The sequence below is a fragment of the Salmo trutta genome, chromosome 39 (assembly GCF_901001165.1).
Source record: "Salmo trutta chromosome 39, fSalTru1.1, whole genome shotgun sequence".
In the NCBI taxonomy this organism is placed as follows: domain Eukaryota; kingdom Metazoa; phylum Chordata; class Actinopteri; order Salmoniformes; family Salmonidae; genus Salmo; species Salmo trutta.
Window position 1 is genome coordinate 10,898,311 of NC_042995.1, and position 137,529 is coordinate 11,035,839.

Here is a 137,529-nt window from a genome sequence, read left to right on the forward strand (position 1 = left end):
TCTCTATAGGTGACCAGGGGGTTCTCTCTACCACATGTGAATGCCTCCGTGGAGCTCATCAGTGGAGCCATGCAGCCTATTTTGGCGGTTCACAATATCGTCCGTACGGATGCCAGCCGTGCCCAACCAGGTGCAGTCAGTGGAGGACCTGTACCCGGCCGAAGACTACAACCCTCTGTCCCGAGAGCCCACAGAGGAGGATCATCAGAGGGTAAGGAACAGTCTCTGTGGCAGGTTCAGTGGAAGGAAATGTCTTCTTGAACCTGAGCCAGAACAATCGTTACCCTCCACGTCATCCCTGTCTGTACCGGACATTGTTAAAACAAGGGCACCTGGGGCATGCAGGCATCCTGGCTGGCATGGCGCTGTCGGTGGAGCAGCAGGAGGCTAAACGGCAGGCAACAGTTGGACAGCACACCAACAGGCACACCATGAGGAGGGAGGTTGACGGACAGCAATTATGGAGCTGTGGTTAGGACCAAGGGCGTTACTCCGTCACCGCTAAAAACAGTCCTCAGATCAGTCGTTGGATGGGGTGTTGTCTGATAACGAAGAGGAGGGCATCAAGGCATTCAAATGGCTACAGGGATGGATGTGCAGGAGTCAGGGTTTTGGGTCACAGGGTCTGGGTGCCTCACCAGATGGCCTGGTGGGCACCACAGCAATGTCTTTATGGTGCAAAGGACCTTACCCATTGAATAGGAAGGATTTCAACTTCACTGAAAAATGTGAATGTTCGATCATCAAGTGAGAACATTTAGTTTCCCTGGCTGATATGGTTGCTACTTAGAAATACTAGAACAATACATTAATAGATTACATTCACTGCTATAAAATCAGTCTCCAATTTAAATCACATAGTTTACATAGACCCACCGTGGACCTTCGACAAATAAATCTCAGTGTGAAAAGGCTTTCCACGGTCTGTTTTGTCAACGAACTCAATGTATTCCAAACACTGGTGGTATTTGATGATCCTAATAAGTGATGTAGCCTAGTAAACGATGCCCTCCTCTGGAATGTTCTATTGAACTGTCTGGGACTCGTTGTTTCCCTGCTTACTACTCAAAGATATTTCACTGATTAAGTCAAAGACGAAATTAACTTCAATGCACTGGTCTGAAATGTATTAGCATAACTAGGCTACACAGAACCAAGGCTGATCCATTGTAAAATGAGAGGCTTTATTATATTAAAACGTGTCCCAGTCCAACGTGCCTAGCTCTGCCCACTGGGGCGTGGCTTACGGAACGCTCTCTGAAATAAAACGCTCTTATCACCTTATTCCAACAGATTGAGTTCTCACCACACCCGTGGTTCGAAAACGTGGAGACATGTTTCTGTCAAGCCGCTTTGTTGACAACTCTAACCATCTCACGATGTGCCTTTGAACGGGGTAATGTAGTAGGTACCAGGGACATCCAGCCAACTTGACACAACTGGGAAGCAGAGGAGTCAACATGGGTCAGCATCCCTGTGGAACGCTTTCAACGCCTTATAGAGTCCATGCCCCGACGAACTGAGGCTGTTCTGAGGGCAAAAAGGTGCAACTGAATATTAGGAAGATGTCGTTAATATTAAATATCTGTTATGCTGACAACATAACATAAACACTACCATGGATACCTGCTATGCTGACAACATAACATAAACACTACCATGGATACCTGCTATGCTGACAACATAACATAAACACTACCATGGATACCTGCTATGCTGACAACATAACATAAACACTACCATGGATACCTGCTATGCTGACAACATAACATAAACACTACCATGGATACCTGCTATGCTGACAGCATAACATAAACACTACCATGGATACCTGCTATGCTGACAACATAACATAAACACTACCATGGATACCTGCTATGCTGACGACATAACATAAACACTACCATGGATACCTGCTATGCTGACAACATAACAAAAACACTACCATGGATACCTGATATGCTGCAACATAACATAAACACTACCATGAATACCTGCTATGCTGACAACATAACATAAACACTACCATGGATACCTGCTATGCTGACAACATAACATAAACACTACCATGGATACCTGCTATGCTGACAACATAACAAAAACACTACCATGGATACCTGCTATGCTGACAACATAACATAAACACTACCATGGATACCTGCTATGCTGACAACATAACATAAACACTACCATGGATACCTGCTATGCTGACAACATAACATAAACACTACCATGGATACCTGCTATGCTGACAGCATAACATAAACACTACCATGGATACCTGCTATGCTGACAACATAACATAAACACTACCATGGATACCTGCTATGCTGACAACATAACATAAACACTACCATGGATACCTGCTATGCTGACGACATAACATAAACACTACCATGGATACCTGCTATGCTGACAACATAACATAAACACTACCATGGATACCTGCTATGCTGACAACATAACATAAAACACTACCATGGATACCTGCTATGCTCATGAGGAAACATTATAATCATTACCATAGCCACAGGAAGTAGAAGTGCTGGGCTCCAGTCACAATCAGAAACCAGTGACTGTAGTAGTGATGGGTTGTTCGTGAACGAGTCGGCTCTAAGAACCGGCTCTTGTAGGTGAACGTTGGGAGCCGGCTCGCATATCAGAAGAGCCAAATCTATTTATAAAAATATACAAAAATGAAGATATGAATAATCAAAAGATTTAAATGAATAGAATTAACTAATTCAAAGAATGAAAAAAATAAATACAATAATATTGGCCTAAATGCTCAAGCACACACACATTCGTTCTGAAAGATCTGCAGATCCTCTGAGCTGGTGGAAGAACAAGGCCTTTGTAGGTCCCTTGTGGCTCAGTTGGTAGAGCATGGTGTTTGCAACACCAGGGTTGTGGGTTCGATTCCCACAGGGGACCAGTACGGGAAAAAGAATGTATGAAATGTATGCATTCACTACTGTAAGTCACTCTGGATAAGAGTGTCTGCTAAATGACTAAAATGTAAATGTCTACCCACGGCTTACTAAAGTCATGACAGGGAGACTGCATAGTGGCCACATCCGTTACCTCAGAGGGTCTTCTTGAAAACGGGACAAATAATTACTGAGAGAAGAAACAGCATCAGCCCCTTGAAAGTGAGGCAGCTTGCATTTCTAAATGCAAATCTCTCATAAAAGCAAAATATGGTCAGCATTGCTGTGTGCTGCTGGTTATGAGAGATTTGCATTCAGAAATGCAACATGGCAATAAAGAGGAGAGAAAAGAGGGACCAGTTTAGTGTTTTAAGTGGGATGCTGCAGTTTTGCAAATTGTTATTTTTCTTTGACATGGTATAATATTATATTATGCTGTTCAGATTGTATTCGTTTTGATTAGATTTATATGCACTTTGTTTAAATACATTAAAAAGTTATACTTTAAATGCAAATGTTTAATAGCATTCTTTTTAATAACAAACCAATGCATTTTTAAATACATGATTTCATTAAATCATTTAATTAGAATTGTTTTAACACCAATCATAGTCAAACTATCGCAAACTGTTTGGCTTGAAAAAATACAAAACACACTTTTTTTAAAGAGCTGTTTGGGAGCCAAAAGAGTCGGAATGCCCATCACTAGACTGTAGGTTTGGACTCAGTGTGGATGGAAAGAGGCAGGCTGGATTTGTTCTCACTGTCAATCTGGAAACTCTGGATAGGATCCCAGTCCTAAATAGAAGTCTGAGCTCAACCACCTGGTCCTCCCCTGTGGATGCCACACCCCCTCCCATTGTGACTGTGTGTATGAACACATTTTGAACAATGGCTTCCTAAAATGCTGTGGTGTTTACTAACACAATAGGGAAGGTTGTGGAAGATGTGGGCCATCACAGGTGAGTTCGCAGCTCTTCCACACTGAATAATGAGGCACGGAAAGGGTAACACAAGCTTCCTCTCTGGTTCCATTCCCCAATAGTAAGTGGGTCATACTTGACTTGTGGTATTAATATTTTCCCTGGACGTTGGCACCCTAGAAAACACATTACAATTATACATTGACAAAATAAATGTTATTTTATTTAACTTTTATTTAAATATGAAAACATGTCCTTTATACTGCAAAACTATTTGTAAGTATTGTACAACATACTGGGGGCTAGCTAATTGGCATGTAAAGGTGTAGTGACATGTATTGAGAAGATAGATACATAGACATTTATATTAGTTTGAATAACATCAAGTAAACAAAAAACATTGCATTGTCTGTATAGATAATCCAAAGTTTGACCAGCACAAACTCAAGTAGAATATGTATTTTTAATTCGCACATCAATTAAGTTCAAAGCAGACATCCAAATACATTCATAAATGACGAAAATAATAAATCTATTTAAGACAATTTAATAAACATGTTTATCGTTTCAAAGTATGTATATCACCAAACAAAAGTAGCTTAGTAGTAAAAAACAAAAAACAACCAAACTAAATAGTGAAAACTGATCATCACATCATCTCTATCTGATACATGTTGTGTCTACTAACTCATTCCCACAGAAAACTGATCATCACACCATCTCTATCTGATACATGTTGTGTCTACTAACTCATTCCCACAGAAAACTGATCATCACATCATCTCTATCTGATACATGTGTCTACTAACTCATTCCCACAGAAAACTGATCATCACACCATCTCTATCTGATACATGTTGTGTCTACTAACTCATTCCCACAGAAAACTGATCATCACACCATCTCTATCTGATACATGTTGTGTCTACTAACTCATTCCCACAGAAAACTGATCATCACATCATCTCTATCTGATACATGTTGTGTCTACTAACTCATTCCCACAGAAAACTGATCATCACACCATCTCTATCTGATACATGTTGTGTCTACTAACTCATTCCCACAGAAAACTGATCATCACACCATCTCTATCTGATACATGTTGTGTCTACTAACTCATTCCCACAGAAAACTGATCATCACATCATCTCTATCTGATACATGTTGTGTCTACTAACTCATTCCCACAGAAAACTGATCATCACATCATCTCTATCTGATACATGTTGTGTCTACAAACTCATTCCCACAGAAAACTGATCATCACATCATCTCTATCTGATACATGTTGTGTCTACTAACTCATTCCCACAGAGTAGCACACAGTCAACAGTCAGACTACATTGTTTCAAAGTAAGAAGCCTCGTAGGATATTCAACCCTAAGGGCAAATCCAAGGTACTCTCAATATCTTTAGAGTAAAAGCTAACAAAACACAACAAAAAACTGACAAGGTGCTCACTGATCAGTAAATTAACGAGAGGCTAACATTCTATAACACGCTCTTTCCTCTGCACAGTTCTCTTACAGTGAGAAACAATAGGATCCCAATAGTGTTTTACTCTTTCTTAAACGTTATCAAATTCACTGTTACCACTTCCTTTATGAGATGAGAAGGAAGTGATGGTGACTTTAATCTTAGCTTGTCTGAGAGAACTGATGAGGCTTCTCTCCTGTATGTATACATTGGTGTGTTGTTAAGCTGCTCTGATCAGAAAAACTATTTCCACAATCAGAGCAGGAGAAAGGCTTCTCTCCTGCATGTATACGCTGGTGACATTTTAAGGTATCCAATCGGGTGAAACTATTCCCACAATCAGAGCAGAAGTGAGACTTTGTCAATATGTATTCGCTGGTGACATTTTAACTTTTCCAATTGGGAAAAACTCTTTCCATAGTCAGAGCAGAAGTAAGGCTTCTCTCCTATGTGTGTTCTCTGATGAACTGTTAGCTCAGTTGATGTTTTGAAGCACTTACCGCAGTCAGAGCAGGAGAATGGCTTCTCTCTGTGTATTATTTGGTGACTTTTTAACTTATCCAATCGGGAGAAACTCTTCCCACAGTCAGAGCAGGAGTAAGGCTTCTCTCCAGAGTGAACTCTCTGATGAATTGTCAGAGCTTGTGATGTTGTGAATCTCTTCCCACAGTCAGAACAGAAGTAAGGTTTCACTCCTGTGTGTGTTCTCTGATGAACTTTTACCTCAGTTGATGTTTTGAAGCATTTACCACAGTCAGAGCAGGAGAATGGCTTCTCTCTGTGTATTAGTTGGTGATTTTTTAACTTATCCAATCGGGAGAAACTCTTCCCACAGTCAGAGCAGGAGAAAGGCTTCTCTCCAGTGTGCACTCTCTGATGAATTGTCAGACATTGTGATGTTGTGAATCTCTTCCCACAGTCAGAGCAGAAGTAAGGCTTCACTCCTGTGTGTGTTCTCTGATGAACTTTTAACTCAGTCGATGTTTTGAAGCATTTACCACAGTCAGAGCAGGAGTAAGGCTTCTCTCCTGTGTGTGTTCTCTGATGAACTGTTACATCAGATGTTGTGGTGAAGCATTTTCCGCAGTTAGAGCAAGAGTATGGCTTCACTCCTGTATGTACACGTTCATGTACTTTTAAGGCATCCAATCGGGAGAAACTCTTTCCACAGGCATAGCAGAAGTAAGGCTTCTCTCCTGTGTGTGTTCTCTGATGAACTTTTACCTCAGTTGATGTTTTGAAGCATTTACCACAGTCAGAGCAGAAGTAAGGCTTCTCTCCTGTGTGTGTCCTCTGATGAACTGTTAGATCAGATGTTGTGGTGAAGTATTTTCCGCAGTCAGAGCAAGAGTATGGCTTCACTCCTGTATGTACACGTTCATGGACTTTTAAGGTATCCAATCGGGAGAAACTCTTTCCACAGGCAGAGCAGAAGTAAGGCTTCTCTCCTGTGTGTTCTCTGATGAACTTTTACCTCAGTTGATGTTTTGAAGCATTTACCACAGTCAGAGCAGGAGAATGGCTTCTCTCTGTGTATTAGTTGGTGACTTTTTAACTTATCCAATCGGGAGAAACTCTTCCCACAGTCAGAGCAGGAGTAAGGCTTCTCTCCAGTGTGCGCTCTCTGATGAATTGTCAGAGCTTGTGATGTTGTGAATCTCTTCCCACAGTCAGAGCAGAAGTAAGGCTTCACTCCTGTGTGCACTCTCTGATGAACTGTCAAAGCCCTTGATGTTGTGAAGCTCTTCTCACAGTCAGTACAGGAATTCAGATTCTCTCCTGTGTGTATTTTTAGGTGTATTTTTAGCTTTGATAGAAATGGGAAAATCTCACAATGTGGGAGGTGGTGAGAACTCTTAGCTCTGTGATCTTCCTGCTGTTGCTCTCTGGATGTAGAGAATTTCTCAACATGGTCTACTGTGTGAACAACATCAGAAGAACCAGTCAGTGAGATATACATATGACTTCATATACATTGCATTTAGAAAGTATTCACACCCCTTGATTTTTTCTACATTTTGTTATGTTTCAGCCTGAATTTAAAATAGATTAAATTGAGTCATTGGCCTACACACAATATCACACACATACAAGGGCATGGATTAGAGGTCGACCGATTAATCGGAATGGCCGATTAATTAGGGCCGATTTCAAGTTTTCATAACAATCGGACATCGGTATTTTTGGACACCGATTTGGCTAATTATTCGTATTATTTTTTTACACTTTTATTTAACCAGGCAAGTCAGTTAAGAACACATTCTTATTTTCAATGACGGCCTAGGAACGGTGGGTTAACTGCCTTGTTCAGGGGCAGAACGACAGATTTTTACCTTGTCACCTCGGGGATTCAATCTTGCAACCTTACGGTTAACTAGTCCAACGCTCTAAACACCTGCCTTACATTGCACTCCACGAGGAGCCTGCCTGTTACGCGAATGCAGTAAGAAGCCAAGGTAAGTTTTTATTTATTTTATTTCACCTTTATTTAACCAGGTAGGCAAGTTGAGAACAAGTTCTCATTTACAATTGCGACCTGGCCAAGATAAAGCAAAGCAGTTCGACAACATACAAAAACACAGAGTTACACATGGAGTAAAACAACATACAATCAAGTTGCTAGCTAGCATTAAACTTATCTTATAAAAAACAATCAATCAATCCTAATCACTAGTTAACTACACATGGTTGACGATATTACTAGTTTATCTAGCGTGTCCTGTGTTGCATGTAATCGATGCGGTGCGCAATTGTGAAAAAGGACTGTCGTTGCTCCAACGTGTACCTAACCATAAACATCAATGCCTTTCTTAAAATCAATACACAAGTATATATTTTTAAACCTGCATATTTAGTTAATATTGCCTGCTAACATGAATTTCTTCTAACTAGGAAAATTGTGTCACTTCTCTTGCAACAGAGTCAGGGTATATGCAGCAGTTTGGGCCGCCTGGCTCGTTGCGAACTGTGAAGACTATTTCTTCCTAACAAAGACAGCCGACTTCGCCAAACAAAAGCGCATTTGCGAAAAAAGCACAATCGTTGCACGACTGTACCTAACCATAAACATCAATGCCTTTCTTAAAATCAATACAGAGAAGTATATATTTTTAAACCTGCATATTTAGCTAAAAGAAATCCAGGTTAGCAGGCAATATTAACCAGGTGAAATTGTGTCACTTCTCTTGCGTTCATTGCACGCAGAGTCAGGGTATATACAACAGTTTGGGCCGCCTGGCTCGTTGCAAACTAATTTGGCAGAATTTTACATAATTATGACATAACATTGAAGGTTGTGCAATGTAACAGGAATATTTAGACTTATGGATGCCACCCTTTAGATAAAATATGGAACAGTTCTGTATTTCACTGAAAGAATAAACGTTTTGTTTTTGAGATGATAGTTTCCGGATTCGACCATATTAATGACCTAAGGCTTGTATTTCTGTGTGTTATTATGTTATAATTAAGTCTATGATTTGATAGAGCAGTCTGACTGAGCGATGATGGTAGGCACCAGCAGGCTCGTAAGCATTCATTCAAACAGCACTTTCGTGCGTTTTGCCAGCAGCTTTTCGCAATGCTTGAAGTATTGCGCTGTTTATGACTTCAAGCCTATCAACTCCCGAGATTAGGCTGGTGTAACCGATGTGAAATGGCTAGCTAGTTAGCGGGGTGCGCGTTAATAGCGTTTCAAATGTCACTCGCTCTGAGACTTGGAGAATTTGTTCCCCTTGCTCTGCATGGGTAACGCTGCTTCGAGGGTGGCTGTTGTTGATGTGTTCCTGGTTCAAGCCCAGGTAGGAGCAAGGAGAGGGACGGAAGCTATACTGTTACACTGGCAATACTAAACTGCCTACAAGAACATCCAATAGTCAAAGGTATATGAAATACAAATCGTATAGAGAGAAATAGTCCTATAATTCCTATAATAACTACAACCTAAAACTTCTTACCTGGGAATATTGAAGACTCGTTAAAATGAACCACCAGCATTCATATGTTCTCATGTTCTGAGCAAGGAACTTAAATATTAGCTTTTTTACATGGCACACATTGCACTTTTACTTTCTTCTCCAACACTTTGTTTTTGCAATATTTAAACCAAATTGAACATGTTTCATTATTTATTTGAGACTAAATTGATTTTATTGATGTATTATATTAAGTTAAAATAAGTGTTCATTCAGTATTGTTGTAATTGTCATTATTACTAATACATAATGTTTTTATTTTGTTTTTTAATTATTATTTGTTATTTAAAAAAAAAGAGAAAAAAAAAGTTTAACCTCTTATGGCTAGGGGGCAGTATTTTCACGGCCGGATAAAAAAACGTACCCGATTTAATCTGATTATTACTCCTGCTCAGAAACTAGAATATGCATATAATTATTAGCTTTGGATAGAAAACACTCCAAAGTTTCTAAAACTGTTTGAATGGTGTCTGTGAGTATAACAGAACTCACTTGGCAGGCCAAAACCTGAGAAGATTCCAAACAGGAAGTGCCCTCTCTGACCATATCTTGTCCTTCGTGATCATCTCTAACCAAAACAGGGGATCTCTGGCATGACGTGACACTTCCTACGGCTCCCATAGGCTCTCAGAACCCGGGAAAAAGCTGAATGACGTAATTCCAGGCCCTGGCTGAAAAGCATTAGCGCATTTGCTAAGTGGTCTATCAGCGGACAATGGGACTAAGGCTCGTGCATGAGACGACACCATGTTTTTATTCTTTCGTCTTTGAACGGATACAACAACTCCCGGTCGGAATATTATCGCTTTTTTACGAGAAAAATAGCATAAAAATTGATTTTAAACAGCGGTTGACATGCTTCGAAGTACGGTAATGGAATATTTAGAATTTTTTGGTCAAGAAATGCGTCGTGCGCGTAACCCTTCTTTACCATTCGGATAGTGTCTTGAACGAACGAACAAAACGCCGCTATTTGGATATAACTATGGATTATTTTGAACCAAACCAACATTTGTTATTGAAGTAGAAGTCCTGGGAGTGCATTCTGACGAAGACAGCAAAGGTAATAACATTTTTCTTATAGTAAATCTGACTTTGGTGAGTGCTAAACTTGGTGGGTGTCTAAATCGGCTAGCTCGTGATGGCTGGGCTATCTAGTCAGAATATTGCAAAATGTGCTTTCACCGAAAAGCTATTTTAAAATCGGACATGGCGAGTGCATAGAGGAGTTCTGTATCTATAATTCTTAAAATAATTGTTACGTTTTTTGTGAACGTTTATCGTGAGTAATTTAGTAAATTCACCGGAAGTTTGTGGGGGGTATGCTAGTTCTGAACGTCACATGCTAATGTAAAAAGCTGGTTTTTGATATAAATATGAACTTGATTGAACAAAACATGCATGTATTGTATAACATAATGTCCTAGGGTTGTCATCTGATGAAGATCAAAGGTTAGTGCTGCATTTAGCTGTGGTTTTGTTTTTTGTGACATTATATGCTAGCTTGAAAAATGGGTGTGTGATTATTTCTGGCTGGGTACTCTGCTGACATAATCTAATGTTTTGCTTTCGCTGTAAAGCCTTTTTGAAATCGGACAGTGTGGTTAGATAAAGGAGAGTCTTGTCTTTAAAATGGTGTAAAATAGTCATATGTTTGAAAAATTGAAGTTTTCGGATTTTAGAGGAGTTTGTATTTCGCGCCACGCCCATCATTGGATATTGGAGCAGGTGTTCCGCTAGCGGAACGTCTAGATGTAAGAGGTTTTTAACGTAATTTTTTTTTATATATATAAAATCGTCCGATTAATCAGTATCGGCTTTTTTTGGTCCTCCAATAATCGGTATCGGCGTTGAAAAATCATAGTTGGTCGACCTCTACCCATAATGCCAGTGGAATAGCCCATAACGCCAGTGAAGTAGCCCATAACGCCAGCGGAGAACCCCATAACGCCAGCGGAGTACCCCATAACGCTAGTGGAGCATCCCATAACGCCAGTGGAGTACCCCATAACGCTAGTGGAGCATCCCATAACGCCAGTGGAGTACCACATAATGTCAAAAAAATACAAAATAAAACAGACATTGAATATCCCTTTGAGCATGGTGAAGATATTAATTACACTTTGGATGGTGTATCAATACACCCAGTCACTACAAAGATACAGGCGTCTTTCCTAACTCAGTTGCCGGAGAGGAGGGAAACTGCTCAGGGATTTCACCATGAGGCCAATGGTGACTTTAAAACAGTTAGACGGAGGATGGATCAACAACATTGTAGTTACTCCACAATACTAACATCAATAACAGAGTGAAAAGAAGGAAAACTGTACAGAATAACAAATATTCCAAAACATGCATCCTGTTTGAATTAAGGCACTAAAGTAAAACTGCAAAAAATGTGGCAAAAATAATTAACATAAAATCCTGAATACAAAGCGTTATGATTGGGGCCAATCCAACACAACATATCATAGAGTACCACTCTATACATGGAAGTGGCTGCATCATGTTATGGGTATGCTTGTCATCGGCAAGGACTTGGACGTTTTTTGTTTGTTGATAAAAAGAAACGGAATAGAACTAAGCACCGGCAAAATCCCAGAGGAAAACCTGGTTCAGTCTGCTTTCCAACAAACACTTTCACCTTTCAGAAGGACAATAACCTAAAACACAAGGCCAAATATACACTGGAGTTGCTTACCAAGACATTTAATGTTCCAGAGTGGCCTAGTTACAGTTTTGACTTAAATCATCTTGAAAATCTATGGCAAGACTTGAAAATGTCTGTCTAGCAATGATCAACAATCAACTTGATAGAGCTTGAAGACTTTTTTCCAGAATAAATGTGCAAATATTGTACAATCCAGGTGTGCAAAGCTCTTAGAGATTTACCCAGAAAAATTCACAGCTGTAATCACTGCCAAAGGTGCTTCTTCAAAGTATTTACTCAGGGGTGTGAATACTGTGGTGGTTAATTTCTTTACTATCAAATGAGGAGTACAAAACATATCACACAAGTCAGAGTTACACTTAAACTAAATCTTTAAATCACTTATTAATAAGGGAGCAGGTCAATACAACACACACATATAAAGTGAATCGATTGAGTGCTCTACGATAATGATGGCTGGTCATGGCTGGTTGACAAATTCACACTCAGATGATTCATTGAGAGCCACATGGGGTATTGTGTGTAGATGGCTCAAAAATCTATTTTTAATTTAGGCTGTAACATAAAATGTGGAATAAGTCAAGGGGTATGAATACTTTCTGAAGGCTCTATACTGTACAATACAAAAGGGGAATACAATTATTCTAAAAGTGGACAACAGCTGATTGCAAAAAAGAGTGAAAATTCAGACCTATATCATCCTCCACTCACTATCACAAGGGTTAGTAACTACACAGACTCATTTCATATCATCCTCTCACTATCACAAGGGTTAGAAACTACACAGACTCATTTCATATCATCCTCCTCTCACTATCACAAGGGTTAGTAACTACACAGACTCATTTCATATCATCCTCCTCTCACTATCACAAGGGTTAGTAACTACACAGACTCATTTCATATCATCCTCCACTCACTATCACAAGGGTTAGTAACTACAGACTCATTTCATATCATCCTCCTCTCACTATCACAAGGGTTAGTAACTACACAGACTCATTTCATATCATCCTCCACTCACTATCACAAGGGTTAGTAACTACACAGACTCATTTCATATCATCCTCCTCTCACTATCACAAGGGTTAGTAACTACACAGACTCATTTCATATCATCCTCCTCTCACTATCACAAGGGTTAGTAACTACACAGACTCATTTCATATCATCCTCCTCTCACTATCACAAGGGTTACTAACTACACAGACTCATTTCATATCATCCTCCACTCACTATCACAAGGGTTAGTAACTACACACTCATTTCATAGAACTTTAAAACACTGTCAGTTTGTCTACTTCACTTCTTTAGTCTACTCTCTGAACACTCCAGATAACCCAGTGAATAAAACAAATGCTGACAATACTGGTGTCAAACCATGCAAGTCTCAGAATGAAATAACATCCACCTCCTCATTGAAACAGTTCATCATGAAACAGTTCTACTGCAACTTTTCATACACAGTGGGAAGTTGGAATGAATAACACAGGTTTTGTGCAGTCTGGTGTTCTTCAGGGATGTGATGTCAGAATGACAGAATTCACAATAGCAACAGACTGGGTCACAACTTATGGAGGTCTAACTTATGAAGGGAACTTATAGTTAGAATCTGTGCTCACCATGAGAAACAGATGTCCCAATCTTCTCCTCCTCTTCTTCATCTTTAATGTTGACGTTCAGCTCCAGTGTTTGACTGCAGTCTTCCAGCTTCACTGATGCCATCTCTGGATCCTGCAGTGCAAACTGGGCTCCACTGTCACAATCAGGACCCAGTGACTGTAGGTTTGGACTCAGTGTGGAAGAAGAGAGGCAGGCTGGGTCTGTCCTCACTGTTGATGTTACCGGCCTCAGACTTGACCTGAGTCGGCCTGAAGTAATAAAGAGAAACGGACAAAAGTTATTGTCTTTTAGTTCTGGCACTTCCTTTACTCTCCCCCCCAAAAAATATATTTTTTTTGTTCAATAATCTAATTTCAATAGATCAGGAAGTTAAACATTGACAACAAAACATGAATTCACATTAGACGAGTGCACACTTAATTACACGTAAAACAACTTTACACTTAAAAAATAATGCACTTAAGAGTGGAACTGACAGAGTTTAAACTACTTTGCAGATATGAAAGAAACAGACAGACAATCATAATATAAGTCAAAAATATGAAATTCCCAGTTTATGCTACAAAACCAACTTTATAAGAGGCTTTAATAGTCAATATCCCTGACATTTAATCCTGGTAAAATTTCCCTGTTTTAGGTCAGTTCGGATCACCACTTTATTTTAAGAATGTGAAATGCCAGAATAATAGTAGAGAGAATAATTTATTTCAGCTTTTATTTCTTTCATCACATTCCCAGTGGGTCAGAAGCTTACATACACTCAATTAGTATTTGGTAGCATTGCCTTTAAATTGTTTGACAAGGGTCAAACGTTTCGGGTAGCCTTCCACAAGCTTCCCACAATAAGTTGGGTGAATTTTGGCCCATTCCTCCTGACAGAGCTGGTGTAACTGAGCCAGGTTTGTAGGCCTCCTTGCTTGCACATGCTTTTTCAGTTCTTCCCACAAATTTTCTATAGGATTGAGGTCAGGGCTTTGTGATGGCCACTCCAATACCTTGATTTTGTTGTCCTTAAGCCATTTTGCCACAACTTTGGAAGTATGCCTGGGGTCATTGTCCATTTGGAAGATCCATTTGCGACCAAGCTTTAACTTCCTGACTGATGTCTTGAGATGTTGCTTCAATATAGTCACATTGTTTTCCATCCTTATGATGCCATCTATTTTGTGAAGTGCACCAGTCCCTCCTGCAGCAAAGCACCCCCACAACATGATGCTGCCACCCCTGTGCTTCACGGTTGGGATGGTGCTCTTCGGCTTGCAAGCCTCCCCCCTTTTCCTCCAAACATAACGATGGTCATTATGGCAAAAAACATTATATTTTTGTTTCATCAGACCAGAGGACATTTTCCAAAAAGTACGATCTTTGTCCCCATGTGCAGTTGCAAACCGTAGTCTGGCTTTATGGCGGTTTTGGAGCAGTGGCTTCTTCCTTGCTGAGTTTCAGGTTATGACTTTCAGGTTATGTCGATATAAGACTCGTTTGACATATTATGGTCCCGGTTTATTTCAAGTGCATCTTATGAAGGCTTCATAAAGCATTCATATAGGCTTCATAAGCACTACATAAATGGGTCACAAATCATCTAGAACCGTATTTCATGCTCTATAAAAGGATGAATAAATGTGAACAAAATAACTGTGACATAACCATCAATTTAAGCCACATAATGGATCTTTATTGAGCATGATGTTACGGCAAACAACGTTTCCACTCCAAGAATGAGGTACGGTAAATTACTGTAATTAACACGGTAAATTACTGTAATTAACACATGCATTAACAGGCGCTCATTGTTACTGTAGACTGCACATCTTCCTTCACAGCTTTCACAAATCCTGTTGTGATTTTGTGGCAAAATTATATTTGTTTCCATTTAGTTTCAAAATTGCTTTTTGGCATGTTATTATAATAATATAATGTCGTTTTTTTTATATCTGTAAGTGGTTCTGCTTGTACAACTCAGTAGTTTGTCATCTTAAATATATATATACATAAGCATCTCTGTCTATGCTCCAATTTGCCCATATTTCTTGGAGGTCCTGAATGTTTCTGTGATACTATCAACTCTGCAGTACTAAGCACATTCATAACTGCTTTATAACATCTCAAATTAATATCAGTCTACTTAAGGAGTCTGTGCACACTATAATGGCTTATGACATGGTTATGACGCCCATCATTCCATTCAATGTTATAGTTAAGTAATAAGGGATGAGAATCCAGGGATTATCGTGTAATAACTCCCTTAGGGTTTATGGTAGAAAATTACAACATTATATTGTTATACTGTTTGTTTATGCATCGAATAAGGTTTCTCAGTACTCTCTCATCTGTGTCTGTGTGGACTGAGTTGGGGCACTGGCAATTGATTTATGATGGCTTGGTGATAAAACCTACAGCCTGCATACCATAGATTGAGTTGGTGTTTGTGTACTATGAGGTACCAGGGAGGAGATGTCTCTGGTCTGGATAGCTGATGAGAAGAACCCCGTCTTGGGGGCCAAACCCTGGTTTCTATACAATGACAACAGTCTTCACAACACTTTTTCATTAAAAACCATTATTTTAAAATCAGGATATTCATTATATTTATCCTTTCACCAGACAATGGGTGTGATATGGGTGTGATAGTAAATTCACCCTGGCAATCTACTCCGCTTTCAGAGTACTCTAGTTTGACAGTGGCAGAGCGCAGAATAACTGAGGAATTTACAAACGCCCTAAAGTCGGGTTGTTATGACAGACAGTGGCGATTTAAGCATGTCAATCTTGGTGGGACAAAAAACATGTATTTTTTTTAGATGCATGCCAGCGAAGAAACTACAACACTACACAAATACATTAGATGCACTATAACGGTGCCCACAAACTGTTAGGGTCGACATAAAGCTGTCCCAACAGGGGAGCTTATGGCTGACTTGCTTAAATAAATATGGTTTCTACTGACTCCTTGTGGATTTGTGTAACTGGATAAGAACCGCTTTCTCCTTCAATAATAATGAATGTCGACATGAGTTGAAACATACACAAACATTATTACATTTATGTTCTGTACATTCACAATGTTTGTTCTTCGATAATTAACACTTAGCTCTTAAGTATAAGCAAGTTCAAGCAAACGAGCTGCGATGAGGTAGGCCTATTCTTTCATCAATTTCTAAATGGACAACGACAGAAATTCAGATAGATAGTAGTTCAGATAAATTCAACAAGATGTTGAAGCCTTAACTTTACTCTTCTTTAAGTCACCACAGAGCGAGAGACCCAGACTCAGCGGTTAGCCTACCATTTGAAGTATTTTATTAGTCCTATGTGGTCTAAAAGGGAAGGACAATACAACCACGAGGATCCACTTTTGTAGACATTATACAGACGCACTGAAAGTGCACTGAGCAAACAAAACTACCCTCACAATATGAATTGGAATAACATGGGTCTATTACTGAACTGTCTGTTGAACAAGAGACTGTCACTGGCAACCATGGTTACGAGGAGGGGATACTATAATGTAATGTTATTGGGTCTGTAACTTACCACCCTCCTCGTTGAGAAAAGGACCAGAGATAATTATAACACACAAAGTAATAAAAACAATGAAATGCATCATTCTAACACTGCCTAAAATGATGAATAAGATACTAATGAGAGACCTTTATAAGTAATATAACAATACTGATGTACAAACTGTGACATAAATGACGATAAGCGGTACGGGGCAATCCGTCATTTCCATTAAGACATGAGCGCGCTGAGACAGATGTAGCCTATACACCGCCTATTTGTGCAGCACTTTTGAAATGGACAGTGACATAATTCAGAACATGGGTCGTTCTTACAGTATTCTCCCTGTACACCAAGTCAAAACAGGAGGATAAAGTAACAGGGGTACATAAGCAGACAATGAAAGCTCTTACAATGGGGGCAGGTAAGCCGGCTGTTACAATATTAAATTACATTTTTCTAAAACAGGCTATAGGCTACATGTGCACCACCAAGTCAGAACAGTAGGCTAAGTTCTTAGGGGGGAAAGGGTACCAAATTCCTATGGTGAGGCACATGGGCTACTAACATACACTTAGTATTACTTTGGTATTCTCTGGATGAAGTCATGCTGGATTGACAGCATGGCCAAAGCATTTAGCCTTTCTGGCCCATGGAGGTGCGTATGAAGGTTTTTTATCCTTTTAAGGTAGAAAAGTTTCTCTCCGACTCGGCAGTTGTCATCGGAGTGGTGATGATGATTTTGAGAAGAGAGACCGTCTCAGACAAGGCCTCCTGCAGGTTGTTCTCGTAGAGTGATTTCAATAAAGAAAGTGCTGTGTTTCCAGTGTGCAGCTCAGGATTCCGGTAGACAGTGAACAACTTCTCCTGGTTGCCCACAAGCCATAGCTGGGTAGAACACTGGAGTTCTGCGGTGGGAAAGGAATCCTTCAGTAGCGTTTGGACACCACGTACATTACCACTCATCAGCGCTGACCAACCGTAGGTTTGTGCAACCAGATTCTCCTTTACATTCAGTGGAGCTAGGACTTGTTTGATGGTGTTGGAGAAGCCAACACCAGTTTTGTCCTTCACCTCTACAAACACCTCTCACACACACTGTTGTCTGGTGTTGGAATCAGCTAAACTTTGAACATTGAGATATTAAATAAATGATAAAGACAAAGCCTTGAATAGAAAGAGTTTGTTAAAAGCCAGAAGGCTTTGCAATGTGTTTGATGGAGGAGAGGAGAGTGTTGTGTTGATATAGTGAAGACAGATGGATATCTGTGGGTCAGGAGGTGAGGGGTCAGGTCAGTTCCCCTTAAGGGAGTAATCAGGGTTGCTATCTGGTTACCTTCTTTCCTGTGGAGCCATAAACTGTAAGGAAGAGGAGTGTCTTAAGTAGGATGTATATAAACTATGATGTCTGAAATGTTTTGCGGTCTGATTTCAGCTGCACGGAACCTTTGTGGAAATTAAACTTGGTTAAAGCTTCTCTAGTGTCCGTGAGTTATTTACTCTGAAAAATAAGAACCTAACAGTTGGCGTTGTCAACAGGAGAATTGAACCCTGTGGCACCCCCACAGAGACTGCCAGAGGTCCGGACAACAGGCCCTCCGATTTGACATACTGAACTCTATCGGAGAAGTAGTTGGTGAACCAAGCGAGGCAATCATTTGAGAAACCAAGGCTGTTGAGTCTACCAATAAGAATGTTGTGATTGACAGAGTCGAAAGCCTTAGCCAGGTCGATGAATACGGCTGCACAGTAATGTCTCTTATCGATGCCGGTTATGATATCGTTTAGGACCTTGAGCGTGCCTGAGGTGCACCCATGAGCAGCTCTGAAACCAGATTGCATAGCGGAGAAGGTACGGTGAGATTCGAAATGGTCGGTAATCTGTTTGTTAACTTGGCTTTCAAAGACTTTAGAAAGGCAGGGTAGAATGTATATAGCTCTGTAGCAGTTTGGGTCTAGAGTGTCTCCCCCTTTGAAGACGGGGATGACCGCGGCAGCATTCCAATCTATGGGAATCTCAGACGATATGAAAGAGAAGTTGAACAGGCTAGTATTAGGGGTTGCAACAATTTCGGCAGATAATTTTAGAAAGAGAGGGTCCAGATTGTCTAACCCGGCTGATTTGTATGGGTCCAGATTTTGCAGCTCTTTCAGAACATCAGCTATCTGGATTTGGGTGGGGGAGTTTTGGGCGAGTTGCTGTGGGGAGCGCAGGGCTGTTGATCGGGGTAGGGGTAGCCAGGTGGAAAGCATGGCGAGCTGTAGAAAAATGCTTCTTGAAATTCTCAATTATTGTGGATTTATCGGTAGTGACAGTGTTTCCTAGCCTCAGTACAGTGGGCAGCTGGGAGGAGGTGTTCTTATTCTCCATGGACTTTACAGTGTCCCAGAACATTTTTGAGTTTGTACTACAGGATGCAAATTTCTGTTTGAAAAAGCTAGCCTTAGCTTTCCTAACTGCCTGTGTATATTTGTTCCTAATTTCCCTGAAAAGTTGCATATCACCGGGGCTATTCGATGCTAATGCAGAACAACACAGGTTGTTTTTGTGCTGGTCAAGGGCAGACAGGTCTGGAGTGAACCAAGGGCTATATCTATTCCTGGTTCTACATTTTTTGAATGGAGCATGCTTATTTAAGATGGTGAGGAAGGCACTTTTAAAGAATAACCAGGCATCCTCTACTGACGGGATGAGGTCAATGTCATTCCAGGATACCCCAGCCAGGTCGATTAGAAAGGCCTGTTCGCTGATGTGTTTAAGGGAGCGTTTGACAGTGATGAGGGGTGGTCGTTTGACCGCAGACCCATTACGGATGCAGGCAATGAGGCAGGGATCGTTGAGATCTTGGTTGAAAACAGCAGAGGTGTATTTGGAGGGCGAGTTAGTTAGGATGATATCTATGAGGGTGCCCGTGTTTACGGATTTGGGGTTGTACCTGGTAGGTTCATAGATAATTTGTGTGAGATTGAGGGTATCAAGCTTAAATTATAGGATGGCCGGGGTGTTAAGCATGTCCCAGTTTAGGTCACCTAGCAGCACGAGCTCAGAAGATAGATGGGTGGCAATCAATTCACATATGGTGTCCAGGGCACAGCTGGGGGCAGAGGGTGGTCTATAGCAAGCAGCAATGGTGAGAGACTTGTTTCTGGAAAGGTGAACTTTTAGAAGTAAAAGCTCAAATTGTTTTGGTACAGACCTGGATAGTAAGATAGAACTCTGCAGGCTTTCTCTGCAGTAGATTGCAACACAGCCTCCTTTGGCAGTTCTATCTTGGCAGAAAATGTTATAGTTAGGGATGGAAATTTCTGGGTTTTTGGTGGTTTTCCTAAGCCAGGATTCAGACACGGCTAAGACATCCGGGTTGGCAGAATGTGCTAAAGCAGTAAATAAAGCAAACTTAGGGAGGAGGCTTCTAATGTTAACCTGTCTGGGCGAGGGGGCAGTATTCTCACGGCCGGATAAAAAACATACCCGATTTAAACTGGTTACTACTCTTGCCCAGAAACGAGAAGATGCATATAATTAGTAGATTTGGATAGAAAACACTCTAAAGTTTCTAAAACTGTTTGAATGGTGTCTGTGAGTATAACAGAACTCATATGTCAGGCCAAAACCTGAGAAGATTCCATACAGGAAGTGCCCTGTCTGACAATTTGTTGTCCTTCTGTTGCATCTCTATCGAAAATACAGCATCTGTGCTGTAACGTGACACTTTCTAAGGCTTCCATTGGCTCTCTAAAGCCGCCAGAAAGTGGAATGGGGTGTCTGCTGTCTCTGGGCAAAGAACAGCAGCAGAGTTTGTAAGTGATGGGACCGTAATGGGTCTGCGGTCAAACGACCACCCCTCAGCCTGGGGACAGTGAAACTGAGATGCGCATTCACGAGACATCTCAATTTTTTTTCTTTCAGCCTTTGAATGAATACAACATTGCCCGGTTGGAATATTATCGCTATTTTACGAGAAAAATAGCATAAAAATAGATTTTAAACAGCGTTCGACATGCTTCTAAGTACGGTAATGGAAAATGTTGACATTTTTTGTCACGAAATGTGCTCGCGCGTTACCCTTCGGATAGTGACCTGAACGCACAAACAAAACGGAGGTATTTGGATATAACTATGGATTATTTGGAAACAAAACAACATTTGTTGTTTAAGTAGAAGTCCTGGGAGTGCATTCTGACGAAGAACAGCAAAGGTAATCCAATTTTTCTAATAGTAATTCTGAGTTTAGTGAGCCCCAAACTTGGTGGGTGTCAAAATAGCTAGCCTTGATGGCCGAGCTATGTACTCAGAATATTGCAAGATGTGCTTTCGCCAAAAAGCTATTTTAAAATCAGACATAGCGTTTGCATAAAGGAGTTCTGTATCTATAATTCTTAAAATAATTGTTATGTATTTTGTCAATGTTGATCATGAGTAATTTAGTAAATTCACCGGAAGTTTTCGGTGGGTATGCTAGTTCTGAACATCACATGCTAATGTAAAAAGCTGTTTTTTGATAAAAATATGAACTTGACTGAACAAAACATGCATGTATTGTATAACATAATGTCCTAGGAGTGTCATCTGATGAAGATCAAAGGTTAGTGCTGCATTTAGCTGTGGTTTTGGTTTTTGTGACATATATGCTTGCTTTGAAAATGGCTGTGTGATTACTTTTGGCAGGGTACTCTCCTGACATAATCTAATGTTTTGCTTTCGCTGTAAAGCCTTTTTTAAAATCGGACAATGTGGTTAGATTAACGAGAGTTTTGTCTTTTAAATGGTGTAAAATAGTCATATGTTTGAGAAATGTAAGTTATAGCATTTTTGAGGTATTTGTATTTCGCGCCACGCGATTCCACTGGCTGTTGACTAGGGTGGGACGTCTAGCCCATAGAAGTTAATGCATCATATGATAGAGTCACTTGTCACGTTCATATGCATGGCATAGTGGAGATACATGTTGCACAGGTCAGATAGGCTAGTAGCATGGGGAAATATTGTCTAGAGACGCTTTTTTCCAGGGCAGATTAGGTTTATAAATTGACTGGCCGGGCAGTGGGACAGCGGATGTGATAAATCTAATGGAACTGTTAACAGGCATTATGCGTGGATTGTGGTGATAACTCCGTGCTATCAACCAATCAGCATCCAGGATCCAAACAACCCATTTTATAATGTGACAAAGAGATTGGTAAATGATATAACACCCTGTTATAACATCTGGTATAAAAACACTTATGTAGCAGGTAATAGGATAGGACATAAGTTGTCATGCAGACTGTGTAATAGCAGTTGTTATTAACAGTAGACATTAGCGCATATGACAACAGGATAAACAGTCATCTATAAACACCCATTATAAACTAGTTTTGTAAGATTTTTTTGCCGTTACTCATTACTGTTGTTATATAGGTGTTATAAAATGCTTAATTAATACATGACTAAGGACACCTACAGTAAAGTGTTACCCCAACTTTTCCTGATCGAAAAGCATTGTAGAGAATAGAAATTTGAATGAGTGTATTTCCTGAATTGAATGGAATTCAAATGGAATTGACAGCAACCGTGGCAACTACACAGACTCATTTCATACAACTTCAGAACACTGGCAGTTTGAAACGAACAACAGTCTGGAGTTCTTCAGGGATGTGTGAGTCAGATAAAATTTAACCTAGCAATAGGCTAGGTCATAACTTATGAAGGTAGAACCTGCTCTTACCATGAGAAAGAGATTTCCCAATCTTCTCCTCCTCTTCTTCATCTTTAATGTTGACATTCAGCTCCAGTGTTTGACTGCAGTCTTCCAGCTTCACTGATGCCATCTCTGGATCCTGCTGTAAAAACTGGCCTCCACTGTCACAATCAGGACCCAGTGACTGTAGGTTTGGACTCAGTGTGGAAGGAGAGAGGTAGGCTGGGTTTGTCCTCACTGTTGATGTTACCGGCTTCAGACTTAATCTGAGTCGGCCTGTAGTAATAAAGAGAAACGGACACAAAAGTTATTTTCTTGACAGTTCTGGCACTTTCTTTATTCTCTAAAAATAAATTACATTTGTTCAATTATCTCATTTCAATAGATCAGGTAGCTAAGCATTGACAACTTAACATTCATTCCCATTAGATACAAAGTGCACACTTTAAATTACACAACGTAAGTGCACTTAACCTATAGTAGATTTCCTACATTTACATAAATGCATAAATTACTCAAAAAAACATTTAGTACAAGGTTGCAGTTTGTTTTGATTTTATTGGGATATATTTTACTTCTCATTTGGACTAATCTTCCAAGAGTCCTTAAAACATTAAAAAGACAATTTACAATGCGATCACATTTTCACATATAACACACTGTTACAAAGAGACATAATACACTGACATATTGACCAGATTAATACTCTAACAGTCTGAAAAGATAGATTGATTCCTCCATCTACCCTTGTCCTGCACAACCTTCCAATATATTATATTTAAATGGTTCTAAAGTACTGTTTGAATTTATATATTGAAATGTTTCTGGTTCGCTCAGATAAATTATTCAATTTCGTTATTGCTCTGAATCTAAATGTTATTTTGCCTATTTCTCCTTTCTGTCTGGATAACACAGATTGTGGACAATCTATTCCTGGTATTGACTGAATGTCTGTCTCTAACCAACTGAATACTGTTGTGAATAGAGTTTGTCCGTTTTAAATGGTGTGCATTGTGAAATAAAATAAGCATGTTTTTTTCAATTATCTTGTTGATTGATGAACAACCAAGAGCATTTAGCATGAATACAACAGAAGAACCATATATCCACCTTAAAACAATCCTTGCTTGTTTGTTCTGTTCAATCTGCAGCCTCCTACTAACTTGACTTGCTGATGCACGTGCCCAGACCACAGAACAGTAGTTCACCTGACTCCCAATTAATGCTTGGGTTGTTTGCTTAAGAATCTTACCTGGTAAATATTTAGCTATCCTTCTGATCATGCATGCAATTTAGGCAGCACTATGTACTATGTCATTGTATTAGTTCACCTCACAAAAATCTATTGTATTTCCCATTTGTCACAACATAGTAACAATCATAGATAAAGATAGAAACACCTGAATGTCTGAATATTGTTACACATGTAAAAAAAGAAAGAAAATAAAAGTGGACCCTCGCTGCCTGCACTGAATGCAGTTGACGTAGACAGAAGGGGAGCCGCCATTTTACCATCCCGTGAATTTTACACAAAACCAATAACGAACTCAAAAATCCCAAATAAATGGATTTTTAAAATTAAATTAACTTTACTAAATGATGTTCTTTCACTCTCCCAAACCCAAAGTCTCTAGCTATGTGACATAAAATAGTTATGCTCACTCGGCTTGACACAAAAATGACACGTAAAACTTTTACCAAACGTGATAATAACTAAAAGGATGTGTTACCTAGCACGTTATGACATGTTATTTCGATATTACAACGTTTAAACGTACTATTACATACCTGTAGTAATACATGTGAAACTGACACAAAATATATCGTCTTCACCACACAGTTCTGGCGCCTTCCCGGAACTTCCTGTTCCACCCCTGCAACAGAGGCAGTGTTGCCAACTCCTCAGTAAGGAAAGTAGCTATTGGCTGTCTTTTAAAAACATTTTAAATCAATACAGGAAGTACATGAGGGAACGCAAGTATATATGAATAATATACAATGGATAATTGGGCTAGGGGGTACAATTTCACATTACACAAGGACCTTAAGGGACATACATACAGTTCAATTTCTTTTTTTAAGTTAAGAAAATGTTGGTTTTTTTTTTGTAAATGTACATTTGTGAATATGACATTTGGCCAAAACAATAATGAAATGAATTACATAAATATGTTTCAGCTTATTTCTATCATAGGTAAAGACTGCAAGCAGTACATCTCTCCACAATAGTGTAAGATCTTCATAAATGTGTTCAATTATAAATCTACTGAGGTCTTGCCACAATTTTCTTACATGAATACAATGCCAAAAAAGATGCAACACTGTCTCTGGGTGGTCATTAAAAAAGGAGCAATTTGAGTTGATGTTTTCCTTAAACTTCTTCATATAGTGGTTGGCAGGATAATATTTAAGAATACTTTTAAAGGAAACTTCCTTAATTTTGTTAACAAGTAGGTATGTGTGTGGCAACATCCAAACTTTTTTCCAACAGATATTATCAATAAATCCATTCCAATAAGGCATGACATAAGGTATAGATACAACACTCTGCTGAAACAAGGTTCGTATCGCTCTGTTGTTGAATGGACCTAAAGAGAAACAAATCTTTCCTACTGATGAGTCAACAGGGTCAACGGAAGGTAGGCTCTGAGGGTCAGGTCTTGACACGATCCTGAATAATATAGCAACACCTGATGGAATGGCATCTAAAACAATTGCAAAATCTTTAAGTGTTACAGGGACCTTGTAAAGTGATAAGAATTCCTTATAACTGAGTAAAAGACCCTCTGCATTTACCAATTGGCTCACCAATAGGATATTATTTACCAGTTGGCTCACCAATAGGATATTTTTACCAGTTGGCTCACCAATAGGATATTATTTACCAGTTGGCTCACCAATAGGATATTATTTACCAGTTGGCTCACCAATAGGATATTATTTACCGGTTGACTCACCAATAGGATATTATTTACCGGTTGACTCACCAATAGGATATTATTTACCGGTTGGCTCACCAATAGGATATTATTTACCGGTTGGCTCACCAATAGGATATTATTTACCGGTTGGCTCACCAATAGGATATTATTTACCAGTTGGCTCACCAATAGGATATTATTTACCAGTTGGCTCACCAATAGGATATTATTTACCAGTTGGCTCACCAATAGGATATTATTTACCAGTTGGCTCACCAATAGGATATTATTTACCAGTTGGCTCACCAATAGGATATTATTTCGGAACCAATATTCTAAAAACAAAGCAGTATTTTTATACAATGTATCCTGATTATTCCATATATAATATCTGTGTGGAGAAAAATGGTGCTTATAAATTAAGGACCATGACAAGAAAACCTGCCGATGAAAAGCAGACCGTTTCACTGGAACTTTGTCAATATTATAATTGCAAACCAACATGAAAGTAGAGAAGACATGATGAGGAATAAAATTCCACATAGAAGTGGGTCTGTCAGCTACCGTTCACCACCGCGATCAGCGAGACCTCCTGGGTCCAATCCATGGCTTTCGACTCAATCACCACATCCTCATCGGCAGACTCAATAGCCTTGGTTTCTCAAACGATTGCCTCGCCTGGTTCACCAACTACTTCTCTGATAGAGTTCAATGTGTCAAATCGGATGGCCTGTTGTCCGGGCCTCTGGTAGTCTCTATGGGGGTGCCACAGGGTTCAATTCTTGGGCCAACTCTTTTCTCTGTATACATCAATGATGCTTGCTGCTGGTGAGTCTCTGATCCACCTCTACGCAGACGACACCATTCTGTATACTTCTGGCCCTTCTTTGGACACTGTTAACAACCCTCCAGACGAGCTTCAATGCCATACAACTCTCCTTCCGTTGCCTCCAACTGCTCTTAAATACAAGTAAAACTAAATGCATGCTCTGCACCTGCCTGCCTGTCCAGCATCACTACTCTGGACGGTTCTGACTTAGAATATGTGGACAACTACAAATACCTAGGTGTCTGGTTAGACTGTAAGCTCTCCTTCCAGACTCACATCAAACACCTTCAATCCAAAGTTAAATCTAGAATTTTCTTCCTATTTCGCAACAAAGCATCCTTCACTCATGCTGCCAAACATACCCTCGTAAAACTGAAATAGCCTCCAATACCCTACTCAATAAACTGGATGCAGTCTATCACAGTGCCATCCGTTTTGTCACCAAAGCTCCATATACTACCCACCACTGCGACCTGTACGCTCTCGTTGGCTGGCCTTCGCTTCATAATCGTCGCCAAACACATTGGCTTCAGGTCATCTACAAGACCCTGCTAGGTAAAGTCCCCCCTTATCTCAGCTCACTGGTCACCGTAGCAGCACCCACCTGTATAACGTGCTCCAGCAGGTATATCTCTCTGGTCACCCCCAAAGCCAATTCCTCCTTTGGCCGTCTCTCCTTCCAGTTTTCTGCTGCCAATGACTGGAACGAACTACAAAAATCTCTGAAACTGGAAACACTTATCTCCCTCACTAGCTTTAAGCACCAGCTGTCAGAGCAGCTCACAGATCTCTGCACCTGTACATAGCCCATCTATAATTTAGCCCTCTTCCCCTACGGTATTTATTTATTTTGCACCCCATAATTTCTATTTCTACTTTGCACTTTCTTCCACTACAAATCTACCATTCCAGTGTTTTACTTGCAATATTGTATTTACTTTGCCACCATGGCCTTTTTTGCCTTTACCTCCCTTATCTCACCTCATTTGCTCACATTGTATATAGACTTATTTTTCTACTGTATTATTGACTGTATGTTTGTTTTACTCCATGTGTAACTCGTGTTGTTGTATGTGTCGAACTGCTTTGCTTTATCTTGGCCAGGTCGCAATTGTAAATGACAACTTGTTCCCAACTTGCTTACCTGGTTAAATAAAGGTGAAATATTTTTTTTTTTAAATGAATGTACATCCCCTTTCTTTGTCAAAGCAACTCACTGGCTACACGTTAGCTAGCTAGTTAGCAGAGCAGTAGATCAAACATCATTGTTTTACTTAGCCTAAGTAATTGTTTGTAAAGTATGTCAACATTGGTGTCTATTTCAGACCTTATGGCATTTTTCAAGGATTAGCATAAGAGCATTGGAAGAGGAAAAGACCACTAGAAGTCTGGCCATGTAAGTGACAATTTACCGGTTTGGTCAGGCCCAACATGAGGGATAAAGATTATCCTGTGTCGGTGAGTGTAGCTATTAAGTGAAGTTTGAGCATCTTTGCAATACAATATGTTCTATACAGCGGTCAACATTCTACAAGGAAAGAGCCACATAACTATATAATCATTAACCAGATTACTCCGGATACCGGACTTCGATGAGTGATAACTCAGTTCTAGAATGTTGCCATTGATGAGAATGAATCTAAATCTATTGACATTCAGAATTGATTTTGTTTAGACATCCAGCCTGTTTTGTAGTTTAATGACCAGAGACAAATCTTCAAAAGGCACTGTATTTATTTATTCAAAGTGGTACATGCATTCACAGTCTTGATCTATAGGAACCTTCCCACTGTATGATTGACGTCAAGTGATAAAATCCCAAGTTATCAATTAAAAGGTCATGGAAAAACCACTTGTCCTGAAAATTACAGTTTAATAAATATTCTACAGCGGTAATGTCATCAATCAACTCAAACTTTATTTATATGGCACATTTCTTACAAAGAATGCATTTCAAGGTGTTCCAAGTTATTCATTGAAAGGCATGTGTCACTTAACATCCTTCCTCTTGGCAGGTCTCTATAGGTGACCAGGGGGTTCTCTCTACCACATGTGAATGCCTCCGTGGAGCTCATCAGTGGAGCCATGCAGCCTATTTTGGCGGTTCACAATATCGTCCGTACGGATGCCAGCCGTGCCCAACCAGGTGCAGTCAGTGGAGGACCTGTACCCGGCCGAAGACTACAACCCTCTGTCCCGAGAGCCCACAGAGGAGGATCATCAGAGGGTAAGGAACAGTCTCTGTGGCAGGTTCAGTGGAAGGAAATGTCTTCTTGAACCTGAGCCAGAACAATCGTTACCCTCCACGTCATCCCTGTCTGTACCGGACATTGTTAAAACAAGGGCACCTGGGGCATGCAGGCATCCTGGCTGGCATGGCGCTGTCGGTGGAGCAGCAGGAGGCTAAACGGCAGGCAACAGTTGGACAGCACACCAACAGGCACACCATGAGGAGGGAGGTTGACGGACAGCAATTATGGAGCTGTGGTTAGGACCAAGGGCGTTACTCCGTCACCGCTAAAAACAGTCCTCAGATCAGTCGTTGGATGGGGTGTTGTCTGATAACGAAGAGGAGGGCATCAAGGCATTCAAATGGCTACAGGGATGGATGTGCAGGAGTCAGGGTTTTGGGTCACAGGGTCTGGGTGCCTCACCAGATGGCCTGGTGGGCACCACAGCAATGTCTTTATGGTGCAAAGGACCTTACCCATTGAATAGGAAGGATTTCAACTTCACTGAAAAATGTGAATGTTCGATCATCAAGTGAGAACATTTAGTTTCCCTGGCTGATATGGTTGCTACTTAGAAATACTAGAACAATACATTAATAGATTACATTCACTGCTATAAAATCAGTCTCCAATTTAAATCACATAGTTTACATAGACCCACCGTGGACCTTCGACAAATAAATCTCAGTGTGAAAAGGCTTTCCACGGTCTGTTTGGTCAACGAACTCAATGTATTCCAAACACTGGTGGTATTAGATGATCCTAATAAGTGATGTAGCCTAGTAAACGATGCCCTCCTCTGGAATGTTCTATTGAACTGTCTGGGACTCGTTGTTTCCCTGCTTACTACTCAAAGATATTTCACTGATTAAGTCAAAGACTAAATTAACTTCAATGCACTGGTCTCAAATGTATTAGCATAACTAGGCTACACAGAACCAAGGCTGATCCATTGTAAAATGAGAGGCTTTATTATATTAAAACGTGTCCCAGTCCAACGTGCCTAGCTCTGCCCACTGGGGCGTGGCTTACGGAGCGCTCTCTGAAATAAACGCTCTTATCACCTTATTCCAACAGATTGAGTTCTCACCACACCCGTGGTTCGAAAACGTGGAGTCATTTTTCTGTCAAGCCGCTTTGTTGACAACTCTAACCATCTCGCGAAGTGCCTTTGAACGGGGTAATGTAGTAGGTACCAGGGACATCCAGCCAACTTGACACAACTGGGAAGCAGAGGAGTCAACATGGGTCAGCATCCCTGTGGAACGCTTTCAACGCCTTATAGAGTCCATGCCCCGACGAACTGAGGCTGTTCTGAGGGCAAAAAGGTGCAACTGAATATTAGGAAGATGTCGTTAATATTAAATATCTGTTATGCTGACAACATAACATAAACACTACCATGGATACCTGCTATGCTGACAACATAACATAAACACTACCATGGATACCTGCTATGCTGACAACATAACATAAACACTACCATGGATACCTGCTATGCTGACAACATAACATAAACACTACCATGGATACCTGCTATGCTGACAACATAACATAAACACTACCATGGATACCTGCTATGCTGACAACATAACATAAACACTACCATGGATACCTGCTATGCTGACAACATAACATAAACACTACCATGGATACCTGCTATGCTCATGAGGAAACGTTATAATCATTACCATAGCCACAGGAAGTAGAAGTGCTGGGCTCCAGTCACAATCAGGAACCAGTGACTGTAGTAGTGATGGGTTGTTCGTGAACGAGTCGGCTCTAAGAACCGGCTCTTGTAGGTGAACGTTGGGAGCCGGCTCGCATATCAGAAGAGCCAAATCTATTTATGAAAATATTAAAAAAATTAAGATATGAATAATCAAAAGATTTAAATGAATAACTAATTCAAAGAACCAAAAAATATATAAAATAATAAAGGCCTAAATGCTCAAGCACACACACACATTCGTTCTGAAAGATCTGCAGATCCTCTGAGCTACTGGAAGATCAAGGCCTCTGTCTACCCACAGCTTACTAAAGTCATGACATGGAGAGACTGCATAGTGGCCACATCCGTTACCTCAGAGGGTCTTCTCGAAAACGGGACAAATAATTACTGAGAGAAGAAACAGCATCCGCCCCTCGAATGTGAGGCAGCTTACATTTCTGAATGCAAATCCCTCATAAAAGCAAAATATGATCAGCATTGCTGTGTGCTGCAGGAGAATGGCTTCTCTCTGCGTGTTAGTTGATGACTTTTTAACTTATCCAATCGGGAGAAACTCGTCCCACAGTCAGAGCAGGAGTAAGGCTTCTCTCCAGTGTGCGCTCTCTGATGAATTGTCAGAGCTGTTGAAGTTGTGAATCTCTTCCCACACTCAAAGCAGAAGTAAGGCTTCACTCCTGTATGTACACGTTCATGTACTTTTAAAGTATCCAATCGGGAGAAACTCTTTCCACAGGCAGAGCAGAAGTACGGCTTCTCTCCTGTGTGTGTTCTCTGATGAACTTTTACCTCAATTGATGTTTTGAAGCATTTACCACAGTCAGGGCAGAAGTAAGGCTTCTCTCCTGTGTGTGTTCTCTGATGAACTGTTAGATCAGATGATGTTTTGAAGCATTTTCCGCAGTCAGAGCAAGAGTATGGCTTCTCTCCTGTATGTACACGTTCATGTACTTTTAAGTTATCCAATCGGGAGAAACTCTTCCCACAGTCAGAGCAGGAGTAAGGCTTCTCTCCAGTGTGCACTCTCTGATGAACTGTCAAAGCCCTTGATGTTGTGAAGCTCTTCCCACAGTCAGTACAGGAATAAGGCTTCTCTCCTGTGTGCATTTTTAGATGAATTTTTAGCTTTGATAGAAATGGGAAAATCTCCTCACAATGTGGGCAGTGGTGAGACCTCTTAGCTCTGTGATCTTCCTGCTGTTGCTCTCTGGATGTAGAGAATGTCTCAACATGGTCTCCTGTGTGAACAACATCAGAAGAACCAGTCAGTTGGTGTGACATTCAAACGACTTCATATACATTGCCTTCAGAAAGTATTCACACCCCTTGATTTTTTCTACATTTTGTTGTTTCAACCTGAATTTAAAATGGATTAAATTGAGATTGTATCATTGGCCTACACACAATACCACACACATACAAGGGCATGGATACATGACTAGATATTGGATATTGTTGTACCAACATGAATTCTACTATGACTATCTAGCATCTGAATATGAATACCACATCTGTAGATTCTAAACCAACAGTTGGAGGACAGATCACCTGGAGGACAGATGGAACTAAACCACCAGTTGGAGGACAGATCACCTGGAGGACAGATGGAACTAAACCACCAGTTGGAGGACAGATCACCTGGAGGACAGATGGAACTAAACCACCAGTTGGAGGACAGATGGAAACTAAACCAACAGTTGGAGGACAGATCACCTGGAGGACAGATGGAACTAAACCACCAGTTGGAGGACAGATCACCTGGAGGACAGATGAAAATAAACCACCAGTTGGAGGACAGATCACCTGGAGGACAGATGGAAACTAAACCACCAGTTGGAGGACAGATCACCTGGAGGACAGATGGCTCTAAACCACCAGTTGGAGGACAGATCACCTGGAGGACAGATGGCACTAAACCACCAGTTGGCCAGAAAGTGTTATATATGGTAGGTCCGTAAAAAGTGTTTAGTCCTTATCCCATTTGTGTCAACGGAATACCCCATATGTGTCAACGGAATACCCCATATGTGTCAGCGGAGTACCCCACAACGCCAGCGGAGTTCCACACAAAGCGGAGTGCCCCACAACGCCAGCGGAGTGCCCCACAACGCCAGCGGAGTGCCCCACAACGCCAGCTGAGTGCCCCACAACGCCAGCGGAGTACCCCACAACGCCAGCGGAGTACCACACAACGCCAGCGGAGTACCCCATAACGCCAGCGGAGTAACCTATAATGCCAGCGGAGTACCCCATAAGGCCAGTGGAGTACCCCATAAGGCCAGTGGAGTACCCCATAAGGCCAGTGGAGTACCCCATAACGCCAGCGGAGTTCCACACAACGCCAGCGGAGTACCCCATAAGGCCAGTGGAGTACCCCATAACGCCAGTGGAGTACCCCATAAGGCCAGTGGAGTACCCCATAAGGCCAGTGGAGTACCCCATAAGGCCAGTGGGGTACCCCATAACGCCAGTGGAGTAACCTATAATGCCAGCGGAGTACCCCACAACGCCAGCGGAGTACCCCATAACGCCAGTGGAGTAACCTATAATGCCAGTGAAGTACCCCATAAGGCCAGTGGAGTACCCCATAAGGCCAGCGGAGTACCCCATATCACCAGTGGAGTATCACAATGTAAAAACAACAAAACAGACATTGAATATCCCTTTGAGCACTTCACATATTTTGTGAAGTGCACCAGTCCCTCCTGCAGCAAAGCACCCCCACAACATGATGCTGCCACCCCCGTGCTTCACGGTTGGGATTTTGTTCTTCGGCTTGCAAGTCTCCCCCTTTTTCCTCCAAACATAATGATGGTCATTATGGCCAAACAATTCTATTTTTGCTAGATCAGACCAGAGGACATTTTTCCAAAAAGTACGATCTTTGTCTCCATGTGCAGTTGCAAACGGTAGTCTGGCTTTATGGCGGTTTTGGAGCAGTGGCTTCTTCCTTGCTGAGCGGCCTTTCAGGTTATTTCGATATAGGACTCGTTTTACTGTGGATATAGATACCTTTGTACCCATTTCCTCCAGCATCTTCACAAGGTCCTTTGCTGTTGTTCTGGGATTGATTTGCACTTTTCGCACCAAAGTACGTTCATCTAAAGGAGACAGAACGCGTCTCCTTCCTGAGCGGTATGACGGCTGCGTGGCCCCATCGTGTTTATACTTGCGTACTATTGTTTGGTACCTTCAGGCGTTTGGAAATTGCTCCTAAGGATGAACCAGACTTGTGGAGGTCTAAAAAAAAATGTCTGAGGTCTTGGCTGATTTCTTTAGGTTTTTCCATGATGTCAAACAAGGGGCACTGAGTTTGAAGGTAGGACTTGAAATAAATCAACAGGTACACCTCCAATTAACTGAAATGATGTCAATTAGCCTATCAGAAGCTTCTAAAACCATGACATCATTTTCTGGAATTTTCCAAGCTGTTTAAAGGCAAGGTCAACTTAGTGTATGTAAACCTCTGACCCACTGGAATTGTATACAGTGAATTATAAGTGAAATAATCTATCTGTAAACAATTGTTGGAAAAATTACTTGTGTCATGCACAAAGTACATGTCCTAACCGAGTAGGGGGCAGTATTTTCATGTCCGGATGAAAAGTGTGCCCAAAGTAAACTGCCAGTTACTAAGGCCCAGAAGCTAGGATATGCATATAATTGTTAGATTTGGAAAGACACCAATCTACAATTTCAAAAAAATTGTTAAAATAATGTCTGAGTATAACAGAACTGATTTGGCAGGCGAAACCCCGAGGACAAACCATCCAGGGGGAAAAAGATTTTAGGTCATAGGATTTTCTAATGGGTTTCTATGGGATACCCTTATTATCAGGAACCTGGTTGCAGGTCCTATGGCTTCCCCTAGATGTCAACAGTCTTTAGAAATTGTTCAATGTTTTTCTTTTGAGAAATGAAGAATTAGGGCAGTTCTTTGTAAGTGTCACTCCAGGTGGACTCTACTGTTTTGGTGCGCGTGAACTGGAGCGTGCGTCACGTTGTTTTTATACGGTATTAGAAACAGTTTATTCCGTCTTAAATTTTATCGATTAGTTACATTTTAGGGTACCTGAGGTTGGATTAGAAACATTGTTTGAAATGTTTGGACCAAGTTTACAGGTAACTTATTAGATACTTTGTGGCATGTTGGGCGAGTTGAAACCGGTGTATTTCTGAATCAAACGCGCCAAATAAATTGACATTTTGGGACATAAAGAAGGACATTATCGAACAAAAGGACCATTTGTGATGTTTCTGGGACATTTTGGAGTGCCAACAGAAGAAGATCTTCAAAGGTAAGGCATTAATTATATCGCTATTTCTGACTTTTGTGGCGCACCTGCCTGGTTGAAATATGATTTTCATGTGTTTGTATGCGGGGCGCTGTCCTCAGATAATCGCATGGTTTGCTTTCGCCGTAAAGCCTTTTTGAAATCTGACACAGCGGCTGGATTAACAAGAAGTTGAGCTTTATTTTGATGTATAACACATATATTTTCAAGAATGTTAAATATTTGAATTTGGTATTTTTGAATTTCGCCCTCTGCAATTTCACAGGATGTTGGCAAGGTGGGACGCTACAGTCCCACCTGCCCATAAGAAGCCAACAAGAAATTTGTGGAGTGGTTGAAAAACGTGTTATAATGACTCCAACTTAAGTGTATGTAAACTTCCGACATCAACTGTAAGTTCTATTTGTCTCAACATTTCATGACGTACACGAAGGCATTGTTGGTAGAATAGATGGATGCAGTGCAATGCATAATTCATATAATTTACCAATACATTAAATTGATTTAATATTAAAAGAGAAACCCACAGACTCCCATCCAGAGAGGCCCACAGACTCCCATCCAGAGAGGCCCACAGACTCCCATCCAGAGAGGCCCACAGACTCCCATCCAGAGGCCCACAGACTCCCATCCAGAGAGGCCCACAGACTCCCATCCAGAGAGGCCCACAGACTCCCATCCAGAGAGGCCCACAGACTCCCATCCAGAGAGGCCCACAGACTCCCATCCAGAGAGGCCCACAGGAGCAACCAGGGTCAAGCGCCCCGCCCAAAGGCAGGTCGACAGATCTCCCGAACTTGGCCACCGGACCAAGCTCCCAACTGCCAGGCAACCAATCATCCAAGATCCCCCTACAGTTCCCTGAAAGCTGCCCCTCAACCATCCGAGAACACCCCCGCTTTTGCACTTTCAATTTTGTACACCAGCTTCAAACAGATGAAAATACAGTATTTTTGGTTATCGGGAAAATATATTTCACAGGGCTTTAGATGGTACAATGATTCTCTACACAATGACTGCTTGTTTTGTCACAAACTGAGATTAGGAAAACTATTAGAATTTTAGCAACCAGGAAATGGCAGAGCATATTGCACCGTCAAGTACAGTGGTGGGGAAAGTTATTAAGTAAAAGTTCATGTTATACATCAAAATCCTTATATTAAGCAAACCAGATGGCACCATTTTGTCAGGGAAAATGTATGGGAGTAGAAAGTACATATTATGGTCCAGCTTTATTTCAAGTGCATCTTATGAAGGCTTCATAAAGCATTCATATAGGCTTCATAAGCACTACATAAATGGGTCACAAATCATCTAGAACCGTATTTCATGCTCTATAAAAGGATGAATAAATGTGAACAAAATAACTGTGACATAACCACAATTTAAGCCACATAATGGATCTTTATTGAGCATGATGTTACGGCAAACAACTTTTCCACTCCAAGAATGAGGTACGGTAAATTACTGTAATTAACACGGTAAATTACTGTAATTAACACATGCATTAACAGGCGCTCATTGTTACTGTAGCCTGCACATCTTCTTTCTTCACAGCTTTCACAAATCCTGTTGTGATTTTGTGACAAAATTATATTTGTTTCCATTTAGTTTCAAAATTGCTTTTTGGCATGTTATTATAATAATATAATGTAGTTTTTTTATATCTGTAAGTGGTTCTGCTTGTACAACTCAGTAGTTTGTCATCCTAAATATATATATATACTTAAGGAGTCTGTGCACACTATAATGGCTTATGACACCCATAATTCCATTCAATGTTATAGTTAAGTAATAAGGGATGAGAATCCAGGGATTATCGTGTGATAACTCCCTTAGGGTTTATGGTAGAAAATTACAACATTATATTGTAATACTGTTTGTTTATGCATCGAATAAGGTTTCTCAGTACTCTCTCATCTGTGTCTGTGTGGACTGAGTTGGGGCTCTGGCGCTGGCAATTGATTTATGATGGCTTGGTGATAAAACCTACAGCCTGCATTCCATAGACTGAGTTGGTGTTTGTGTACTATGAGATACCAGGGGCTGTTGACAAGCTCCATTATTTCAATAATTAATAATACAGTTTGATTGTTTTGAAGAAATCTAATTTTGGCATTTGCTGAATGATTGATGAGAAACTCCATATTGCAAATGTACGGTCCCTTACTAGATGTCCGCGAATGTTTGTAGAATTTGCCGACGGCGGCGGGCCATGCACCGGGGCCAGATCTTCCGGGAAGTCATCGAACGAAGTCTCCCGGACATTCGGTTTCCATTTTATAAAATGTTCAAATTTTTGTAATTTTTCCGCTGTCCCGGTAAATTCCAGCAGATGGCGAATGGAATCTTTTTGCAAATGTACAAAACGTCACCAATCACCACATGGCCATTTCTCCTAAACGGAAAAGACTTTGAAGACAAAACTTGGTGAGCATAGGTTTGGGCAGTTAACCCCGAACAAGATGGCGTCGAGGCCTCAACGCTTTTTGAGTTAAGGCCATTATTCTAGGATTAAATGTCAAAAACGAAAATAGAGCGCTAATTTGACCGCTTCACGTCAAAGTACATGAACCTACGGTGTCAGGAAAAAAAACAGACATTTATCTATCGTAATTTAAGAGAAATCGTACAATATACAATTGGTGATGCTCAAAGAAATGTGTTTTTTTCTCAAAAAAGTTACAGATCCAGTTGCGGCATGTTCAGACGAATCCGTTAAGGTGGGTTTTGGAACTCTACGTGATTTCTGTGATTTTCTGAAATAACACTCAATCATTCAACCGTCTGTAAATAAGTCAGTTCTTAACGTAAAGACTTAAAACTCAAAATTCTGTAAGAGCCTACCCCAAGGAGGATATGTGTTCACTTTCAGCTTCCTGTGTCAACCGGAAGTACATTAAATTGGGGTCATAGGGGCTGTTTCGAAGGGTTAAAAAGGTCACATCTTTCCAAAACTTCATGTGTGATTAGGCAACCCTCATGAACTGTAAATCAGTCATTACTCCCAACACATGTCAAAGAAAAAACTCTCACACACACAAAGCAAGGATGGAGTGACACGGTGCGGGGCTTAACTTGTTATGGAAAGGAGGCAGTATTTTCACGGCCGGATAAAAAAACGTACCCGATTTAATCTGGTTATTACTCCTGCCCAGAAACTAGAATATGCATACAATTAGTAGCTTTGGATAGAAAACACTCCAAAGTTTCTAAAACTGTTTGAATGGTGTCTGTGAGTATAACAGAACTCAAATAGCACGCCAAAATCTGAGAAGATTCTAAACAGGAAGTACCCTGTCTGACCATTTCTTGGCCTTCTTTGTCATCTCTATCGAAAACAGAGGATCTCTGCTGTAACGTGACACTTTCTAAGGCTCCCATAGGCTCTCAGAAGGCGCCAGAACGGGGAATGATGACTCTGCAGTCCCTGGCTGAAAAACAGTAGCGCATTTGGATAGAGGTCGATCTGAGAACAATGAAACGGGTGCGCGGATGCACGTGAAGAGTCCATTTTCAGTCTTTGAACGAAAACGACGTCTCCCGGTCGGAATATTATCGCTATTTTACAAGAAAAATCGCATAAAAATTGATTTTAAACAGCGTTTGACATGCTTCGAAGTACGGTAATGGAATATTTTGAATTTTTTTACATCAGATGACAACCCTAGGACATTATGTTATGCAATGCATGCATGTTTTGTTCAATCAAGTTCATATTTATATCAAAAACCAGCTTTTTTACATTAGCATGTGACATTCAGAACTAGCAAACCCCCCGCAAACCTCCGATGAATTTACTAAATTACTCACGATAAACGTTCACAAAAAACATAACAATTATTTTAAGAATTATAGATACAGAACTCCTCTATGCACTCGATATGTCCGATTTTAAAATAGCTTTCGGTGAAAGCACATTTTACAATATTCTCAGTAGATAGCCCGGCATCACAGGGCTAGCTATTTAGACACCCACCAAGTTTAGCACTCACCAAAATCAGATTTACTATTAGAAAAGTTTGATTACCTTTGATGTTCTTCGTCAGAATGCACTCCCAGGACTTCTACTTCAATAACAAATGTAGGTTTGGTCCAAAATAATCCATAGTTATGTTCCATCAGCGACGTTTTGTTCGTGCGTTCTAGACACTATCCCAATGGTAAATAAGGGTCGGGCGCATGGCGCATTTCGTGACAAAAGATTTCTAAATATTTCATTACCGTACTTCGAAGCATGTCAACCGCTGTTAAAATCAATTTTTATGCCATTTTTCTCATAAAAAAGCGATAATATTCCGACCGGGAATCTGCAATTAGGTAAACAGCTGAAAGAAAATACATCACGGGGTCGACTCGGGCACGCGCCTAAGCCTTTTGTCTGCTGATAGACCACTTAGCAAAAGCGCTCGTGTGTTTCAGCCAGGGCTTTGAATTACGTCATTCAGCTTTTTCCCGGGCTCTGAGGGCCCATGGAAGCCGTAGGTAGTGTCATGTATCAGCAGAGATCCTTTGTAATGGATAGAGAGAATCAACAAGGGGAAGAAATGGTCAGACAGGGTACTTCCTGAACAGAATCTTCTCATGTTTTGGCCTGCCAAATGAGTTCTGTTATACTCACAGACACCATTCAAACAGTTTTAGAAATTTCGGAGTGTTTTCTATCCAAAGCTAATAATTATATGCATATTCTAGTTTCTGGGCAGGGGTAATAATCAGATTAAATCGGGTACGTTTTTTATCCAGCCGTGAAAATACTGCCCCCTATCCATAACAGGTTAACAGTGAAAACAGGGTTTTTCATCTCACAGATTACAATGACATCTCTCCCATAGGAATACATTGCCCGTACCCCTAAATTCAACCTGAAGCCTATGTGGGTTATGAATGCCTTATGAACCTGTCTTCAACGACAATCCATCAGGCCACTATGAGGTCTACCTCTGTTGATTCTAAGCTTCCTGGAGCAACCGGAAGTGGTTAAAAATCACCCTAAAAGTGTTGTGCCATACCCAACCTGCAGTTTGTGAGAAATAGTGCATTCAACCCTGTGTAAATCAGTCAGTTTTTAACCTAAAGACTTAAAACTCAGGATTCTGTAAAAGCCTACCCCAATGAGGATATGTGTTTACTTTAAGGTTCCTGTGCCAACCGGAAGTGCCTTTAATTGGGGTCACAGTGTCTGTTTCAAAGGGTTAAAAAATCACATATTTCCAAAACATCATATGTGCGACTAGGTAACCCTCATGAACTGTAAATCAGTCATTTCTCCCATCAGATTTCCAAGAAATGCTCACACACAAACACAGCAAGGACGGAGTGACATAGTTTGGGGCTTACAGACACACAAAGCTTGCAATAGTTACCTTTGTTCGAACTATCAAAGAACCGTCAGACCTAGAACTCTTAAACTTTAGAAACCTGTTCTAGAGCTCAAGTTGATAGAGCCACGTAACTCACCGTGCACTAGATAGTTTCTCGGTCTGAGAACCGTCTCATACATTTGCAATAACTTCAATTAATTTTGACCATCACGAAAATGACGACATTTAGAAAAGTCCCAGAGTCGCAAGACTAGGTGCATTGAAACCGCTTCGGCCCATAGAGACCGAAGCGGCCCATAGAGACCAATGTTGATTTTCAGCACCAATTAAGGTCGCTGCTCGGGCTCCAAATGACCTATCGAGCCGAAACTTGGGATTCGGGGTCGCCTCAGCTAGGCCTACACATAATGTCAGAACTGGACCCGCAACTAGAATGTAACTACGTGTTTTATGTTTTTATTATGGTTTAACCTGTCTGGGCTAGGGGGCAGTATTTTCACAGCCGGATGAAAAACGTACCCAATTTAAACAGGTTACTACTCTGGCCCAGAAACTAGAATATGCATATTATTAGTAGATTTGGATAGAAAACACTCTGAAGTTTCTAAAACTGTTTGAATGGTGTCTGTGAGTATAACAGAACTCATATAGCAGGCAAAACCTGAGAAAAATCCAAGCAGGAAGTGGAAAGTCTGAGAATTGTAGTTCTTCTTTTGATTCTCTATCGAAACTACAGTGTCTGTGGGGTGACGTTGCACTTCCTAAGGCTTCCATTGGCTGTCAACAGCCTTCAGAAAGTGGTTTGAGCATTCTCCTGTCACTGGGCAGATAATAGGAGCTCAGTTTCTGAGTGGACTGCCTGGCAACAAAGGGATTGGATATGTGCGGTCACACGGACATTTTGTTGTTTTAGAATTTGCCGCCCTGATATTTCACTGGCTGTGTCCCGCAGGTGGGACGCTAGCGTCCCACGTAGCCCATAGAAGTTAAACAGAAGGCGCTGTGAATTTTGGGCCTGCTCTGAAATATGTGATAGTTGGTGTTACGGATACAAGTATCCTGTGTATGTATCCGGTGTGTGTTTCTTCTCTCTCCTTCTCCCCTCACAGGTGACAATCATCACTCCCCAATCAGTCAGTCCCCAATCAGAAGACACCTGTTCCTTTTCCCTCAACCTATCACAGCCCCTTTCCCTTGGTTTAAAAACCCAGTCAGTTGTTTTCTCCCCAGATCAATCTTTTCTCTCAATCTTTTCTCTCTCTCTCTCTCTGATATATATATATATCTTTTGTTTTTGCAACTGCATGTCACATTTGTCCGGTAATCCAGTGAGTATTGTTTTGTTGTTTGACTGTTTGTTTGTTTGTTTGGTGGGAAAAGGGGGTACCAAGACAAGTCGCCCATGGGCATACATTACCCGTAGGAATACTTTGTCTAAGTACCCTAGTTAGAACTGGGCGGACCACCCACTGTATTTTTGGTTAGTTAGCTAGCTGTTATTGAGGTAGGCTAGTCTAGCTTAGGGGTGTTTTTGGATTATTGTTTCTTTGCTTGGGTCCAGCTCAACCCCTTTTCTCACACCCCATTACTGTGTGTTTATAAATAAACCATTAGAGTTTGCCGGTAGATTGTAGTTGTCTGTGGTTATTGGTTCTCACTGTTTCTTATCACTATAATTTGCATGATTTATGTTACGGTCTCGTTGCTATCCCCCCTAGACTGCAGGGCCAAAGGGATTCGTAACAGTTGGCTTCTAAACGAGTTGGAAAAAGTGGGTGTGGTGTCAGTTTGTATCAGTTTGGTGTCAGAATGATATCTAATTGACTGATGGACAGTGACTTGCTGGCTGACTTTTGTCCATTTGCAATATGTTTAAACAAAAAAACGACAGAGTCCCACTTCTCTCATGTCACCATCGAGCGAAGGAGAGGAACCATTAGCACTGCCCGGCCATCCCGAGTTCATCGGGCCAGTCAATTTTGCATTTCTGCAGTATTTTTGAGCATGTCAAATTTGTGTTTTAAATGCCCATTGAAACATATTGCAAATGGACAGTACATTTGCAAAAAGATTCAACAGGAGTATGTTTATACAGATCTTATACATGTATAATTGACAACAACAAAAAATCGAAGCCTTGGGTCTTGACTTGATGTGCATTTGCAATATTAAAATTTACGGTGGAGCGTGCTCGCCATCTATTGGATTTTTGCTGTGTTACACTTGGCATTTGCCATATGGCATTTGCAATATGTTTTGAATGAAACGGCGTCCATTTGAGTGGTATTGTACATCATGTATATGTTTCGTACGGTGCCAATAAGATCCCATTCATTTTTGTCCATTTCAGGGGGGTCTTCCCTTACATACACTTAGTATTACTTTGGCATTCTCTGGATGAAGTCATGCTGGATTGACAGCATGGCCAAAGCATGTAACCTTTCTGGCCCATGGAGTTGCGTATGAAGGTTTTATCCTTTTAACCTCTCTGCGCTGGTCAACATCCGATGAAATTGCAGAGCGCGAAATTCAAATGACACAAATTGTAATATTAAACATTCATGAAAATACGTGTCATACATCAATAAGTGTCATACATCATTTAAAAGCTTAACTTCTTGTTAATCCAGACGCTTTGTCAGATTTCAAAAAGGCTTTACGGCAAAAGCACACAATGCGATTATCTGAGGACAGCGCCCTGCACACAAAAGCATTACATTAATTTTCCAACCATCACGAAAGTCAGAAATAGCGACAAAATAAATCACTTACCTTTGAATATCTTCATCTGGTTGCAATCACAAGGGTCCCAGCAACATAACAAATGGTCATTTTGTTCGATAAAGTCCTTCTTTAAATCCAAAAAAGTATGTTTAGCTGGCGCGCTTGACTCAGTAATCCACCGGTTTCCCTCGTTCAAAATGAACATTTTACATTTTTACATTTTAGTCATTTAGCAGACGCTCTTATCCAGAGCGACTTACAGTAGAACCCCACACGTTACCAATAAACTTTTCCAAACAAGTCAAACAATGTTTCTAATCAATATTCAGGTACCCTAATATGTAAATTATAGATACAATTTAAGATGGAGAATAGTATGTCCATTACCGGAGATAAACAACGAAGTGCGCGCTTTCATCCACGCGTGTCATAACACTACAGCCAAAATGGGAGCCACCTGGAAAAACTACAAATTCCATCTTATTTTTCTAAAAACAAGCCTGAAACTCTTTCTAAAGACTGTTGACAACTTGTGGAATCCCTAGGAACTGCAATCTAGGAGGAATTCCTTTGATTTTCCCATTGACAGCCATTCTAATCAGGGGTGAGCTGGAAAAACATTTTTTTCTGGATGGATTGTCCTCGGGTTTTCACCTGCCATATCAGTTCTGTTATACTCACAGACATTATTTTAACAGTTTTGGAAACTGTAGAGTGTTTTCTATCCAATACTACCATATATGCATATCCTAGCTTCTGGGCCTGAGAAAAAGGCAGTTTACTTTGGGCACCTCATTCATCCAAACTTCCGAATACTGCCCCCTAGGCCGAAGAAGTTAAGGTGGAAAAGTTTCTCCCTGACTCGGCAGTTGTCATCGGAGTGCTGATGATGATTTTGAGAAGAGACCGTTTCAGACAAGGCCTCCTGCAGGTTGTTCTCGTAGAGTGATTTCAATAAAGAAAGTGCTGTGTTTCCAGTGTGCAGCTCAGGATGCCGGTAGACAGTGAACAGCTTCTTCTGGTTGCCCACAAGCCATAGCTGGGTAGAACACTGGAGTTCTGCGGTGGGAAAGGAATCCTTCAGTAGCGTTTGGACACCACGTACATTACCACTCATCAGCGCTGACCAATCGTAGGTTTGTGCAACCAGTTTCTCCTTGACATTCAGTTGGAGAAGCCAACACCAGTTTTGTCCTTCACCTCTACAAACACTTCTCACACACACTGTTGTCTGGTAACATGTAGTGCAGCACTATTACCATCTGTGATTTACAGGAGACGTCAGTGGTCTTGTCTGCCTGTACAGACGCAAAAGGAGTCTCAGACACCTCCTTAGCTATAGCTTCTCTGTACAGTTCATACATACAAAAGTTCCTTTTGGATCGTGCTTGATGTACCCTTAAAAAGTGGTTGGTCATTAGAATGCCTTTGTAGTCTGTAATCTCCTTCATGCATGGTCTCAAAAATACACCTGAAAACACCTGGGTTCAAGGAGTCGGCCGACTCATCATCGCCACGCAGTGCTGTCTCACAATTGCCACAAATTAATGCATGTTATAATCCTGGCAGGCACGTACCTATTCTCCTCCGTTTGTTGGTTGTGAAGGTGGAAGGCTCAACTTGGACAGCACACCCTCAGCAGGCAGGGAAAGCAAAATAGTGATTGCTTTGCCATGCTACCACTGCTTGCTTCCAAACCACTCATTGTTGAATTTGACATTTCCAACTTGTTGTGTAATGTTTATTTCCAATGGCAGATGAGCACCGATACGTTTTATCAATAATCTCTCTTCATATGACAAGGATTGAAAAGGATTTGCCAGTAGATTGTCGACTTGATTCATGATGACTGCTAGCTAAGATTTTGAAAGTATGATGTTGACATGATCAGTCCAATCAACGCTACTTTACATATAACGTGACTTGACGTCATTTTATCTCTGGCCAATGACCATGAGCCTTCTTGAATGGGCACTTCTAATGTAAGTATGGCAGCACCCAAGGTGCTTAAATTCTCCAGCTCTCCCTGTAGATTCTGCGGCGACGTAGTGTCCCATGAGTGACAGAACACTGAGCCAGTCACGTCGCAACGAGAGAACATTACCAACCCCTACGCTCACAAACGGCTCGCTCTATGCCCCTAACTCACTGGTCTAAGGCACTGCATCTCAGTGCAAGAGACGTCACTGTAGTCCCTGGTTCGAATCCAGGCTGCATCACATCCGGCCGTGATTGGGAGTCCAATAGGGCGGCGCACAATTGGCCCAGCGTCGTCCGGGTTTGGCCGGGGTAGGCCGTCATTGTAAATAAGAATATGTTCTTAACTTTTATTTTATTTCACCAGGTAGGCTAGTTGAGAACAAGTTCTCATTTACAACTTCGACCTGGCCAAGATAAAACAAAGCAGTGCGACACAAACAAAAACAGAGTTACACATGAAATAAACAAGCGTAGAAGTGTTTTAGGGAGCGTTTGACAGTGATGAGGGGTGGTCGTTTGACCGTGGACCCATAGCGGATGCAGGCAATAAGGCAGTGATCGCTGAGATCCTGATTGAAAACAGCAGAGGTGTATTTGGAGGGCAGGTTGGTCAGGATAATATCCATGAGGGTGCCCATGTTTACAGATTTAGGGTTGTACCTGGTGGGTTCCTTGATAATTTGTGTGCGATTGAGGGCATCTAGCTTAGATTGTAGGACTGCCGGGGTGTTAAGCATATCCCAGTTTAGGTCACCTAACAGAATGAACTCTGAAGATAGATGGGGGGCAATCAATTCGCATATGGTGTCCAGGGCACAGCTGGGAGCTGAGGGGGGCAACAGTGAGAGACTTATTTCTGGAGAGATACATTTTTAAAATTAGAAGCTCGAATTGTTTGGGCATAGACCTGGACAGTATGACAGAACTTTGCAGGCTCTCTCTGGAGTAGATTGCAACTCCTCCCCCTTTGGCAGTTCTATCTTGACGGAAAATGTTGTAGTTGGGTATGGAAATCTCAGAATTTTTGGTGGCCTTCCTAAGCCAGGATTCAGACACGGCAAGGACATCAGGGTTGGCGGAGTGTGCTAAAGCAGTGAGTAAAATAAACTTATGGATGAGGCTTCTGATGTTAACATGCATGAAACCAAGGCTTTTTCGGTTACAGAAGTCAACAAATGAGAGTGCCTGGGGACACGCAGGGCCTGGGTTAACCTCCACATCACCCGAGGACCAGAGGAGGAGTAGGATGAGGGTACGGCTACAGGCTATCAAAACTGGTCGTCTAGTGCGTTGGGGACAGAGAATAAAAGGAGCAGATTTCTGGGCATGGTAGAATAGATTCAGGGCATAATGTACAGACAGGGGTATGGTGGAATGCGGGTACAGTGTACCCAGGCACTGAGTGATAAGAGAGGTTGCATCTCTGGCGCTAGTTATGATGGGTGAGGTCACCGCATGTGTGGGAGGTGGGACAAAGGAGCTATCTGAGGCATGTTGAGTGGGACTGCGGGTTCCACAGTAAACTAAAACAATGATACATATCCTAAACAATAGTATACAAGGCATATTGACATTTGAGAGAGACATAAAGCGAGGCATAAAGCAATCACAGGTGTTGATTGGGAGAGCTAGCTAAGACAACAACGGGTAAGACAACAACAGCTAATCAGCTAAGACAACAACAACAGGTAAAATGGCAATGAATGGTCAGAGAGGGTCGGTTAACTACACTTAACTAAACTGACTTGCCTAGTTAAATAAAAAAATAAAAAATTGTAGCTAGCTAGCTGTGGTTCAATGATAAGACAATAGCGTAATAAACTCAATAAATTATGATTTAATAAATAGGCAACAACCATCTGATTGTCAAATCAATAAGATGCATGTAAAAAAGTATCTGGACACCCCTGCAAATGAGTGGATTTGGCCATTTCAGACACATCCGTGCTGACAGGTGTATAAATTCGAGCACACCGCCATGCAATCTCCATAGACAAACATTGGCAGTAGAATGGCCTTACTGAAGAGCTCAGTGACTTTCAACGTGGCATCGTCATAAGATGCGACCTTTCCAACAAGTCAATTCGTCAAATTTCTGCACTGATCAACTGTCAGTGCTGTTATTGTGAAGTGGAAACGTCTAGTGGTAGGCCACACAAGCTCACAGAACAGGACCGCCGAGGGCTGAACCACATAATGTGTAAAAATCGTCTGTCTTCGGTTGCGACACTCACTCCCGAGTTCCAACCTGCCTCTGGAAGCAACGTCAGCACAATAACTATTACTCTGGAGCTTCATGAAATGGGTTTCCATGGCCAAGCAGCTGCACACAAGCCTAAGATCACCATACACAATGCCAAGCGTCGGCTGAGTGGTGTAAAGCTCGCCGCCATTAGACTCTGGAGCAGTGGGAACGCATTCTCTGGAGTGATGAATCACGCTTCACCATCTGGCAGTCCGACGGACAAATCTGGGTTTGGCGGATGCAAGGAGAACGATACCTGCCCCAATGCATAGTGCCAACAGTAAAGTTTGGTGGAGGAGGAATAATGGTATGGGGCTGTTCTTCATGGTTCAGCCTAGGCCCCGTAGTTCCAGTGAAGGGAAATCTTAACGCTACAATGACATTAAAGATGATGCTGTGCTGCCAACTTTGTGGCAACAGTTTTGGGGAAGGCCATTTCCTGTTTCAGCATGACAATGCCCCCGTGCAGGGGTCCATAAAGAAATGGTTTGTTGAGATCGATGTGGAAGAACTTGACTGTCCTGCACAGAGCCCTGACCTCAACGAACACCTTAGGGATGAATTGGAACGCCGATCGCGAGCCAGGTCTAATCGCCCAACATCAGTACCCGACCTCACTAATGCCCTTGTGACTGAATGGAAGCAAGTCCCCGAAGCAATCTTCCAACATCTAGAGGAAAGCCTTCCCAAAAGAGTGGAGGCTGTTATAGCAGCAAAGGGGGGGACCAACTCCATAATAATGCCTATGATTATGGTATGAGAGGTTTGAAGAGCAGGTGTCCACATACTTTTCGACTGCTGCTCCCGAGTGGCGCAGAGGTCTAAAGCACTGCATCTCAGCGCTAGAGGCGTCACCACAGACCCTGCTTCGATCCCGGGCTGTATCACAACCAGCCGTGATCGGGAGTCCCATAGCGCGGCGCACAATTGGCCCAGCATCATCCGGGTTTGGCCGGGGTAGGCCGTCATTGTAAAATAAGAATTTGTTCAAATAAAAAATGTAGTGTAGTTATGGGATAGCTAGGATAACATTCTCCTTTCCTTCCTAGCTAGTAAACTACAGCTAACACACAATCACATCAAGCAGCTGAAATGACAGCAAACTATGTGCATTATCATTTGTTTTAGCTACTACCTTTGTTTCTATTGCCAGTTCTTTGGATATATCATTAGAATGATCCTGATAAATGAATTTGCTTGGATCAGAGAAGCTGTCAGTCTTGTCACGTTCATATGCATGGCACAGTGGAGATGCAACATGTTGCACAGGTCAGATAGGCTAGTAGCATGGGGAAATATTGTCTAGAGACACTTTTTTCCAGGGCAGATTAGGTTTATAAATTGACTGGCCGGGCAGTGGGACACCAGATGTGATAAATCTAATGGAACTGTTAACAGGCATTATGCATGGATTGTGATGATAACTCCTTGCTATCAACCAATCAGCATCAAGGATCCAAACAACTCGTTTAATAATCTGACAAAGAGATTGGTAAATGATAAAACACCCCATTATAACATCTGGTATAAAGACACTTATGTAGCATGTAATAGAATAGGACATAAGTTGTCATGCAGACTGTGTAATAGCAGTTGTTATTAACAGTAGACATTAGCGCATATGACAACAGGATAAACAGTCATCTATAAACACCCATTATAAACTAGTTTCATAAGATTTTATACCGTTACTCATTACTGTTATATAGGTGTTATAAAAGGCTTTATAAATACATGACTAAGGACACCTACAGTAAAGTGTTACCCCAACTTCTCCTGATCGAAAAGCATTGTAGAGAATTTAAATTTGAATGAGTGCATTTCCTGAATTGACTGGAATTCAAATGTAATTGACAGCAACTCCGGCAACTACACAACCTAATTTCATAGAACTTTAAAACACTGGCAGTTTGTCTACTTCACATCTTCAGTCTACACTCTGATAATTCCAGATAGTCCAGTGAATAAAACACATGCTGACAATACTGGTGTCAAACCATGCAGATCTCATTAGCATGAAATAACATCTACCTTCTCATTGAAACACTTCTATAGCAACTTTCAACGCACAGTATGAAGTTGAAACGAACAACAGTCTGGAGATCTTCAGGGATGTGTGAGTCAGATCAAATTTAACCTAGCAATAGACTAGGTCATAACTTATGAAGGTAGAACCTGCTCTTACCATGAGAAAGAGATTTTCCAATCTTCTCCTCCTCTTCTTCATCTTTAATGTTGACGTTCAGCTCCAGTGTTTGACTACAGTCTTCCAGCTTCACTGATGCCATCTCTGCATCCTGCAGTGCAAACTGGGCTCCACTGTCACAATCAGGACCCAGTGACTGTAGGTTTGGACTCAGTGTGGAAGAAGAGAGGCAGGCTGGGTTTATCCTCACTGTTGATGTTACCAGCCTCAGACTTGACCTGAGTCAGCCTGAAGTAATAAAGAGAAACGGACACAAAAGTTATTTTCTTGACAGTTCTGGTACTTTCTTTATTCTCTAAAAATAAATTATATTTGTTCAATTATCTAATTTCAATAGATCAGGTAGCTAAGCATTGACAACTCAACATTCATTAACATCAGACAAAAAGTACACACTTTAAATTACACAACGTAAGTGCACTTAACCTCTAGTAGATTTCCTACATTTACATAAATGACTCAAAAAAACATTTATTACAAGGTTGCAGTTTGTTTTGATATTATGTTATTTCTCATTTGGACTAATCTTCCAAGAGTCCTTAAAACATTAAAAACACAATTTACAATGCAATCACATTTTCACATATAACACACTGTTACAAAGAGACATAATACACTGACATATTGACCAGATTAATACTCTAACAGTGAAAAGATAGATTGATTCCTTCATCTACCCTTGTCCTGCACAACCTTCCAATGTATTATATTTAAATGGTTCTAAAGTACTGTTTGAATTTATATATTGAAAGGTTTCTGGTTCGCTCAGATAAATTATTCCATTTCGTTATTGCTCTCAATCTAAATGTTATTTTGCCTATTTCTCGTTTCTGTCTGGATAACACAGATTGTGGACAATCTATTCCTGGTATTGACTGAATGTCTGTCTCTAACCAACTGAATACTGTTGTGAATGGAGTTTGGCCTTTTTAAATGGTGTACATTGTGAAATAAAATAAGCATGTTTTTTTCAATTATCTTGTTGATTGATGAACAACCAAGAGCATGGTGCATGAATACAACAGAAGAACCATATCTCTACCTTAAAACAATCCTTGTTGCTTTGTTCTGTTCAAGCTGCAGCCTCCTAACTTGACTTGCTGATGCACGTCCCCAGACCACAGAACAGTAGTTCACCTGACTCCCAATTAATGCTTGGGTTGTTTGCTTAATAATCTTACCTGGTAGATATTTAGCTATCCTTCTGATCATGCATGCAATTTAAGCAGCACTATGTATTATGCTCCTGAATGTCTTCACTGTAGTATTTCACCTCACAAAAATATATCGTATTTCCCATTTGTCACAACCTAGTAACAATCATAGATAAACATAGAAACACCTGAATGTCTGAATATTGTTACACATGTAAAAAAAAGAAAGAAAATAAAAGTGGACCCTCGCTGCCTGCACTGAATGCAGTTGACGTAGATAGAAGGGGAGCCGCCATCTTACCATCCCGTTAATTTTACACAAAACCAATAACGAACTCAGAAATCGCAAATAAATTGATTTTTAAAATTAAATTAACTTTACTAAATGATGTTCATTCACTCAGCCAAACCCAAAGTCTCTAGCTATGTGATATAAAATAGTTAAGCTCACTCGGCTTGACACAAAAATAACACGTAAAACCTTTATCAAACGTGATAATACCTTAAACGACCCAGCACGTTATGACATGTTATTTCGATATTACAAAGTTTAAACGTGCTATTACATGCCTGTATTAATAAATGTGAAACTGACACAAAATATATCGTCTTCACCACACAATTCTGGCGCCTTCCCGGAACTTCCTGTTCCACCACTGCAACAGAGCAAACGCGACATCACAGACAGAACATTGAAACAGACATTTCATTGAATGTATAAATGTGAAGCATCCGGTTGGCGTTTCCACTCACTACCAAATATGGTAGTGATAGGAAGCCCACTGGCAAGCAGTGGGAGAAAATGGAACGAGATAGATTTTGGCCTACTTTCTGCAAATGTTCTCATCGAATAAACATTGTATCTCAATACAGTTTTCTGTTCCCCAAACTAAAATCTGTTATGAAAAGAGTGGACCAAGTTTTGTAGACTTTACCCTTTTCAAAAGTTTTTTGAAATGTTGTTTGGGAATCCAAAGTCAAATTGAGTTATTGCACACAAGCACTTCACCGATTAGGCGTTCCCTAACGGAAATATGCAGAGGTTAGAACACGCCAATAGGATATCACTAGCGGGTGCTTGGCTCTACCTACTATGACTAATTTGTTCCCATTGGAAACAACAAGATGTGGTCTATCTTGGTTTACATAAACATCTTTGGAGAAATCTTCTTTGTCTGAATTTCCGGCAGACTAGACATGTTGCTGCCTATCGCATGTTGCTGCCTATCGCAGGTTGGAGTACGGATTGCACATTTAGGTCACATAATAAAAATCAGGGAAAAGGAGAATGGGAAAATCTTAATTTCCACCATCTAATCCTGCACCTACACACTATCCCCAAAAACTAACCAAACCATCCCACTACTTTGGCCCTAAACAATCCTACACCAGGCCATTTGCCTGGGAGGATGGAACCACTTCCCTTCTGCACTAAAAAACTTCTTCTGCACTAAAATCTCTCACACCCAAATATGTCTCTGCTGCTGCAACTACCACATCTATTTCATGTGATTTCCACTCCATCAGTGCAGTTTTACATCCCCTTTCTCTGTTTTAGCTACTCGCTGGCTACACGTTAGCTAGCTAGTTAGCAGAGCAGTAGATCAAACATCATTGTTTTACTTAGGCTAGGTAATTGTTTGTATAGTATGTCAACGTTGGTGTCTATTTCAGACCTTATGGCATTTTTCAAGGATTAGCATAAGAGCATTGGAAGAGGAAAAGACCACTAGAAGTCTGGCCATGTAAGTGACAATTTACCGGTTTGGTCAGGCCCAGCATGAGGGATAAAAATAATCCTGTGTCGGTGAGTGTAGCTATTAAGTGAAGTTTGAGCATCTTTGCAATACAATATGTTCTATACAGCTGTCAACATTCTACAAGGAAAGAGCCACATAACTATATAATCATTAACCAGATTACTCCGGATACCGGACTTCGATGAGTGATAACTCAGTTCTAGAATGTTGCCATTGATGAGAATGAATCTAAATCTATTGACATTCAGAACTGATTTAGTTTAGACATCCAGCCTGTTTTGTAGTTTAATGACCAGAGACAAATCTTCAAAAGGCACTGTATTTATTTATTCAAAGTGGTACATGCATTCACAGTCTTGATCTATAGGAACCTTCCCACTGTATGATTGATGTCAAGTGATAAAATCCCAAGTTATCAATTAAAAGGTCATGGAAAAACCACATTTCTTACAACGAATGCATTTCAAGGTGTTCCATGTCATTCATTGAAAGGCATGTGTCACTTAACATCCTTCCTCTTGGCAGGTCTCTATAGGTGACCAGGGGGTTCTCTCTACCACATGTGAATGCCTCCGTGGAGCTCATCAGTGGAGCCATGCAGCCTATTTTGGCGGTTCACAATATCGTCCGTACGGATGCCAGCCGTGCCCAACCAGGTGCAGTCAGTGGAGGACCTGTACCCGGCCGAAGACTACAACCCTCTGTCCCGAGAGCCCACAGAGGAGGATCATCAGAGGGTAAGGAACAGTCTCTGTGGCAGGTTCAGTGGAAGGAAATGTCTTCTTGAACCTGAGCCAGAACAATCGTTACCCTCCACGTCATCCCTGTCTGTACCGGACATTGTTAAAACAAGGGCACCTGGGGCATGCAGGCATCCTGGCTGGCATGGCGCTGTCGGTGGAGCAGCAGGAGGCTAAACGGCAGGCAACAGTTGGACAGCACACCAACAGGCACACCATGAGGAGGGAGGTTGACGGACAAAAATTATGGAGCTGTGGTTAGGACCAAGGGCGTTACTCCGTCACCGCTAAAAACAGTCCTCAGATCAGTCGTTGGATGGGGTGTTGTCTGATAACGAAGAGGAGGGCATCAAGGCATTCAAATGGCTACAGGGGTGGATGTGCAGGAGTCAGGGTTTTGGGTCACAGGGTCTGGGTGCCTCACCAGATAGTCTGGTGGGCAAGGGACCTTACCCATTGAATAGGAAGGATTCCAACTTCACTGAAAAATGTGAATGTTCTATCATCAAGTGAGAACATTTAGTTTCCCTGGCTGATATGGTTGCTACTTAGAAATACTAGAACAATACATTAATAGATTACATTCACTGCTATAAAAATCAGTCTCCAATATAAATCACATAGTTTACATAGACCCACCGTGGACCTTTGACAAATAAATCTCAGTGTGAAAAGGCTTTCCACGGTCTGTTTGGTCAACGAACTCAATGTATTCCAAACACTGGTGGTATTTGATGATCCTAATAAGTGATGTAGCCTAGTAAACGATGCCCTCCTCTGGAATGTTCTATTGAACTGTCTGGGACTCGTTGTTTCCCTGCTTACTACTCAAAGATATTTCACTGATTAAGTCAAAGACGAAATTAACTTCAATGCACTGGTCTGAAATGTATTAGCATAACTAGGCTACACAGAACCAAGGCTGATCCATTGTAAAATGAGAGGCTTTATTATATTAAAACGTGTCCCAGTCCAACGTGCCTAGCTCTGCCCACTGGGGCGTGGCTTACGGAGCGCTCTCTGAAATAAATGCTCTCATCGCCTTGATTTGAACGCTTGTTATGGGCATTTTTACATGCGTTCCTTACACCTGTTCCGTGTGTATTTACAGGTTATTTGAACGCATGACCTGGTGCCACTACACACGTTTTGAACGCCTGTGTAGTCACGATTACTTTTCATGCGTCTGAAAGTACCACATTGTACCCCCACCCATATCCATTTCCGTGATTTTAGCTTCCGGCATGTTGCCATGAATCGCTTACTCAGGGAGGGAGGAGATGTTTCTAAATATGGATTAAATTGTTAAAATTAGTCAATTAACGTTAGATTTACAGAATGTCAACGCTACAGCAAGGCGTTGCGTTGATGAGAAAAAAAATGGAAGAAGAAATTAAAACGACTTTTTCCACATAGCATTACAACTACAAAGCTGACGCTGGCTAGCTAGCTTATTTTAATTGAAATAGCATGGCTAGTTAGCTAGCTAAAAAAAAAAAAAATTAGCTAGTTAACAATAATCTTTTGTCTAACCTGTAACTAGTGGTTGTTACGTTGTGGAACAGAACAATAGTTATTTGTACTTGTCATTTGGTTGAGACTAATATTAGTTTAGAAAATAATTGTTTACTTTGTATTTGTTGTGTAATTGGTTGGCTTTGCTAGTTAGCAAGCGGAGATTTATTTGCTCAAGGTGGCTAACTTAGCTATTAGCTAATGTTTTAGGAGAACAGGCTAGCTCCCTGCAGAATCTAAACAATAGAGAATAGGGAATAAGATCTGTCTGTTGCAGTGCCCAGACAAGGTGAGAGCAAACTGCTACAGACATAAAAAGTAAGATCTATCTTTAGTTATATTTCAAGGTTGAACCAATGCAATAGGTATTTTATTAGCTTACTAAATTAGCTGTTTTTCCTGATAATTTCTATCTGATAAAGCTACACTCTTAGAAAAGGTGCCATCTAGAACATTAAGTTATTCAGCTGTCCCCATGGGGTAACTTTTTGAAGAACCCTCTGTGGAAAGGGGGTTCTACATGGATCCCAAAAGGGTTCTACCTGGAACCAAATAGTTATGGGGACAGCTGAAGAACCCTTTTGGAACCCATTTTTCTAAGAGTGTATCTAGTTGTTGTTCTAATGCAATGTCCATGTTACAGCCACAACATGATCATTTAGTCAAGCATCTGAAGACTAGCGAGGAGGAGAAAAGCCTGCTTTGGATGAGCAAGGAAGAACAACAACAACTAGCTATATCAGATAAACATGTTCAGGAAAAGCAGGGAGAGAGCAAGCTAGTAGTAGTAACATTATTTGAAACCTCACATGCGCATGTATCTGTGTTATATTTAAGCAATAAGGCACCCCAGGGGTTTGTGGTATATCGACAATATACCACGGCTTGGGACTGTTCTTCTGCATGATGCAACAGAGTGCCTGGATACAGCCCATAGCTGTGGTATATTGGCCATATACCACAAAACCCAGAGGAGCCTTATTGCTATTAAAAACTGGCTACCAACGTAATAAACAAGTAATATTGACTCATACCCGTGGTATACGGTCTGATATACCATGGCTTGCTATCTGTCTCATGTTGTACCTATCATCAACATGAACAAGACTGAATTCTGTTCAATTGTCAACTGGTCTAAATTCCTGTTAGGAAGATGTTGCTGTTCAGAATGACATGTTTATGATGATGTTCACAGGAATCTCCAAATGCTATGTTGAACGAGCACCATGAATGAAGGAGGGGGAGGAAAACAGACTGCTTCTTTCTACCACCTTCACCAAGTCATACAATGTTTGCTTCATGAACAATTGTTACATCTGAAATAAATACAGAATTATTTTAGTTTATTCTGTTTGTGCTGGATGTAATTTAGCAGGTCTATAGTATAATGTATTGTTTTGAAATGTTTATTAAATATCTATTCAGTCAACTTATTTTATGTTTGCTAAAGTAATGTTTTGTACTGTTACTTTTTACATAGTGAAAGTGTCATTTTTTGAGCTAGACTGATCTGGGAAATGTCTACTGCCCTTTTTAAAATGTTGATGAATGAAATTAGCACAGTTTCTAATAGTTTGTTGCTACTGTCTGGTGAGGAAGTGGGCAATATGGAATTAATGAGAAATCACAACTTGGACAACGTCAGGGAATAAGTATACACTGAACAAAAATATAAATGCAGCGTAAAATGTTGGTCTCATGACCTGAAATAAAAGATCCCAGATATTTTCCATACGCACAAGAAGCTTATTTATCTCAAATGTTGTGCACCCTGGTCCTTCCTCAGCTGCATCGGTAACAGTTTAGAAAAAAATTGAATTCAGCCTTTGTGGTTTGGAAAGTAGAGTGACTAGTATTGCTTTCATTTAATCATCAAACAAATGGGGTTTTGGAAAAGTGGCTAGCTAATTTATGGCTAGCTAATTTAAAATAAAAAAAAATACATTTGTGCAATACATAAATGCTTAAAATATATATTTTTTTAACAAATCATAAAATGTGACATTACATACCAAATAAGTTTTCGGCAATTATCCAAAAACAACTACAAAATCGCCATTCCTTACCCAATAGACTGTAATGGTGTAATGAACGCATGTAAAAATGCCCATAAGTGTTCAAATCGCCGGTAAACAGACAATGGACAGGGTTTTTTTTTTAAATCACGTGTACAAAAAAATGACATTTGACACTTGAAAGAAGCAAGTGAAAAATGATAATTTCAAGTGTTAAGACGTGTTCATATCTGACAGCTCGAGTTCTCACGCATGTGGTTCGAAAACGTGGCGTCATAGTTCTGTCAAGCCGCTTTGTTGACAACTAACCATCTCGCGACTCGGGTATTCAGCCAATCAGCAGCTGCCGCTGCAGTTGAGAGTAACTTCGGGCAAAACAAAAGATTGAAGTGCCTTTGCACCGTGTATGGTAGTAGGTGCCAGGCACATCCAGCCAACTTGTCACAACTAGGAAGCATAGGAGTCAACATGGGTCAGCATCCCTGTGGAACGCTTTCGACACCTTGTAGAGTCCATGCCCCGACGAACTAAGGCTGTTCTGAGGGCAAAAAAAGTTGCAATTGAATATTAGGAAGGTGTTATTAATATTAAATACCTGTTATGCTGACAACATAACATAAACACTACCATGGATACCTGCTATGCTGACAACATAACATAAACACTACCATGGATACCTGCTATGCTCATGAGGAAACGTTATAATCATTACCATAGCCACAGGAAGTAGAAGTGCTGGGCTCCAGTCACAATCAGGAACCAGTGACTGTAGGTTTGGATGAGAGAGAGGCAGGCTGGGTTTGTCAACCTGGAAACTCTGGATAGGATCCCAGTCCTAAATAGAAGTCTGAGATCAACTCCCTAGTCCTCCCCTGTGGATGCCACACCCCCTCCCATTGTGACTGTGTGTATGAACACATTTTGAACAATGGCTTTCTAAAATGCTGTGGTGTTTACTAACACAATAGGAAAGGTTGTGGTAGATGTGGGCCATCACAGGTGAGTTCACAGCTCTTCCACTCTGAACAATGGGGCATGGAAAGGGTAACACAAGCTTCCTCTCTGGTTCCATTGGCCAATATTAAGAAGGTCATACTTGAATTGTGGTAGTAATATTGTCCCTGGACTTTGGCACCATAGAAAACACATCACAATTATACATTGACAAAATAAAATGTTATTCTATTTAAATATAAAAACATTTCCTTTATACTGCAAAACAGTATTTGTATGCATTGTAGAACATACTGGGGGCTAGCTAATTGGCATGTAGAGGTGTAGTGACATGTATTGAGTAGATAGATACATAGACATTTAAATTAGTTTGAATGACATCAATTAAACAAAAACATTGCATTGTCTGTATAGATAATCCAAAGTTTGACCAGCAAATTCATGTAGAATATTTATTTTTAATTAGCACATCAAGTTCAATGCAGTTAACCAAATAATAGATTTATTAGTGTCATTGAGTGTAAGACAATTTAATAAACTGGTAGTCGTTTCAAAGTATGTGTATCATTAAACAAAAGTTACTTAGTAGTAAAAAAATAATCCACCCAAACTAATGGTGAAAACTGATCATCACATCATCTCTATCTGATACATGTTGTGTCTACTAGCTCATTCCCACAGAAAACTGCAGAGGGAAGCAGTACCACCCAGTCAGCCATCAGACTCCATTGTTACAATGTGAGAAGCCTCAGAGGGCATTCAACCCTAAGGGCAAATTCAAGGTACTCTCAATATCTTTAGAGTAAAAGCTAAAAAATGTATAACATAAAAGGACTGACAAGGTGCACACTGATCAGTAAATTAACAAAAAGCTAACATTCTATAACACGCTCTTTCCTCTGCACAGTTCTCTTACAGTGAGAAACAATAGGATCCCAATAGTGTTTAACTCTTTCTTAAACGTTATCAAATTCCCTGTTACAACTTCCTTTATGAGATGAGAAGGAAGTGATGGTGACTTTAATCTTAGCTTGTCTGAGAGAACTGATGAGGCTTCTCTCCTGTATGTATACATTGGTGTGTTGTTAAGCTGCTCTGATCAGAAAAACTATTTCCACAATCAGAGCAGGAGAAAGGCTTCTCTCCTGCATGTATACGCTGGTGACATTTTAAGGTATCCAATCGGGTGAAACTATTCCCACAATCAGAGCAGAAGTAAGGCTTCTCTCCTGTATGTATACGCTGGTGACATTTTAAGGTATCCAATCGGGTGAAACTCTTCCCACAGTCAGAGCAGAAGTAAGACTTTTGGTCTGTATGTATTCGCTGGTGACATTTTAACTTCTCCAATTGGGAGAAACTTTTTCCACAGTCAGAGCAGAAGTAAGGCTTCTCTCCTGTGTGTGTTCTCTGATGAACTGTTAGCTCAGATGATGTTGTGAAGCATTTTCCACAGTAAGAGCAGGAGTATGGCTTCTCTCCTGTATGTACACGTTCATGTACTTTTAAGGTATCCAATCGGGAGAAACTCTTTCCACAGTCAGAGCAAAAGTAAGGCTTCTCTCCTGTGTGGGTTCTCTGATGAACTGTTAGCTCAGTTGATGTTGTGAAGCCTTTTCCACAGTCAGAGCAGGAGTAAGGCTTCTCTCCTGTGTGTATACGTTGGTGTTTTTTGAAGTTGCTCTGCTGAGAGAAACTCCTCCCACAGGCCGAGCAAGAGTAAGGCTTCTCTCCTGTATGTATACGTTGGTGTTTTTTTAAGTTGCTCTGTTGAGAGAAACTCTCCCCACAGTCAGAGCAGTAGTAAGGCTTCTCTCCTGTGTGTACTCTCTGATGAACTGTCAGAGCCCTTGATGTTGTGAAACTCTTCCCACAGTCAGTGCAGGAATACAGATTTTCTTCTGTGTGCATTTTTAAGTGTATTTTTAGCTTTGATAGAATTGGGAAAATCTCCTCACAATGTGGGCAGTGGTGAGACCTCTTCGCTCTGTGATCTTCCTGCTGTTGCTCTCTGGATGTAGAGAATGTCTCAACATGGTCTCCTGTGTGAACAACAGAAGAACCAATCAGTTGGTGTGATATACACTGAGTGGACAAAACATTAGGAACACCTGCTCTTTCCATGACAGACTGACCATATTAAAGCTATGATCCCTTGTTGATGTCACTTGTTAAAGTTCAGTTCAATCAGTGTAGATGAAGAAACAAATTAAAGGATTTTTAAGGCTTGATAGAATTGTGACACGGATTGTCTGTGTGCCATTCAGATGGTGAATGGGCAAGACAAAAGATTGAAGTGCCTTTGAACAGGGTATGGTGGTAGGTGCCAGGCGCACCAGCCTGGGTTAAGAAATGCAATGCTTCTGGGATTTTCCATGCTCAACAGTTTCCTGTGTCTGTAAGAATGGTCACCACCCAAAGGACATTTAGCCAACTTGAAACAACTGGGAAGCATAAGAGTCAACATGCGCCATCATCCCTGTGGAAAGCTTTCGACACCTTGTAGATTCTATGCCCAGACGAATTGACGCTGCGGGCATAAGGGGGTGCAACTCAACATTTGGAAGGTGTTCTTAATGTTTTGTACACTCATTATACATGTCAAATACATTTGATGCACTTTTTAAATCAGCAGCTGACACAAAGTGCTTATACAGAAATCCAGCCTAAAACACCAATAAGCAAGCAATGCATATGTAGAAGCACAGTGGCTAAGAAAAACTCCCCAGAATGCAGGAACCTAGGAAGAAACCTAGAGAGGAACCAGTCTGAGGGGTGGCCAGTCCTCTTTTGGCTGTACCGGGTGACATACAGTGCATTCCAAAAGTATTCAGACCTCTTCTCTTTTCCCACATTATTACGTTACAGCCTTATTCTAAAATGTATTATTTTTTTTTATTTTTTTTTACAAATCCTCAATCCACACACAATACCCCATAATGACAAAGCTAAAAACAGGCTTTTCGAAATGTTTGCAAATGTATTAAAAATAAAAAACAGAAATTCCTTATTTACATAAGTATTCACACCCTTTGCTATGAGACTCAAAATTGAGCTCAGGTGCATCCTGTTCCCATTTATCATCCTTGAGATGTTTCTTCAACTTGATTGGAATCCCCCTGTGGTAAATTCAATTGATTGGACATGATTTGGAAAGGCACACACCTGTCTATATAAAAAGGTCCCACAGTTGACAGTGCATGTCAGAGCAAAAACCAAGCCATGAGGTCGAAGGAATTGTCCGTAGAGCTCCAAGACAGCATTGTTTTGAGGCACAGATCTGGGGAAGGGTACCAAAACATTTCTGCAGCATTGAAGGTCCCCAAGGACACAGTGGCCTCCATCATTCTTAACTGGAAGAAGTTTGGAACCACCAAGACTATTCCTAGAGCTGGCCGCCCGGCCAAACTGAGCAATCGCGGGAGAAGGGCCTTGGTCAGGGAGGTGACCAAGAACCCGATGGTCACTCTGACAGAGCTCCAGAGTTCCTCTGTGGAGATGGGAGAACCTTCCAGAAGGACAACCATCTCTGCAGCACTCCACCAATCAGGCCTTTATGGTAGGGGCCAGACGGAAGCCACGCCTCAGTAAAAAGGCACATGACAGCCTGCTTGGAGTTTGCCAAAAGGCACCTAAAGACTCTCAGACCATGAGAAACAAGATTCTCTGGTCTGATGAAACCAAAATGTAACTCTTTGGCCTGAATGCCAAGCGTCACGTTTGGAGGAAACCTGGCACCATCCCTATGGTGAAGCATGGTGGTAGCAGCATCATGCTGTGGGGAGGTTTTTCAGCAGCAGGGACTGGGAGACTAGTCAGGATCAAGGGAAAGATGAACGCAACAAAGAACAGAGAGATCCTTGATGAAAACCTGTTCCAGAGTGCCCAGGACCTCTGACTGGGGAGAAAGTTCACCTTCCAACAGGACAATAGCCAAGACAACTCAGGAGTGGCTTCGGGACAAGTCTCTGAATGTCCTTGAGTGGCCCAGCCAGAACCCGGACTTGAACCTGATCTACATTTTCTGGAAACCTGGAAACCTGAAAATAGCTGTGCAGCAATGCTCCCCATCCAACCTGACAGAGCTTGAGAGGATCTGCAGAGAATAATTGGAGAAACTCCCAAAATACAGGTGTGCCAAGCTTGTAGCGTCATCCCCAAGAAGACTCGAGGCTGTAATCGCTGCCAAAAGTGATTCAACCAAGTACTGAGTAAAGGGATAGATATAGATATATATATAAAAATAGAAGCTGAAATCACATTTATACACATTTTCTAAAATGTATCAAAACCTGTGTTTTTGTTTTGTCATTATAGGATATTGCGTGTAGATTAATGGAGGAACTAAATCCATTTCAGAATAAGGCTGTAACACAATAAGGCTGTAACGTGGTAAAAGTCAAAGGATCTGAATAGCTTCCGAATTCACTGTATGAATTAAAATCAGTAGGCTGGTACTGTATGAATTCATATCTGTACAATACAAAAGAGGAATAAAACTATTCTAAAAGTGGGTAAGAGTCAAAAGCTAAAAAGGTACAAAAGGGTTAGTAACTACACTCAGAACTTTAAAACACTGGCAGTTTGTCTACTTCACTTCTTTAGTCTACTCTCTGATCACTCCAGATAACCCAGTGAATAAAACAAATGCTGGCAATACTGGTGTCAAACCATGCAAGTCTCAGAATGAAATAACATCCACCTTCTCATTTAAACAGTTCATCATGAAACATTTCTTCTGCAACTTTTCATGCACAGTGGGAAGTTGGAATGAACACATTTAGTTAGATAGAACCTGCTCTTACCATGAGAAACAGATTTCCCAATCTTCTCCTCCTCTTCTTCATCTTTAATGTTGACATTCAGCTCCAGTGTTTGACTGCAGTCTTCCAGCTTCACTGATGCCATCTCTGGATCCTGCAGTGCAAACTGGGCTCCACTGTCACAATCAGGACCCAGTGACTGTAGGTTTGGACTCAGTGTGGAAGGAGAGAGGCAGGCTGGGTTTGTCCTCACTGTTGATGTTACCGGCCTCAGACTTAATCTGAGTCGGCCTGTAGTAATAAAGAGAAACGGACACAAAAGTTAGTCTTGACAGTTCTGGAACTTTCTTTATTCTCTTAAAAAGATTGTTTTTTCCTTGTTCAATTATCGAATTTCAATAAAATCAGGTTGCTATGCATTGACAACAAAACATTAATTCACATTAGAAGAAGTGCCCACTTTAAATTACACAAAGTAAGTGCACTTAACCTATAGTAGATTTCATACATTTACATAAATGCATAAATGACTCAAGCAATTAAGGTTGCAGTGTTTGAGGAAGCACTATGAACAATTTTCTTGAAAAACGTCATCTTCACTGTATTATTTCACCCCCCAAAAAACTATTGTATTTCCCATTCACATTATAGATTGTTGTTTCTATGTGTCTGAATATTATTACACATGTAATTTTTTGGACAAAAATATAAGAAACATTACATTCAGCCTCACAACTGTAGTGCAACAGTGAAATTGTCGCCCTCACTGCCTGCACTGAAGTCCGTTGACGCAGACAGAGCTGGCGCCGCCATTTTACACAAAACCAATAACATGTAAAAGGAGCTCAGAAATCGCAAATAAATAATTTATTAATAGGTAATTATCTATCTATGTTCATTGTAAAGCACCGTAATAAGTCTCTAGCTATCGACTTATAAAATTGTTTTTAGTCACGTTTTCCACTCACTCGGTTTGAAGCAAAAGACCACAAAACCTTTACCAAACGTGATAATTTGTTACCTAGCACGTTATGACATGTTCTTTTGATATTAGACAGTTTAAACGTGCTATTACATACCTGTAGTAATACATTTAAAAACGGACACAAAAGGTATCTTGACAACACAGTTCTGGTGCCGGCCTTCCCGGAACTTATTTTCCCCCACTACAACCAAAGATGTTTTAAGTTAAGTTTTAACGTCACAAGCACAGTGAAATGCTTTTCTTGCAAACTCAAAACCAAAAAATGCAATTATCAATAACCATATATTACTAGAAAAAATACGAGAAATAATAATAGGAAATACACAAATAAGTAAGCATACTATATATACACAGCAAATAGTTAAAAAGTCAGTTCCAATACCATATTTAGATGTGCAGGGTCTACTGGAGTGATGGAGGTAGATATGTATAGGGGTAAGGGGACTAGGCAACAGGATAAGATAAACAGAGTAGGAGCAGCTTGTATGTGAGTGGGTGAGTGCGGGTGTGTAGTCAGTATAAATGTATGTGCATACCATGTGTGAAAGGAGAATGTGAAAATCTCAAAATTGCACCATCTATTCCTGCACCTATACACTATCCCCCAGAACCCACCACTTTAGCCCTAAATGATCCTACAACAGGCCATCCGCCCTTCCCTCAAAACTGACTGTAGATCTTCTGTACTAAGATCTCACACCCAAATATTCCTCTGCTGCTGCAACTACCACATGTACCTTCTGTGATTTCCACTCCACCAGTGCAGTTCATCACCATGGCTATAAACGCAACATAAACAACCTTACTAAAACTCATCCTCTCTGGATCTTTCTCTTCAGACCTACTTACTGGGAGGCTCCCTTGCCCTTGGGCAACCCTCTACTCTCTTTGTCTCAGCCTAGGAAACGTTCTGCCCCACTCAAACTGACAATTTCAACCTGTCTCTCTCACAAGGCATTTCAGATCCTCAGCTGCATTGGCAACCCCACTGTTGACACACAGTGCTTTCTCTATCCAACTGTACACTCCCTCTGACTATGCCCTCCTGCACTTTCCTCACATCGTGGGATCCCTCTTCTACACACTGCTGCAACATGTCCGAATTCTTGGCACCTAAAGCACCGTAATGAACTCAGAACATAGGCCTTCGCAGAACACCAAATAAAACCTAACCTTTTCAGGTAGCAACTCTGTCAAAGCTCAAGACAAACAGGGAATTCTCAGTCACGCCATTGCCACCGGGTCTACGTCTCACCAAACGGCTGGCAACACAAACACTAGGAATATTCATTTTCATTTGATCCCCCTCTAATCACCCCTTTGAGCAGGGCCCTACTCTGGAGATCAAAGCACGCCACAGGTTGAGACCCGAGCCGTGTGACTTGAAGCACCCGCTTCCTCTGGGCGGTGGATAAGCAAAAAAATCTAAACAATTCCACTTCTCGAAACTTTGTAACACAGATATAACCATTCCCAGTTTGTTCTTTACCCAACTTGACAAAACGTATGGGTGGGCCAAAAAGCAAGAATCGACGCTTTCCAAAAGTCTCACTCCTACCTGTCCAAAATCATCTCTGGTAGGATTCTCAGGGCAAACGTTGGAAGTCTCAACTACACCCTCTGGTGTAAACTACTAAAATTTTACAACTTTTACTTCAATACATTAAAGAAAATTATGTACTTTTTACTCCATACATTTTCCCTGACACCCAAAAGTACTCGTTACATTTTGAATGTTTAGCAGGACAGGAAAATGGTCTAATTCCCACACTTATCAAGAGAACATCCCTGGTCATCCCTACTGCCTCTGATCTGACAGACTCACTAAACACATGCTTTGTTTGTAAATGGATGTCCAAGTGTTTAAGCGTGCCTGTAAAAAAAACAAAAAAAACAAGAACATAAGGCCTGGTTGGCTTAATAAGGAATTTAAATTAATTTACACTTGTACTTTTACTGCTGATAGTTAAGTATATTTAAAACCAAATACTTTTACTCAAGTTGTATTTTACTGGGCGACTTTCACTTCAGTCATTTTCTATGAAGGCATCTTTACTTTTACTCAACTATCTCAATTGGGTACTTTTTCCACCACTGACTACACCTGTCTACCACAGGTTGGCACACTTAATTCTGGACTGCTCAACTTCCATTTCGAGATCGTCAAGGTTCTCAAGAGAGCATGTAGACCTATAAATATGATTACTCAGTTTGTATTCAGGAGACAAAAGGTACAGTTGAAGTCGGAAGTTTACATACACTTAGGTTGGAGTCATTAAAACTCGTTTTTCAACCACTCCACAAATTTCTTGCTAACAAACTATAGTTTTGGCAAGTCGGTTAGGACATCTACTTTGTGCATGACAAATAATTTTTCCAACAACTGTTTACAGAGAGATTATTTCACTTAATCACAATTCCAGTGGGTCCGAAGTTTACATCCACTAAGTTGACTGTGCCTTTAAACAGCTTGGAAAATTCCAGAAAATGATGTCATGGCTTTAGAAGCTTCTGAGAGGCTAATTGACATTTCAGTCAATTGGAGGTGTACCTGTGGATGTATTTCAAGGCCTACCTTCAAACTCAGTGCCTCTTTGCTTGACATCATGGGAAAATCAAAAGAAATCAGCCAAGACCTCAGAAAAAAAATTGTAGACCTCCACAAGTCTGGTTCATCCTTGGGAGAAATTTCCAAATGCCCGAAGGTACCACATTCATCTTTACAAACAATAGTATGCAAGTATTAACACCATTGGACCACGCAGCCGTCATACCGCTCAGTAAGCAGACGCGTTCTGTCTCCTAGAGATGAACGTACTTTGGTGGGAAACGTGCAAATCAATCCCACAACAACAGCAAAGGACCTTGTGAAGATGCTAGAGGAAACAGGTACAGAAGTATCTATATCCACAGTAAAACGAGTCCTATATCGAAATAACCTGAAAGGCCGTTTAGCAAGGAAGAAGCCACTGCCCCAAAACTGCCAGAAAAAAGCAAGACTACGGTTTGCAACTGCACATGGCGACAAAGATCGTACTTTTTGGAGAAATGTCCTCTGGTCTGATGAAACAAAAATAGAACTGCTTGGCCATAATGACCATCGTTATGTTTGGAGGAAAAAGGGGGAGGCTTGCAAGCCGAAGAACACCATCCCAACCGGGAAGCATGGGGGTGGCAGCATCATGTTGTGGGGGTGCTTTGCTGCAGGAGGGACTGGTGCACTTCAAAAAATAGATGGCATCATGAGGAAGGGAAATTATGTGGATATATTGAAGCAACATCTCAAGACATCAGTCAGGAAGATAAATCTTGGTTGCAAATGGGTCTTCCAAATGGACAATGACCCCAAGCATACTTCCAAAGTTGTGGCAAAATGGCTTAAGGACAACAAAGTCAAGGTATTGGAGTGGCCATCACAAAGCCCTGACCTCAATCCCATAGAAAATGTGTAGGCAGAACTGAAAAAGCATGTGTGAGCAAGGAGCAAACCTGACTCCGTTACACCAGCTCTGTCAGGTGGAATGGGCCAAAATTCACCCAATTTATTGTGGGAAGCTTGTGGAAGGCTACCCAAAACATTTGACCCAAGTTAATCAATTTAAAGGCAATGCTACCAAATACTAATTGAGTGTATGTAAACTTCTGACCCACTGGGAATGTGATGAAAGAAATAAAATCTGAAATAAATCATTCTCTCGACTATTATTCTCACATTCTCAAAATAAAGTAATCTAAAAGCAACGGAATGTAATCAGATTACGTTAATGAGTTTGAGTAATCCATAAAATTCAGTTACTGACTACAATTTTGGACAGGTACCTTGTAACGGATTCCATTTAGAAAGTAACCTACCCAACCCTGCATACATTGAGCTACCATACTGCAAGAGTTGGGACTTCTGTTTTTAGCCAGAGGATGAGTCTGGGTTGTATTTCATTGTTAGTTTTACACAAATAATTGTACAGTTTCAGCTATAAAACTGACAACTCTTTATTTAAAATAAAAAAAAATAAAAAAAATAAAAGATGGTTGGTGTACTTCATGCGCTGTACGTTGGGCTCCCGAGTGGCTCAGCGGTCTAAGACACTGCATCTCAGTACTAGAGGAGTCACTACAGACACCCTGGTTTGAATCCAGGCTGTATCACAACCGGCTGTGATTTGGAGTCCCATTGGGTGGCGCACAATTGGCCCAGCGTCGTCCACGTTTGGCCGGTCTTGTAAATAAGAATGTGTTCTTAACTGACGTGCCTAGTTAAAAAGGTTTAAAAAAGTGCAGCTGTCACCCTGAAAATGGCTACTAGGTAGCTACTTCATACTAGGTTGCCAGAGTAGTGCTTGTCAAGCGGGAGCGAAGGGCACTGTGTCCCTTTGTTGTTGACGTTCATGTTTACCCCATTGAGTAGTAGACTATGCATACTGAACAGAAATAAACGCAACATGCAACAATTTTATTGATTTTACTGAGTTACAGTTCATATGAGCAAATCGCTAAATTGAAATAAATTAATTAGGCCCTAATCTATGGATTTCCCGAATGGGAATGCAGATATGCATCTCTTGGTCCAAGATACCTTTAAAGAAAAATGGGCCTCACAGTGGGCTTCAGGATCTCGTCACGGTATTTTTGTGCATTCAAACTGCCATCGATAAAATGCAATCACGTTCGTTGACCGTAGTTTATGCCTGCCCATAACATAACACCAACATGGGGCACTCTGTTCACAACGTTATTAACATCCATTCACGATAGAAGCAGAATTCAACCTAGCATTAGACTGGGTCATAAATTATGGAGGTCTAATTTACGAAGATAGAACCTGCTTTTACCATGACTAACAGATTTCCCAATCTTCTCCTCTTCATCTTTAATGTTGACATTCAGCTCCAGTGTTTGACTACAGTCTTCCAGCTTCACTGATGCCATCTCTGGATCCTGCAGTGCAAACTGGCCTCCACTGTCACAATCAGGACCCAGTGACTGTAGGTTTGGACTCAATGTGGAAGGAGAGAGGCAGGCTGGGTTTGTCCTCACTGTTAATCTGTCAACTCCGGATAGGATCCTAGTCCTAAATAGAAGTCTGAGATCCATTTCCTGGTCCTCCCCTGTGGATGTCACACCCCCTCCCATTGTACTATATGCATGAACACACTTTGAACAATGCCTTCCTAAAATGCTGTAGCGATAACTAACACGATAGGAAAGGTTGTGGTAGACGTGGCACATTACAGGTGAGTTCTTCGATTATGTTTAACGGCTGTTTGCATCCAATAAATGTTGCACTACCGCCACCTACTAGACTGGAGTATAACTCTCTTATACATTGCTTGAAAGTTATTTCATAGTTTTGATGTCCACTATTATTCTACAATGTAGAAAATAGTAAAAATAAAGAAAAACCCTGGAATGAGTAGGTGTGTCCAAACTTTTGACTGGTAGTGTACATTTATGTTAATCCAGTAGCATGAAATAACACTAACCTTCTCATTGAAACAGCTCTACTGCAACTGTTCATACACAGTGGGAAGTTGGAATGAACAACATACATTTAGTTAGATAGAACCTGCTCTTACCATGAGAAACAGATTTCCCAATCTTCTCCTCCTCTTCTTCATCTTTAATGTTGACATTCAGCTCCAGTGTTTGACTGCAGTCTTCCAGCTTCACTGATGCCATCTCTGGATCCTGCAGTGCAAACTGGGCTCCAATGTCACAATCAGGACCCAGTGACTGTAGGTTTGGACTCAGTGTGGAAGGAGAGAGGCAGGCTGGGTTTGTCCTCACTGTTGATGTTACCGGCCTCAGACTTGACCTGAGTCAGCCTGAAGTAATAATGAGCAACGACACAAAAACTGTCTTGACAGGTTCTGCCACTTTCTTTATTCTCTAAAATTACATTCTATTTTTTCTTGTTAAATTATCTAATTTCAATAGATCAGGTAGCTAAGCATTGACAACAAAACATTAATTAATTAACATTAAACACAAATTACACACTAAATCACAACGTAAATACACTTAACCCAGAGTAGATTTCCTGCATTTACATAAACGCATTAAAATCCCAAAACCATTTAGGTTGCAGTTGTTGTTTTAAGCAGCACAATGAACTATTTTCTGCAATAACCTTGTCTTCACTGTATTATTTCAATCACAAAAAAACAATTGTATTTCCCGTTCACACCATACTAACAATTATAGATAGAAATAACTGAATGTGTCTGAATATTGCTACACGTGAAAAACGGATAAACATTACATTCATCTTCAAACCAGTAGTGTAGCTGTGAATTTGTCTCTCTCTGATGCACGAGCACTGCCTGCACCGAAGTCCGTTGAAGCAGACCGTGTGGGCGCCACCATTTTACCAGCTTGTGAATTTTACAAAAACCAATATGTCAAACGAACTCAGAAATCTCAAATACTTTTATTTTTAATTAAATTACCTTTACGAAATGATGTACAGTCACTCAGACAAACCCAGTCTCTAGTTTATGTGACTTGAAAAATAGATTTGATCACGTTCTTCACTCACTCTGCTTGACACAAAAATAACACATAAAACCTTTACCAAACGTGATAAAACTTAAAGTTATTTGTTACCTAGCATGTTATGACATGTTCTTTCGATATTACGTTTAAACGTGTTATTACATAACAGTAGTTATACATTTGAAACCGACACAAAAGTTATCGTCTTGACAACACAGTTAAGGCGCCTGCCCGAAACTTCCTGTTCCCCCACTACCACCAAAGCTGTATCTGTACACCTATACACTATCCCCAAAAAAACAACCACCCCATCCCACTACTTTGGCCCTAAACGATCCTACAACAGGCCATCTGCCTGGGAGGATGGAACCCCTTCCCTCAAAACTTCCTGTAGATCTTCTGCACAAAAATCTCTCACAATGTTTTACCTGTTTTATTTTTTCGTGGGGCGCAGGTAGCCTAACGGTTAGAGTGCTGGGCCAGTAACCGAAAGGTTGCTGGATCAAATCCCCAAGCTGACATGGTAACAATCTGTCGTTCTGCCCCTGAGCAAGGCAGTTCACCCACTGTTCCCCGGGCGCCGAAGACGTGGATATCGATTAAGGCAGACCCCTGCACCTCTCTGAGGTTCAACCCTTTCCCTGTTTCTCTGCTGCTGCAACTGCCACATGTACTTTCCGCTCCATCGGTGCCGTTGATCAGAAATCCAACCATACTAAAACATCCTCTCTTCAGGCCTACTCACTGGGAGGCTCCCAGTCGACTCTCTCACCCTTGGGATACCCTCTTCACTGCTTCAGCATAGAGGAAACGTTCTGCCCCATTCAAACTCTGGCAATCTCAGCCTGTCTCTCTCACAAGGCAAAGTGAGTGGGTCCCCAGCTGAAAACCCCCAGTTGACACACGGTGCTTTCTGTATCCCAAATGTACACTCCCTCTGACTATGCCCTCCTGCACTTTCCTCACATCGTGGGATCCCTCTTCTACACACTGCTGCAACATGTCTGAATCCTTGGCACCTAAAGCACCGTAGCGGAGCAGATTCAGAACATAGGCCCTCACAGAATACCAAATATAATCTAACATGACCTTATCAGGTAGCAACTCTGTCAAAGCTCAACAAGACAGACATGCTTTTCTCAGTCTCTCCATTGCCACCGGGTCTCTGTCTCACCAAATGTCAGGTGTCACAAACACTAGGAATATTCCTTTTCATTTGATCCACTTCTACACTCAACCCCATTGATTAACCCCCATTGATTACCCTTTTGTGTCCTTTACCCAGCTTGACACAATGTATGGGTCGGCCAAAAAGCAGGAATCCACTCTTTCCAAAATGATCTCCGGTAGGAGTCTCAGGGCAAACGTTGGACGTCTCTACCACACCTGTCGCCTCAGGAAGGTCCACCACATCCTGGACTGGCTCAACTTCAGAGCCCTCACAACTGCCGACTGACTCCATTTCGAGATCATCAAAGTTCTCATCAAGACATGAAGACCTATACGTTAGATTACTTGGTTTGTATTCAGGAGATGCAGGTATGTACTCAATATTAGGTATGTACACAGGAGACGACAGTGGCGATCGGTGCCGTTTAAGATGAGGAAGGATGATCATTTTTATTTTATTTCTATAACAGCATATTGGATGACTGTCATTCATATTCCATTCACCCATCTCAATGTAACATCGATAGGTGTAGGCTACTACATGATACTAACATTTTCCCTGTACCCATCATGAAGCTGCTACAACCTGGCCTATGAATGAAAGTTTACAATGTAGGTTGAGAGGTTGAGAGAATTTTGAGTAATCAAGGTGACAGATAGTGACACATTCAAAACCGCCTTGCACACTTTTTCCTGCATCTAGCTGATCTAGGGTGTAATCAATAGTTCAACAGTTGCAAACAAGATTTTCTATTGGACAAATACAGGCATGTTTTTCACTGTTTGCTTCCGTACAAGAAACGTTTTTCAACAGAATCTGCATCTGCGAAATGAATACACTCATGAACAGACGCAAAGAGTTCACTTTCATAGCAGCCACATACAAAGAGCATGATCACTTTGCTCGCATCTATCTACGCGCTCTACTCCTCTCACCTTTTCCCTTCGCCTGTGGACTTCAGTGCACAACACATCAGCTTTCTGTGACCAGCCGCAAAAACTTTCCAAGCCAAACCTCCTTAGCATGACCGCTAACCGCTACACACAGCCTACATTGTTGTCACCATATTAGCTAATGCTAGTCAACATAGTGAATAGAACTAACTCGTTAGTAAACCCGCTAGTCATGCAGTACAGTGTACAGTCAGCAAGCAGTTTATCAGTTACAACCACAGGCCCGTGGCAATAAATTAATAAAATCAAAAGATACCTTGACTTGGAAGAGTTCCAGTGTTGGATAGCCATAGCCAGCTAGCTAACATAGCATCCCTGTTTAAGCCAGGTGTTAGAGTAGGCTAAACTAGCTAGCTCCATTCACTAGCTAAGTAAGTGAAATGGAAAAAAAATCTGAAATATTGCTAGCTATTTCTCACTGTGAGAGAACTGTGTAGAGGAAAAGGAGTGTTATAGAATGTTAGCCTCTTTACTTTACTGATCAGTGTGGACCTGGTCAGTTTTGGTGTGTTTTGTTAGCTTCTACTGTAAAGATATTGAGATGACCATGGATTTGACCATAGTGTTGAATGCCCTCTGTGAGGCTTCTCATGCAACAATATACACTGAGTGGACAAAACATTAAGATCGCCTTCCTAATATTGACTTGCTCCTCCCCTTTTGCCCTCAGAACAGCCTCAATTTGTCAGCTATGAACTCTACAAGGTGCCAAAAGCATTCCACAGGGATGCTGACCCATATTGACTCCAATGCTTCCCACAGTTGTGTCAAGTTGGCCTGATGTCCTTTGGGTGGTGGACTGTTCTTGATACACACAGGAAACTGTTGAGTGAAAAACCCAGCAGCGTTGCAGTTCTTGATGCAAACCGGTGCGCCTGGCACCTACTAGCATACCCCGTTCAAAGGCACAAATCTTTTGTCCTTCAACATGTATCCTCCCCTTCATCTACATTGATTTGTTGACAATTTAACAAGTGACATCAATAGGGGATCATAGCTTTCACCTAGACAGTCTATGTCATAGAAAGAGCAGGTGTCCTTAACTTTTCGTAAACTCAATGTAGTCTGACGTTTGACTGGGTGGTACTGCTTCCCTCTGCAGTTTTCTGTGGGAAACTGCAAGTGATGATCAGTTTTCACCATTTCTTTTTTTTTCTTCTACATAACAACTTTTGTTTATTCATAGACAAAGTCTGAAACAACTACATTTTTATTAAATTGTCTTAAACCAGATTTTAGTCAACAAATTCATAAAGCATCTCCCATTATTTCTATTTATGCAAAAATGCCTCCTTTATCAAAGTGTTCATCTAACACAACTATTAGTATGTTTAAGACCTTTACATACATATATTTATCATACCCATCTAGCTAATTCAACTTAAGCGATTGTGCTCCATGAAACACTCCCCTAACTTGTTTATACATGTCAGCAACACAGTGATGGAACAAAATGGAGTAGTGTGCTAAGACATGTCCATCTCCTTTCAGCTCTCCTCCTCTGAAACGGTTATATTCAAACAAACCCATGACATTTTATTTTATTACAAGCAAATGTTAGGATACACGATATACCAGACTCATACACGATATACCAGACTCATACACGATATACCAGACTCATACACGATATACCAGACTCATGGGCTCCACGTTCTGATACACAGCTAGAATTCTCATTCTTACACAGAAGTGAGGAATATTCTCTGATTAAGGCAGATGTAGTAAGTCTGGATCACATGCCAGTATATTGGGCAACCACATGCATATTATCTGACAAACTTACAGTATATAATGCAGTATAAAATATACACTGAGCTTACCAGACATGAGGAACACCATCGTAGTATTGAGTTAAAAATCCTTTAAATCTGTCATCTACTGATTGAAGAGACGTCAATAAGGGATCATAGCTTTCACCTGATCAGTCTATGTCATGGAAATATTTAGTATACTCAGTGTATATTCAGGCACAAGGCAAAAGCTATTTTAAGTCCTACAAGCACCTTCTCATCTCTTTAAGACAGTGTGCAAGTATTTAGTTAGATGTCATGAGGTCCACTCGTGGCCAAACTAGATCAGACAGTTATATATATTCTTTAACAGTATGTAAATGCATCGTTTTTTCCCCTCCATGCTTTAATAGGTCATTGTCAGGCAGAATGAGGATCTATATTGTTTGAATAAGACTCTGGACATCTGGAAAACAGCTCCACATGCAAAAGCCACTTGCACAAAAAGAATCAATTAAAAAGTGAGAAAAGATGAACACGTTATACTGAGTACCTGAGGACGTCAAAGACTAAAGTACTGTAACAGACAGTATTTTGAGTAATCTGACACATTTATACGATTCATTTGACTAATTTGGGCACTTGTTAAGGTTAATATTAGGCTTCAGCATTGCTCGTAGGGCTGCAAACCTCCAGTAACTTTCTTAAAATCCCAGGTTTCTAGAAACCCCAAAATGGAAGATCCCCAGAATCAATAGGGAATAAGCAGGACATCCGGAAAGCCAGGGAATTTTCCAGAGTTTCTGGAATTTTGGAAAAGTTACTAGAATTTTGTTGAGTGTCGCCCCCTTGGTACTCGGAGGTCTACTTGCGTCCGACGGTTTCAGCCAGTTTCTTCAGTCTCTTCTTCAGCTCCAGAGGAAACTTCTCATAACATTTCTTACACACAGGCTTCATGTCAAACTCCACAAACTTGTTCCTGTCAACAGAGGACAGGAGAGACACAGTCACTATTTTGTAATGTAGTTTGAGCTCCATTGTGTATGAAATGTGCTTTACAAATAATTATTTTACATTTTTTTTGTATTCTCATGAACAGCAGCACATGCAGGTTTCTGTCCTTAGCAAGTTACACTATGATCACACAACTAGCATGACAGGACAGAAATACAGTCAGGTGTACTGAAGTGGAACCAACACTAAATATCTTATTTCTAAGGGAAATGACCTCCATAGCATATGAATGTGGAAGATTACACATTACACCTTTGATCACAACGTGTGCGTCCCAAATGGCACCCTATTCCCTTTATAGTGCACTACGTTGGACCAGGGCCCACAGGTTGTCATTTGGGACACAACCATTGTCACATAACATGACAGAGCAATGACAGAACAGAACACATCAAGCAAACTGGAGGAGAAAACAACAAAAGGAAAGACAATAAGAGGAAAAGCTAAATGGAGAGTGACAGGAAGTGGAATTACTAACCCATGGATGGAAATGAGAGGAGGATAGTGAAGATGACAGGAAGTGGAATTACTAACCCATGGATGGAAATGAGAGGAGGATAGTGAAGATGACAGGAAGTGGAATTACTAACCAATGGATGGAAATGAGAGGAGGATAGTGAAGATGACAGGAAGTGGAATTACTAACCCATGGATGGAAATGAGGAGGATAGTGAAGATGACAGGAAGTGGAATTACTAACCCATGGATGGAAATGAGAGGAGGATAGTGAAGATGACAGGAAGTGGAATTACTAACCAATGGATGGAAATGAGAGGAGGATAGTGAAGATGACAGGAAGTGGAATTACTAACCAATGGATGGAAATGAGAGGAGGATAGTGAAGATGAAAGGAAGATGACTGGAGAAGTCTACAGACAGATAACAGGTTTCTTTTTGCGGTCTTTTGAGGCGTCCCTCTCGCGTCGGGCCAGTCTGCGTTTCAGCTCCTCAGGCATCCGCTCGTAACAGTGCTTACATATAGGCTTCAGATCTACCTCTACAAACTTGTCTCTGTTACACCACAGGGAGGGGAGGGGGAGAGAGAAGAGAAAACAGAGGAGAGGGAGAGAGAGAAGAGGAGGATGGAAAAAGCACAGGGTGGAGAAGTGAGAAGACTGTAGAGAAATAAGAGGAAAACAGATTGTGTCCAATAGGAGGAAGGTTAGAGAAAACACAGTACTTTATAGGGAATAGGGTGTCATTTGGGACGCAAACAGATTGAGAGGAAGGCAGGACAACGACAGACAGGAAGAGCCAAAGGGTTAGGAAAGAGCCCAGTATAATACCACTGATATATAATAATGTAATAATAACATACTTGAGGGTGAGCTTGGTGTTGCAGGTGGCGCAGGAGAAACAGTTCACACACCATGCTTTGTTCAGGGCTGACACCACTACAGGAGGAACAGAAAGTCCATTATGGCTTTACATCATTCCAAAACAATTCATTCAAATGAAAACAGTTGATGCTTACCATCTCCTTCAATCACTCTGTTGCAGTGGTAGCACACATCACCAAAGAGCTAGAGGGTTGAGACACAGGCAGAGATGAGCATTTCATTCACTACTTGATTTAACCATTATCAAACTTTACATTTCAGTCAGTACCAGCCACAACAACATGCAATAACTGTGTTACTCAGCAACCCTATCCCATGAACGTTTGTGGACATGAGCCCCATGGGACCTGTCAAACATAGCGCATTAAATAGGGAATAGGCTACCATTTACCTGGTTGTAGTGGGTCTCACAGTCAGATCATAGCTTTATTACCTGGTTGTAGTGGGTCTCACAGTCAGATCATAGCTTTATTACCTGGTTGTAGTGGGTCTCACAGTAGGCCAGACCCTTCCTCTCATAGTGGCGGTGTCCAAGGAACGGCTTCTCACACTTAGCACACACAAAATGCTGCAAACACAGGCAACATCACATATTAGCATGGCTAACTGTAGTACCAGGCAACATCACATGTTAGCATGGCTAACTGTAGTCACAGGGAAGTAGCACCCCAAGTTAGCATGGCTAATAGCTAACTCTTGTCACAGGCAGACACCACTACATAGGCATTAGCATATTGCTAACTCTACTCACAGGCACAAGCAGTTAAGTTAGCTAACTTTGCTAACTCTAGTCAGGTGCCATCAGGGCATGTATTCACAAAGCGTATCAGTGTAGGAGTGCTGATCTAGGATCAGGCGATCTACCTGTACATATGTTATTCATTATGATCTTAAAGGTCATGAACAGTCAAAAACATATCAATGTTTTTCATGAAACTGGATGATATTTGAATGAAACCAGGTCAAAGTATGAAAAATGACTGTTGCTCCTACATTGATAAAGCTACTGGTCCCCTCCCCCATGTCAAACACTTGGATTCATCGTTAAAAGGTTAGGGTGACATCACCCTAACTAATTTTAATACACCAATGGTAACATGATATTCTCTTACCGAATTTAAATAAGTACCGCTTTGTAACCAGCATCGGAGAAGGCGTGTTTGTGGAGGGGCGTGGTTTATACAGCCACTCTACTGGTGCCAAAATTTGACTGTAGGGTGTCATCAAATATAATTAAAAGTTTACACTATTCATCTATGGTAAAGACACTCGTGTCCCCTTTTACCTGTGTCTGGTGCTAGCTAGTTACGGGCTAGCTAGGTCTTCATCCGAGTCTGGTGTTAGCTAGTTACGGACTAGCTAGGTCATCTGTGTCTGGTGTTAGCTAGTTACGCGCTAGCTAGGTCATCTGTGTCTGGTGTTAGCTAGTTACGGGCTAGCTAGGTCATCTGTGTCTGGTGTTAGCTAGTTACGGGCTAGCTAGGTCATCTGTGTCTGGTGTTAGCTAGTTACGGGCTAGCTAGGTCATCTGTGTCTGGTGTTAGCTAGTTACGGGCTAGCTAGGTCATCTGTGTCTGGTGTTAGCTAGTTACGGGCTAGCTAGGTCATCTGTGTCTGGTGTTAGCTAGTTACGGGCTAGCTAGGTCATCTGTGTCTGGTGTTAGCTAGTTACGGGCTAGCTAGGTCATCTGTGTCTGGTGTTAGCTAGTTACGGGCTAGCTAGGTCATCTGTGTCTGGTGTTAGCTAGTTACGGGCTAGCTAGGTCATCTGTGTCTGGTGTTAGCTAGTTACGGACTAGCTAGGTCATCTGTGTCTGGTGTTAGCTAGTTACGGACTAGCTAGGTCATCTGTGTCTGGTGTTAGCTAGTTACGGACTAACTAGGTCATCTGTGTCTGGTGTTAGCTAGTTACGGACTAACTAGGTCATCTGTGTCTGGTGCTAGCTAGTTACAGGCTAGCAAGGTCTTCATCTGTGTCTGGTGTTAGCTAGTTACCGGCTAGCTAGGTCTTCATCTGTGTCTGGTGTTAGCTAGTTAGGGGCTAGCTAGGTCTTCATCCGTGTCTGGTGTTAGCTAGTTACGGACTAGCTAGGTCTTCAGCCAGCATGGAACAAGGGTTGTTAGAAACTCAGACGCCGTTGTCATGTCAACACATCCGTCAGTGCTGCTGTGAACCGCATCATAACAGACATGCCAAATGGGAGAGATATTAAAAATTAAAATTGATATTGATGCAATTTCAATGTTTGAGTTGCGTTGTGTATCACCACATTTGCTTAAGAGGATTTTATTGCAACACTGCATCCAAGTTGCTTGACATAGGGGTTTCAAAGAGCTGTCAGTCAAGGCGAGCTCACAAGTATAAGCTCCCCACTCAGCCCGTCTTTTCAAACTTCCTGGTAGTTAGACAGAGATAAAGTACTTTTCCCTCACATTGAGCATTTCTATCCAAAACAAATATTATGGGTGATATTTTAGTCACTCAAAATACTATTTTACATGGGAATCAGAATGACTGTTTGGGACCTTTAAAGACTAAACTAACCCTATATCAGCCCTACTCTGAGAGCTTTATGAATACAACTGGCCATAGTAACTCAACGGGGCTTGGTCAGAAAGATGCATCACACACACACAAGTCATTCAGGACAGGCAGCGTAACAATGGCTTCTAGTGGAGAGAATGTCAACTGCAGGCAGGCCAGGCACTGTAGACTACTTGTAGTGTATTCATCAGCACTGTAAAATTGTGAGATTAAAGTGCAACAATGTGCATGTGTTTAGGCACCCACACCCATGTATTTCTGGGTAAGAAAAACTTATCTGTGAATGTGGTAATGGTATGCCTCTTGTTTCTATTGACATATGACGGGTGTATGTGGCTGAAGAGTGTAGTTGTGTAGCTAGCTATGCAATGTTGTTTCCTGCAGTGCAGTTTCTATGTGTGGGAGGAGAAAGCCCTCCTTTCTCCTTGGATGTGTCCCAAATGGCACCCTATTCCCTACATAGGGCCCTAACTCTGACCAGAACACTATGGGCTCTGGTTAAAAGTAGTGCACTACTAAGGGACTACTGCCATTTGGGACATAACCCCTTCTCACCATGTTAAAGTGCCACTCGCAGTAGGCATAGCCCTTACATTCATAGTAGGGATGGCCCTGGAACGATCGCTCACATACACTACACACAAAGTGCTGGGAAAGGAGGAGGGGGGAGGAAGACGGAGAAGGGAGGGATAAAAGTTGCCACAAAGATGAGGATGTAGAGAAAAATAAAGTATGAAGGAATGTGTTGGAAGGAAAAGAAAGGTTTCACAGGATGGAGAGTAGATAGAGTTACTCACAGTCCAATCAAACATACGCTCTCTGAACATGAAGGAAATTATACAAATGTAACATCATTTCTTTGTAAAAGCTTACTCAACAAACATCTGACTAAACCATTACATTGGAGTCCAAATATGTCTAAAATACCACTAAAGCCCATCATGTCATTTCCGACCCCACACCTCGACGTGCCACTGCTTGCCCATGGCGTTGACCACGCGTCCCTCGATGGGCCTCCTGCAGGCGCCACAGATCGGCACCCCCATCTTATCATGGCAGGGCAGACAGTACAGCTCTCCTTTCAGCTCCCTGGCATCGGCTGTCAGCTCCTTACTACAGGGAGAGGGGAGGGACAAACATTACTACAGCTCCTTACTACAGGGAGAGGGGAGGGACAAATATTACTACAGCTCCTTACTACAGGGAGAGGGGAGGGACAAATATTACTACAGCTCCTTACTACAGGGAGAGGGGAGGGACAAATATTACTACAGCTCCTTACTACAGGGAGAGGGGAGGGACAAATATTACTACAGCTCCTTACTACAGGGAGAGGGGAGGGACAAATATTACTACAGCTCCTTACTACAGGGAGAGGGGAGGGACAAGTATTACTACAGCTCCTTACTACAGGGAGAGGGGAGGGACAAGTATTACTACAGCTCCTTACTACAGGGAGAGGGGAGGGACAAGTATTACTACAGCCACCTTACTACAGGGAGAGGGGAGGGACAAGTATTACTACAGCTCCTTACTACAGGGAGAGGGGAGGGACAAATATTACTACAGCTCCTTTCTACAGGGAGAGGGGAGGGACAAATATTACTACAGCTCCTTACTACAGGGAGAGGGGAGGGACAAATATTACTACAGCTCCTTACTACAGGGAGAGGGGAGGGACAAACATTACTATAGCTCCTTACTACAGGGAGAGGGGAGGGACAAATATTACTACAGCTCCTTACTACAGGGAGAGGGGAGGGACAAATATTACTACAGCTCCTTACTACAGGGAGAGGGGAGGGACAAATATTACTACAGCTCCTTACTACATGGAGAGGGGAGGGACAAATATTACTACAGCTCCTTTCTACAGGGAGAGGGGAGGGACAAATATTACTACAGCTCCTTACTACAGGGAGAGGAGAGGGACAAATATTACTACAGCTCCTTCCTACAGGGAGAGGGGAGGGACAAACATTATACACCATTAAATTACACAAAACACACAGAAAGTGCTTTTGAAGCAGGGTAAATGGTAACATCTTAAACACTCTTGCTTTCATTATTCCAGATACTGACTGAAACACATAATGGAATCAGGAACACATTATGTCAGATATCAGGAGGGCGCTGTGAAGCGTACTGACCCACAGTTGTTGCAGTTGAAGTGGTCTGGGTGGTAGGGGTCGTTCTTAAAGATGAGGGGGCTATCCTCGATGATGGCATGGCATTTCTGACAGATGTACTTCCCCAGACCTCTAGCCTTCTCACGGTTATGGCAAGGCCGACATAGGTGCCTAGGCAGGGACAAAGCAGGTATGTACATCCAACCTGTCTCACGGGCCAAACAAAGCAGGGAAAGGGTGGACACAGTAGAAGTTTCTCCTACGCTTTATTTACAGTGCTGGAAAAGTATTTGCCTCCTTTCTGATGTTGTCTTGCACATTGTTGATGGTGAATATTAGATCTTCAACCAAAACCTGATATTACATAAAGGGAACCTGATATTAGATAAAGAACCTGATATTAGATAAAGAACCTGATATTAGATAAAGAACCTGATATTAGACAAAGAACCTGATATTAGATGAAGGGAACCTGAGTTTACAAATATCAACAAACTGAGAAAATCAGAAAAAGGGCAAATAGTTTATCACAGCACTGTATTATACAAACATACTTATGTGAGTGTTTATTTGTGATTGGTTAAATATTCATCTACCATGGTATAATGTGCAGTGTGATTGGCTGGGGACTCCCCTGCATAATGTGCAGTGTGATTGGTTGGGGACTCCTCTGCCCCTGTATAATGTGCAGTGTGATTGGTTGGGGACTCCTCTGCCCCTGTATAATGTGCAGTGTGATTGGTTGGGGACTCACCTGCCCCTGTATAATGTGCAGTGTGATTGGTTGGGGACTCCTCTGCCCCTGTATAATGTGCAGTGTGATTGGTTGGGGACTCCCCTGCCCCTGTATAATGTGCAGTGTGATTGGTTGGGGACTCCCCTGCCCCTGTATAATGTGCAGTGTGATTGGTTGGGGACTCCCCTGTATAATGTGCAGTGTGATTGGTTGGGGACTCCTCTGCCCCTGTATAATGTGCAGTGTGATTGGTTGGGGACTCCTCTGCCCCTGTATAATGTGCAGTGTGATTGGTTGGGGACTCACCTGCCAGCGTTCTTGACGAAGCCGACGTCAGCGAGCACAGCCTGGCAGATATCACAGCAGAAACAATCAGGATGCCAGCTGTTGTTCATGGCCTTGATCACACGGCCAATGATGAACTCCCCTGAGAACACCGACCCACCAATACAACATGAGAACACCCACCCACCAATACAACATGAGAACACCCACCCACCCATACAACATGAGAACACCCACCCACCCATACAACATGAGAACACCCACCCACCCATACAACATGAGAACACCCACCCACCCATACAACATGAGAACACATACACACACAGGGGATTTACACAGAGATTTGGTATGTGTGTGTGTACGTACTCACCACACTGGTGGCAGCAGGGAGCGAAGAGCATCTGGAAGTCATGTTCACAGTATTTCCTGCCTTCAAACTGTCAGGAGAAAACTATGACATTTAACAAGGGTGCTTCACTCACACAATAAACCCAAACATTAAACAGTTTGACATTTGAATAGAGGCAACTTTCCTCAAATTCCCCAGTTTTCCAGAAATCCTGGAGGGAATAAACCAGAAATCCTGGAGGGAATAAAGCAGAAATCCTGGAGGGAATAAACCAGAAATCCTGGAGGGAATAAAGCAGAAATCCTGGAGGGAATAAAGCAGAAATCCTGGAGGGAATAAAGCAGAAATCCTGGAGGGAATAAACCAGAAATCCTGGAGGGAATAAACCAGAAATCCTGGAGGGAATAAACCAGAAATCCTGGAGGGAATAAAGCAGAAATCCTGGAGGGAATAAAGCAGAAATCCAGAATCCTCCAACCATCATTTTTGGAAAACCTGGGAACTTGGGGGGGAAATGACAGGAATTTTGCAACCCTACATTTCTGCCCTGTGTTAGTCTACCTCATAGAAGAGCCCCTCAGGGAACTGCTGGAAGCACTGAGCACAGACGAAGCAGCCCTCGTGGTACAGCTCCCCGTTGCTGTTGACCATCTTCTCTGCCGGGGCGAAGCCGCTCTTACAGCGCTCGCAGGACGCGTTTGCCAGGGCGTTCGCCATGTTGCTATGGTGACAAAAAAAGAAAGTATGAAGATCAGAACAGACGACAACTCCAGAATTATTTGCTGCTGTTCTGTTGATCACTTTTTTCACACTGCAATCCATGAAGTTAGCCCAAATCTGTTTGTGGTCTTGCCAACTCAACTGACTGCAGTCATTGGCAAGGTGTTGGCACAATAACGACAAGAGACTGGCACTCTGGCTACCACACAGCAGCAGATTCTCCTGGAGGGGGCTTGAATAGGCCAACAATGTGAAAGAAATCCAAAGTGAAAGTTATTCCAACAGAGAACTGCTGGGCTGTTGGAAATCTGCCTTGAGTGTCTACAGAAACAACACTGGCAAAGGTCAATATATTTTTCTCTCTACTACAGATCAGTGTTTTACAGAGTGGGGTGTACATCCCAAAAGGCACTCTATTCCCTATATAGTGGACTAATTTTAACCACAGCCCTATGGCTGGTTAAAGGTAGTGCACTACATAGGTAATATGGAGCCATTTGGGACACATAGACAAGGTTGGTTTTAGGGGCGGGACCTTGTCCATCAGACAGTCCCTTACTCAAATCATATTACTCACAGAGCACTGCTGTCACACACGTTACTCAATGTCTGTCTCCTAATTTGGTAATCTGAGAGCAGTCAGACAGACATGATAGATCATAGCTGTCTGATGGTATTCAGTGTTGGTTTGTCACTTAATTGATCAGAGACACGTACTGTGTCGCCTCAACACTCATTGGCTAATTCCTACACCCCAAATCAAGTGCCAAAAAATGACAACATGGTCTACAAATAGACCGTGTGTAATGATCCAAATAATCAAACTTGTTTCAATTTGAAAATAGATAGAATGTTTCGACCTAAAAGTGTTATAGAAACTAACCAACTAAGAGGCTAACGTTACCAAGCTAGAGAGAAAAACAGAGTTTGAAGTAGCTAATGTTAGCAAGTTCACAACACACACGTCCACTCACTTGACGTCACTAGCCTACTGTAGCGGTCAGGTTAGCGAGCTAACTAGTTAGTTAAATTTATTTAAAAGTTATTTAATGTTTCAAGCCAATTCCCACGCCCATCATTAAAAAAAATAATCACTAGCGGTTACACTTTATCACATACAGCACTGCACCGAACAAATTAGCTAACATTAGCTGCCCGGCTAGCTATTAGCATTGTAACCTGTGAAATTCGAGTGTTCTTACTTGGATCCAAGCGCTTACCTGCCCGTCATTTCTACTACTCCCAGCATCACCTATCAACACCACCGTTTCAGAAACGTATCGACTTTTCCCCGGGGTCTTCAAATAGGACGAGTAATGGATTGATCCGAGCGGCGACACCTAGCCAACTAGCAATTTTTTTCCTCTAGAATCTTGGTGGAGCCACCCTTTCCTTGGTAGCTGGCGTTTTCAAAAGAAAAGGGACGAAATAGCGCCCTCTAACGGCTATTACATTGATAGCACTCCTGTTGCGCTGACTGCAGCGTCCCTAAAGTTCTTCTGAACCAGGGGTGGACGACATACACCCCCCTGGCCGGCGGGAGGTTTGAATAAAAATATTAACGCTTTGGGGGGAATTATTTTTGGGGGTAAAAAAAAAAAAAACACTCCAGGCCACTCGTGAACGTCTAAAACTAGATAGAGAGTAAGTAGAAATTATAATGGACCTTTACATTTTCAAATAACTGCAGCTTTTCTGAATTTAGAAATTCTGATGTGGCCCTTGAGACAAATTCCCACCCCTGTTCTAGACCCCTAACAAGCTGTTCTAATACTTTGAATATGCATCACACCTCTGCAATAGACATGTCTGAATGAGTCAAATCAACGTTTATTGGTTGTGTACACAGATTTGCAGATGTCATTGCAGATGCTGCAAAACGCTTGTCACAGAAGTTTGACCATGCAAAAGGTAGTATTTGGAATTTTGGTATTTCGTTAGGATCCCCATTAGCTGTTTACTTAGTACTGCTCTTTCCATGATATAGACCAGCGTTTCCCAAACTCAGTCCTCGAGTTTGGGAGGCACTTTGGGGGTTTTGCCCTAACACTACACAGCTGATAAAAATTATCCACTAGTCATCAAGTTTTGATCATTTGAATCAGCTGTGTAGTGTTAGGGCAAAAACCAAAACGTGTAATCCCTGGGGTCCCGAGGACCGAGTTTGGGAAACGCTGACAGACTGAAGAGGTGAAACTAGGTGAAAGCCATGACCCTTTATTGATGTCACGTGTTAAATCCACATCAATCTGTGTAGATTAAGGGGAAGAAATTGGTTAATGCAGGATTTTTAAATCTTGAGACATGGATTGTGTATGTGTGCCATTCAGAGGGTGAATGGGCAAGACAAAATATTTAAGTGCCTTTGAACGGGGTATGGTAGTAGGTGCCAGGAGCACTGGTTTGTGTCAAGAACTGCAACGCTGCTGAGTTTTACACACTCGGACCGTTTCCTGTGTGTATCAAGAACGGTCCACCACCCAAAGGACATCCAGCCAACTTGACACAACTGTGGGAAGCATTGGAGTCGACATGGGCCAGCACCCAAAGGACATCCAGCCAACTTGACACCACTGTGGGAAGCATTGGAGTCGACGTGGGCCAACACCCAAAGGACATCCAGCCAACTTGACACAACTGTGGGAAGCATTGGAGTCGACATGGGCCAGCACCCAAAGGACATCCAGCCAACTTGACACCACTGTGGGAAGCATTGGAGTCGACATGGGCCAGCACCCAAAGGACATCCAGCCAACTTGACACCACTGTGGGAAGCATTGGAGTCGACATGGGCCAGCACCCAAAGGACATCCAGCCAACTTGACACCACTGTGGGAAGCATTGGAGTCGACATGGGCCAGCACCCAAAGGACATCCAGCCAACTTGACACCACTGTGGGAAGCATTGGAGTCGACATGGGCCACCACCCAAAGGACATCCAGCCAACTTGACACAACTGTGGGAAGCATTGGAGTCGACATGGGCCAGCACCCAAAGGACATCCAGCCAACTTGACACAACTGTGGGAAGCATTGGAGTCGACGTGGGCCAACACCCAAAGGACATCCAGCCAACTTGACACAACTGTGGGAAGCATTGGAGTCGACATGGGCCAGCACCCAAAGGACATCCAGCCAACTTGACACCACTGTGGGAAGCATTGGAGTCGACATGGGCCAGCACCCAAAGGACATCCAGCCAACTTGACACCACTGTGGGAAGCATTGGAGTCGACATGGGCCAGCACCCCTGTGGAACGCTCTTATGGGGTCAATTTCACGCCATATGTATTGAATTCAAAATAAAATAAATCGTGAAGATGAAAAAAAAAAGTTGAGAATGTAAACATATTTTCGAGGACGGGTGAAATAATGGATGTTGAAATCAAAAATCTAACAATTGAAAGCAAAATGTATAGAATTATAGGTCCGCTAGTTTTGGAGTGACGGTTCGTTTTAACCCAATCAATGAACATGATAAACATGATTTATTTCTATTGCCTATTTAAATAGACGGTCTGACGTCACCTCGTTTTAGCTGACATACTTCAAAATTGTCAGTCACCGGTCAATAATGTACTGATATTGGAAGCATGTCTATCTAATACATTTAATGACAAACCATCTAACTACTTAGGTAAACATATGAATTACCTGTTGCACAACGTTCGGCTCAGGTGTATGGAGAACCGGTTATCATCACCTGCGCCGAACGTTGTGCAACAGGTACATTATTTTTTTATTTTTTTACATTTTATTAATTTAGCAGCCGCTCTTATCCAGGGCGACTTACAAGATCAGTTAGGATTAAGTTCCTTGCTCAGGGGCACATTGACAGAGTTTTCACCTAGTCGGAGCTGGGATTCTAACCAGCAACCTCTCCGTGATTGGCCCATCGCTTTAACGGCAAGGTGTCATGGTAAATCAACATGGAGGCCTGAACTTGCAGTGAATATCCGGCAGAGGGAGGAGTTGTGTCATGAATACACCAGTGAATACTAAACTGGCATTTACTGTAGCCTGAGAAGTTTCAATCCCGCCCTTGAAATCTAAATTATGTTTTCTAACCTACATGTAGGAACTGGCGAGATTGAAACTTTTTACTAAAGAGGTTATTGCACTTTTTGGTATCAACCTTTGATTTTCATATGTGTAGTAGTGGATGAGTAGCTGGAGTGCCAGTCTGTTTGTGATATCATGCCAACTCCTTGTCACTCATTGGCTTGACAATGAGCAATGTTGCAAGACCACAAACAGATCTGAGACCATGCAAGTGGAGGAGTATTTGTTCTGTAGTTTCTGCAACTGGACAGTTGAGACACAGTGGATTCGGAAAGTATTCAGACCCCTTGACATTTACACATTTTGTTACTTTATATTCTAAAATGGATTAAATTGTTTTTTTTTTCCTCATCAATCTACACACAATACCCCATAATGACAAAGAAAAACAGTTTAGACATTTTTGCAAATGTATTAAAATAAAAAAACTGAAATATCACATTTACTTATGTATTCAGACCCTTTACTCAGTTCTTTGTTGAAGCACCTTTGGCAGTGATTACAGCCTCAAGTCTTCTTGGGTATGACGCTACAAGCTTAGCACTCATGTATTTGGGGAGTTTCTCCCATTCTTCTCTGCAGATCCTCTCAAGATCTGTCAGGTTGTATGGGGAGCAACGCTGCACAGCTATTTTCAGGTCTCTCAACAGATGTTAGATCGGGTTCAAGTCTGGGCTCTGGCTGGGCCACTCAAGGACATTCAGAGACTTGTCCCGAAGCCACTCCTGCGTTTCCTTGGCTGTGTGCTTAAGGTTGTGCTGTCCTGTTGGAAGGTGAACCTTTGCCCCAGTCTGAGGTCCTGAGTGCTATGGAGCAGGTTTTCATCAATGATCTCTCTGTACTTTGCTCCGTTTATCTTTCCCTCAAGCCTGACTACTTCCCAGTCCCTGCCGCTGAAAAACATTCCCACAGCATGCTACTGCCACCACCATGCTTCACTGTAGGGATGGTGCAAGGTTTCCTCCAGACGTGACGCTTGGCATTCAGGCCAAACACTTCAGTATTGGTATCAGACCAGATAATCTTGTTTCTCATGGTCTGAGAGTCCTTTAGGTGCCTTTTGGCAAACTCCAAGTGGGCTTTCATGTGCCTTTAACTGAGGAGTGGCTTCCATCTGGCCACTCTACCATAAAGGCCTGATTGGTGGAGTGCTGCAGAGATGGTTGTACTTCTGGAAGGTTCTCCCATCTCCACAGAGGAACTCTGGAGCTCTGTCAGAGTGACCATTGGGTTCTTGGTCACCTCCCTGACCAAGGCCCTTCTCCCCCGATTACTCAGTTTGGCTAGGAGGCCAGCTCAAGGAAGAGTCTTGGTGGTTCCAAACTTTTTACATTTTAAGAATGATGGAGGCCACTGTGTTCTTGAGGACCTTCAATGCTGCAGACATTCTTTGGTACCCTTTCCCAGATCTGCGCCTCGACAGAATCCTGTCTCGGAGCTCTACAGACAATTCTTTCGACCTCACGGCTTGGTTTTTGCTCTGACATGAACTGTGGGACCTTATAAAGGCAGGTTTGTGCCTTTCCAAATTCTGTCCAATCAAAAAGAATTTACCACAGGTGGACTTCAATCAAGTTGTAGAAACATCACAAGGATGATCAATGGAAACAAGATACACCTGACCTCATTTTTGAGTCTCAAAGCAAAGGGTCTGATTACTTACAGTTGAAGTTGGAAGTTTACATACACCTTAGCCAAATACATTGAAACTCAGTTTTTCACAATTCCTGACACTTAATCCAAGTAAAAATTCCCTGTTTTAGGTTAGTTAGGATCACCACTTTATTTTAGAATGTGAAATGTCAGAATAATAGTAGAGAAAATGATTTATTTCAGCTTTTATTTCTTTCATCACATTCCCAGTGGGTCAGAAGTTTACATACATTAAATTAGTATTTGGTAGCATTGCCTTTAAATTGTTTAACTTGGGTCAAACGTTTTGGGTAGCCTTCCACAACCTTCCCACAATAAGTTGGGTGAATTTTGGCCCATTCCACCTGACAGAGCTGGTGTAAAGGAGTCACGTTTGTAGGCCTCCTTGCTCACACATGCTTTTTCAGTTCTGCCTACAAATTTTCTATGGGATTGAGGTCAGGGATTTGTGATGGCCACTCCAATACCTTAACTTTGTTGTCCTTAAGCCATTTTGCCACAACTTTGGAAGTATGCTTGGGGTCACTGTCCATTTGGAAGACCCATTTGCGAACAAGCTTTAACTTCCTGACTGATGTCTTGATGTTGCTTCAATATATCTACATAATTATCCATCGTCATGATGCCATCTATTTTGTGAAGTGCACCAGTCCCTCCTGCAGCAAAGCACCCCCACAACATGATGCTGCCACCCCCGTGCTTCACGGTTGGGATGGTGTTGTTCGGCTTGCAAGCCTCCCCCTTTTTCCTCCAAACATAACGATGGTCATTATGGCCAAACACTTCTATTTTTGTTTCATCAGACCAGAGGACATTTCTCCAAAAAGTACGATCTTTGTCCCCAAGTGCAGTTGCAAACCGTAGTCTGGCTTTTTTTGGCGGTTTTGGAGCAGTGGCTTCTTCCTTGCTGAGCGGCCTTTCAGGTTATGTCGATATAAGACTCGTTTGACTGTGGATATAGATACTTTTGTACCTGTTTCCTCCAGCATCTTCACAAGGTCCTTTGCTGTTGTTCTGGGATTGATTTGCACTTTTCGCATCAAAGTATGTTAATCTCTCGGAGACAGAACACGTCTCCTTCCTGAGCGGTATGATGGCTGCGTGGTCCCATGGTGTTAATACTTGCGCACTATTGTTTGTACAGATGAACGTCGGCATCAACGATGTTAGGATGAAACAGTCAGAGGTCACCAAGCGCAACATAGCTTCAGCATGTAAATCAGCTAGAAAGATGTGTCAGCATCGAGTAATTGTCTCTGGCCCCCTCCCAGTTAGGGGGAGTGATGAGCTCTACAGCAGAGTCTCACAACTCAATCGCTGGTTGAAAACTGTTTTCTGCCCCTCCCAAAAGGTAGAATTTGTAGATAATTGGCCCTCTTTCTGGGACTCACCCACAAATAGGACCAAGCCTGGCCTGTTGAGGAGTGACGGACTCCATCCTAGCTTGAGGGGTGCTCTCATGTTATCTACGAACATAGACAGGGCTCTGACTCCCCTAGCTCTACAATGAAATAGGGTGCAGGCCAGGCAGCAGGCTGTTAACCAGCCTGCCAGCTTAGTGGAGTCTGCCACTAGCACAGTCAGTGTAGTCAGCTCAGCTATCCCCATTGAGACCGTGTCTGTGCCTCGACCTAGGTTGGGCAAAACTAAACATGACTGTTCGCCTTAGCAATCTCACTGGAATAAAGACCTCCTCCATTCCTGCCATTATTGAAAGAGATTGTGATACCTCACATCTCAAAATAGGGCTACTTAATGTTAGATCCCTCACTTCAAAGGCAGTTACAGTCAGTGAAGTAGTCACTGATCATAATTTTGATGTGATTGGCCTGACTGAAACATTGCTTAAGCCTGATGAATTTACTGTGTTAAATGAGGCCTCACCTCCTGGTTACACTAGTGACGATATCCCCCGTGCATCCCCCAAATGCGGAGGTGTTGCTAATATTTACGATAGCAAATTTCAATTTACAAAAAAAAAAAAAGTTTTCGTCTTTTGAGCTTCTCGTCATGAAATCTATGCAGCCTACTCAATCACTTTTTATAGCTACTGTTTACAGGCCTCCTGGGCCATATACAGTGTTCCTCACTGAGTTCCCTGAATTCCTATTGGACATTGTAGTCATAGCAGATAATATTCACATTTTTGGTGACTTTAATATTCACATGGAAAAGTCCACAGACCCACTCGCAAAAGGCTTTCGGAACCATCATCGACTCAGTGGGTTTTGTCCAACATGTCTCTGGACCTACTCACTGCCACAGTCATACTCTGGACCTAGTTTTGTCCCATGGAACAAATGTTGTGGATCTTAATGTTTTTCCTCATAATCCTGGACTATTGGACCACCATTTTATTACATTTGCAATCGCAACAAATAATCTGCTCTGACCCCAACCAAGGAGCATCAAAAGTCGTGCTATAAATTCTCAGACAACCCAAAGATTCCTTGATGCCCTTCCAGACTCCCTCTGCCTACCCAAGGACGTCAGAGGACAAAAATCAGTTAACCACCTCACTGAGGAACTCAATTTAACCTTGCGCAATACCCTAGATGCAGTTGCACCCCTAAAAACATTTGGCATAAGAAACTAGCTCCCTGGTATACAGAAAATACACAAGCTCTGAAGCAAGCTTCCAGAAAATTGGAACGGAAATGACGCCATACCAAACTGGAAGTCTTCCGACTAGCTTGGAAAGACTACTGTGCAGTATCGAAGAGCCCTCACTGCTGCTCAATCATCCTATTTTTCCAACTTAATTGAGGAAAATAAGAACAATCCGAAATGTATTTTTGATACTGTCGCAAAGCTAACTAAAAAGCAACATTCCCCAATAGAGGATGGCTTTCACTTCAGCAGTAATAAATTCATTAACTTCTTTGAGGAAAAGATCATGATCATTAGAAAGCAAATTACGGACTCCTCGTTAAATCTGTGTATTCCTCCAAAGCTCAGTTGTCCTGAGTCTGCACAACTCTGCCAGGACCTAGGATCAAGGGAGACACTCAAGTGTTTTAGTAATATATCTCTTGACACAATGATGAAAATAATCATGGCCTCTAAACCTTCAAGCTGCACCCTATTCCAACTAAACTACTGAAAGAGCTGCTTCCTGTGCTTGGCCCTCCTATGTTGAACATAATAAACGGCTCTCTATCCACCGGATGTGTACCAAACTCACTAAAAGTGGCAGTAATAAAGCCTCTCTTGAAAAAGCCAAACCTTGACCCAGAAAATATAAAAAACTATCGGCCTATATCGAATCTTTCATTCCTCTCAAATTTTTTGAAAAAGCTGTTGCGCAGCAACTCACTGCCTTCCTGAAGACAAACAATGTATACGAAATGCTTCAGTCTGGTTTTAGACCCCATCATACCCCTGAGACTGCACTTGTGAAGGTGGTAAATGACCTTTTAATGGCGTCAGACCGAGGCTCTGCATCTGTCCTCGTGCTCCTAGACCTTAGTGCTGCTTTTGATACCATCGATCACCACATTCTTTTGGAGAGATTGGAACCCCAAATTGGTCTACACGGACAAGTTCTGGCCTGGTTTAGATCTTATCTGTCGGAAAGATATCAGTTTGTCTTTGTGAATGGTTTGTCCTCTGACAAATCAACTGTACATTTTGGTGTTCCTCAAGGTTCCGTTTTAGGACCACTATTGTTTTCACTATATATTTTACCTCTTGGGGATGTCATTCGAAAACATAATGTTAACTTTCACTGCTATGCGGATGACACACAGCTGTACATTTCAAAGAAACATGGTGAAGCCCCAAAATTGCCCTCGCTAGAAGCCTGTGTTTCAGACATAAGGAAGTGGATGGCTGCAAACTTTCTACTTTTAAACTCGGACAAAACAGAAATGCTTGTTCTAGGTCCCAAGAAACAAAGAGATCTTCTGTTGAATCTGACAATTAATCTTGATCTTGATGGTTGTACAGTCGTCTCAAATAAAACTGTGAAGGACCTCGGCGTTACTCTGGACCTTGATCTCTCTTTTGATGAACATATTAAGACTGTTTCAAGGACAGCTTTTTTCCATCTACATAACATTACAAAAATCACAAACTTTCTGTCCAAAAATTATGCAGAAAAATTAATCCATGCTTTTGTTACTTCTAGGTTAGACTACCGCAATACTCTACTTTCCGGCTACCCGGATAAAGCACTAAATAAACTTCAGTTAGTGCTAAATACGGCTGCTAGAATCCTGACTAGAACCAAAAAAATGTATCATATTACTCCAGTGCTAGCCTCCCTACACTGGCTTCCTGTTAAAGCAAGGGCTGATTTCAAGGTTTTACTGCTAACCTACAAAGCATTACATGGGCTTGCTCCTACCTATCTTTCCGATTTGGTCCTGCCGTACATACCTACACGTACGCTACGGTTACAAGACGCAGGCCTCCTAATTGTCCTTAGAATTTCTAAGCAAACAGCTGGAGGCAGGGCTTTCTCCTATAGAGCTCAATTTTTATGGAATGGTCTGCCTACCCATGTGAGAGACGCAGACTCGGTCTCAACCTTTAAGTCTTTACTGAAGACTCATCTCTTCAGTAGGTCAAATGATTGAGTGTAGTCTGGGCCAGGAGTGTGAAGGTGAACGGAAAGGCTCTGGAGCAACGAACCACCCTTGCTGTCTCTGCCTGGCCGGGTCCCCTCTCTCCACTGGGATTCTCTGCCTCTAACCCTATTACAGGGGCTGAGTCACTGGCTTACTGGTGCTCTTCCATGCCGTCCCTGGGAGGGGTGCATCACTTGAGTGGGTTGAGTCACTGACGTGGTCTTCCTGTCTAGGTTGGCGCCCCCCCCCCCCTTGGGTTGTGCCGTGGCGGAGATCTTTGTGGGCTATACTCGGCCTTGTCTCAGGATGGTAAGTTGGTGGTTTAAGATATCCCTCTAGTGGTGTGGGTGCTGTGCTTTGGCAAAGTGGGTGGGGTTATATCATGTCTGTTTGGCCCTGTCCGGGGGTATCATCGTTGGGGCCACAGTGTCTCCTGACCCCTTCTGTCTCAGCCTCCAGTATTTATGCTGCAGTAGTTTATGTGTCGGGGGGCTAGGGTCAGTCTGTTATATCTGGAGTATTTCTCCTGTCTTATCCGGTGTCCTGTGTGAATTTAAGTATGCTCTCTCTAATCCTCTCTTTGTCTCTTTCTTTCTTTCTCTTTCTCGGAGGACCTGAGCCCTAGGACCATGCCTCGGGACTACCTGGCATGATGACTCCTTGCTGACCCAGTCCACCTGGCCGTGCTGCTGCTCCAGGTTCAACTGTTCTGCCTGCGGCTATGGAACCCTGACCTGTTCACCGGACGTGCTACCTGTCACAGACCTGCTGTTTTCAACTCTCTAGAGACAGCAGGAGCGGTAGAGATACTCTCAATGATCGACTATGAAAAGCCAACTGACATTTACTCTTGAGGTGCTTACTTGTTGCACCCTCGACAACCACTGTGATTATTATTATTTGACCCTGTTGGTCATCTATGAACATTTGAACATCTTGGCCATGTTCTGTTATAATCTCCACCCGGCACAGCCAGAAGAGGACTGGCCACCCCTCATAGCCTGGTTCCTCTCTAGGTTTCTTCCTAGGTTTTGGCCTTTCTAGGGAGTTTTTCCTAGCCACCGTGCTTCTACACCTGCAATGCTTGCTGTTAGGGGTTTTAGGCTGGGTTTCTGTACAGCACTTTGAGATATCAGCTGATGTAAGAAGGGCTATATAAATACATTTGATTTGATGAACGTGGTACCTTCAGGAGTTTGGAAATTGCTCCCAGAGTTGTGGAAGTCTACAATTTTTTTCTGAGGTTTTGGCTGAGTTCTTTTGATGATGTCAAGCAAAGAGGCACTGAGTTTGAAGGTAGGCCTTGATATACATCCACAGGTACACCTCCAATTGACTCAAATGATGTCAATTAGCCTATCAGAAGCTTCTAAAGCCATGACATCATTTTCTGGAATTTTCCAAGCTGTTTAAAGGCACTGTCAATTTTGTGTATGTAAACTTCTGACCCACTGGAATTGTGATACAGTGAATTATAAGTGAAATAATCTGTCTGTAAACAATTGTTGGAAAAATTACTTGTGCCATGCACAAAGTAGATGTCCTAACCGACTTGCCAAAACTATAGTTTGTTAACAATACATTTGGGGAGTGGTTGAAAAACAAGTTTTAATGACTCCAACCTAAGTGTGTGTAAACTTCTGACTTCAACTGTATCTCAATAAGGTATTTCTGTTTTCTATTTGTAATACATTTGCAAACACTTCGAAATCCAGTTTTTGCTTTGTCATTATGAGGTATTGTGTGTAGATTGAGGGAAAAATGAATGTAATCCATTTTGGAATAAGGCTGTAACGTAACAACATGTGGAAACAGTCAAGGGGTCTAAATACTTTCTGAATGCACTGTAAACCTTGGTCGACCCCCCCCCCCCACAGCTTGGAATGTAATCAATACATTTTTTGCAGCGAGCGTCTTTTAAAACATACCCACCTGCTATGTGGTTAAAATGTGTTACAAGTGACATCTGATCTGAGTCAACCTTGTGAGTCTCAGGTGTAACATTAACTATACAGATGGCACAGACGGAGAACGGCAACATCTTATGAGTTCCAAACCGATTTTGCTAGTTTGTGACTTTTTTTTCATGTTCATCTTTACTTTTCTTGTACAGGGAGTTCATACCATTATCACATATGACCGCCAAGCACTGCTGGACATCAGATCGACAGTTACTAACCTTCGACCTCCATTTTCAAATCGCAAGGCCGCCGGGCCAGATGGAACTCTAGGGCGTGTTCTCAAAGCATGGGCAGACCAGCTGGCAAGTGTCTTCACTGACATTTTCAATCTGTCCTTGTCCCAGTCTATAATCCCCACATTTTTTTCAAGCTGACCACCATTTGTCCCTGTTCCCATGAACTCCATGGTAACCTGCCTAAATTACTGTAATTATTAAGTGCTTTGAAAGGCCGGTCATGACACACATCTACACCATCATCACAGACACCCTGGACCCACTCCAATTTGCATACCGCCCCCTACAGATCCACAGATGACGCAATCTCCATTGCACTTCACATTGCCCTCTCCCACCTGGACAAGAGGGGAAATAACTATGTGAGAATGCTGTTCATAGACTGCAGCTCAGCGTTCAACATCATAGTTCCCTCCAAGCTCATCACCAAGCTGGGGACCCTGGGACTGAACACCTCCCTCTTCAACTGGATCCTGGACTTCCTGACGGGCCGGCCCTAGGTGGTAAGGGTAGGCAACAACACCACTGCCACACTGATCCTCAACACGGGGGCCTCTTAGGGGTGTGTGCTTAGTCCCCTCCTGTACTCTCTGTTCACCTACAACCGCATGGCCAGGCACGACTCCAACACCATCAGTAAGTTCTCTGACGACACGACAGTGGTAGGCCTGATCACCGACGGCAATGTGACAACCTACTGGGAGGAGGTTATGGATTTAGCAGTGTGGTGCCAGGACAACAACCTCTCCCTCAACGTCAGTAAGATCAAGGAGCTGATCGTGGACTACAGGAGAAAGAGAGGAGAGCACACCCCCATTCACATTGACAGGGCTGTAGTGGAGCAGGTCGAGAGTTACAAGTTCCTTGGCATCCACATAACTCAGGACTTAACATGGTCCACATACACCCACACAGTCATGAAGAGGGCATGACTGTGCCTCTTCCCCCTCAAAAGATGAAAAGATTTGGCATGGGCCATCGGATCCTCAAAATGTTCTACAGCTGCCCCACCGAGAGCATCTTGACTGGCTGCATCACAGCTTGGTATGGCAAATGTACTGCTCTCGACCACAAAGCACTACGAGGGTAGTGCCAACAGCCCAGTACATCGCCGGGGCCGAGCTCCCTGCCATCCAAGACGCCTATAACAGGCGTGTCAGAGAAAGGCCCCCAAAATTGCCCCAAACTTCAAGCCATAGATAGTTCACTCTGCTACCGTCCAGCAAATGGTACCGGAGTATCAGCTCTTGGACCAACAGGCTACCAGATAGTTTCTACCCTCGAGCCATTAGACGGATAAATAGTTCATTAATTGCGCACACACACACACACAAACACAAACACACACACACACACACACACACACACACACACACACACACACACACACACACACACACACATACCGACAACTCAAACATACATACAAACACACTTTTACACTCATGATATGCTGCTGCTACTCTGTTCATTGTTTTATTATTACTAGTATCTATCCTGATGCCTAGTCACTTTACCTTGTAAACCTTTACCACTGTACATATCTACCTCAAATAGCTCGTACCCCTGCACATTGATCTGGTACTGGTACTCCATGTATATAGCTCCACATTGATCTGGTACTGGTACTCCCTGTATATAGCTCCACATTGATCTGGTACTGATACTCCCTGTATATAGCTCCACATTGATCTGGTACTCCCTGTATATAGCTCCACATTGATCTGGTACTGGTACTCCATGTATATAGCTCCACATTGATCTGGTACTGGTACTCCCTGTATATAGCTCCACATTGATCTGGTACTGGTACTCCCTGTATATAGCTCCACATTGATCTGGTTCTGATACTCCCTGTATATAGCTCCACATTGATCTGGTACTGGTACTCCATGTATATAGCTCCACATTGATCTGGTACTGGTACTCCCTGTATATAGTTCCACATTGATCTGGTACTGGTACTCCATGTATATAGCTCCACATTGATCTGGTACTGGTACTCCATGTATATACCTCCGCATTGATCTGGTACTGGTACTCCCTGTATATAGCTCCACATTGATCTGGTACTGGTACTCCCTGTATATAGCTCCACATTGATCTGGTACTCCATGTATATACCTCCGCATTGATCTGGTACTGGTACTCCCTGTATATAGCTCCACATTGATCTGGTACTGGTACTCCCTGTATATAGCTCCACATTGATCTGGTACTGGTACTCCCTGTATATAGCTCCACATTGATCTGGTACTGGTACTCCCTGTATATAGCTCCACATTGATCTGGTACTCCATGTATATAGCTACACATTGATCAGGTACTGGTACTTCCTGTATATAGCTCCACATTGATCTGGTACTCCATGTATATAGCTACACATTGATCTGGTACTGGTACTCCCTGTATATAGCTACACATTGTTGTGTATTTCATTCCTCTTGAGTTACTGTTTTAATGTGTTTTACTCTGCATGGTCAGGTTGGGTTCATAAGCAAGCATTTCACAGCAAAATCTACACTCACTGTATTCAAGCTCATGTGACAAATACAATGTGATTTTGATTTGATTCTGCTGTGACATTGTTCCACGACCTGACTCAGATCTGGACTAACATGTGGAGGACAAGGAAGAGAGAGAGAGAGAGCTGCAACCTATACTTATGTTTATTTATTTTCCCTTCCCATTCGTACTATTTCCAATTGCGAGAAAGAGAGAAACATGATTTCTGAGTAATCGTAACAGAATGTTAGTCAAAAAAAGAAGTGATTAGAAAAACAGAGTAACAGAGTTCTTGGCAGAGAGTATATGTTGCGCAAATGTGAGCCTTAACACAGATAGGGAGAGAGAGAGATGATTTCTGAGAAATCATAACAGAAAGTGAGTCCAAGAAAGAGAAATTCTGAGGATTGATGAGAAAATGACAGGAACGGTAAGGCTTAAAATAAACTGCTGGGAAGAAAGGGGGGGGGGGGAATCTGGGTCGAGATTTAGCTTTCAACTAATGTCACAAACAGAGGACGGTTAGGTTCTGCGCTGCTGATGGCTATTTTGGTCCGCTCATACAGGAGTAATAAAGGCCCATTGCACTATTGTGAAATACTTAAAAATGTTGTGTTGATTTATCATGAGGTGCTGCAACACCCTCAGCACTCCTCCTTCCCTCTACGATGTCTGGCATGATATAGGCTCGGTTGGAATAGTCTGCTGTACAATGCCAAGGCTACGCAAAGTCACTGCAGGTAAATAGAAAGACTGCAGTCACACATAGAGAGAGCGCTCCCATAGCACTGCCGAATGGCAGAGCAAAAGCGACTCTTCATTGCTAACTCCCGCCTGCGTGCATTCGACGTAACTTTTCAAAAGCAACTCCCCTTCGGATGTGTAGGTTGTGTCCTTTGTCCACAGTTCGGGCTAGTAGCTGGGTTTATTTTACGCCTGCTACGTTAGTAGCTGGGAACCAAACGAGATGGGGGCGAAGTAGGTGGCTCGCTAGCTAGATAAGAGTGAAGGTTGGACTGTCTGTACTGCAGTGGCTGTGGGTAGCCTTGGTCGTGGTATGCGGACTAAGTAGCTAGCTAGCAAGGATACGATTGAAGAAGGAAAACACAGAGTTGAGTGTAACGGCATTCTCGCCTGCTGTGAAGTGAATGTTTGAATTTGCAGTGTGTTTTATACACGACTGCTACCAGGTTGCTAGCTAGAAGCGACATTGAACAGAGAGAGAGAGAGAGGGAAGGAGAAACTTTCCAGCCTGACGCAGAACCGCAAACATGCAGTTGACAGAGCTCCTTGCTTCAGGAACCTTCCTGGTCCTGCTCCTTGTCCGGTGGTCCGACAGCCGTAAGTTAACAACTCAGCCCGTTAAGCCATGTTTGACTTGTTGGCACTGCGTGGGGATAACGTTGTTGTTTAGCTTGCCAGCTAGTTCATTGTTGTTGAATAATGTTATTTTTGTCTGTTTAGCTGATGCTTTGAAACCTCACGCCCAGGACTTTTGGTCAGTAAATTAGGGGCTGGATTATTTTAGCAACAAATGTAGTAAGGTAACTAATGGGAAATGTTGTTCATTTTGACTCTTCTGTGCTTGTGGTTATTTTCAGTTTCCTTGTCCCCGGAAGAAGCTAACCAGTTCTTGAGGAGACACAGGAGAGCGAATCACGTTTTTGAGGAGACGAAACAAGGGCACCTGGAGCGAGAGTGTGTGGAAGAGAAGTGTAGCAAAGAGGAGGCGAGAGAAGTATTCGAGAACGACCCTGAAACAGTGAGTACACTACACACTTGATCGTGTCAAATGAAATAGCACTCATTGCACTTCTTTCCATTGCATATAGACACGGACTAGCTGCGCACATTGGATTTGTTTTGCCGTAATGACTGATCCTATAGGCTACTTGTTTATAACATAACGATTCTGTGTATAGTGTTCAAGCTCCAAAATATGGATATGACTAATTACAGGCGAACACTCACCAGTCCGATCAATTCATTGCACAGTATTCAACTAGCACATTGGGCTATGGGGAACATGCCAGATTATGTACATTTGCATACTACTGTAAGGTTTGTGATTATGTAAATGATCCTGCTTCTGCGTGATGGGATCCTACATGGGAGTGATTATACTAATGAGTGCTGTACTGCTGTGTTTTTGATTGGTCCTCGGGGAGGCTGCTTACAGTAAGCTGATGGAAGGTGACTGGGGGGAATGTGTTTTAATCACATGAATTCCAGACAGAGCAACAATGCGCTCACACACAGGTTTTAATCTGACGTGTGCCTGTCACAAAGGGCTCCTATCCCCTCAGGGATATATATATACATTAGGTCTAGGTTCTGCCAGCTAGCTTCATGAATGTGTTGAGCAGCCTCCAACATCCATGCTATTAATAATTCTACATCCCAAATGCCTCCCTATTCCCTATACAGTGCACTACTTTAGTCCGTGTCTATATATATATATATATATATATATATATATATATATATATATATATATATATATATATATATATATATATATATATAGTTATAAGAAAAACCTGTTTTTGTGAGGTAAGAGCTGGGGTGAAAGTGGAGAGAGGTGCATCAGGGTGAGAGGGTTTGTAATGGGCTCAGAGAGAGGTGTGTGTGTGTGCATAGGATGAGAGGGGGGGTGTGAACCCAGGATCAGAGAGGAGGATGACGTGGTACTAGTGGTGGTGAGATCGGGGGTTTATAATGGGATCAGAGAGGAGGATGTACTAGTGGTGGTGAGATCAGAGAGGAGGATGACGTGGTACTAGTGGTGGTGAGATCGGGGGGTTTGTAATGGGATCAGAGAGGAGGATGACGTGGTGGTGAGATCGGGGGGTTTGTAATGGGATCAGAGAGGTGGATGACGTGGTACTAGTGGTGGTGAGATCGGGGGGTTTGTAATGGGATCAGAGAGGTGGATGACGTGGTACTAGTGGTGGTGAGATCGGGGGGTTTGTAATGGGATCAGAGAGGTGGATGACGTGGTACTAGTGGTGGTGAGATCGGGGGTTTATAATGGGATCAGAGAGGAGGATGTACTAGTGGTGGTGAGATCGGGGGGTTTGTAATGGGATCAGAGAGGTGGATGACGTGGTACTAGTGGTGGTGAGATCGGGGGGGTTTATAATGGGATCAGAGAGGAGGATGACGTGGTACTAGTGGTGGTGAGATCGGGGGGTTTGTAATGGGATCAGAGAGGAGGATGTACTAGTGGTGGTGGGATCGGGGGGTTTGTAATGCGATCAGAGAGGAGGATGACGTGGTACTAGTGGTGGTGAGATCGGGGGGTTTGTAATGGGATCAGAGAGGAGGATGACGTGGTACTAGTGGTGGTGAGATCGGGGGGTTTGTAATGGGATCAGAGAGGAGGATGTACTAGTGGTGGTGAGATCAGAGAGGAGGATGACGTGGTACTAGTGGTGGTGAGATTGGGGGGTTTATAATGGGATCAGAGAGGAGGATGTACTAGTGGTGGTGAGATCGGGGGGTTTGTAATGCGATCAGAGAGGAGGATGATGTGGTACTAGTGGTGGTGAGATCGGGGGTTTATAATGGGATCAGAGAGGAGGATGTACGTGGTGGTGAGATCGGGGGGTTTATAATGGGATCAGAGAGGAGGATGATGTGGTACTAGTGGTGGTGAGATCGGGGGGTTTGTAATGGGATCAGAGAGGAGGATGACGTGGTACTAGTGGTGGTGAGATCGGGGGGTTTATAATGGGATCAGAGAGGAGGATGATGTGGTACTAGTGGTGGTGAGATCGGGGGGTTTGTAATGGGATCAGAGAGGAGGATGACGTGGTACTAGTGGTGGTGAGATCGGGGGGTTTATAATGGGATCAGAGAGGAGGATGTACTAGTGGTGGTGAGATCGGGGGGTTTATAATGGGATCAGAGAGGAGGATGACGTGGTACTAGTGGTGGTGAGATCGGGGGGTTTATAATGGGATCAGAGAGGAGGATGTACTAGTGGTGGTGAGATCGGGGGGTTTATAATGGGATCAGAGAGGAGGATGACGTGGTACTAGTGGTGGTGAGATCGGGGGTTTGTAATGGGATCAGAGAGGAGGATGACGTGGTGGTGAGATCGGGGGGTTTGTAATGGGATCAGAGAGGAGGATGTACTAGTGGTGGTGAGATCGGGGGGTTTATAATGGGATCAGAGAGGAGGATGTACTAGTGATGGTGAGATCGGGGGGGGGGTTGTATCGTGACAGGACTGCAGCCTCATTCACAGATCCATTATTCATTCTAAACGTGCCTATCTCTGACTCTGCAGTTCTCTCACATCGCTGCAGTTCCCTGGCTCTGCAGAGGGAGTGTTCCTGGTTACCATACCCCTAACCTAGTCTCCCTAGCAACGAAGAGTCTTCAATTGCAGCCTTAGTCTCTCTCGCTGCAGTAGTTGGAAAGTTTCTGCCTGTTCCCCCTCCCTCTATCACACTGTCTCTGTAGAATGAGATTAGATGTAGAAGGATAATGTAGTTTTACAAGTGTCTCAGTAGAACTACACACAGTCAGGAGTCTCTTATCTAAATGACCTTCCATTTCATGTACTGTTCTTCATCTTTCAGTGCAGCACAACTCTCTGGAGAACCATGTCATTGTCCCATCAAGTCTTGTTCTAATTTTAACTTTCCCCAGTTACCTCCATGCACTGTAGGCAGGCAGGCAGGCAGGCAGGCAGGCAGGTAGGCAGGCAGGAAGGCAGGCAGGAAGGCAGGCAGGAAGGCAGGCAGGAAGGCAGGAAGGAAGGAAGGAAGGAAGGCAGGCAGGAAGGAAGGTAGGAAGGAAGGAAGGTAGGCAGGAAGGAAGGCAGGCAGGCAGGAAGGCAGGCAGGCAGCTCGGTCCCAGAACTGTTTGTGCTCTAGCTAACTCCATTGCTGTCATAGTGAAACCAAACACATGCTAACGAGTGACAAGGAGTTTATCATAATAGCACAAACAGACTGGCACTCGGGCTATTCTGCAGGAGAGAGAGTTGTAGAATGTTGACACATGTAGAACGTTCCCAGGAAGCCCTGGAGGGGCTACTAGTCTGTGTGGTGCCACACCCCGTTAACATGAGATGACATGATGCATATCTATCATCAGACATACATTTAGTCTCAATCTGTCATGTTAGACCTCATAGTATTAAGAATAGACTGTTATCAAACATCACTAACAGCCTCTCTCCTTCTGTTCTCTCTCCTTCAGGACTACTTCTTTCCAAAGTACTTAGGTAAGTTTGGTTCCTGTTCCCAACCTCTTCAGCATTGTGAGGTTGTTATTACTTGATTAGGATATTAGCATCTGTTGTATGGTGTTGAACTATCTTCTGTCTGCCCTGTCTCTCTCTGTCTGTCTGTCTGCCCTGTCTCTCTCTGTCTGTCTGTCTCTCTCTGCCCTGTCTCTCTGATTAGCGTGCATGGAGAAGTTCGGAGACACGGACAAGAAGAAACAAGACCTGATCACCTGTGTTCACAGTGAGTTCCTCGTCTGTCTGGCCTCCTGACTAGAGCTGTGGACAGACAAACTGACTCACGTACAGTAGATATGAGCATGTAGCTCCTCTCTCTCTGTCTCTCTACTCCACTTTTATTTCACACCTCTCATTCTCTCTCTCTCCTCTCTCATTCCCCCTCTCTCCTCTCTCATTCCCCCTCTCTCCTCTCTCATTCCCCCTCTCTCCTCTCTCATTCCCCCTCTCTCCTCTCTCATTCCCCCTCTCTCTCTCCTCTCTCATTCTCTCTCTCTGTCCTCTCTCATTCCCCCTCTCTCTCCTCTCTCATTCTCTCTCTCTCCTCTCTCATTCCCCCTCTCTCTCTCTCTCTCCTCTCTCATTCTCTCTCTCTGTCCTCTCTCATTCCCCCTCTCTCTCTCTCCTCTCTCATTCCCCCTCTCTCTCTCTCATTCTCTCTCTCTGTCCTCTCTCATTCCCCCTCTCTCTCTCTCCTCTCTCATTCCCCCTCTCTCTCTCCTCTCTCATTCCCCCTCTCTCTCTCTCCTCTCTCATTCCCCCTCTCTCTCTCTCCTCTCTCATTCTCTCTCTCTCCTCTCTTATTCCCCCTCTCTCTCTCTCCTCTCTCATTCTCTCTCTCTCCTCTCTTATTCCCCCTCTCTCTCTCTCCTCTCTCATTCTCTCTCTCCTCTCTCATTCTCTCATTCCCCCTCTCTCTCGCCTCTCTCATTCCCTCTCTCTCGCCTCTCTCATTCTCCCTCTCTCTCTCTCCTCTCTCATTCCCTCTCTGTGGTTTTATAAATGGTGCCTATGAGGAGCAGTGAGCACATAGTTCTTTCTGTTGGGCAGGGCAGGCTGCACTGCACCACCTCACTACTGCACCACCTCACTACTGCACCACCTCACTACTGCAGAGCACTGAGAGAAAGTTCTCTGATTTAAGGTGGAGAAGATAAGAGGAATGTCTCTTCATGTCTATGGGTCAGTGTCTACTGGGCGTCAGCGAGCATGACGTGGCTTAACTGCTGCTGTGACTATGAGAGGGAGGGAGAGATGCGTGTGGAACTCTGCAGTAGTAACCAAGTGTGCGTGACACACCTCCTTCCAGCGTCACGCACTCCGTGACTGCAGGTCTGAGATCAGTGACGTGAGCAAGCTGTGACGCCAGTGAGGGGGGGTGAAAGAGGAGGAGAGAGAATGGATAGAGTATTCTGCTGCATCAGGGCTGCTGAGTCCAGGAGTGAGGGGCCTGCCTATCCTGTCTGCTGATTGGTTGAAGGAACTAGTCAGTCAGCCAGGGAGTTGCTATGACTCAGCCATGCGTCCAGGACAGAGAGATTGTCGTCCCCCGTCAGCACACCGTCAGCAGTAATGGAAGGAGAAAGAACTGCAGGAACTAATACTTTATATATAACACTCCAGGATGGATAGATAGAGAGAGACAGGGGGGAGAGAGAGACAGGGGGGAGAGAGACAGGGGGGAGAGAGACGGGGGAGAGACACAGGGGGGAGAGAGAGAGACACAGGGGGGAGAGAGAGAGACACAGGGGGGAGAGAGAGAGACACAGGGGGGAGAGAGAGACACAGGGGGGAGAGAGAGACACAGGGGGGAGAGAGAGAGACACAGGGGGGAGAGAGAGAGACACAGGGGGGAGAGAGAGAGACACAGGGGGAGAGAGAGAGCCAGGGGAGAGAGAGACACAGGGGGGAGAGAGAGAGACACAGGGGGGAGAGAGAGAGACACAGGGGGGAGAGAGAGACACAGGGGGGAGAGAGAGACACAGGGGGAGGAGAGAGACACGGGGAGAGCTATTTATGCTGTCCTCAGAGATCCTGGGAGGGGAAAATAACTTTCTGTTTTTTTCAATGGCATCACAGCAGGCATTTTAGTCTGTCACAAATGGCACCCTATTCCCTATATAGTGCACTACTTTAGATCAGGGCCTTTATCAATGGCATTACAGGAGGCATTATATAGTAACATAGTGCTATGTACAGTGAGGGGGGAAAAGTATTTGATCCCCTGCTGATTTTGTACGTTTGCCCACTGACAAAGAAATGATCAGTCTATAATTTTAACGGTAGGTTTATTTGAACAGTGAGAGACAGAATAACAACAAAACAATCCAGAAAAACGCATGTCAAAAATGTTATAAATTGATTTGCATTTTAATGAGGGAAAAAAGTATTTGACCCCTCTGCAAAACATGACTTAGTACTTGGTGGCAAAACCCTTGTTGGTAATCAGAGGTCAGACGTTTCTTTTAGTTGGCCACCAGGTTTGCACACATCTCAGGAGGGATTTTGTCCCACTCCTCTTTGCAGATCTTCTCCAAGTCATTAAGGTTTCGAAGCTGACGTTTGGCAACTCGAACCTTCAGCTCCCTCCACAGATTTTCTATGGGATTAAGGTCTTGAGACTGGCTAGGCCACTCCAGGACCTTAATGTGCTTCTTCTTGAGCCACTCCTTTGTTGCCTTGGCCGTGTGTTGTGGGTCATTGTCATGCTGGAATACCCATCCACGACCCATTTTCAATGCCCTGGCTGAGGGAAGGAGGTTCTCACCCAAGATTTGATGGTACATGGCCTCGTCCATCGTCCCTTTGATGCGGTGAAGTTGTCCTGTCCCCTTAGCAGAAAAACACCCCCAAAGCATAATGTTTCCACCTCCATGTTTGACGGTGGGGATGGTGTTCTTAGGGTCATAGGCAGCATTCCTCCTCCTCCAAACACGGCGAGTTGAGTTGATGCCAAAGAGCTCCATTTTGGTCTCATTTGACCACAACACTTTCACCCAGTTGTCCTCTAAATCATTCAGATGTTCATTGGCAAACTTCAGACGGGCATGTGTATGTGCTTTCTTGGGCAGGGGGACCTTGCGGACGCTGCAGGATTTCAGTCCTTCATGGCGTAGTGTGTTACCAATTGTTTTCTTGGTGACTATGGTCCCAGCTGCCTTGAGATCATTGACAAGATCCTCCCGTGTAGTTCTGGGCTGATTCCTCGCCGTTCTCATGATCATTGCAACTCCACGAGGTGAGATCTTGCATGGAGCCCCAGGCCGAGGGAGATTGACAGTTCTTTTGTGTTTCTTCCATTTGCGAATAATCGCACCAACTGTTGTCACCTTCTCACCAAGCTGCTTGGCAATGGTCTTGTAGCCCATGCCAGCCTTGTGTAGGTCTACAATCTTGTCCCTGACATCCTTGGAGAGCTATTTGGTCTTGGCCATGGTGGAGAGTTTGGAATCTGATTGATTGCTTCTGTGGACAGGTGTCTTTTATACAAGTAGCAAGCAGAGATTAGGAGCACTCACTTTTAAGAGTGTGCTCCTAATCTCAGCTTGTTACCTGTATAAAAGACACCTGGGAGCCAGAAATCTTTCTGATTGAGAGGGGGTCAAATACTTATTTCCCTCATTAAAATGCAAATCAATTTATAACATTTTTGACATGTGTTTTTCTTGATTTTTTTTGTTGTTATTCTATCTCTCACTGTTCAAATAAACCTACCATTAGAATTATAGACTGATAATTTCTTTGTCAGTGGGCAAACGTACAAAATCAGCAGGGGATCAAATACTTTTTTCCTCACTGTACCTGCCTGGAACAGCCTGGCTAAGCACTTCACATTTATATACAGTTGAAGTCGGAAGTTTACATACACACCTTAGCCAAATACATTTAAACTCAGTTTTTCACAATTCCTGACATTTAATCATAGTAAAAATTCCCTGTCTTAGGTCAGTTAAGATCACCACTTTATTTTAAGAATGTGAAATGTCAGAATAATAGTAGAGAATGACTTATTTCAGCTTTTATTTCTTTCATCACATTCCTAGTGGGTCAGAAGTTTACATACACTAAATTAGTATTTGGTAGCATTGCCTTTAAATAGTTTTACTTGGGTCAAACATTTTGGGTAGCCTTCCATAAGCATCTCACAATAAGTTGGGTGAATTTTGGCCCATTCCTCCTGACAGAGCTGGTGTAACTGATTCAGGTTTGTAGGCCTCCTTGCTCACACATGCTTTTTCAGTTCTGCCCACAAATTTTCTATGGGATTGAGGTCAGGGATTTGTGATGGCCACTCCAATACCTTGACTTTGTTGTCCTTAAGCCATTTTGCCACAACTTTGGAAGTATTCTTGGAGTCATTGTCCATTTGGAAGACCCATTTGCTACCAAGCTTTATCTTCTTGACTGATGTCTTGATGTTGCTTCAATATATCCACATAATTTTCCATCGTCATGATGCCATCTATTTTGTGAAGAGCACCAGTCCCTCCTGCAGCAAAGCACCCCCACAACATGATACTGCCACCCCTGTGCTTCACGGTTGGGATGGTGTTGTTCGGCTTGCAAGCCTCCCCCTTTTTCCTCCAAACATAACGATGGTCATTATGGCCAAACACATCTATTTTTGTTTCATCAGACCAGAGGACATTTCTCCAAAAAGTACGATCTTTGTCCCAATGTGCAGTTGCAAACCGTAGTCTGGCTTTTTTATGGCAGTTTTGGAGCAGTGGCTTCTTCCTTGCTGAGCGGCCTTTCAGGTTATATCGATATAGGACTCGTTTGACTGTGGATATCGATACTTTTGTACCAGTTTCCTCCAGCATCTTCACAAGGTCCTTTGCTGGTGTTCTGGGATTGATTTGCACTTTTCGCACCATATGTATGTTCATCTCTAGGAGACAGAACACGTCTCCTTCCTGAGCAGTATGACGGCTGTGTGGTCCCATGGTGTTTATACTTGCGTACTATCGTTTGTGCAGATAAATGTGGTACCTTCAGGCGTTTGGAAATTGCTCCCAAGGATGAACCGGACTTGTGGAGGTCTACAATGTTTTTCTAAGGTCTTGGCTGATTTCTTTTGATTTTCCCATGATGTCAAGAAAAGAAGCACTGAGTTTGAAGGTAGGCCTTGAAATACATCCACAGGTACACCTCCAACTGACTCATATGATGTCAGTTAGTCCATCAGAATAATTTTCTGGAATTTTCCAATCTGTTTAAAGGCGCAGTCAATTTAGTGTATGTAAACTTCTGACCCACTGGAATTGTGATACAGTGAATAATAAGAGAAATAATCTGTCTGTAAACAATTGTTGGAAAAATTACTTGTCTTGCACAAAGTAGATGTCCTAACCGACTTGCCAAAACTATAGCTTTGTTAACAAGAAATTTGTGGAGTGGTTGAAAAACACTTAGGTTGGAGTCATTAAAACTCGTATGTAAACTTCCAACTTCAACTGTAGTAACATAGAGCTATGTACCTGCCTGGACCAGCCTGGCTAAAACACTTCACATTATAGAGTAACATAGAGCTATGTACCTGCCTGGACCAGCCTGGCTAAAACACTTCCCATTATATATGTACCTGCCTGGACCAGCCTGGCTAAAACACTTCACATTATATATGTACCTGCCTGGACCAGCCTGGCTAAAACACTTCACATGATATAGTAAGATAGTGCTATGTACCGTCACATCTATGACTTGCTGTATTGTAGGATGTTATTTCTCTGACAGGATGACCTCTAATGCTCTCTTTCTTTCTCTCCTCTCTCTCCCTTTCCCCCTTTCCTCTCTCTCTCTTTTCCCTCTCTCCATTTCCCTTCCCCCTCTCAGATATTCCAGACCAGTGCTCTCCGTCTCCCTGTAATCCTCGAGGTACGGTGCGCTGTGAGGACAAAAAGGGTGACTTCCTCTGCCACTGCTTCACTGGCTGGACAGGAGTCCGTTGTGAGAAAGGTACTGGGACATGATGTTCAGAAACACAGTGGATTTGATCCACGTTGCAGCCCACTGGCTGATCTACAAATCACCTGGCATCATAAATAACTAGTCATTACTAGTTGGAGATCAGTCAGTCACAGTTTACCCACAATACATCCCAGATGTGATGCTGTGGAATAGGGCCAGTGTATTGGGTACATGGCTACTGTGTTATTGTTTGTCAGGCCAACTTGCCACACATACAAAGTGACAGAGGTGGGGACAGAGAGGATTTTCTGCAGTGTCACACTGTCTCCAGCATGTGACAATGATCGGTACAGGGTGAGTCCTGTCTGACTTTGACTTAGCTTAGTCACTGTCTATCCATCTCCATCCACACAGACACACACACACACCGTCCTTGAAGTGCCGCTGGGTTGTGGTTGGGCTCTGTGTGAGTTGTGTTGTCAGTATGTCTCTGCCCTCTCTCGCTCTCTGTCTCTCTCTCCCTTTCTCTATATATCGCTCGGGTCAATATGAATGTGCAGGAAGTGAACCGGTCACATGTAGAGCAGGCTGAGAAGTCACATGACCCTGCGAAGAGAAGGTCAGCGCTGGGCTGGTGACCCGTCTCTACAGAGGGGGGCTGGGTGACCCGTCTCTACAGAGGGGGGCTGGGTGACCCGTCTCTACAGAGGGGGGCTGGGTGACCCGTCTCTACAGAGGGGGGCTGGGTGACCCGTCTCTACAGAGGGGGGCTGGGTGACCCGTCTCTACAGAGGGGGGCTGGGTGACCCGTCTCTACAGAGGGGGGCTGGGTGACCCGTCTCTACAGAGGGGGGCTGGGTGACCCGTCTCTACAGAGGGGGGCTGGTGACCCGTCTCTACAGAGGGGGGCTGGTGACCCGTCTCTACAGAGGGGGGCTGGGTGACCCGTCTCTACAGAGGGGGGCTGGGTGACCCGTCTCTACAGAGGGGGGCTGGGTGACCCGTCTCTACAGAGGGGGGCTGGGTGACCCGTCTCTACAGAGGGGGGCTGGGTGACCCGTCTCTACAGAGGGGGGCTGGGTGACCCGTCTCTACAGAGGGGGGCTGGGTGACCCGTCTCTACAGAGGGGGGCTGGGTGACCCGTCTCTACAGAGGGGGGCTGGGTGACCCGTCTCTACAGAGGGGGGCTGGGTGACCCGTCTCTACAGAGGGGGGCTGGGTGACCCGTCTCTACAGAGGGGGGCTGGGTGACCCGTCTCTACAGAGGGGGGCTGGGTGACCCGTCTCAGTGTGAATGCCTCCTGCACTGCTGCTGTCTGTTTCCGAAATGACCCCTATTCCTGATTATAGTGCACTACTTTTGACCAGAACACCATGGGAATAGGGAGCCATTTGGAATGCAGACTCCATCTCTCACTTTTCTGTGGTGACTCATCCTGCCACCTAGCTGTTGGTCGGCGGGGGAAGCCAAAACACAACGTGTCTGACTGACTCTGAGGCGGAGGCTTTTCCACTGGCCAACCACAAGTACACAGAAACCATTCAGCTCATCAGAGCAGTCACTCTGGACTAACGGGTCCCAAATAAGTGGCATTTTTCAAAATATAAACTGCCGGAAAAGAGACGTGTGATTTATTTAGTTAAAAAGACATGGTCTTTCATTGTGTACAAACGTTTTGATCTCACATTAAAGTGTCATGCGACACTTAGCGATGTTCAATGTAGTTGATGGATAAAGTGATTGGTTCATATTGTCACATGTCCTCTGTGTGTCTCCTGTGATTGGCAGATGTCAACGAGTGCAACAAGAGGAATGGAGGATGTGACCACGAGTGTAACAACACGATGGGAAGCTACCATTGCTCCTGTCGCCACGGTTACATGCTGGTCGAACGCAAGTTGTGTAACGGTAAGAGACACACACACCTTACCTGAAGGAACTATTGAACTGTCCTCACTGTGTGTGTGTGTGTGTGTGTGTGTGTGTGTGTTTCAGATGTGGATGAGTGCCAGGATCCAGGGATGTGTGGGACAGCGAGGTGTGTGAACCAGGATGGAGACTATGACTGTCTGTGTGAGACGGGATACATTTACGACAACAACACCAAGACCTGCCTAGGTGAGCAGTACACCAGAAACACATTACTCAGTACTGACACGTTATATACATGTAATACAGATACATACTATAATGTATAGAATACATTATATACAGTGTATTCAGAAAGTATTCAGATCCTTTGCTATGAGAAATTGAGCTGTGGTGCATCCTGTTTACATTGATCATCCTTGAGATGTTTCTACAACTTGATTGGAGTCCACCTGTGATAAATTCAATTGATTGGACCTGATTTGGAAAGGCACACACCTGTCTATATAAGGTCCCACAGTTGACAGTGCATGTCAGAGCAAAAACCAAGCCATGAGGTTGAAGGAATTGTACGTGGCCCTCCGAGACAGCATTGTGTCGAGGCACAGATCTGGGGAAGTTAACCAAAACATTTCTGCAGCATTGAAGGTCCCCAAGAACACAGTGGCCTCCATCATTCTTAAATGGAAGAAGTATAGAATCACCAAGACTCTTCCTAGAGCTGGCTGCCCAGCCAAACTGAGCAATCGGGGGAGAAGGGCCTTGGTCATGGAGGTGACCAAGAACCCAATGGTCACTCTGACAGAGCTCCAGAGTTCCTCTGTGGAGATGGGAGAACCTTCCGGAAGGACAACCATCTTTGCAGCACTCCACCAATCAGGCCTTTATGGTAGAGTGGCCAGACGGAAGCCACTCCTCAGTAAAAAGCACATGACAGCCCACTTGGATTCTCTGGTATGATGATACCAAGATTGAACTCTTTGGCCTGAATGCCAAGGGTCATGTCTGGAGGAAACCTGGCACCATCCCTACGGTGAAGCACGGTGGTGGCAGCATCATGCTGTGGGGATGTTTTTCAGCAGCAGGGACTGGGAGATTAGTCAGGATCGAGGGAAAGATGAACGGAACAAAGCACAGAGATATCCTTGATGAAAACCTGCTCCAGAGCGATCAGGACCTCAGACTGGGGTGAAGGTTCACCTTCCAACAGGACAACGAGTCTCTGAATGTCCTTGAGTGGCACAGCCAGAGCCCGGACTTGAACCCGATCAAACATCTCTGGAGAGACCTGAAAATAGCTGTGCAGCGACGCTCCCCATCCAACCTGACGGAGCTTGAGAGGATCTGCAGAGAAGAATGGGAGAAACTCCCAAAATACAGGTGTGCCAAGCTTGTAGGGTCATACCCAAGAAGACTTGGGGCTGTAATCGCTGCCAAAGTTGCTTTAACACAGTACTGAGTAAAAAGTTGGAAAACGTAAAAAGTCAAAGCGTCTGAAGACATTCCGAATGCTGTGTGTGTGTGTGTGTGTGTGTGTGTGTGTGTGTGTGTGTGTGTGTGTGTGTGTGTGTGTGTGTGTGTGTGTGTGTGTGTGTGTGTGTGTGTGTGTGTCTGTCACACACACAATGAACTAGGGTTGCAAAATTCTGGTTATTTCCCACCCAGATTTCCTGCTTATTCCTTCCTGATTCAGGGAATCTTTCAACCGGGATTTCTGGAAAATCTTGTCATTTAAAAAAAAAAAAGTTACAGGAATTTTGCAACCCTACAGTGAATACCCACAAATAAGGCTACACACAAGCTAATCCTAAATCTCCCTTTGCTTGACAATGTGTTGGTCTCAGCTGGACTGCAGCCAGCTGTGTTGTAGAGCCAGCTAGCTAGTCTAGTGGTGCAGCCAGCTGTGTTGTAGAGCCAGCTAGCTAGTCTAGTGGTGCAGCCAGCTGTGTTGTAGAGCCAGCTAGCTAGTCTAGTGGTGCAGACAGCTGTGTTGTAGAGCCAGCTAGCTAGTCTAGTGGTGCAGCTAGCTGTGTTGTAGAGCCAGCTAGCTAGTCTAGTGGTGCAGCTAGCTGTGTTGTAGAGCCAGCTAGCTAGTCTAGTGGTGCAGCCAGCTGTCATTCATACATACATATGCCAGTGGAGGCTGGTAGGGAGGCGCTATAGGAGGACCGGCTCATTGTAATAAATGGAACGGAGTCCAACGTGGTTTCCATACGTTTCATGTTTTTGGACCTTTCCAGTCATTTACAATGAGCCTGTCCTCCAGTAGCTCCTCCTACCAGCCTCCACTGACATACACAATCGCTCTCTCACACACACTCTGAGACACACACATCGGACACACACACACACAGGACACACACTCTGAGAGACACACACACTCTGAGACACACACACTGACGACTGCCAAGTAAGCTGTTAGCACGTCATCTTTTCATTTATAGTCAAAACATTCTGTTTTTTACAAGACCGATCTCTATCTGCACGACATCCTCTCCTGCCAAACGCTCAATGGTCCTTTTAAAATGTCATTGGGAAATGTAATCCTAGTCTTTTATTTGTCAAACAAGTTTGTTCTTGTCTTGCATTGTACTTACTGAGAGAGAGGAGAGGGAGGGAGGGAGGGAGGGAGGGAGAGAAAGCGGGGGAGGGAAGGAAGGAGGGAGGCGGTCACAGAGTCACTCTTTAGAAGAACTAACATTTATCCATCCGTATCATAATAAACCTCATGGCCTTCTAAGGTCATTCAGACAGACAGGGACAGACGTTCTGGCTTCATCCCAAATGGTTCCCCATTCCCTATGTAGCGCACTACTTTAGACCCCAGCTCTAGGGGAATAGGGTGCCAGTTGGGACATGGTCCAGTTGACATCAGGAGAGATCTAAGTCAGGAGTTGTTCCTCCATCTGTTGATGCTGATAACATTTTAGAGACGTTGTTTTTCACTTCAGTGGTTTTCTCCCCCAGCCTTGTCTGGAGGTTGTAGTTCCAGAGATGGACCAATGGACACCCTTCTCTCTCTGTTTTTTCCCTCTCTCTTTCACTCCCCGTCTTTTATCTCCCTCCCTCCGCTTCTCCCCCTCTCTCTCTCCCTCTCTGTCAGATGTGGATGAGTGTGAGCAGGGAGTGTGTGAGGAGTGTGTTAACACACCCGGTAGTTTCCGGTGTTTCTGTGACGGTCGGCAGGGCAAGAAGTTGAGCCACGACCTCAGGAGCTGTCAGGTAAAAAGTCCCCACTCACATTATCAAGACCTTACCTGTAGAAAACACCCCCCATTTATTACTCGGGGATTCAATCAAAGGTTCATTATCGACAAGCAGCACTGCACTCTAGACCAGGGCTGCTCAACCCTCTTCCTGGTGATTTACCGTCCTGTAGGTTTTCAGTCCAACCCTCTTCCTGGAGATTTACCGTCCTGTAGGTTTTCACTCCGACCCTCTTCCTGGAGATTTACTGTCCTGTAGGTTTTCACTCCGACCCTCTTCCTGGAGATTTACTGTCCTGTAGGTTTTCACTCCGTCCCTCTTCCTGGAGATTTACTGTCCTGTAGGTTTTCACTCCGTCCCTCTTCCTGGAGATTTACTGTCCTGTAGGTTTTCACTCCGACCCTCTTCCTGGAGATTTACTGTCCTGTAGGTTTTCACTCCGACCCTCTTCCTGGAGATTTACTGTCCTGTAGGTTTTCACTCCGACCCTCTTCCTGGAGATTTACCGTCCTGTAGGTTTTCAGTCCAACCCTCTTCCTGGAGATTTACTGTCCTGTAGGTTTTCAGTCTCTGGGCATTGGTATTTTCAGATTATCCGTTGGTAAATACGGAGTGTTTCGCTCAGAGCGCATACTGGACGCTCTGGCCGAGGAGTAGGGTTCATCTGAGGGTTCTGACCTCACAATGGCAGTCAAACACCCAAGCTAACTGGCTACAGTTGGCTAGCTTGCTAGCTACTTCCAGACACAAATGAGAAAACACCTCAGTCTGACCATTTTACTCATCGTAGCAGAGCTGGTCAGGCTGTTTATGTTATCCAGAGCGTTGGTGACTAACTGTGCTGCTGGCAACAATTTAATTATGTTTTTTTGCCAACATATACTGACAATGGTTATATTCAACGGTGTTGCGCGTTCGTAAATTCCTCAGTTATTCAGCGCTCTGAAATAGGAGTAGATAGCCAGAGTGAATTTACGGCTGCATCACTAGACTCTCTCTCCCCCAACAGGAGATCACTACATGTGTGTCTCTCACCATGAAGAGGAACTCCCGTTCTCTCTACCTGGGCCGGATGTTCAGCGGAGTCCCAGTGGTCAGGCTACGCTTCCGCAGGAGAGTCCAGACTGGGTGGGCCTTACATTTGACCTCTAACCTTTTAACCTTACCAGTCTCCTGAGGTTTCATCCTCTTTTCCAAGAGAGACCTGGAAAGATGCCAGCAATCAAAACCATTTTAAGGGTTCATAGTTACAACCATAGTCTTGTACCATTGTAGAATTATATTACATCCTGTCTTTATCTCTCTCTCCCTCCTCTAGGTTCTCAGCTGAGTTTGACCTCCGTACCTTTGACCCGGAGGGGGTCATCTTCTTCGCTGGTGGTCACCTGAACAGTTCCTGGATTGTTCTGGCAATGCATCATGGGAAACTGGAGCTGCAGCTGAGGTACGGGGCGGTCAGCCGGGTCACCAGCAGCGGGCCCGTCGTCAACGATGGACAGTGGAGAAAGGTCAGAGGTTATTCTGGGGTTTAGGGGGGTGTTTAACTTATGGGTTGGGTCTCAATAGTCTAAAGTGGCATCTCCTCTCCTGAGGGGTCGTTGACTCGGGTGCATCCCAAATGGCCCCCTGTTCCCTATGTAGTGCACTACTTTTTGGAGGTGTTACTGGTGACCTGGTCAGAATGTGTGCACTGTATAGGAAATAGGATAACATTTGGGACTGAGACACTGTAGGATAAGAACATGTAAAACCATTTTCTTTAACAATTTGAGCTCCTGTCTTTTCTGATTGGTCTGTAGATCTCAGTGGAGGAGCAGGGGCGGAGTCTGGTGATAAAGATTGACAGGGAGGCGGTGATGAAGATAGCTGTGAACGGAGATCTGTTCACCCTGAAGAAAGGCATGCATGAACTCAACCTGACTGTAGGGGGCGTCCCTTTCAAAGAGGACAGTCTCATCAACCAGGTTAGGGGGGTGGGGTCTGTTCTCTCTAGAATCTCTGTTCTGGGGAGATGTGTGTGTTGTTTTCTCTGCCTAATGTGTGTGTGTGTGTGTGTGTTCTCTCCAGGTGAACCCGAGGTTTGATGGCTGTATGCGTGAGTGGCGCTGGTTAACAGGAGAGGATACGTCCATTCAGGAGACCATCAGGTCTAATGACAACATGCAGTGTTTCAGTACAGAAAACCCCGGAACCTATTACCCTGGGACAGGCTTCGCTCTGTTCAACATCACATACGGTGGGTCTGCTGTGTGTGGGATTATGTGTGTGCACGTCTCTATGCATCTTCTGATTTGTGTGTGTATAACCACATCTCTCTCCCCCAGCAGAGTCCCAGTCTCTGAGTATCCAGCTGACTCTGAGACCAGCCTCCACTGTTGGGGTTCTATTGGCACTCGTTTATCAGGACAGCGTCCCTCTCTCCATCTCTCTGTCCGACTACCACAGAGACAACCAGGAATGGCGGGAGGTGAGATGTTACTTTGGCCCGACGCTGTCGGTCTGTCTGGCTCGCTGTCTGGCTCGCTGTCTGGCTCGGTCTGTATGAATTCATGTTTTGTTTGAGTGTGGTGATTCTCTGTCTCTTTCTCTCTACCCCCCAGTATGTCCTGGTCTCTGTGGGTGATGTGATCGTGGCCAGCGCCCCGGCCTTCCTGTGTGATGCAGAGGTTCATGAGGTCAACGTGACGGTCAGTGGGAACCTGACCATACTAGAGGTGGACGGTCAGCCTGGACAGAGTCACACCACACCTGGACAGGAGACGGTTGACCTCAGCCTGCCTTCAACCACCTTTATAGGAGGGCTCCCCGGTGAGTTGGACGGGTATAGGAGGGCTCCCCGGTGAGTTGGACGGGTATAGGAGGGCTCCCCGGTGAGTTGGACGGGAATAGGAGGGCTCCCCGGTGAGTTGGACGGGAATAGGAGGGCTCCCCGGTGAGTTGGACGGGAATAGGAGGGCTCCCCGGTGAGTTGGACGGGTATAGGAGGGCTCCCCGGTGAGTTGGACGGGAATAGGAGGGCTCCCCGGTGAGGTAGACGGGAATAGGAGGGCTCCCCGGTGAGTTGGACGGGAATAGGAGGGCTCCCCGGTGAGGTAGACGGGTATAGGAGGGCTCCCCGGTGAGGTAGACGGGAATAGGAGGGCTCCCCGGTGAGTTGGACGGGAATAGGAGGGCTCCCCGGTGAGGTAGACGGGTATAGGAGGGCTCCCCGGTGAGTTGGACGGGAATAGGAGGGCTCCCCGGTGAGGTAGACGGGAATAGGAGGGCTCCCCGGTGAGGTAGACGGGAATAGGAGGGCTCCCCGGTGAGGTAGACGGGAATAGGAGGGCTCCCCGGTGAGTTGGACGGGAATAGGAGGGCTCCCCGGTGAGTTGGACGGGTATAGGAGGGCTCCCCGGTGAGTTGGACGGGAATAGGAGGGCTCCCCGGTGAGGTAGACGGGAATAGGAGGGCTCCCCGGTGAGGTAGACGGGTATAGGAGGGCTCCCCGGTGAGGTAGACGGGAATAGGAGGGCTCCTCGGTGAGGTAGACGGGAATAGGAGGGCTCCCCGGTGAGGTAGACGGGTATAGGAGGGCTCCCCGGTGAGGTAGACGGGTATAGGAGGGCTCCCCGGTGAGGTAGACGGGTATAGGAGGGCTCCCCGGTGAGGTAGACGGGAATAGGAGGGCTCCCCGGTGAGGTAGACGGGTATAGGAGGGCTCCCCGGTGAGGTAGACGGGAATAGGAGGGCTCCCCGGTGAGTTGGACGGGAATAGGAGGGCTCCCCGGTGAGGTAGACGGGAATAGGAGGGCTCCCCGGTGAGGTAGACGGGTATAGGAGGGCTCCCCGGTGAGGTGGACGGGAATAGGAGGGCTCCCCGGTGAGGTAGACGGGAATAGGAGGGCTCCCCGGTGAGGTAGACGGGTATAGGAGGGCTCCTCGGTGAGGTAGACGGGAATAGGAGGGCTCCTCGGTGAGGTAGACGGGTATAGGAGGGCTCCCCGGTGAGGTAGACGGGAATAGGAGGGCTCCTCGGTGAGGTAGACTGGAATAGGAGGGCTCCCCGGTGAGGTAGACGGGTATAGGAGGGCTCCCCGGTGAGGTAGACGGGTATAGGAGGGCTCCCCGGTGAGGTAGACGGGAATAGGAGGGCTCCCCGGTGAGGTAGACGGGAATAGGAGGGCTCCCCGGTGAGGTAGACGGGAATAGGCAGAGAGAGACATGCAACAACACACTCATCACTACTGTACTCTAGACAAACACCCAGTTACAAACAAAGAGCCTCACTGACACACACAGTTTCGCCATTACCATTAACCACTTCAACTGATGTCATTAATTTCAGTTCTGACCTGTGACCTCTAACCCCTGTACCAGACGTGCCCCTGGTGTCGACCCTGGTGTCGTCTTTCTACCGCGGCTGCATGGAGGTGACGATCAACGGCCTGGCTCTGGACCTGGACGAGGCCTTCCACAAACACAACGACATCCGCTCCCACTCCTGCCCTCTGCTGGGGGGGGCCTTGTGACCGCTGCAGTCCCCTTCAGCCCCGTCCTCACTGGAGTCGGGGGAAGTTGCCTCTAGACACTGATCTTGGGTCAGTTTGATATTTTCCCCCACAAATGGTTAGGTTTAGGGGGAGTGGAAGCTGATCCTAGATCTGTAGCAAGGGGAAACTTCACCCCGTCCACTACAGTCCACCATAACCCACAGGGCCTTAACCTAAGCAAGGAATGAGTCCCAAATAGCACTCTATTCCCTATATGATCCCTATGGGTTCTGGTCAAAACTAGTGCACTATTTAGGGAATAGGGTGCCATTTGGGATGTACCCAGGAGCTGGCCAAGTGGCCAACCCTTCTCCTGGCCAACCCTTCTCCTGGCCAACCCTTCTCCTGGCCAACCCTTCTCCTGGACTACCCTTCTCCTGGACTACCCTTCTCCTGGCCAACCCTTCTCCTGGACTACCCTTCTCCTGGCCAACCCTTCTCCTGGCCAACCCTTCTCCTGGCCAACCCTTCTCCTGGCCAACCCTTCTCCTGGCCAACCCTTCTCCTGGCCAACCCTTCTCCTGGACTACCCTCAGTCATTCTGCTCTCAGCGTGATCGAATGTAGGAGCAGCACTCTCACATCTGAGGCTGCTGGTTGCAGGTGCGTAGGAAAATTCAGTGATATCTTGAAAACAAAAATCCAATATCTCACGCTGCTCTTGCCAGTATCTTTTAGTGTAATAAGCTTATGTATCGGCCTCATGGCCTTCATCAGAGCTAACGGTGATCAAACTGGATCCAGAAGTGGAATAGCTGGCAGTACTCCAGAAGAGGTTTGGTAAACTGACCCAGTCCCTTGTGGAATAAAACCTATAAGGTGTGTTTGGGGGTGTATTCAGTAGCACAAGGCTTTGTTATTGTAAAACTTGCACACCATCGCAGGTAAAAATGGACTGAGTTTAATAAAAACATCTGTTTGGTGCTTTCCAACTTATTGCAAACTTAGTCTACCTGCAATTTAGCTCTGCACACTGCCTACAGATTACAGCATAGGGCTAGGCCTTCTCTTAATATGACCCCATTAAAAAACCTTCCTTACCCTCCAAACCATGCTTCTAGTCCTCTACAGTGACATCCACCCACCCTCAGCCAATGAAACACTCCATACTGTCCCCCTTTCACATGCCCTTCCCTCAGTATCACCAATCAGCACACGCCAGGAAAACACTAAGCCAATCAGATGAGGCTAATTAACATGCAGTAACCAATCAGACACAGGGGAGGGCATCGAGCACTGCTTCACCACACGGAGCTACTGAGAGAATAGGAGTGTAAGCGCTGTAATATACTGTATGTGTAAATAATGTGACTAAATGCTTTTTAGAAAAAATACAAAAGGAAAAAAAAACGACCTCAACGCATCGAGATAATCATCCAAAACAGTTTCACTTCTCTAAAGAATGTCAGAAAAACAAAGAACATCTTTCATTAGGCCAAAAAGGGCTGCAGTATTTCCTCCTCTGGGATCTAGAGTTTCTGCTGAATTTCACAATGGAGCGGTCGATGGTTTTCTCTTCTGTGTTGTGTGTTATTATACTATAGGTTTGTTTGGCTGGTGATGTGTTCACCTGTCTTTTAGTCTTTACATCCCTGATCACATCAATTCAGTCTGTTTGAAAACTTAATAAAGATGATGGCATGGAGTTTTAAAACTGGTTGTGGAGAGATTGTTTTTAGTATATTTTTTTTTATTGTACTGCTCATTATGGTTTTGTCCTAAATGGGACCCTATTCCCTATGTAGTGCACTAGTTTTGAACAGGGCCCTGGTCATCAGAGCTGAACACTGCAACTACATCACATGACCACTAGGTGGAACCAGAAGCGTAATAACAAATTGCATGGTTCAGTTGAGTATTTTAATCATGTAAAACATTTTAATACCAGGATCCCACCACAGTGAGAGAAGTTGGTTCACATTTCAAACATTTGGTTCTCCTCTCAATTTATGTTCCAGTTAATCATTGACCCAAGCCCTTCCTACTCTCTGACCCAAGCCCTTCCTACTCTCTGAACCAAGCCCTTCCTACTCTCTACAGCAGTGTTTATATAACTCTCTAATATCTATTTTAGTATCAGTCAAAAGTTGACACACCTACTCATTCTAGTTTTTTTTAAAGTTTTTTTTTACTATTTTCTACATTGTAGAATAATAGTGAAGACATCAAAACTATGAAATAACATATGGAATCATGTAGTATCCAAAAAAGTTAAAGAAATCCAAATATGAGATTCTTCAAAGTAGCCTCACTTTTGGCATTCTCTCAACCAGCTTCATGAGGTAGTCACCTGGAATGCATTTCAATTAACAGGTGTGCCATAAGTTAATTTGTGTAATTTCTTTCCCTCTTAATGTGTTTGAGCCAATCAGTTGTGTTGTGACAAGGTAGGGGTGGTATACAGAAGATAAAAGACAGTTTATGTTATGGCAAGAACAGCTCAAATAAGCAAAGAGAAACGACAGTCCATTACTTTAAGACATGAAGGTCAGTCAGTACGGAACATATCAAGAACTTTGACAGTTTCTTCAAGTGCAGTCGTAAAAACTGTCAAGCACTATGATGAAACTGGCTCTCATCAGGACTGCCACAGGAAAGGAAGACCCAGAGTTACCTCTGCTGCAGAGGATAAGTTCATTGGAGTTACCAGCCTCAGAAATTGCAGCCCAAATAAATGCTTCAGAGTTCAAGTAACAGACACATCTCACCATCAACTATTCCGAGGAGGCAGGCCTTCATCAAATCAAATTTTATTGGTCACATTCACATGGTTAGCAGATGTTAATGCGAGTGTAGCAAAATGCTTGCGCTTCTAGTTCCTACAGTGCAGTAATATCTAACAAATTCACAACGACTGCCTTATACACACAAATGTAAAGGGATTAATAAATATATGGATGAGCGATGGCTGTGCGCCATAGGCAAGATGCAGTAGATGGTATAGAATACAGTATATACATATGAGTAATTGAGGATATGTAGACATTATTACAGTGGTGTTATTTAAAGTGACTAGTGATACCTTTATTACATCCATTTATGAAATGTATTAAAGTGGCCAGAGATTTCAGTCTGTTTGTTGGCAGCAGCCACTCTGTTAGTGATGCTGTTTAACAGTCTGATGGCCTTGAGATAGATGTTTTTCAGTCTCTCGGTCCCCGCTTTGATGCACCTGTACTGACCTCGCCTTCTGGATGATAGCGGGGTGAACAGGCAGTGGCTCGGGTGGTTGTTGTTGATCTTTTTGGCCTTCCTGTGACATCGGGTGCTGTAGGTGTCCTGGAGGGCAGGTAGTTTGCCCCCGGTGATGCGTTGTGCAGACCTCACTACCCTCTGGAGAGCATTACGGTTGTGGGCGGAGCAGTTGCCGTACCAGGCGGTGATACAGCTCGACAGGATGCTTTCGAGTGTGCATCTGTAAAAGTTTGTGTGTTTTAGGTGACAAGCCAAATTTCTTCAGCCTCCTGAGGTTGAAGAGGCGCTGTTGCGCCTTCTTCACCACACTGTCTGTGGGTGGACCATTTCAGTTTGTCTGTGATGTGTACACCGAGGAACTTAAAATGTTCCACCTTCTCCACTACTGTCCCGTCAATGTAGACAGGGGGCTGCCCTCTCTGCTGTTTCCTGAGGTCCACGATCATCTCCTTTGTTTTGTTGACGTTGAGTGAGAGGTTGTTTTCCTGATACCAGGAAAAGGTCCTCACCTCCTCCCTGTAGGCTGTCTCGTCGTTGTTGGTAATCAAGCCTACCACTGGAGTGTCGTCTGCAAACTTGATAATTGAGTTGGAGGCGTGCACCCTTGTGGTGCCCCAGTGTTGAGGATCAGTGGGGTGGAGGTGTTGTTTCCTACCCTCACCACCTGGGGGCGGCCCGTCAGAAAGTCCAGGACCCAGTTACACAGGGGGTCAAGACCCAGGGTCTCAAGCTTAATGACGAGTTTGGAGGGTACTATGCAGAGCTGTAGTCAATGAACAGCATTCTTACATAGCTATTCCTCTTGTCCAGATGGGATAGACAGTCTGTGGACCTATTGGGGCGGTAAGAAAATTGAAGTGGGTCTAGGGTATCATGTAGGGTGGAGGTGATATGATCCTTGACTAGTCTCTCAAAGCACTTCATGATGACAGAAGTGAGTGCTTCGGGACGGTAGTCATTTAGTTCAGTTACCTTAGCTTTCTTGGGAACAGGAACAATGGTGGCCATCTTGAAGCATGTGGGCACAGCAGACTGGGATAGGGATTGATTGAATATGTCCGCAAACACATCAGCCAGCTGGTCTGCGCATGCTCTAGTGACGCGGCCGGGGATGCCGTCTGGGCCGGCAGCCTTAACACGTTTAATGTTTTACTCATGTTGGCCACGGTGAAGGAGAGCCCACAGACTTTGATAGCGGGCCGTGTCAGTGGCACTGTATTGTCCTCAAAGCGAGCAAAGAAGTTTAGTTTAGTTTATCTGGAAGCAAGACATCGGTGTCTGCGACGGGGCTGGTTTTCGTTTTGTAATCCGTGATTAACTGTAGACCCTGCCACATACGTCTCGTGTTTGAGCCGTTGAATTGCGACTACTTTGTCTCTATACTGACGCTTTGCTTGTTTGATTGCCTTGCGGAGGAAATAGCTACACTGTTTGTATTCAATTATGTTTCCAGTTGCCTTGCCATGATTAAAAGCGGTGGTTTGCGCTTTCAGTTTTGCACGAATGCTGCCATCAATCCACGGTTTCTGGTTAGGGAAGGTTTTAATAGTTACAGTGGGTACAACATCACCGATGCACTTGCTAATAAACTCACCCACCGAGTCAGCGTATACATCAATATTATTGTCTGAGGCTACCCGGAACTTGATCGAAGCAATCTTGAAGCATGGAATCTGATTGGTCAGACTAGCATTGGATAGACCTGAGCACGGGCGTTTCCTGTTTTAGTTTCTGTCTATAGGCTGAGAGCAACAAAATGGAGTCATGGTCAGATTTGCTGAAGGGAGGGCGGGGGAGGGCTTTGTATGCATTGTGGAAGTTAGGGTAGCAATTGTCCAGAATGTTACCAGCCCGTGTCACGCATTCGATATGCTGATAGAATTTAGGGAGCCTTGTGGCATCATGGTCAAATTGCTACAAAGAAACCAATACTAAAGGACACCAATAAGAAGAAGAGACTTGCTTGGGCCAAGACACACGAGCAATGGACATTAGACCGGTGGAAATCTGTCCTTTGGTCTGATGAGTGAAAATGTTAGATTTTTGGTTCCAACCACTGTGTCTTTGTGAGACGCAGAGTAGGTGAACGAATGATCTCCGCATTTGTGGTTCCCACCGTGAAGCATGGAGGAGGAGGTGTGATGGTGTGGGGGTGCTTTGCCGGTGAACTGTCTGTGATTTATTTAGAATTCAAGGCACACTTAACCAGCATGGCTACCACAGCATTCTGCAGTGATACGCCATCCCATCTGGTTTGCGCTTAATGAGACTATCATTTGTTTTTCAACAGGACAATGACCCAACACACCTCCAGGCTGTGTAAGGGCTATTTGACCAAGAAGGAAAGTGATGGAGTGCTGCATCAGATGACCTGGCCTCCACAATCACCCGACCTCAACCCAATTGAGATGGTTTGGGATGAGTTGGACCACAGTGTGAGGGAAAAGCAGCCAACAAGTGCTCAGCATATATGGGAACTCTTTCAAGACTGTTAGAAAAGTATTCCAGGTGAAGCTGGTTGAGAGAATACCAAGCGTGTGCAAAGCTGTCTTGGCAAAGGGTGGCTACTTTGAAGAATCTAAACTATATTTAGATTTGTTTAACACTTTTTTGGTTACTACATGATTACATATGCGTTATTCCATAGTTTTGATTACTTCACTATTATTCTACAATGTAGAAAATAATAAGAAATTAAGAAAAACCCGGGAATGAGTAGGTGTGTCCAAACTTTTGACTGGTACTGTATATGCACTTTATAAACTATATATGAAGATATAACAAGACTGATAATAACCATCATAGGAGATACAGTATGTCTCAGTTACTGGGATCACCAGTCTGGTGGTATATTATATCATAGGAGATACAGTATGTCTCAGTTACTGGGATCACCAGTCTGGTGGTATATTATAACATAGGAGATACAGTATGTCTATCAGTTACTGGGATCACCAGTCTGGTGGTATATTATAACATAGGAGATACAGTATGTCTATCAGTTACTGGGATCACCAGTCTGGTGGTATATTATAACATAGGAGATACAGTATGTCTATCAGTTACTGGGATCACCAGTCTGGTGGTATATTATATCATAGGAGATACAGTATGTCTATCAGTTACTGGGATCACCAGTCTGGTGGTATATTATAACATAGGAGATACAGTATGTCTATCAGTTACTGGGATCACCAGTCTGGTGGTATATTATAACATAGGAGATACAGTATGTCTATCAGTTACTGGGATCACCAGTCTGGTGGTATATTATATCATAGGAGATACAGTATGTAGTTAGACTCTAAAAGCTACTGATTCAGTTTAATAATTGCACATGATGGTTTGATAAATAGTGTCTACAGTCAGCCTGGAAGTCTAGAGACAGAAACTGTTGAAAGGTAAATATATATATGATATCCACGATAAAGGCAATAGGTCAATAAATGATTATTATAACAATGTTATAAGCATTTCAATATTGCTATTAACAGATTGATAAACAACATGCCAAAATACCAAAGTCAACATCATAGCCACGCAGTAGGGTATTTAAAACATGTTCAAACCTGCAGGTGCAGAGTGGGGTAGTTGGGGTCTAACCTGCAGGTGCAGAGTGGGGTAGTTGGGGTCTAACCTGCAGGGGCAGAGTGGGGTAGTTGGGGTCTAACTTACAGGGTCAGAGTGGGGTAGTTGGGGGTCTAACCTACAGGGGCAGAGTGGGGTAGTTGGGGTCTAACCTACAGGGGCAGAGTGGGGTAGTTGGGGTCTAACCTGCAGGGGCAGAGTGGGGTAGTTGGGGTCTAACCTACAGGGGCAGAGTGGGGTAGTTGGGGTCTAACCTGCAGGGGCAGAGTGGGGTAGTTGGGGTCTAACCTGCAGGGGCAGAGTGGGGTAGTTGGGGGTCTAACCTACAGGGGCAGAGTGGGGTAGTTGGGGGTCTAACCTACAGGGGCAGAGTGGGGTAGTTGGGGTCTAACCTGCAGGGCAGAGTGGGGTAGTTGGGGTCTAACCTGCACTACATTAATAGATGATTATTAAAGTCCAGAGGCCTTCTCTCTGTCATGGCTTATCTGTCTGTGAGGTGGCTTCTGCTACATTCTCTGGCCTGGTCCAAAAACACGCCCTAGCACCTTCTCCTAGCCCCTTATCTCCTAGCCCATAATCTCTTAGTCCCTTCTAGTTCTTACCTCGTTGTTGTGTGGAGTTCTGGAGGAATCTGATAGCTGGGTAAGAAGCAATGATTGGAAGGGTATATGGAAGCCATATCTGATTGATTGGAAGGGTAAATGGAAGCCATATCTGATTGATTGGAAGGGTATATAGAAGCCATATCTGATTGATTGGAAGGGTATATAGAAGCCATATCTGATTGATTGGAAGGGTAAATGGAAGCCATATCTGATGGATTGGAAGGGTATATAGAAGCCATATCTGATTGATTGGCAGGGTATATAGAAGCCATATCTGATTGATTGGAAGGGTAAATGGAAGCCATATCTGATTGATTGGAAGGGTATATAGAAGCCATATCTGATTGATTGGAAGGGTAAATGGAAGCCATATCTGATTGATTGGAAGGGTATTTAGAAGCCATATCTGATTGATTGGAAGGGTAAATGGAAGCCATATCTGATTGATTGGAAGGGTAAATGGAAGCCATATCTGATTGATTGGAAGGGTATATAGAAGCCATATCTGATGGATTGGAAGGGTAAATGGAAGCCATATCTGATGGATTGGAAGGGTATATAGAAGCCATATCTGATTGATTGGAAGGGTAAATGGAAGCCATATCTGATGGATTGGAAGGGTAAATGGAAGCCATATCTGATGGATTGGAAGGGTAAATGGAAGCCATATCTGATTGATTGGCAGGGTATATAGAAGCCATATCTGATTGATTGGAAGGGTAAATGGAAGCCATATCTGATTGATTGGAAGGGTATATAGAAGCCATATCTGATTGATTGGAAGGGTAAATGGAAGCCATATCTGATTGATTGGAAGGGTATATAGAAGCCATATCTGATGGATTGGAAGGGTAAATGAAAGCCATATCTGATTGATTGGAAGGGTAAATGGAAGCCATATCTGATGGATTGGAAGGGTATATAGAAGCCATATCTGATTGATTGGAAGGGTAAATGGAAGCCATATCTGATTGATTGGAAGGGTAAATGGAAGCCATATCTGATTGATTGGAAGGGTATATAGAAGCAATATCTGATTGATTGGAAGGGTATATAGAAGCCATATCTGATGGATTGGAAGGGTAAATGGAAGCCATATCTGATTGATTGGAAGGGTATATAGAAGCGATATCTGATGGATTGGAAGGGTAAATGGAAGCCATATCTGATGGATTGGAAGGGTATATAGAAGCCATATCTGATTGATTGGAAGGGTAAATGGAAGCCATATCTGATTGATTGGAAGGGTATATAGAAGCCATATCTGATTGATTGGAAGGGTATATAGAAGCCATATCTGATTGATTGGAAGGGTAAATGGAAGCCATATCTGATTGATTGGAAGGGTATATAGAAGCGATATCTGATGGATTGGAAGGGTAAATGGAAGCCATATCTGATGGATTGGAAGGGTATATAGAAGCCATCACACCATCTGGTTCCTCCAGGTCTGTGCTGACTGCTAACCAGGTGAGAGAGGCTAGGGGCTGTTTCTGGACCTCTTCCCATTGAAATTATCCTCAATAAATGTTGTTCAATTGGTAGTATGCAAGTTTGTCTTCTTCAAATCCCTCTAATCTAATTGCAACAGTCAAAGTAATCAGATTACATTACTGAGTTTGAATAATCCAATAATTACAATTTTGGACAGGTACATTTTAAAAGTGACCTACCCAATCCTGCTTGTGCTACATTCTCTGGCCTAGTCCAGAAACAAGACCTAGTCCCTTATCCTAGTCCCTTGTCTCCTAGGCCAATGTATCCTAGTCCCTTTTCCCCTAGCCCCATGTCTCCTAGTCCCTTTTCCTAGTCCCTTATCCTTGTCCCTTGTCTCCTAGCCCAATGTATCCTAGTCCCTTTTTCTCTAGCCCCATGTCTCCTAGTCCCTTGTCTCCTAGTCCCTTTTATTCCCTAACTCGTTGTTGTGTGCAGATCTAAAGGAATCACATAGCTGGGCGTAAGAAGCAATTATTGGAAGGATATTGTTATATGGAAGCCATATCTGATTGATTGAAAGGATATATGGAAGCTGTCACACCTAGCTGATTCCTTCATGTCTGTGCTGACCAGGTGACAGAGGCTAGGGGTTGTTTCTGGACATAAGCCTCTCTTACCCTGGCCTAAAGGTCAAAGGCTAAAGGTCAGGTTGGCATTCAGCATGCATAAGGAGGGGGCTTCTCGAAGCCGGAGGGCCCGTAGACGGGGCCAGGGTAGAGGGCAGGGGCGTTGGGCGTTAGCATGTAACCCTGACCAGGGTCCTGGGAGCCAGTCTGGAAGGTGGGCTGGCTGGGGGCCTGGGAGGAAGGCTGGCTCTGGCTCTCCTCTGATGGAGAGGAGGGGGTCAGAGTCATCTCCAGGCTGGGCTGGGGGGTGGAGGGGGCCTGGTAACTGCTGTGGTGCTGAGAAAGACAGAGAGAGAGAAGAGGAGCAAAGAGAGAGACAACAGAGGAGAGAGAGAGAGAGACCGAGGTCGAGAGAGAGAAAGAGAGAAGAGAGCGAGGAGAGAGAGGAGAGAGACAACAGAGAAGAGACATTCATATCACTGGATGACGAGAAGCTTTGGAAATACTATTGTAGTTGGGGTCTAACCTGCAGGGGCAGAGTGGGGTAGTTGGGGTCTGACCTGCAGGGGCAGAGTGGGGTAGTTGGGGGTCTAACCTACAGGGACAGAGTGGGGTAGTTGGGGTCTAACCTACAGGGGCAGAGTGGGGTAGTTGGGGTCTAACCTGCAGGGGCAGAGTGGGGTAGTTGGGGGTCTAACCTGCAGGGGCAGAGTGGGGTAGTTGGGGTCTAACCTGCAGGGGCAGAGTGGGGTAGTTGGGGTCTAACCTGCAGGGGCAGAGTGGGGTAGTTGGGGTCTAACCTACAGGGGCAGAGTGGGGTAGTTGGGGTCTAACCTGCAGGGGCAGAGTGGGGTAGTTGGGGGTCTAACCTGCAGGGGCAGAGTGGGGTAGTTGGGGGTCTAACCTACAGGGGTAGAGTGGGGTAGTTGGGGGTCTAACCTACAGGTGTAGAGTGGGGTAGTTGGGGGTCTAACCTACAGGTGCAGAGTGGGGTAGTTGGGGGTAGTTGGGGTCTAACCTACAGGGGCAGAGTGGGGTAGTTGGGGTCTAACCTACAGGGGCAGAGTGGGGTAGTTGGGGGTAGTTGGGGTCTAACCTACAGGGGCAGAGTGGGGTAGTTGGGGTCTAACCTGCAGGGGCAGAGTGGGGTAGTTGGGGTAGGCAGGCAGGGCCTGTCCGTTGGGGCAGAAGCCAGCGTAGGTCACCACGTGCTGGGTGGGGTTATACATGATGTGGGAAGGTGGGGCAGGACTGGGGGACATCTGGGGAGCAGGAGCCTGAGATGGAGGGAGACAGAAGGAGGAAAGGGAAGGGGGGAGGGAGGGAGACAGAAGGGGGAGATGGAGAGGAAAGGAAGGAAGGAGGGAGGGAGAGAGAGGAAGTGGAAGGGAGAGAAGGAGGAGAGGGGAGAGGAGAGAAAAAGAGGGGAGGGAAGGAGGGAGAAAGAGAGAAGAATAAATATAGTTAGTGTACACAATAACAAATGAAATAGCTACCTAACAGACGTGTGTTCTAGGTACTGTGTATGCATATTGTGTGTGTGTGGTGTGTGTGTGTGTGTGTGTGTGTGTGTGTGTGTGTGTGTGTGTGTGTGTGTGTGTGTGTGTGTGTGTGTGTGTGTGTGTGTGTGTGCGCCCACCAGGTCCTTGTAAGCCCCCAGTATTGCAGCTGTGATGATTCCCAGGAACAGGCCCATTATGTTGAGCACCACACAGACCCACAGCAGACGATGGAGATGGACCACATCCCAGCAGCTACTCACCCCCGTGAACTCATAGTACTGGGTATGGTAGTCTGGACTGGAGGAGAGAGAGGAGACAGTGAACTCATAGTACTGGGTATGGTAGTCTGGACTGGAGGAGAGAGAGGAGACAGAGTGAACTCATAGTACTGGGAATGGTAGTCTGGACTGGAGGAGAGAGAGGAGACAACAGACAGTCACACACACACCTCCGCGCTTGAACGCAAACACATGAACACACACACACACACACACACACAGAGGTGTTTTTCCTTACCTCTCACAGTTGTACAGGTCACAGCAGTAGCAGGTGTTGCTCTTCATTCTCACTTTACACTCACTGTTGAATGAGCTGCACATCACCTGCAGGCAGACAGGCAGACAGGCAGCACAGACAGCACAGACAGCACAGACGACAAAGAGACAGACAGCACAGACAGACAGACAGACAGACAGACAGACAGACAGACAGACAGACAGCACAGACAGACAGACAGACAGACAGACAGACAGACAGACAGACAGACAGACAGACAGACAGACAGCACAGACAGCACAGACAGCAAAGAGACATTGCTATGGCTGCAAATAACATAATATGTAACTGTCAGTAGATGGTGCCAGAGAGCCCAAGAAAAGCCCCATCCAAAAGCCCCACCCCATCCCTTACAGCTGCAGGTAACCTGTAAAATGGCAATAACCCCTAACTATGTATTATCTCAGACTCTAAAGCTAGATCTACCCCCTCATAACCCCTAACTATGTATTATCTCAGACTCTAAAGCTAGATCTACCCCCCCATAACCCCTAACTATGTATTATCTCAGACTCTAAAGCTAGATCTACCCCCCCATAACCCCTAACTATGTATTATCTCAGACTCTAAAGCTAGATCTACCCCCATAACCCCTAACTATGTATTATCTCAGACTCTAAAGCTAGATCTACCCCCCATAACCCCTAACTATGTATTATCTCAGACTCTAAAGCTAGATCTACCCCCATAACCCCTAACTATGTATTATCTCAGACTCTAAAGCTAGATCTACCCCCCCATAACCCCTAACTATGTATTATCTCAGACTCTAAAGCTAGATCTACCCCCCATAACCCCTAACTATGTATTATCTCAGACTCTAAAGATAGATCTACGTCCCCCATAACCCCTAACTATGTATTATCTCAGACTCTAAAGCTAGATCTACCCCCCCATAACCCCTAACTATGTATTATCTCAGACTCTAAAGCTAGATCTACCCCCCATAACCCCTAACTATGTATTATCTCAGACTCTAAAGATAGATCTACGTCCCCCCATAACCCCTAACTATGTATTATCTCAGACTCTAAAGCTAGATCTACCCCCCCATAACCCCTAACTATGTATTATCTCAGACTCTAAAGCTAGATCTACCCCCCATACCCCCTAACTATGTATTATCTCAGACTCTAAAGCTAGATCTACCCCCATAACACCTAACTATGTATTATCTCAGACTCTAAAGCTAGATCTTCCCCCCATAACCCCTAACTATGTATTATCTCAGACTCTAAAGCTAGATCTACCCCGCCCTAACTATGTATTATCTCAGACTCTAAAGCTAGATATAACCCCATAACCCCTAACTATGTATTATCTCAGACTCTAAAGCTAGATCTACGTCCCCCCTCCACTATTAAAGGAATAGGGTGTTATTTCAGACACAGGCTCAATCTCCATGGTAACACTGAACCCGCTGTACTGAGTGGGAAGGGAAGATCCGCCCCACAACTTTTACTAACTCTGTAAAGACTTCATCTAGCTTTAATGAATTCTGAAAAGCCATAAGCAAGTCATTCAACCATTTTCACACACAGTATACTTAGGAAGGATGTGTGTGCGTGGTGGAGGTGTGTGTGTGTGGAAGAGGTGTGTGTGTGGTGGGGGTGTGTGTGTGGTGGGTGTGGGTGTGTGTGCTCTGATTCACCTCAGTATAATAGTTGTCGTAGGCGTACCCTGATCCACTGGCGTAGAACTCACACCTGTCCTCCAGCAGCGGCCTCCTGTCCTGAGAGAGGAAACAGAGAGGAGATTCAAGTTGAAACTGACAGCATTTTAACAACAGGAAATCTTATTAAAATGTGTTCATATATACAGCCCCAGGAAGAATATGAATCATTTTCTGACAAGCGAGCCATTAGATATGGTCATTTTGACGTTTTCATAAATTCTTGGAATGTTTGGGAATTACATAGAGTAAGGCATATGTGAAAATTCTATAGCAATATATAGTGGGAAAATGGCTGTGCGTTTGGACAATTAATAGACACTGCAGTAAATAAAACCTAATAAAAGACCGGAGTCTACGCAGACTGGTCGGTGCGCTATAGCCAATCAGAGCTACAGTAGTCATACTACAGTAGGCCTTTAGTTTCTGTGTCGGGGGCTAGGATCAGTCTGTTATATCCTCCTTTGGTCGCCTTTCCTTCCAGTTCTCTGCTGCCAATGACTGGGGTGCAAAAGGAGCTGAATGAACTGCAAAAATCTCTGAAGCTGGAGATTCCCATCTCCCTCACTAGCTTTAAGCACCAGCTGTCAGAGCAGCTCACAGATCACTGCACCTGTACATAGCCCATCTGTATACAGCCCATCTATCTACCTCATCCCCATACTGTATTTATTTATTTATTCTGCTCCTTTTGCACCCTAGTATCTCTACTTGCACATTCCATCTTTTGCACATCTACCATTCCAGTGTTTAATTGCCATACTGTAATTACTTTGCCACCATGGCCTATTTATTTTCTTAATTCCCTTATTTTACCTAATTTGCACTCACTGTATATAGACTTTTTGTTTTCTTTTTTTCTTCTGTATTATTGACTGTATGTTTTGTTCATTCCATGTGTAACTCTGTGTTGTATGTGTCTAACTGCTATGCTTTATCTTGGCCAGGTCGCAGTTGCAAATGAGAACTTGTTCTCAACTAGCCTACCTGGTTAAATAAAGGTGAAATAAAATAAATAAAATAAAAATATCTGGAGTATTTCTCCTGTCTTATCTGGTGTCCTGTGTGAATTTAAGTATGCTCCCTCTAACTCTCTCTCTTTTCTCTCTTCTCTCGGCGGACCTGAGCCCTAGGACCATGCCTCACGACTACCTGGCCTGATGACTCCTTGCTGTCCCCAGTCCACCTGGTTGTGCTGCTGCTCCAGTTTCAACTGTTCTGCCTGCGGCTATGGAACCCTGACCTGTTCACCGGACGTGCTACCTTGTCCCGGACCTGCTTTTTTTCGACTCTCTCTCTCTACCGCACCTGCTGTCTCTAACTCTGAATGATCAGCTATGAAAAGCCAAATGTTATTTACTCCTGAGGTGCTGACCTGTTGCACCCTCTACAACCACTGTGATTATTATTATTTGACCCTGCTGGTCATCTATGAACGTTTGAACATATTGGCTATGTACTGTTATAATCTCCACCTGGCACAGCCAGAAGAGGACTGGCCACCGTTCATAGCCTGGTTCCTCTCTAGGTTTCTTCCAAGGTTCCTGCCTTTCTAGGGAGTTTTTCCTAGCCACCGTGCTTCTACACCTGCATTGCTTGCTGTTTGGGGTTTTAGGCTGGATTTCTGTATAGCAATTTGTGACATTGGCTGATGTAAATAAGGTATCTGTTTTTTATTTTCAATAAATTTGAATAAAATATCTAAACATGTTTCGCTTTGTCATTATGGGGTATTGTGTGTAGATTGCTGAGGATTTGTTTTTATTTAATACATTTTAGAATAAGGCTGTAATGTAACAAAATGTGGAAAATGTCAAGGGGTCTGAATACTTTCTGAAGGGACTGGAGGTGTATTTTGTGGCTTTTTGCGAATGCATTCTAATAATCTAAAGTGGCGCTGTTGCAACTGATAGCAGGTCCAACTGCCTGTAAACACACAGTCCAGTTCATAGTGAATGATGGCAGGCCAACTGCCTGTAAACACACAGTCCAGTTCATAGTGAATGATGACAGGTCCTACTGCCTCTAAACACACAGTCCAGTTCATAGTGAATGATGGCAGGTCCTACTGCCTGTAAACACACAGTCCAGTTCATAGTGAATGATGGCAGGTCCTACTGCCTGTAAACACACAGTCCAGTTCATAGTGAATGATGGCAGGCCAACTGCCTGTAAACACACAGTCCAGTTCATAGTGAATGATGACAGGTCCTACTGCCTGTAAACACACAGTCCAGTTCATAGTGAATGATGACAGGTCCTACTGCCTGTAAACACACAGTCCAGTTCATAGTGAATGATGGCAGGTCCTACTGCCTGTAAACACACAGTCCAGTTCATAGTGAATGATGACAGGTCCTACTGCCTGTAAACACACATTCCAGTTCATAGTGAATGATGACAGGTCCTACTGCCTGTAAACACACAGTCCAGTTCATAGTGAATGATGGCAGGTCCTACTGCCTGTAAACACACATTCCAGTTCATAGTGAATGATGGCAGGCCAACTGCCTGTAAACACACAGTCCAGTTCATAGTGAATGATGACAGGTCCTACTGCCTGTAAACACACAGTCCAGTTCATAGTGAATGATGACAGGTCCTACTGCCTGTAAACACACAGTCCAGTTCATAGTGAATGATGACAGGTCCTACTGCCTGTAAACACACAGTCCAGTTCATAGTGAATGATGACAGGTCCTACTGCCTGTAAACACACAGTCCAGTTCATAGTGAATGATGGCAGGCCCTTTATTTTTTATTTTTCTCCCCAATTTCGTAGGATCCAATTGGTAGTTACAGTCTTGTCTCATCGCTGCAACCATACGGACTCGGGAGAGGCAAAGGTCGAGAGCCGTGCGTCCTCGAAACACAACCCAACCAAGCCTCACTGCTTATTGAAACAATGCCCACTTAACCCGGAAGCCAGCCGCACCAATGTGTCGGAGGAAACACCGTACACCTGGCGACCATGTCAGCGTGCACTGTACCCAGCCCGCCACAGGAGTTGCTAGTGCGCGATGGGTCAAGGACATCCCTGCTGGCCAAACCATCCCCGAACCCGGACGACGCTGGGCCAATTTTGCGCCACCCCATGTGTCTCCCGGTCGCAGCCGGCTATGACAGAGCCTGGACTCGAACCCAGAATCTCTAGTGGCACAGCTAGCACTGCGATGCAGTGCCTTAGACCACTGCGCCACTCAGGACGCCCTGGCCGGCCCTTGTGGCAAATGGCTTGTTTGCATAAATCAATTAATCAATCAATGACATTTATTTATAAAGCCCTTTTTACATAAGTATTCAGACCCTTTGCTGTGAGACTCGAAATTGAGCTCAGGTGCATCCTGTTTCCATTGATCATCCTTGAGATGTTTCTACAATTGATTGGAGTCCACCTGTGGTAAATTCAATTGAGCAATCGGTGAAGAAGGGTCTTGGTCAGGGAGGTAACTAAGAACCCAATGGTCACTCTGACAGAGCTCTAAAGTTCCTCTGTGGAGATGGGAGAACCTTCCAGAAGGACAACCATCTCTGTAGCGCTCCACCAATCAGGTCTTTATGGTAGAGTGACCAGACAGAAGCCACTCCTCAGTAGAAGGCACATGACAGCCCGCTTGATGTTTGCCAAAAGGCACCCAAAGACTCTCAGACCATGAGAAACAAGATTCCCTGGTCTGATGAAACCAAGATGATTGAATGACAAGCGTCACGTTTGGAGGAAACCTGGCACCATCCCTACGGTGAAGCATGGTGGTGGCAGCATCATGCTGTGGGGATGTTTTTTAGCGGCAGGGACTGGGAGATTAGTCAGGATCAAGGCAAAGATGAACGAAGCAAAGTACAGAGAGAGATCCTTGATGAAAACCTGCTCCAGAGCACTCAGGACCTCAGACTGGGGTGAAGATTCACCTTCCAACAGGACAACGATCCTAAGCACACAGCCAAGAGAATGCAGGAGTGGCTTCGGGACAAGTCTCTGAATGTCCTTGAGCGGCCCAGCCAGAGCCCGAACTTGAACCCGATCTAACATCTCTGGAGAGACCTGAAAATAGCTGTGCAGCGACGCTCCCCATCCAACCTGACAGAGCTTGAGAGGATCTGCAGAGAAGAATGGGAGAAACTCCCCAAATACAGGTGTGCCAAGCTTGTAGCGTTATACCCAAGAAGACTCAAGGCTGTAATCACTGCCAAATGTGCTTCAACAAAATAATGACTTAATGGTTTGAATACTTATGTAAATGTGAAATTTCTGTTTTTTTATTTTTATAAATTAGCAAACATTTTGGGGTATAGTGTGTAGATTGATTATATATTTTTTTCCCCCTCATTTTAGAATAAGGCTGTAACCTAACAAAATGTCAAAAATGTCAAGGTGTCTGAATACTTTCCGAAGGCACTGTAAATGGATTTCTGAAAATATGTCGATACCACAGGAGTGCTCTTCCATTTGGGAACTTTACAGTCCTATTGATCAAACAACCATGAAAAGGTAGGCTCTCTCTCCCTCAGTTATGGACATCAACAACAAGATCAACAACTAATGCTAGCCTGAACAAGATGAGCTAAAATCTAACAAAGGAACATTAGATAAACCCTCTCAAACTGTTTCAGCTAGTTGGCCATCAAAATTGCACTGATAAACGGTGTGGAATTGTAGCCTACTCGTCCTTCTGCAGAGCTGGTTAGGCTGTTTACATGTTATCCAGAGTGTTCTTGACTAACTATGACTTTTTTTTACCTACGTTTACTGACACCGGTCATATTCAGCGGGTGTTGAGCTTTTGTAAATGAACCAGTTATTCTGTGCCCTGGCACACAGACAAGAGTGCTCTGAAATCGGAGGAGATAGCCGGTGAATTTGCAAACGCAAGAGACATGCTAGCTTGATAACAGTCGTTCATGTTCTTACTAGCTAACTAAATGACACTTAGCATCTCTAACTGTGTAGCCACCGAGAAACAATACGAGGGAAAAATTCAGTCACTCCTCCAATGACATGACATCCTCCTAGCAGCTAGCTAGCTAACGTTAGGCTCTGTGTTTTTATCTTGCTACATAAATAGATACGCTAGCCTCTTAGCCACGTTATGACTGACTTGTGATCATTGCCCTTGCTAGTTTGATTGTATTGACATCCCCAGCCTTAGTTACATTCGTCCGTTTTTGTTAAAAATATTCCCTCATTGAAACTGAAACAGTGCATCGCGAATGGAGGCAGCAAATAATGTACCAGGCCAGCTGTGATTTGCAACCTGATAGCAGTATTTTTTGGAGTATTAAAAAATGTATTGGTGAATTATATGAATCATGCATTGAACTGCATCCATCTATTCTACCAACAATGTCTTAGTGTACGTCATGGAATGTTGAGTCACATAGAACCTACTTTTAAAAACTCTTATAAAGTTGGTTTGTAGCATAAACGGGGAATTTAATATTTTTGACTGATAATATGAGTGTCTGTTTGTTTCATATCTGCAAAGTAGTTAAAACACTGTCAGTTCCACTTTAAGGCTGTGTTAAAAGTAGTGCACTATCTGGGGAAAAAGGGGCTGTTTGGGAGGCAACCTAGCATTCTGTAGCTTGTCTTGTCTCAGAGTGAGGGGATGTTAGTGTTATTATGGGATGTTCAATCAGTCTTAATTGGGCTGTCAGACCAGAGCACCCACAATGCCGGGCAGGGCGAGTGCTGAGATAGATTGGTCTGATTTGACTGTTGCTACGTGAGTAACGACAGAGCGGTGACGGGGACAGTTGGCCACGGTTTAATTTCCGGAGTCAGCCTGAGCAGAGGGTGTGTGTGTGTGTGTGTGTGTGCGCGCGTGTGCGTGTGTGTGTGTGTGCGCGTGTGTACTGACTATGAACTCAGCCGCGATGATTCCGTCCACGATGGCACAGAAGAAGGAAGCGATGACTCCCATACTGATGAAGATGATGGCTGCCATGAGCTGCAGGAGGAAGAG

At 43.4% G+C, this 137,529-nt stretch overlaps 5 protein-coding genes, 4 long non-coding RNA genes and 1 other non-coding gene across 14 annotated transcripts in view; 4 read left to right on the forward strand and 6 right to left on the reverse strand.

The window, feature by feature from the left end:
* Positions 1 to 2,860: 2,860 nt before the first annotated feature.
* On the forward strand, positions 2,861 to 2,934 carry trnaa-ugc (transfer RNA alanine (anticodon UGC)). The gene has a single exon. It is a non-coding gene; the product is annotated as a tRNA-Ala (tRNA).
* Positions 2,935 to 6,710: 3,776 nt separating this feature from the next.
* Positions 6,711 to 25,507, reverse strand: LOC115179242 (zinc finger protein 239-like). The gene is made up of 4 exons (XM_029740631.1): positions 24,574 to 25,507; positions 22,813 to 23,061; positions 13,600 to 13,848; positions 6,711 to 7,249 (listed from the first exon to the last, which is right to left on the reverse strand). Exons 2-4 carry the CDS (start codon positions 22,913 to 22,915, stop codon positions 6,711 to 6,713), a joined length of 891 nt encoding a protein of 296 aa, XP_029596491.1. The 5' UTR covers positions 22,916 to 23,061; positions 24,574 to 25,507.
* Positions 25,508 to 28,251: 2,744 nt separating this feature from the next.
* On the reverse strand, positions 28,252 to 30,629 carry LOC115179567 (uncharacterized). Its single transcript, XR_003872946.1, has 2 exons — positions 30,458 to 30,629; positions 28,252 to 30,080 (listed from the first exon to the last, which is right to left on the reverse strand). It is a non-coding gene; the product is annotated as an uncharacterized LOC115179567 (long non-coding RNA).
* A 194-nt stretch (positions 30,630 to 30,823) lies between these two features.
* LOC115179243 (zinc finger protein 850-like) lies at positions 30,824 to 59,440 on the reverse strand. Its single transcript, XM_029740632.1, has 3 exons — positions 58,437 to 59,440; positions 49,249 to 49,492; positions 30,824 to 31,733 (listed from the first exon to the last, which is right to left on the reverse strand). Exons 1-3 carry the CDS (start codon positions 59,316 to 59,318, stop codon positions 30,970 to 30,972), a joined length of 1,890 nt encoding a protein of 629 aa, XP_029596492.1. The 5' UTR covers positions 59,319 to 59,440; the 3' UTR covers positions 30,824 to 30,969.
* LOC115179573 (uncharacterized) lies at positions 53,659 to 55,871 on the forward strand. The gene is made up of 2 exons (XR_003872952.1): positions 53,659 to 54,727; positions 55,634 to 55,871. It is a non-coding gene; the product is annotated as an uncharacterized LOC115179573 (long non-coding RNA).
* Positions 59,441 to 69,008: 9,568 nt separating the features above from the next.
* On the reverse strand, positions 69,009 to 71,746 carry LOC115179562 (uncharacterized). Its single transcript, XR_003872941.1, has 2 exons — positions 71,032 to 71,746; positions 69,009 to 70,500 (listed from the first exon to the last, which is right to left on the reverse strand). It is a non-coding gene; the product is annotated as an uncharacterized LOC115179562 (long non-coding RNA).
* Positions 71,747 to 73,284: 1,538 nt separating this feature from the next.
* lims1 (LIM and senescent cell antigen-like domains 1) lies at positions 73,285 to 84,071 on the reverse strand. Of its 4 annotated transcripts, none has more exons than XR_003872934.1 (11): positions 83,843 to 84,071; positions 82,464 to 82,623; positions 81,924 to 81,990; positions 81,575 to 81,695; positions 80,554 to 80,703; positions 79,366 to 79,516; positions 78,959 to 79,051; positions 75,993 to 76,041; positions 75,837 to 75,912; positions 75,331 to 75,529; positions 73,285 to 74,483 (listed from the first exon to the last, which is right to left on the reverse strand). XR_003872934.1 is itself a non-coding variant. In XM_029741150.1 (11 exons), coding segments are annotated over exons 1-11 (1,032 nt in total). In that variant the 5' UTR covers positions 83,872 to 84,056; the 3' UTR covers positions 74,350 to 74,481. The 4 variants fall into 4 exon arrangements, 2 of the variants coding, with proteins under 2 accessions (XP_029597011.1, XP_029597010.1); XR_003872933.1 differs by lacking the exon at positions 78,959 to 79,051 and adding an exon at positions 76,334 to 76,426 and having other exon boundaries at positions 83,843 to 84,056; XM_029741150.1 differs by lacking the exon at positions 78,959 to 79,051 and adding an exon at positions 76,334 to 76,426 and having other exon boundaries at positions 74,350 to 74,483; positions 75,396 to 75,529; positions 83,843 to 84,056.
* A 14,224-nt stretch (positions 84,072 to 98,295) lies between these two features.
* Positions 98,296 to 120,040, forward strand: gas6 (growth arrest-specific 6). 2 transcript variants are annotated; one of them, XM_029741069.1, is made up of 15 exons: positions 98,296 to 98,951; positions 99,212 to 99,372; positions 102,825 to 102,849; positions 103,031 to 103,093; positions 108,703 to 108,825; positions 110,568 to 110,687; positions 110,775 to 110,897; positions 113,752 to 113,870; positions 114,865 to 114,983; positions 115,174 to 115,363; positions 115,655 to 115,819; positions 115,923 to 116,091; positions 116,180 to 116,322; positions 116,456 to 116,663; positions 118,215 to 120,040. In XM_029741069.1, exons 1-15 carry the CDS (start codon positions 98,882 to 98,884, stop codon positions 118,364 to 118,366), a joined length of 1,950 nt encoding a protein of 649 aa, XP_029596929.1. In that variant the 5' UTR covers positions 98,296 to 98,881; the 3' UTR covers positions 118,367 to 120,040. The 2 variants fall into 2 exon arrangements, with proteins under 2 accessions (XP_029596929.1, XP_029596930.1); XM_029741070.1 differs by having other exon boundaries at positions 98,297 to 98,951; positions 116,183 to 116,322.
* On the forward strand, positions 117,891 to 118,111 carry LOC115179587 (uncharacterized). Its single transcript, XR_003872965.1, has 2 exons — positions 117,891 to 118,001; positions 118,033 to 118,111. It is a non-coding gene; the product is annotated as an uncharacterized LOC115179587 (long non-coding RNA).
* A 7,873-nt stretch (positions 120,041 to 127,913) lies between the features above and the next one.
* Positions 127,914 to 137,529, reverse strand: part of tmem255b (transmembrane protein 255B) — a 19,758-nt gene continuing 10,142 nt past the window's right edge. Inside the window, exons 4-9 of the mRNA XM_029740633.1 lie at positions 137,425 to 137,514; positions 131,546 to 131,626; positions 129,856 to 129,941; positions 129,477 to 129,636; positions 128,968 to 129,114; positions 127,914 to 128,173 (exon numbers count right to left, since the gene is read on the reverse strand). Of these exons, the coding sequence (XP_029596493.1) occupies positions 127,928 to 128,173; positions 128,968 to 129,114; positions 129,477 to 129,636; positions 129,856 to 129,941; positions 131,546 to 131,626; positions 137,425 to 137,514 (810 nt within the window). The 3' untranslated portion in view covers positions 127,914 to 127,927. The remainder of the gene's footprint in view (positions 128,174 to 128,967; positions 129,115 to 129,476; positions 129,637 to 129,855; positions 129,942 to 131,545; positions 131,627 to 137,424; positions 137,515 to 137,529) is intronic.

Excerpts from the sequence above, each read along its gene's own strand:
- LOC115179243 (XM_029740632.1), bottom strand. The coding sequence starts at position 59,318 with ATGCACACAGAAGAAAATCTGTATTCCTGCACTGACTGTGGGAAGAGT. Across the intron at positions 49,493-58,436 it reads ATCAGTTCTCTCAGACAAGC|CTCAGGTCAAGTCTGAGGCT; the intron begins TAAGATTAAAGT and ends ACTTCAGGCTGA. Across the intron at positions 31,734-49,248 it reads TGGAAAATCTCTTTCTCATG|GAGACCATGTTGAGACATTC; the intron begins GTAAGAGCAGGT and ends TTGTTCACACAG.
- LOC115179242 (XM_029740631.1), bottom strand. The coding sequence starts at position 22,915 with ATGGCATCAGTGAAGCTGGAAGACTGCAGTCAAACACTGGAGCTGAAT. Across the intron at positions 13,849-22,812 it reads TGGGAAATCTCTTTCTCATG|GCCGACTCAGGTCAAGTCTG; the intron begins GTAAGAGCAGGT and ends TTATTACTTCAG. Across the intron at positions 7,250-13,599 it reads TGGGACATCTGTTTCTCATG|TAGACCATGTTGAGAAATTC; the intron begins GTGAGCACAGAT and ends TTGTTCACACAG.
- lims1 (XM_029741150.1), bottom strand. The coding sequence starts at position 83,871 with ATGCTGGGAGTAGTAGAAATGACGGGCAG. Across the intron at positions 75,913-75,992 it reads CAGAGTGATTGAAGGAGATG|TGGTGTCAGCCCTGAACAAA; the intron begins GTAAGCATCAAC and ends TTCCTCCTGTAG. Across the intron at positions 75,530-75,836 it reads AACACCAAGCTCACCCTCAA|AGACAAGTTTGTAGAGGTAG; the intron begins GTATGTTATTAT and ends GTGGTGTAACAG.
- gas6 (XM_029741069.1), top strand. The coding sequence starts at position 98,882 with ATGCAGTTGACAGAGCTCCTTGCTTCAGGAACCTTCCTGGTCCTGCTC. Across the intron at positions 110,688-110,774 it reads CGAACGCAAGTTGTGTAACG|ATGTGGATGAGTGCCAGGAT; the intron begins GTAAGAGACACA and ends TGTGTGTTTCAG. Across the intron at positions 115,364-115,654 it reads ACGATGGACAGTGGAGAAAG|ATCTCAGTGGAGGAGCAGGG; the intron begins GTCAGAGGTTAT and ends ATTGGTCTGTAG.